At 42.1% G+C, this 124,167-nt stretch overlaps 16 protein-coding genes across 18 annotated transcripts; 7 read left to right on the top strand and 9 right to left on the bottom strand.

Moving 5' to 3' along the window:
- The first annotated feature begins 13,638 nt into the window (after positions 1-13,638).
- On the top strand, positions 13,639-19,857 carry LOC127776432 (serine carboxypeptidase II-2). The gene is made up of 10 exons (XM_052302791.1): positions 13,639-14,012; positions 15,772-15,879; positions 16,167-16,262; positions 16,362-16,454; positions 16,553-16,638; positions 16,958-17,224; positions 17,879-18,012; positions 18,504-18,599; positions 18,892-19,000; positions 19,393-19,857. Exons 1-10 carry the CDS (start codon positions 13,712-13,714, stop codon positions 19,555-19,557), a joined length of 1,455 nt encoding a protein of 484 aa, XP_052158751.1. The 5' UTR covers positions 13,639-13,711; the 3' UTR covers positions 19,558-19,857.
- A 115-nt stretch (positions 19,858-19,972) lies between these two features.
- Positions 19,973-27,932, top strand: LOC127776431 (putative leucine-rich repeat receptor-like serine/threonine-protein kinase At2g24130). The gene is made up of 3 exons (XM_052302790.1): positions 19,973-20,196; positions 23,522-26,821; positions 27,212-27,932. Exons 2-3 carry the CDS (start codon positions 24,220-24,222, stop codon positions 27,679-27,681), a joined length of 3,072 nt encoding a protein of 1,023 aa, XP_052158750.1. The 5' UTR covers positions 19,973-20,196; positions 23,522-24,219; the 3' UTR covers positions 27,682-27,932.
- Positions 27,933-32,098: 4,166 nt separating this feature from the next.
- Positions 32,099-35,784, top strand: LOC127777520 (putative leucine-rich repeat receptor-like serine/threonine-protein kinase At2g24130). The gene is made up of 2 exons (XM_052304128.1): positions 32,099-34,904; positions 35,011-35,784. The coding sequence occupies exons 1-2, from the start codon at positions 32,183-32,185 to the stop codon at positions 35,502-35,504; spliced, it is 3,216 nt and encodes a 1,071-aa protein (XP_052160088.1). The 5' UTR covers positions 32,099-32,182; the 3' UTR covers positions 35,505-35,784.
- Positions 35,785-36,822: 1,038 nt separating this feature from the next.
- LOC127775362 (putative leucine-rich repeat receptor-like serine/threonine-protein kinase At2g24130) lies at positions 36,823-37,728 on the bottom strand. Its single transcript, XM_052301588.1, has 2 exons — positions 37,655-37,728; positions 36,823-37,287 (listed from the first exon to the last, which is right to left on the bottom strand). The coding sequence occupies exon 2, from the start codon at positions 37,223-37,225 to the stop codon at positions 36,860-36,862; it is 366 nt and encodes a 121-aa protein (XP_052157548.1). The 5' UTR covers positions 37,226-37,287; positions 37,655-37,728; the 3' UTR covers positions 36,823-36,859.
- LOC127776300 (putative leucine-rich repeat receptor-like serine/threonine-protein kinase At2g24130) lies at positions 37,605-40,241 on the bottom strand. The gene has a single exon (XM_052302658.1). The coding sequence runs from the start codon at positions 40,239-40,241 to the stop codon at positions 37,605-37,607; it is 2,637 nt and encodes an 878-aa protein (XP_052158618.1).
- A 1,642-nt stretch (positions 40,242-41,883) lies between these two features.
- Positions 41,884-45,226, bottom strand: LOC127778111 (phospholipid hydroperoxide glutathione peroxidase 1, chloroplastic-like). Its single transcript, XM_052304768.1, has 6 exons — positions 44,881-45,226; positions 44,126-44,202; positions 43,960-44,021; positions 43,660-43,778; positions 43,390-43,557; positions 41,884-42,147 (listed from the first exon to the last, which is right to left on the bottom strand). The coding sequence occupies exons 1-6, from the start codon at positions 45,121-45,123 to the stop codon at positions 42,118-42,120; spliced, it is 699 nt and encodes a 232-aa protein (XP_052160728.1). The 5' UTR covers positions 45,124-45,226; the 3' UTR covers positions 41,884-42,117.
- Positions 45,227-47,300: 2,074 nt separating this feature from the next.
- LOC127777702 (pentatricopeptide repeat-containing protein At4g30700) lies at positions 47,301-49,807 on the top strand. The gene has a single exon (XM_052304313.1). The coding sequence runs from the start codon at positions 47,303-47,305 to the stop codon at positions 49,664-49,666; it is 2,364 nt and encodes a 787-aa protein (XP_052160273.1). The 5' UTR covers positions 47,301-47,302; the 3' UTR covers positions 49,667-49,807.
- Positions 49,808-49,910: 103 nt separating this feature from the next.
- LOC127777703 (pentatricopeptide repeat-containing protein At2g03380, mitochondrial-like) lies at positions 49,911-53,300 on the bottom strand. The gene is made up of 2 exons (XM_052304314.1): positions 50,837-53,300; positions 49,911-50,570 (listed from the first exon to the last, which is right to left on the bottom strand). The coding sequence occupies exon 1, from the start codon at positions 53,226-53,228 to the stop codon at positions 51,198-51,200; it is 2,031 nt and encodes a 676-aa protein (XP_052160274.1). The 5' UTR covers positions 53,229-53,300; the 3' UTR covers positions 49,911-50,570; positions 50,837-51,197.
- An 8,768-nt stretch (positions 53,301-62,068) lies between these two features.
- On the top strand, positions 62,069-66,251 carry LOC127776299 (hydroxycinnamoyltransferase 4). The gene is made up of 2 exons (XM_052302657.1): positions 62,069-62,107; positions 64,549-66,251. Exons 1-2 carry the CDS (start codon positions 62,069-62,071, stop codon positions 65,860-65,862), a joined length of 1,353 nt encoding a protein of 450 aa, XP_052158617.1. The 3' UTR covers positions 65,863-66,251.
- A 9,421-nt stretch (positions 66,252-75,672) lies between these two features.
- Positions 75,673-77,200, bottom strand: LOC127777641 (hydroxycinnamoyltransferase 4-like). Its single transcript, XM_052304242.1, has one exon. The coding sequence runs from the start codon at positions 77,128-77,130 to the stop codon at positions 75,814-75,816; it is 1,317 nt and encodes a 438-aa protein (XP_052160202.1). The 5' UTR covers positions 77,131-77,200; the 3' UTR covers positions 75,673-75,813.
- Positions 77,201-85,553: 8,353 nt separating this feature from the next.
- Positions 85,554-86,904, bottom strand: LOC127777469 (NADPH-dependent aldehyde reductase-like protein, chloroplastic). The gene has a single exon (XM_052304067.1). It carries the CDS (start codon positions 86,743-86,745, stop codon positions 85,894-85,896), a length of 852 nt encoding a protein of 283 aa, XP_052160027.1. The 5' UTR covers positions 86,746-86,904; the 3' UTR covers positions 85,554-85,893.
- Positions 86,905-93,073: 6,169 nt separating this feature from the next.
- On the bottom strand, positions 93,074-94,938 carry LOC127777467 (putrescine hydroxycinnamoyltransferase 1). The gene has a single exon (XM_052304065.1). It carries the CDS (start codon positions 94,799-94,801, stop codon positions 93,467-93,469), a length of 1,335 nt encoding a protein of 444 aa, XP_052160025.1. The 5' UTR covers positions 94,802-94,938; the 3' UTR covers positions 93,074-93,466.
- On the top strand, positions 94,804-98,032 carry LOC127777468 (pentatricopeptide repeat-containing protein At3g25210, mitochondrial). 2 transcript variants are annotated; one of them, XM_052304066.1, is made up of 2 exons: positions 94,804-94,878; positions 95,841-97,634. In XM_052304066.1, the coding sequence occupies exons 1-2, from the start codon at positions 94,804-94,806 to the stop codon at positions 97,104-97,106; spliced, it is 1,341 nt and encodes a 446-aa protein (XP_052160026.1). In that variant the 3' UTR covers positions 97,107-97,634. The 2 variants fall into 2 exon arrangements, 1 of the variants encoding a protein (XP_052160026.1); XR_008018334.1 differs by lacking the exon at positions 94,804-94,878 and adding an exon at positions 97,659-98,032 and having other exon boundaries at positions 95,830-97,467.
- A 727-nt stretch (positions 98,033-98,759) lies between these two features.
- On the top strand, positions 98,760-99,647 carry LOC127777356 (hydrophobic protein OSR8-like). The gene is made up of 2 exons (XM_052303932.1): positions 98,760-99,102; positions 99,218-99,647. The coding sequence occupies exons 1-2, from the start codon at positions 99,016-99,018 to the stop codon at positions 99,359-99,361; spliced, it is 231 nt and encodes a 76-aa protein (XP_052159892.1). The 5' UTR covers positions 98,760-99,015; the 3' UTR covers positions 99,362-99,647.
- A 73-nt stretch (positions 99,648-99,720) lies between these two features.
- On the bottom strand, positions 99,721-112,856 carry LOC127777354 (ABC transporter C family member 13). 2 transcript variants are annotated; one of them, XM_052303929.1, is made up of 36 exons: positions 112,709-112,856; positions 112,531-112,571; positions 112,321-112,405; positions 111,231-111,395; positions 110,995-111,123; positions 110,681-110,781; positions 109,938-110,007; positions 109,209-109,460; positions 108,643-108,712; positions 108,199-108,259; positions 107,532-107,619; positions 106,893-107,011; positions 106,705-106,802; positions 106,301-106,367; positions 105,985-106,102; positions 105,784-105,900; positions 105,621-105,701; positions 105,277-105,522; positions 104,774-104,875; positions 104,631-104,698; positions 104,374-104,505; positions 104,113-104,260; positions 103,756-104,039; positions 103,479-103,626; positions 103,215-103,390; positions 103,028-103,139; positions 102,879-102,932; positions 102,268-102,390; positions 102,017-102,115; positions 101,812-101,904; positions 101,615-101,725; positions 101,378-101,542; positions 101,055-101,242; positions 100,731-100,920; positions 100,418-100,585; positions 99,722-100,056 (listed from the first exon to the last, which is right to left on the bottom strand). In XM_052303929.1, the coding sequence occupies exons 1-36, from the start codon at positions 112,736-112,738 to the stop codon at positions 99,976-99,978; spliced, it is 4,380 nt and encodes a 1,459-aa protein (XP_052159889.1). In that variant the 5' UTR covers positions 112,739-112,856; the 3' UTR covers positions 99,722-99,975. The 2 variants fall into 2 exon arrangements, with proteins under 2 accessions (XP_052159888.1, XP_052159889.1); XM_052303928.1 differs by lacking the exon at positions 112,709-112,856 and having other exon boundaries at positions 99,721-100,056; positions 112,531-112,674.
- A 1,785-nt stretch (positions 112,857-114,641) lies between these two features.
- On the bottom strand, positions 114,642-122,640 carry LOC127777355 (uncharacterized). The gene is made up of 5 exons (XM_052303931.1): positions 122,611-122,640; positions 115,932-116,171; positions 115,751-115,840; positions 115,531-115,632; positions 114,642-114,863 (listed from the first exon to the last, which is right to left on the bottom strand). The coding sequence occupies exons 1-5, from the start codon at positions 122,638-122,640 to the stop codon at positions 114,642-114,644; spliced, it is 684 nt and encodes a 227-aa protein (XP_052159891.1).
- Between the last annotated feature and the right edge of the window lie 1,527 nt (positions 122,641-124,167).

Raw genomic sequence — 124,167 nt, 5'->3', positions numbered from 1 at the left:
GATGCGAGTAGATCACTCGTTTGGCCCTATGCTCCGTTTTTTTTTTACTAGTTTACATGTCCGTCAGGTTAATATAAATTGATGAATTCCCCGCCACGTTGCTGCGGAAAATTAAGTTATATTATTATATGTACAAATAAGATGTGATATGATTATCAAAACTAAAACAAATTGATAGTACAATTTTGAGACTAAAAATAATTGAGATTGCATGGTTTTATGAGAGAATAAAGAAGAGACAATTTGAATCATATATCTATCATCCAAAGGCTAAAAATAATTAGGGTGATGTGGATTAATGAGAGAAGAGAGAAATTTCATTAACTACATTTAGTGGGAATGAACTATATAAGTATATAGGATTAGTGATAGACAGGAAATCCGTATATTGATGGGAGAAGTCCATATGATAAGGATGGACAGTGATTACTTTTAAGTATACGGACGTGCTGCGCACGTTGAGACTTGAGAGGAGGGGATAAAAAGAGGACGAATTTTTAAGATAGTAGAGATACCATGACATTGTATAGCAATGGAATTATAATTGGTTCAGTTTTTTAATATATATTTTTTATTTTTGCATGAAAATAATATTTCCTTTGGTTTAGTATTTTTAGGGAGTTGTTTTCTTACATGAGGAAACTACGATGGTGGGGGGGAGGACTACTCCAATATAAAATAGCAGAAAAAAATATTTTTGAGTTGTTATTTACTTTTTTTTTCAAGTAGTACTACTTGCATATTCATCCGCCTTCCTCTCCTCCCACCACCCAGAAATCGGTCGCATATCAATCCTCCTCCTATCCGCGAGGAGCTGAATTTCAATTCATACTCTTGATATTGCCGGGCCGGTCAAGATAGGCCAACCTAATTTACTTAAGACTGAAGAATATATACAAATATATAAAGTTTTGACTTCAACAATAAATTATCGAAGTAAATAGAAGTTGTCACAAGAGCAACCTCCCAAAAGAAAACAGATTACACTAAGGGATTGCTCTCCTATATTTCTAAAAACCACAACTTCCTTCCAAATCGCCACTTCCTCTTTAATTGAACCAAACAGGAAACCTGCCGAGCGCCGCTGATTCTAAAATACGCACGCGCATTTCTTTCCTTCCAAACCATCCAACAAACAAGCAGTATAAGGCTGTCAATGGCGTCCTTGTAGCTGTTCTGAAAATTTTGACACATTGCTAACCACCATTCTCCTAGGTCTAAGCATGACTCAAATGGCAGTAGGAAGCTAACCCCAATCTAGCTCTTGATCATTCTCCACATCCTGGTCATGTAGATGCAAGACACAAATAGGTGCTCACAATCTTCATCACCCACCAAGCAAAGTTGGCAAACATGTTAGTGCGACTAACCACGCTTACTTAGATTATCCGCCGTGAGGCAGCGTCCTTTTTCGGCCAACCACATAAATAATTTCACCTTTGATGGCGCTTTTGTTTGCCAAATCAGAGTACCACATCGTGCCACCATGTATTCATACTCTTAATATATCCTCATTCCTAAGTCATAGAACGCGTTTAGATACAATCCATTCTAATTATATATATGGATCTATTGTATTGTATTGTAATGCGTATGAGTATGTTACTAATTTTAAAACTAATTAACTCGTGCATCCTCTTCTCACAATAGAGATTTTTGAACGCCAAACTGCAGCAATATGGAGTTGCCAAAGTTCAAATATTACAGGCTCAAATGTGGAAATATGTCCTTGCTCTATCAATACAAAAAAAGACAAAGCTTTTGCCTTTGCTAGTTTGTTTTTTAAAAAAAACATTGTGGAAAACATGCAAAACGAATGTGATCTCAGCTACAACCCAGCGTCCATGCTGTTTTTTTTTTTTTTTTTTTTTTTTTTTTTTTTTTTTTTTTTTTTTTTGCGGGGAGCGTCCATGCTGTTGATTGGATTGAATTTCAGCAACATACTGTTAGAAGCTGGAATTTCGTGAGAGAGCCGTGTACTCCTACGCTTGCTATAATCTGTTTTTTCTTCTATACGAAACAGCACTACGATGCAGAGAGCTTACCAGATCGAATCCCTTGTTAACACAGATACAGGTTGCTTCCAAGTCTACTGTACCGATAAAACCTAACTTAATCTTTAAGAACGAATTACCAGTCCGGACTACGGACAGATAATCAGGGCACCAAAGAAAGTCGCATTCTCTTGGAAACTAATTATAAATATTAAACATGAAGTATTAATAAAACCCATTTATAGTCTTAGACTAATTCTCGAGACGAATCTATTGAGCCTAGTTAATCCATGATTAGCCTACGTGATGCTACAGTAAACATTCTCTAATTATGGATTAATTAGGCTTAAAAAATTTGTCTCACAAATTAGCTTTCATTTATATAATTAGTTTTGTAAGTAGTCAATATTTAATACTTTAAATTAGTGTCTAAATACATGGTCTAAAGTTAAGTTCCTGGATCCAAACACCACCTTCTGATTAGCTCAGTACGGTCACTCTCTGTTGCAGCTTTGCTTCGAGGGTGGACCTGAAGGAATACCGCTAAAAAAAAAAGCTACTCCCTCCCTTATAAAATACAACAATTTTTAGTCCTCAGTATTTATCCCAAAATATAACAAATTTTTCACCAACATTCTCTTCCCAACCAATCACAATCCTCCACCATTCACTTTTCCCACCTACCTCCATTGCTCATCAAATCGCAAACCTTCACCACTCATTTCTATCTACTTTCTTAATAACCGTGTTTAACTCTAAAACTGTTTATATTCTGGGACAGAGGGAGTAATACTTAATTAATCACGTGTTAATAGATTGCTCCGTTCTCCGTGCGCAGGAGAATTGTTCCCATCTCCTCGTAACAAACTCAACCAAAGTAGAGTATCGAATATAAACGTTTTGAGTAAGTGGGAACCCACTTAGTATTTGTAACGTTGCTCATGCATCAGGGTCGATTTGTGGGAGGGAAGACACATTAAGAGTCAGTTTTGTTCGATACTTAGGCGTGTTACGATGAAGATTGTTGTATGTTGCTGCGGCTATATTGATGTAGCTGCCATCAGGGGTGGATTAGAACAAGATTTAAGGGGGACTCATCTCATTCTTCCTTCTTCAGTTCTCTCTACTCTTCATTTTCTCCTTATTCTTTTTCTTTTATCTCCCCTTCTATCGATGGTGATCCAGCGGGGTAGGAGGGACTCGGTAGGGGGGACTCGAGTCCCCCACAGCACCCACGCTGGATCCACCCCTGGCTGCCATCATAATAACTAGTAAGAGTAGCAAAACTATGCTATGCGGTTGCAGCTCTGTGGCTGCGTTCGGCAGAAAAAAGAGATAGAGTAACTATTGTCGACGTTTGATGGCGCGATTCCGGTATTTGCATAGTATGGGGATCGTTGGTACTAGGGTATATGCGAGACTGAGGTAAAAGAGATAGAGACGAGGATTTTTATACAGGTTCGGGCCCCTGAATTATCAGGTAATAACCCTACATTCTGTTGGCCAAAACCGGTATTGCTCTTATTCACCATAATTACACCAGTACAATATTTGGGGTAGCCTATCTAACTGTTGTCGACATGATGGTATGAAGGTTTGACTCGTAGTCGACAACAGGGCAGTCTTCCTCCTCGAGTTCGTGTCCGGCGAGATCAGAGACAACGCTAGATCCTACGGCCAACCTCTGTAGGTACAGGATAGGGTCGATCCAGGCGTATCTCTGATGTCGATATCCGGCGGCTTGTCTTGGCGTTTGTTGGCTTGTATTGGCTTGTGGCTTTGTAGCGTCTATGTTGTCCGTGTCCCCTCTCCTCCTAGGGGGCCTTGTATTTATACCCATAGGTGTCCTCTTGTCCAAGTAGAACTAGGGAAACTAATATGAATACATTACGAGTAGTCCTTGTCGTTTCCATGTAGAACTCTAGTCATCCTTCCTTATGCGAAACTTCTCCTATATCCGAAGGTTGTATCCGTATAAGACATGATATGTGGTGGGTCCTGCCGAGATTTAGTCAACTACTATTAGGTATGTGGTATCCATAACCCTGACAGTAGCCCCCGACTTCGATGCAAATGAACGAATTCATATTCTCAACCGCGCGCAGACCTTGGAGTAACTGTTATCGTGCTCACGTGACCGTTCTCGGTGAGTTCAGAGATAACGTTAGAATTCCTTTATCAGCCTCGTGCGGGCACCTAAAGGGTTTGTCTGAGTTAATCTCCGACGTTAATCAAGAAAGTACAGAGCATACGACTAAGTCTCCCGTCTTGCTGTAATCGAGAATTTGGATTGAAGTCAAGAAATTTTATCTCGACGGGTACACCATTTCTTCATTTTGTATTCCTTGTCGAGATCCACCAACCGTTCTTGAGCGATCGAGAAGGTGTAGAATGTAACGTCCCGCCTTCCCCCAGGCCGGGCCCACTTACATCTGATAGCTTTCATAGGTCATAGACTGCCCTCACACACCAACACATGTCTTTTCTGCACACTTTGTCCTCACTCGTGTGCACCCGGGAAGAACTTCCCGGTCGGTCACCCATCCCAAATTGCTCCAGGCCAAGCACGCTTAACCCTGGAGTTCTTTGGAGATTGGCTCCCGGAAAAGAAGTTGCAACTTGTTTATATGAGTATTCTATTAATCCTATTAAGCCCTAGGCCAGGATGTTACACCCTCACCCCCTTAAGAGAGATCGACGCCCCCGTCGATCAACCCCAGGCCATGCCTGCGCAACTGCGACACACGCGCCCGTGAAACCGCGAGAGTCGGCTCTGATACCATTTTGTAACGTCCCGCCTTCCCCCAGGCCGGGCCCACTTACATCTGATAGCTTTCATAGGTCATAGACTGCCCTCACACACCAACACATGTCTTTTCTGCACACTTTGTCCTCACTCGTGTGCACCCGGGAAGAACTTCCCGGTCGGTCACCCATCCCAAATTGCTCCAGGCCAAGCACGCTTAACCCTGGAGTTCTTTGGAGATTGGCTCCCGGAAAAGAAGTTGCAACTTGTTTATATGAGTATTCTATTAATCCTATTAAGCCCTAGGCCAGGATGTTACACCATAGCACTAAGCATGTGCACCGCATGCATCAGAGTGGCACTCTCTTCACCATCAGGACTGGTATAGGTTCCATAGTCTTGACCATGAGGCTTGTGAGGATGATACTGGAAAGCTGATGAATCCAACTCTTCTTCAAAGCGTTGACGCAACTCTCCAATGGCCACCAAAGCTGCTTCTTGACAAGCATGGTTGTACGATCTTCCTCCAGCTTCGAACTTAATGGACGGAAGGTCTTCACGATCACTAGCCAACGTCACACGAACACGACACTTCTCCTCGTTGGGGTCATGGGAAATCCGGCGATACTCAGGAGCAACTTCATAGCCTACCTCAAAAGCCATCAACCTCAGCTCCCTGACGAATCCTAACACCTTGATCAAATTTCTCGGTGAATGGGGCGGCATCTAAAGAAACATAGAAGGGAGGAATTAATGCATATTTTTAAGTTAGCTGCACCATCTAGACTTAACTGATTTGACCAAAGAGGAAGAAAAATAAAAGAAAAGACACATACTAAGCTATTATATATATATATTTTTAACTTTTTGGACAGAGACAAATAATTTTTTTGACAAACAACTAAAATAAAACTAAAATACTTATGATCTATTATAAGCACGGTACAGCGTCACCATAAGAAGGATGAGTAGTACTAGTGCTATCATGATTGTATCGATACCATAATAGATGTACAGTGCCGACTAATCAATGAAGTTTACTAAGGTGGAATAAGAAACATTTTGAGAAGAACAATTTTTTTTTCTTTTAAAAGAAAAGAAAATGAATTAAATTAATTTTGTGCATAACCTTGCATGTGCTGCCAACTTAATTAATTTATAAGAGAATAGAGAAGAGCAGTTCTATTTTTTTCAAAATATTTTGAAGGCTACTTAAGGTTTACCATTTGGCTCATCCTAAGGTCAAGGTGGCTCTGATACCAACTTGTCACGCCCGGAATTTCTATCCAAAATTCCAAACGCTTACATGTGTGTTAAACCCTCGTCCAGGAATCAACCGAGGCACACAATAACAAATTGATAATAGAGTACAAATAAATAACTATTTAATATTCGCAAATAATAAATTATTACAGAGGTAGATAGTTCCTCTCAAAGAATAACCTTCTACGCAGCGGAAAAATAAAACTATAACAAACTACGGGACAGCTATGGCGACTCCACTCCACAGGCATCTTAACCAGAACAAGCTCAATCCTTCGGATCATCACCTTCGCTGAAATACTCCTCTTCTGATGATTTAATATTGCAAGAATGAGCATATGACATACTCAACAAGCCACACAGCAAATATGCAAGTGCACAGGATAACAAAGGATGGCATAATATAGCTCATTTGCATAACAGCATTTAACAAATATTTAAGAGAATAGTAAAACAGTTGTATAATTAATCAATATTAAATAAACACCATACAACACACCCGTGTTGCATAGGCCCAACCTCATTTGAACAACCAACCCCAGTTGAACAAATTAAACCTCCAAACTAGGAATATACCATTCCAAACCAGGAGTTACATTAACTAACACCGTTACCATTTAATGTGTAATATGAGACTAATCACGAAAAACATTGCTCAACTCACCCATAACCGCGGGTACGGCTATTCGAATAGATTAAACTCTGATCAGAGGTGTACCACTGTACCCACAAGACACAATCCCACAACATGTTACCATGCGCCTTAGTACCACCACGGTACCTCGGAAAAGAACTGTGACAATACCCCTCGCACAACACAACTCACCACAGTGCACCGTTCCTGGATCATAATCTCCCCCTCAAAACCAGAGGCAATGGACTCCCCAGCGACCCCCACGGACTTCTCGCCGCTTCACAGTCTGGCACACTATAATGAATCATGCTACACAAAAGATAAAGCCGTTGCCCACGCTGGCTTGTGGTTGGCACGATAAATGTTTCACAACAGTAGCTCGTGAACCGGTCCTTAATTGTCATGAGCACAACCATCAAAACCATATGCTCACAACCCACCTTAACCAGGTTTTAATTATCAATTAATTAACATCACACGATTAACCATCGTGAGCTACCATTTATTATAACCATCATTAATAATCACAGTATAGTATAATTTATATTTAACCCCTTTAGTTAGCTAATGTTTCTAGGCATGGCTAAGCAAACATACGTATAGCATTTAGCTGAACCAATCCAATATATAAGGTTCACGCTAATCAAATTATAACCCATAGGAAAATAAAGTCATCTTCGGCCAATAACTAACTGGGAAAGGTTCACCACCCGATGACATTCGAAAATAATGCATAGTTGAAATAAAATAATAGCTTTAAACGGGTTCAACATGCTCAAAGGGTTGTTTGGGATCTGTGTGACTTGCCTTGGGCTTCCGCAAACGCTTCGGAACCTTCCTCAACAGAAACGCTCTCCTCCGGAACGTCGGAAACTAAAGCAATTAAACAAAAATCAACAAAACAGTACAAAAACAAGCATTAACAGTACATGTGGATATTTTTAGCATGTGGATCTCAATTTTAGAAAAATTTAGCAACTTGAACCACCTGAAACGGATCTACGATTATTTAGTTATGATTTTCCGAAGATTTAATCTATTAGAAAAAACGGGAAAAAGAAAAAGATGATGATGTCATGATGACATCATCAATGGTGGCCGGCTCGGTTTGCACCCTCGCCGGAGCTAGGGTGGTCGGCTGCGAATTTGGAGGACACCTATACATAGAGAACGACGAGACGAACCCGTTGGTACTCACCAACGTGCCAAACGACGACCGACGGTGGCCGGCGACGAACGGGCGGCGGCGGTGGTTCGGTTGACCGGCGGCGACGGGGCTCCGACGGCCGGCGGCGAAGGCGGAGGTGCGGCCGGGCTTCTCGTCGCTCCCACGCACCTAATGGCGGTGGCGGCAAGCGGCGGCGACAGCGGAGACGGCTGCGCGGCGGCGCCGGAGATGGCCGGCGGCGGCGGCGAGGCTAAGCAGCGGCGGCGCGGCGGCTAGGAGGCACGGGAGAGGACGGGAGTTGGGGCAAACGAAAGAGGAGGACTAGGGGGTCCTATTTATAGCCTTGGATTGAAGAGATCGGACTCCTCCCGCAAGAAATCGATCCGGGAAATCAAAAACTCGGTTTTGGAGATAAACTCAAAAACGAGTTCGATTCGGGCAATATACTCAACCATTTGCTCCGATTCTTGAGGGGAAAGACAGAGGAGGATGTGGGGATAAAAACCCCCCTAACAATCGGACTCGGGATGGCCGGATTAGACGCGGATTTGAGGGAGAAAAGGGGCGGCTCGGGCGACTTGCTTGGCTCGGCCGGCCGGCTGCTAGAGGAGGAAGAAGGGCCTGACATGTGGGCCCCACATGTCAGTGCCTAGAGAGGAGGGGGCGGCGGCGACGGGCTGGGCCGGCTTTGCCGCGCGGGAGAGAGGGAGTGTTGGGCCAAAAACGGCCCAACAACTTAAGGAAGGGTTTTTTGAACTTTTTAATTAAAATATTTTGTGAAATATTGTTCCAATTATTAAAAATACTTCCCTTGCTCAAATAATTCCCAGAAAATTCTAGAAAATAGAGGAACAAGCAAAGTATTTAATAAAATTTCATCTAGCTCCTTTTTATGTTGAAAATTTTCCTAGATTATTAGAGTTTAGCTTGTAGGCTTTTAATTTAATTTCTAAAAATGATTTAAACAATGCATTTTTAATTTAGGTGATTTTTAGGGCGTGACATAGAATCTGCGACGAAGCCTTGTCAACATTTGTCGTACTCGTCTTAGTCGATCTTGGTGTAGAACCATAGAGACATGGAGCCTTCGTCAATGTCGAATAGAATTTTCCTGAAATCAATACTCAGGAAAGAATATTAGATAGAAATAGTCCCTGAGCGAATGCTCAAATGGTGACCAATGTTATAATATGTATGGAAAACTAGAAATGAGTTAAATTTACAGACCAATATTTTATATATGAGCTTCTTCTCTCTTACCAACTTCGATCAGTCAGTTTGTTGAGTCATACACTCTCCCTAACCCCCAGCCTTGTCTTTTTTATACACGTGTTACCCAAAAATTTATAGAAAAGCTACTCGAAAAATCATCTTCATCATTTTTAAAGTTTGAAATAGTTAATACTCAATTAATCGTGCGCTAATGAGTAATGACTCATCTAGTTTTGCGTATCTTGTTATTTTTCGTCATCTCAAACACGCCTAGGGGCTTATTCGGTTCATAAGATTTTCAAATTATAGGAATAGAAAAAAAACAGAATGACACTACTCTAATCCATATGAATTTTTCTAAGAGATCTCACTTCATGCTAAGAATCCTACCATTATTCTTGTGAATTTGGAAGGATCTATGAATGATGCATATAGAAAAAATTGTAAGGTTTCAATTCATACAATAATGATTATTTGGATATTATTTAAATCGAATGAGCCTCCAAGGGAGTAAATTGGAATTGACGTATTTGGTTCGATGCTAGCGTGGTGCACGTGAGATGAATAGGTAGATATTATCAATTTTTTTTTGTTTTGGTGGTATCGAGTAAAGTTGAATTGATGTACTTGGTTCGATGCTAACGTGGTGAATGTGAAATGGATAGGTAAATATCATCCAAAAAAAAAAATCTTGGAGGGTAGAGTTTCTAAAGGGGTGCTCTAAAGTAATTTTTCTGGTTAGGTAGAAATTCAATTGGCACGGATTTTTTTCCTTAAAGAAATGTCCTTTTCAATTCTTCCACCACTAAATCTATGGGTACACTCTCAACAAAATTTAGTGATATTAGTGATTTAAATCCTATCTGAGAAATTTCTTAGTAATTGCAAATCTATACTAATACAGAAAAAAATCTTAGTAATTACAAATCTATACTAATACAGAAGATAGCATAGTATCACCACCACTACTCATGTACCTAGCGGTAACCCCAATTACCTACCGGGACAAATACTCAATCCATCCCAAAATATATATTGCCTATAATACAAACTTATAGCTAGTAATACAAACTTAAAAATATATATTGCCTATAATACAAACTTATAGCTAGTAATTACTCTAGTACTCCCTCCATCCCATAATATAAGAGATTTTAAGTTTTTGCTTATAGTGTTTGACTACTCGTCTTGTTCAAAAAAATTTATGCAAATATAAAAACGAAAAGTTATGCTTAAAGTACTTTGGATAATAAAGTAAGTAAAAAAATAAATAATAATTCTAAAATTTTTTGAATAAGACGAGTGGTTAAACAGTGTAAGAAAAACTCAAAATCCCTTATATTATGAGACGGAGGGAGTATTAAACTGCTTCAATAAATTAAAAAATGAAGTAGAGTTTAGAATATGATAAACTTTTTTATATATTTTTATCATCCTCTTCTTAGAATCTTTAGTTCTCGACGTAGTATTAATTTCGTCCATTTAAACATGTGTTGAGCGTTTGTGTATTTAGTGGTCTGTGTGAGTATTTTCTATGAAAGAAAAAGATCCATAAAGATATGAATTCACATAATATCCCTGTTGTCTTCGCTTTTCTTTTTCTAGATTTTTGCGACGGATATTTGTGTCACGTTCGTGAAAATACGATTCTCAAGAACATTTCTTCCAGTGGTTTGTTTAGACCACTTGATATTACGTTAAATCAAGTAAACAATCTGTCGTGTAAAAAAAATAATAAAAAACTGTTTCAAGCCGGGCCAATATCTGCTCAAACCTGAATTCACATTATATCTGAATATCTGCTAAAATCTGAATTCATTTTATCTATGGCTGTCAGTTTGTTTGACGTGTCCCACCTTCGATCGTACTCACTCAGTCCTTAAAAAAATAAATCCATTCCTAGCATCCCAAGGTAAAATTAGTGAAAAGTGAGAATGATAAAAATATCCTCAATCATTAAAAAAATAGTAAGAGTGATAGATAGGTACTCCCTCCATTTCAGGTTGTAAGACTATCTAGCTTTGCCCATATTCATATAGATGTTAATAAATTTATGTACACATATATGGCTAGATTCATTACTATATATATGAATGTGGATAATGTTATAAAATCTTATAATATGAAACGGAGGAAGTAAAATGTATCGAAGTGATAAAACATCTTAGGGTGTGTTTGGTTCACGGACATGCATGGATGGGATATGGCCATCCATATTTTGTTGGATATGACGATCCAATTTTTTGTTTGGTTTGTATGGATATGACAATCCAATTTCTTGTTTGGTTGGAGGGATATAGCATGGATGGGAAAAGCCATAAGTTAGTGGGACCCATTTGTCATATATATATATATATTTATCAAAATATAATCATCCAAGATCTTGTTTTTAATATTTAATTGTAACAAATATAATGGTGTAATCAAATCATAAATTAGATAAACAGTTTAGGAGAAAAAATTATTTGGAGCTTGCTTAACAGAAAATCAAACCAACCACACCCAATCAGAATAGGACACATCACCCAGACCAAAACTGGATGGCTTCATCCAGCCAAATCGGTCGGATGCACTTATCCAGCATATCGAGTGAATATTCCCTATTCCGGGGCCCCATCCACCTTGCCCTCCAACCAAACATCACAGAAAATCGGGCGGCCATCTCGCATCCAAGCTCATCCACCCAACCAAACACACCCTTATTTTATATTCTAAGGGTAGATAGGATGATAGAGGTTGTATTTTTTAGATAAAATTTAAATTTTAGAAGTTAAGTTTTTTTTTTTTTACAAAGCGAGTAGAATTGAAAAATGAAAAAAAGAATTGCCAAGTCGCACGTCCCCATCGCCGATGATGCCCCAAGATTCCTCCTTTTCTTCCCGCGAAAAAAAAAAATCCTCTTTTGCTTCCGCCGGCGAGCGACCAAAATGCTGAGGCGCACGCAACCCCCCAAAAACACACACACACACACAGCCGTACCACCCACCCACCAATCATTTCGCCATCGCAGGTGAGGTGAGCCCACCACTCCAGTACTCCACGAGAGACCACGAGGGGAATAACTTATTAAGCAGGCAAAATTTGCTATAAGACACCTGAAAATCGTGTAATTGGCTGTGATACATCGTAAAATTTTGGTTTTGCCAACGGACACTACGAAATTTGTGAAATTGGTTGTGAAACACCGGAGACAATATTTTATAGTTTCCAAGACAAAAGAGGTCAAATAATTTTTTAAAAGACCAATCTACCCCTGCGCCCAGCTGTCCATCTCCCTCCCCAACCCGATTTCCCAGTCTCGAACCCTAACCCTAGGCGACGGTGGGGCCGACGGTGGTGGCGGCGCCAGCGACGATGTTGAGGACGGCGACGACGGCGGCCACTGGAGCTGTGATGATGACGCAGTAAATCGATCCTTGTGGCAAACCCGACGAGTCCTGGCGGCAAGTGCGTGGCGTGGCGGTTTCAAGCCGATAGCGGTGGACGGCGGAGCTCAGTTTCCAAATGGAGGACACGTTCTCTGCACAGCTGTCAGTTAATTAACTAATTAAGTTGTCCTTTGGTGACAAATATTTTCTGGTGCCATAGACCAATTAGCATCTGAGTGGATTATAATAGGAGTTGCATCGTTGCCGTGCAGGATTGAGGAGGAAGAAGCAGCCAAAAGTAGTAATGGCGCAGGCAGAGAAGACGAGCGAGAGATTTTATCTGTATGCGAAATCTCCTGCTCGCTTGATGTCAGGAACGCGCCAGGCACGGGCCTATTCGCGTCTGTGCGCGGCGCGACGCGGCACGCACACGCCATGCCCGCATGCCGTGGCATGCCAATTGCGCAGGGGTGGATTGGTCTTTTAGAAAATTATCTGACCTCTTTTATCTCGGAAATTATAAAATATTGCCTCCGGTGTCTCACAGCCAATTTCACAACATTCATAGTGTCCGTGGGCAAAGCCAATATTTTGCAGTGTCTCACAGCCAATTACACGATTTTCGGGTGTCCTGTAGTAAATTTTGCCTATTAAGTCCTGTATTAATTTTTAAAAATATGCTACTTAAAAATTTATTTTTAAAATCTAGATTCGTAGTTAGGATTGTATTTTTTTATAGAATGAAAGAGACACTTTCTTTGATCAAGAAAATTCATAGTATTAGAATATATCTCATAAAACCAAACTCTATTATATTGTCTCTGTCATAAAATAAGTTTATTTTTCACTCATCCTACTCATCCATACTTGATCAAATTCCGATACAATTATTTCCAACTTTCACAGACTTTGATATAATATAACTTTAAAAGCAAACTTATTTTGGGACGAACTAAAAATGAGCTTATCATGGGATGGAGCGAGTAGTTTACAAATAAGTTTTCAAAATATTTATTTTTAAAATTAAAAATTAAAAAAATACTACATCCATTTAATATTATAAAACTTTCTAGCATTGCCCACATTCATATATATATATATATATATATATATATATATATATATATATATAGACATATATCTACTTAGATTTATTGATATCTATATGAATGTGTACATTGATAAAAACTCTTATAACCTGAAACGGTGTAAGTAGTAATCAAATAAAATTTCGAGGGGAATAGTAGCTCATTATAACAAGCTGCTACTACTACTACTGGTACCCCCATTGGTAGCACGCAAGCCATTCTCTCCGAGATCGCCGCGATGACGACGACGACGACGACGAGCGCCATCGGCTCCCTCCTCGTGCTCCTGCTTGTGGTGGTGGTGGGAGGGGTGTGCTCCGCCTCCGTGGGCGGCGGCGGCGGCGGAGGGGAGGCGTGGCGGGCGGAGCAGGAGCGGGACCGGGTGGCGCGGGTGCCCGGGCAGGACTTCGACGTCGGGTTCGCGCAGTACGCCGGGTACGTCGCCGTCAGCGAGGAGCGCGGCGCCTCGCTCTTCTACTGGTTCTTCGAGGCCGCCGACGACCCGGCGTCCAAGCCCCTCGTGCTCTGGCTCAACGGAGGTGAGCGCCCGCCGCCGCCACCGCCCCGCCTCTCCGATTTGGTCTCTTGTTGACTTGTACTGCTTCTGCTGCTGCTGCTGTTTTCTCATCCGAGTCCGAGACGCACGACGAATAGCTGTTGCGTTCGTGGTTGGGGGAAAGTCGCTACCTTCCGTTGATTCCTTATCTGATGAGCAGCTTTCTTCTGCAGGATTCGGATGCACAATTTGGGATTTTGGGGGGTGGGGATTATGCTAAGACTAGTACATGGAGATTAGTCGATTTGATATCTCGAGGGTTTTAGTTATTACTGATGTGGTAGAAATGCACAAGTAACTGTAATTCGTTCGAAGGGGGAAGTATCCGCAGACGGAGGAGGATTGAGATCCTCCGACATAGTGGCTGACATGTGGGCCCGAGAGTGATGGGTCCACATGTCAGTCACGGTGAACAGTAACGTCAGTGGATCTTCTTCCGATGAGGAGGGGCTGTTGTCTCTACACAATTTCCGGATCAAACTCATTTTCATTTCTTACTAAAAAAACTTATTTTTAGTTTGGAGATACGAAAGGGCAAATATTTTTAGTATGGTACTCGGGTTCTTAAAATTGGTATAGTTTTTCTTATTATTGATTCATATCATATTTCACATTTGGGCACCACAATTAGCACTTATTTAGAACTCTTATAGTTTAATTTTGTGATTTTTCCCTTTTGTTTTCACATGTACTAGGCTTTACTGAACTAACCTCCAAGCTTCCAGCAATACCTATCAAAATTTTCCACTACACAGCATTCATATACATCCTCTAAAGCCAGCATATTATAATTTTTTATAGTTAAAATATGAGAGAATTTATTCTATGCCACTGAGTTTACCTTAATTTCAACGATTTGCCATTGACTTTGTCTCCCTCTATAATATGCCACTGACTTTATCATTTTTTTCCTACAACATGCCATTGGGGTGGATACTTTTCAATAAATGCCTAAAATACCCTTCAGGTCATACAAGAGAAGACAATTATTTGACCCACTAGAAGTTCTAAAAACATGAAAGTTTTTGTGTACTTAGCCTTCTTACAAAATATTAAAGTTTGTGTGTATATTTTAAGATTTTCTTTCATGTTTTTTTTTAAAAACTATTTTATATAGCATATGAAAGAGGAATCACATACACGAAAGATAGTTGCATAAAAAAATTATATAACATGTGAATGATGATGTACAAAAAGAACATTAACACAAAGTATTCTATTAGCATATAAAACATAAATTATATATTTTTAAAGATAATACATGCAAAATGAAAATCTTGATATATACACACAGTTCTATATTATGCAAGGAGTTTACGCAAATTTTTTTATATTTTTGTAGGTCAATCAATTGTAACCTCTTGTAAGTCTTGAAAGGCATTTTAGGCAGTTTTTGAAAAATATACACTCCAATGGTGTATTGTATAAAAAATTGAAAAAGTCAGTGGCATATTGTAGATGGAGTCGATGGCAAATCGTTGAACTAGAGTAAACTCAGTGGCATAAAATGGTTTCTCTCTTGAAATATTTCAAGATGACCAGGACAACTTTTCTATTCTTACATGAGGCAAGTTGTTGTCGGTGAATCTGATTTTTTTTTCTTGTGATATTGATAAATGATAATTAAGAACCTTAACTGAAATATTATGCATTAGTTTCTCCATGAAATTCATTTGGTTGCAGTGCTACGATCCTTGAGTTCTGAGAGCACACTACTGATTTTACTGCATTTAATCTTCCAGGGCCAGGTTGCTCATCAATTGCATATGGCGTTGCGGAAGAAGTGGGACCTTTTCATGTTAATGCAGATGGACAGGGTGTACATCTGAATCCTTATTCGTGGAACCAAGGTAATATTCAACAGAAGCAAAATTGCCTTTACTAACTTAAATCCTTTATATGGTATCGTCTTCTCTTATTTTTATCATTTTGATACACCCTACTACTAGTTGTCAGGATGAACTTGGATACTTTTCTTCATAAAAAGGAAGAAGCTTGACCCTCCTTCGCATTCTCTCTCTCTCTCTTAATTCTAGTCACCCTGGAGTGCATATGTTATATCAGTCTTATAACTTATTGGACTACTAGATTGGTTGTTGGTATGATATACTTGTTAACAATTCCTGAAATTTTGCAGTGGCAAATATCTTGTTCCTTGATTCACCAGTTGGTGTTGGTTATTCGTACTCAAATGCCTCTGATGATATATTAAATAATGGGGATGCCAGGACTGGTACTTTCACTTTGCTTTTCATGTGGTTGAAATGAAATTTATGTCCCCCAGATGCAACAATATTATAGTTTGCTCACTGATATTCTTCTTGTTTCACAGCCAATGATTCTTTGACGTTCTTAACAAAGTGGATTGAACGATTTCCTCAGTATAAGGGGCGTGAGTTCTACGTGACAGGAGAGAGTTATGCTGGTCAGCGACTATTTTATGAGCTTCTATTTCTATATCATCCATTATTTCTTGTATTTACTATTAAAAAAATTAAGCCCAACTAAATCTTAATTGGTTAGGCCACTATGTTCCTCAATTAGCACAAGCTATAAAGAGGCACCATGAAGCCACTGGAGACAAATCGATCAATCTAAAGGGCTATATGGTATGGCTTTGGTGCTTTTGCTTCTAGTTCTCTAATTTTGTTATGCAATTTGATTGCTTAGTTCAAAAGTAGCAAATCATATGTTTTGATTAAGGCACCAATTACATAGCTACCATCATTTTGAAATTATGATGGAAGTTATTTCCTTTGTGTTTGTCTTCCCTTAAGATGTGTCTCTTTTTACAATAATTTTGAACATATTAGCTGATAAAATGCAATGCACCTCGTAATACATATATTCTCATTTCGAACATGCCATTTTCCCAGGAACTGTATTATTTAATTTATTTTCTTTGTATGTAATGACATGTTTTTGCAGGTAGGAAATGCTCTGTTCGATGATTTCCACGATCACCTTGGCATATTTCAATTCATGTGGACCAATGGCTTGATTTCTGATCAAACATACAGGCTACTGAATGTTTTCTGTGACTACGAGTCCTTTGTGCATACATCTTCACAGTGTAATAAGATTCTTGACATTGCTAGTGACGAAGCTGGGAATATCGATTCGTATAGCATCTTCACACCTACTTGCCATGCATCTTTTGCCTCCTCAAGGAACAAAGTCATGAAAAGGTTACATGTAAGTATTGAAGCTCCTGCAACTCAAGTTGAGTTTTAATATTTTACATTTACATGATACTCCCTCCGTTTCAGGTTATAAGACGTTTTGACTTTAGTTAAAGTCGAACTGCTTTAAATTTGATCAAGTTTGTAGAAAAAAATAGTAACATTTTTAACCCAATACAAATTTATTTTGAAAATATATTCAATTATTGATTTGATGAAACTAATCTAGTATTATAAATATTACTATATTTGTCTATAAACTTAGTCAAACTTGAAACAGTTTGACTTTGATTAAAGTCAAAACGTCTTGTAACCTGAAACGGAGGGAGTATTATTAAAATAAATTTAATGGTCTTCATACTTAGCCATGCATGCATTGAGTTGGTTGCTAAGTAACTCTAGTGGAATCAAGAAAATCGTAATGCTTTTCTCCAGAAAAAAAAAGAAAAACAGTATAGTGAAAAGCACCATATTTTATCTACTTAAAAAAGACGTCCAAAAGAGTTCTGGGCTTGGGCACAAAAACTGATTGTATACAAGCAGGTGAAACTTTCTTGATCTGACCATATGCATTTGTATTGCGTGCAATTGGTCGCAGACTGCTCATAAACTCCTCTATGTATATGTTTGTATTTATCTGATTCACAGTGATGGTTTCTTTTTATAGTCTGTTCGGAAAATGGGAGAGCGGTATGATCCATGCACTGAAAAGCATTCAACTGTATACTTCAATCTGGCTGAGGTGCAAAAGGCACTTCATGTTAGTCCGATCATCAACAAATCTAAATGGGAAACCTGCAGGTAAATCTTATGTTTTTTGGAAACTCGGTTGATATTACTGTTGCTGTGGCACGCTTGAGTACTAATGATGATTCATTTCTTCATGCTTTTGAAGAGGATTATTTATCACATCTCTACAATTAACCTCGTGGAAGGCTCTTGCCTTTTCATAGCTGCAATTATTTCCATATATTATCAGGATTAAAATTTGAGCCCGCCTCCACAGCTCCACCCACTCCCTCGATGTAGGACTTTCCAGTGGTGTAAAACATGTGGCATTGGGAGAATTCTATTTGAATTTGAGTCTGAGTATTTTTAGGCATCCTAGATTAAGTTAATTATTTTTCAGACCAATAAGGCACAATTTAATATATTATTGTGATCCAGTGTTTCCAAGTAACTGAAATTGGAAAACATGAATTTCGAACTCTCTTCTTGTTGATAAGAAGGTCAGGAAACTAGTTTTTTTCTTGTCTAATCTATTAACTTGTTGACACTTACATTCTTTGCAGTGATGTTGTTAACACTAACTGGAAGGACTGCGAAAGATCTGTGCTGCATATCTATCATGAACTTATACAGTATGGTCTTCGTATATGGGTGTTCAGGTGATTCCTGGCTTTGTATTATTGTGTACTTAATAGGTCTTTGTCCACTCAGGCACCCAAAGTTAGATCCATTTCATTTGCTACCATAGCTTCCTGCTTCAATTGGTTCTATGTTCAAAAAAATAGTTAGGATATAAAAAGGTGGGTATAAATTTGTCATGGCAAGTACAACTGATATCCTGCATCCATTATTTTCCCCAGAATTCGCTGTCATTCTGCAAGTTTTTTCCCTTTTTGTTATGCATGATAAACACCTTTTTATTTGCTTCGATCTTCCTTTTACTTTGACCAGTGGAGATACAGATGCAGTGCTTCCAGTAACATCAACTAGATACAGCATCAATGCCCTCAAACTTCCAACGGTAACCCCTTGGAATGCTTGGTATGACGATGATGGTGAGGTAGGGTCTCTTCTTTGACTAAAAAACACCATGAATGTTCAAAAGCTTGATAGTTTCTGGTTTGTTTTGTGCACAATACGTCTGGTCCTAGACAACTCATAGTTTTATTGTGGGTATATGGTTTAGTGGCACATATGTCCTAAACTCCTAATGGTCTAGTCACCTAACTTTAAGTTGAAATTATCTGGCATTAGAGTTGCAGGGAGCCAGGAAATCACTGGCAGAGCCCTTGCTCCCAGGAGAAAAATCTCACAAGTCATATGGCTCATTAGCTGTTTCAGGCTACACCATTCTTTGTGTTTATCATTTGTTTGTTACTAGATCAATTATTTATGTTGTTTGGGGAATCTATCCTCCAGTTGTAGCTTCTGAATCTGTTTGTGTTCAATCAGGTTGGTGGCTGGACTCAAGGGTACAAGGGACTCAACTTCGTGACTGTGAGGGGCGCAGGTCATGAGGTTCCTCTGCATAGGCCCAAACAGGCTCTAATTCTCATCAAATCATTCTTGGCTGGGAGCCCAATGCCCAGTGTTCAAGATTTTTACAGTGATGTGTAACATATTTTGGCTACAATTATATATTACCAAGATCACAAAAGGTAACTCAGACGGGGTTGCTAGTATCACATGGAACTCGTACCATATATTGGTAACAATTCTTCCCTAAATAAAATAGGGAACAAAATCATGAAATAGTTTTCGTGCCACGAATCGACACTGTCTGTTGATATTGATATGAACCTAAGACAAAAGTATTAATCAAGGGTGAACGTTCACATTGTTGTCGTACAGGATGTGTATAACATTGTTGTGTATAACAAAACTATTAATCAAGGGTGAATGTTCAATTGTTGTCGACAGGATGTGTGTACAGCATACATTTTTATTTCCTTTTCCGTAAGATGTGGCTGAATGCTAATGTTATGTCCAGTTTTATTTTTCATCTTCCTTTAATCCGTATGAACAAATCTTTATGCTCCTGCTACCTGTCTATACTTGTTCAATATAGTTCTCTATGAGTACAAATGATTGCTATAGTGTTATTCTGTCATGTGTCATCTGTATTCATAGTTACAAATCATACTAGTTATTGCCATCTTTAAAATCTGTGTCCTTACTAATACTTTTGCAGATGAACACCTCTATATTTTTGCAGCCATTTCCAGAAAACCTGTAGGAGATAGTCCATCACACAAGGTTTGCATACCTTATCCTTCTATATGTGCTTGTTCATGTCATTTTTTTTTCAGGTTTTAGTGTTACCACTTAATGAAACATGCATCATCCTCCACTAAAAAAGAAAGCCAAGCCACATTCTTGCCCTTTTATCTTTCAGGAAGCCTCCTTTTTTGTTCTTTTACTTGTCGTCTGCTATTAGTTGCGCCTTTTGGAAAGGCTTTTTCGATTGGTGATGTCTTTCCAACCAAGATTTTCACTTTGAAGGATGGAGTTATTGTAGCACGAAGCATTAGTTTTGTGCACTATGTTTGATATCCACCCTGATGAACCTATGTTAAGCCATGAAATTTTATTTTAGCTTGATCAGCAGTATACTTTAGAATGGCTAGGTTGTACATTTGATACTTTTCCCTTTTCATGTCTGATAGTGTTATGACAATATGAATATGTGCAAGCTGAAATGTACTGTCAATAACATGACCGAAGCATGCAACCAGCAACCTAAGTAATTTTGTTTTCTATAGAAGTTTTATAATTAAACTTTGATAGGATCATAGGACACATGCTTGAACCACATTTAGCTATGTCGATTGTCCATTAAGGCCATAATCACTATGCCGTAATTAACTTATGCTTGCCTTTTTCTGCTGTCTTAGATATTTCCAATGCCTGTTGCTATCAAGTATTTGGCATGCATGTTTGACCTTTAGATCTCCATGACCAATTCACCTTCCACTCAAATAACCTTTTTACTTCTGGCTTATGTAAAAATGTAAATAACATTTCAAGTTGTCCAGTCAATGCCCAATCCTTAACTTTCATCAAGTGTGGGTGCGTGGGCACACCTATGTTGTTTAGTACTACTCGATCTGTTTTGACATCCTTTAAAACTTTAGGCTTTGAAAAATTCAGTGTGGACACACAACACATCGCCTAGTCAATGCCCTCGCATGAACTTTCATCGGTGTGGATGTGGGGCACACCTACAGTACATACTACCTCTGTTTTTAATACACACTCCGTTAGCTTTCTGACAAACGTTTGACCATTCGTCTTATTCAAAACTTTTATGCAAATATATATAAAAAATTATGCTTAAAGAACATTTAATGATAAATCAAGTCACAATAAAATAATAAACGATAAATGATAATTGCATAATTTTTTTTGAATATGATGAATAATCAAACGTATCTTAAAAAACCAACAACGTCATACATTAAAAACAGAGAATGTCATAAAATACTCTTACATGTTTTGACATTCCAAAAAAACTTAACCTTGGGTGTGTTTAGTTCCTTAAAAAAGTTAGAAGTTTGAAAAAAGTTGGAAGTTTGAAAAAAAAGTTGTGTATAGGAAAGTTTTTTTTTTTGATGTGATGGAAAGTTAGGAATAAGGGGAAAACTAAACACGGCCTTTGTGCCGATTTTATTTAATATAGACACAACTATATTACACAAGGGTGTTAGTTGGGCAAGTAGAGTTCTGTTTGGCATAACTCCAACATTAACTCCAACATTGAACAACTACTCGATTGGCGAGACGGTTGACACGTGTGCCGAAACCTCTTCTCACACGTGACGTGACACAGCTAGCTTTGTCACCCTTTGCCGATTTGTCGCAAGTAGCCTTTCTTTGGAGAGATCACGTCGCACCACTTACTACCATCACAGCTGCTGCTTCTCCCACTGTATGTGACCTGTAACTCTTTCGGCTTCTATGATATGATATTGTTAAGTAATCAATCAAGCAATCAAGCACCTTCTCCGCTTGTCCCTCTCATTACTCGCATGTCACTATCACCGAGCACAAGAACATCAATCGACAAGCCTCCCCAACCCCACCATCACACCCGTTGCAATCCTTTGCAACGGGTCGCCACATCACACCGCACACGCGCACACACGCAGCAATACAGTAGGAGAGAGGTGGGGATTCTCCGTGTACGAACAGAGTACGACTTGGGTAGCGTTTAGGAATTGTTGTTTTATAATTGTTGGGTCACTAATTAAACGCATGCGTGTTATATAGGGGCTTAAATCTCCCTGGCCTGCTGCCTAAACGATGTGATCACGAGGACTCCACTGGTCAATGATCACGCGTGCGTGCAGAGTTTTACTTAGTAGAACAGCGTGTGCCTTTGGTGATATATATATCCTTAGGTGGACGTCTGGTTTGCGAAATACTGTATGATGTTTCCGATTGCAAAAGTAGAAATGATATCTCACTAATTAGAGAGAGATCAGGACACTGTCCTTATCTCTCGAGATGCTCCTTTTTCTTACATGCCAAAAAAAGATAGATTAATATGTACTGTATCATTTCACCAATGTAAATTCAAATTTAATTTCTATAAGTTTAAAAAACAAATATGACCACCACTATAGTTTAATTTGTTAAGTCGTTCTTTTTTTTGCAACTCGAAGAGAAGTCAAGTAGTGATGTTTGAATGTTAGATGACGCTAGAGATGCTAGAAAATGGGGGCGATGTGTGGTGTCTCATTTGAGAAGATGCTTTTACTTTGTTGAATAGTGTGTGCTTACTGTTAGGTCGATTGCTGGTTTGTGAAACTACTGTACGATGTTTCACATTGCAAAGGTAAAAATAAATATATCTAGGGGGATTGACCATTGGTCTCGAAGTTAGATAGTGTCAGAGAATAAGGGTGACGGTGGTGGTGGCTGATTTCATACAAGGTGCTGTTGAAGTGAGATGGCATAGAGGTTGTGCATTGGTGGTGGTGGTTGTTTTTTTTTTTTGGGCGGGGGAGGGGGGATATAAGGCCCGTTTAGTTGGCAAAAAAAATTGTTTTAGGGTGTCATAGCAAATATACGGACACACATTTAAATTATTAAACGTTGTCTAATAACAAAATAAATTATAGATTCTGTCTGGAAACTACGAGATGAATTTATTAAGCCTAATTAATCTGTCATTAGCAAATGTTTACTGTAGCACCACATTGTCAAATCATGACGCAATTAGACTTGAAATATTCGTCTCGCAATTTACATGCAATCTGTGTAATTGGTTTTTTTTTGTCTACATTTAATACTCCATGTATGTGTCCAAACATTCGATGTGATAGGGTGGAAATTTTTGTTTTGAGAACTACACAGAGCCTGAATAGGAGAATGTAATCCGACAACTACATGGATCTCAAAATAATTACAATCATCTCAAGATAACTAAGAGTTAACCCAAAAAAGAATAATTAGCACATAAAAAATCTTTTATTTGAGAAATCATGTCAGTCAAAGGTAGGAACACATGTACCATAGAAATTAACAATAACAGTTTGATATAAATAAGTTCACGGAATTCCTATATTTCTTTTAACAGATTGTCTTAAGAAAATCTGTCAGATTTTGGATCCTGATTGGATCTAAGATTTGTGCATGAGGTGGAAAAAAAAAAGCACACATGACTACGGGAGTCAAATCCTATTCCCTAGACCGAGGTCCCGTCACGCTACCACCGTAAGGCATATTTTTTATTAGTTACACACCATTTATATACAAGTAATATTGTAACTTACAATACATTACACAATAATTATACATTTGCTGTATTTGACATATTTTAAGGGGATTTTCTGTCAAATGTTATATAGACAGTTCCGTACGTTTACATGTTTTTCATTTCCCTCAAACAAGCAACATAAAAAAAAAAAAACTCCAGCGAAGTAAGCTCAATACAATTTGGACCATAATTCCATGATAAACAAAACTAGCCCAGGTTTGACACCTAAATGGCAGCTGCATATGAGATCAATCACCAACCCATATACATGTACACATGTCCAACACTACAACCCCTTATCCAGATTGCAAAGTCAAACATTTGGCGCCAAATTGAAAATCCCTTTCTACAGCAGTTAGGCAGCCACCTCCTCTCCCGCCTTTTTTTCTTGCTTCCTCCTCTCCAGCTTCTACCTCCCCTCTCCTTCTTCTTCCTCCATAAAAACCATGGCATTGTAGCACACGTTGCTATCAAATGATCACCTCACCCACCTCCACGCCACCGCCCTTTCGGCCTCAATGGCCAACTTGCTCCTCATCCCAATCATCATCTGCTACCTCGTGCCGATCGCTGTCGCCGTCGACGCACCACCACCAGTAATGGCGGCCGCCGCTGTCGCCGACGACCGGTCTGCGCTGCTCGCTTTCTTGTCCAATGTGTCGGCCGATTCCGGTGGTGTCGCTCTCGCCGACTGGGGACGCTCGCCGGAGTTCTGCAACTGGACGGGCGTGGTGTGCGGCGGCGGCGAGCGGCGGCGGGTCACGCAGCTGGTGCTCGCCGGGCGTGGGCTCCGCGGCGTGGTGTCGCCGGCGCTGGGGCGGCTGGAGTTCGTCACGGTTCTTGATCTCTCGAACAATGGTTTCTCCGGCGAGATACCGGCGGAGCTCGCGTCGCTGTCGAGGCTGACGCAGCTGAGCCTGACGGCCAACCGCCTCGAGGGCGCCATCCCCGCCGGCATCGGGCTGCTCCGGCGGCTCTACTTCCTCGACCTCAGCGGCAACCGCCTCTCCGGCGGCATCCCGGCGACGCTGTTCTGCAACTGCACCGCGCTGCAGTACGTCGACCTCGCCAACAACTCCCTCGCCGGCGACATCCCGTACTCCGGCGAGTGCCGCCTCCCCAGCCTCCGCTACCTCCTCCTCTGGTCGAACGACCTCTCCGGCCCGATCCCGCCGGCGCTGTCGAACTCCTCCTTGCTCGAGTGGGTCGACTTCGAGTCGAACTACCTCGCCGGCGAGCTGCCGCCGCAGGTGTTCGACAGGTTGCCGCGGCTCCAGTATCTCTACCTCTCGTACAACAACCTGTCCAGCCATGGCGGCAACACCGACCTCGCCCCCTTCTTCCGCTCCTTGACGAATTGCACGCGCTTGCAGGAGCTCGAGCTCGCCGGCAACGACCTCGGCGGCGAGCTCCCGGCGTTCGTCGGCGAGCTCTCGCGCGAGTTCCGGCAAATCCACCTCGAGGACAACGCCATCACGGGCGCGATCCCGCCCAGCATCGCCGGCCTCGTCAACCTCACCTACCTCAACCTCTCCAATAACATGCTCAATGGCTCGATCCCGCCGGAGATGTCGCGGATGCGGCGGCTCGAGCGGCTTTACCTCTCCAACAACCTCCTCGCCAGCGAGATCCCGCGATCCATCGGCGAGATGCCGCACCTCGGCCTCGTCGACCTCTCCGGCAACCGGCTCGCCGGCACCATCCCGGACACGTTCTCCAACCTGACGCAGCTGAGGCGGCTAATGCTGCACCACAACCACCTCTCCGGCGATGTTCCGGCGAGCCTCGGCGACTGCCTGAACCTTGAGATCTTGGACCTCTCCTACAATGGCTTGCAGGGGCGGATCCCTCCGCGCGTCGCCGCCATGAGCGGCCTCAAGCTGTACCTGAACCTGTCGAACAACCACCTCGAGGGGCCTCTCCCCCTCGAGCTCGGCAAGATGGACATGGTCCTGGCGCTCGACCTGTCGGAGAACGCGCTCGCCGGCGCGGTCCCGGCGCAGCTCGGCGGTTGCGTCGCGCTCGAGTACCTCAACCTGTCGGGCAACGCGCTGCGCGGCGCGCTCCCGGCGCCCGTCGCGGCGCTCCCGTTCCTGCAGGTGCTCGACGTGTCGCGCAACCGGCTCTCCGGCGAGCTGCCTGTGTCCTCCCTGCAGGCGTCGACGTCGCTACGGGACGCGAACTTCTCCTGCAACAACTTCTCCGGCGCGGTGCCGCGCGGCGCCGGCGTGCTCGCGAACCTCTCGGCGGCGGCGTTCCGAGGCAACCCCGGCCTATGCGGGTACGTCCCCGGCATTGCCGCGTGCGGGGCGGCGACGGCGAGACGCGCGCGCCACCGCCGCGCGGTGCTCCCCGCCGTCGTCGGCATCGTCGCCGCCGTGTGCGCCATGCTGTGCGCGGTGGTGTGCCGGTCGATGGCGGCGGCGAGAGCGAAGCGGCAGTCGGTCCGGCTCGTCGACGTCGAGGACTACCAGGCGGCGGCGGAGAGGGAGCACCCGAGGATATCGTACCGGGAGCTCGCCGAGGCCACCGGCGGCTTCGTCCAGTCGAGCCTGATCGGCGCCGGGCGGTTCGGGCGCGTCTACGAGGGGACGCTCCGCGGCGGCGCGCGCGTCGCCGTGAAGGTGCTCGACCCGAAGGGCGGCGGCGAGGTCTCCGGCAGCTTCAAGCGGGAGTGCGAGGTGCTCCGGCGAACCCGGCACAAGAACCTCGTCAGGGTGATCACCACCTGCAGCACGGCCACCTTCCACGCGCTCGTCCTCCCGCTCATGCCGCACGGCAGCCTCGAGGGCCACCTCTACCCGCCGGAGCGCGGCGCCGGCGGCGGCGACGGGCTGGACTTCGGGCGGCTGATGAGCGTCGTGAGCGACGTCGCGGAGGGGCTCGCGTACCTGCACCACTACGCGCCGGTGAGGGTGGTGCACTGCGACCTCAAGCCCAGCAACGTCCTCCTCGACGACGACATGCGCGCCGTGATCTCCGACTTCGGCATCGCCAAGCTCATCTCCGGCGCTGCCGCCGCCGACGGAGACGGCGGCGCCAGCAGCACGAGCGACGAGTCCGCACCGTGCAACTCCATCACCGGACTCTTGCAAGGCTCGGTCGGATACATCGCGCCTGGTACGTACACGTCGCATGCATCCATGCATCCATTCACACAACTTTTTTGCAATTAACTTGCACTTATCTCACCATCTTATTACTAATCGGAATTGTGCATGTATTTTGAGAAAAAAAAAACTTTCGAACGTTACTATAGTGTATACTGTATCTGTAGTGTAATTATAATATGATTATACTATAGTTATATTATAACTATATTATAACTATAATATAGTTATATTATAGTGTAATTGTACTATCTATATAAGTTACATATAAAATTATATATACAAATTATATTATAGTTGTAGTGAAATTATATCACAGATACATATATAGTTAGATTTGAAAGTTTTTCAGTTTTTTAAGATAGTCCCTTACTAATTACGTGTTTGATTTTGTGATTAGAATATGGATTAGGAGGGCATCCATCTCGACAGGGTGACGTGTACAGCTTCGGCGTGATGATACTCGAGCTGATCACCGGGAAGAGGCCGACCGACGTCATCTTCCACGAGGGCCTCACGCTGCACGACTGGGTCAGGCGACACTACCCGCACGACGTCGCCGCCGTCGTCGCGCACGCGCCGTGGCGCCGGGAGGCGCCGTCGCCGATGTCGACGGCGGCGTCGCCGGCGGCGGCCGACGTGGCCGCCGTCGAGCTCATCGAGCTCGGGCTCGTGTGCACGCAGCACTCGCCGGCGCTGCGGCCGAGCATGGTGGACGTCTGCCACGAGATCACGTTGCTCAACGAGGCTATCAGGAGGCACGCCGCCGCCGCCGCCGCCGCCATCGCCGCCGCCACCGACGAGGACGACGACGACGACGACGGCAGGTCGTTGTCGACGACCAAGGACGACTCGCTGTTCTCCAATTAATTAACACCTAATTAGCCACGAGAAACTTCTCGTCACAATCCTCATTTCGCCATTGTTAATATTATTGAGACCTTTGAGAAGGATCGGAGAAATCACTAGTGCTTCCTTCTCGTAGCGCATTTGAGTTAGCTCTCATGATCTCTAATCATCTCTGCCTTGGTAGTGAATGTGATTAGTATATTGGTTTATTGGATGGTTAGGGGATCGCCTACTAACTAGTGCTAAATTCTTTCTGTTATTAATTCATCAATGGAAGCTGCACTCGATTAATCTGTTCATGTTGCAAACATGTCGGACTCCATTAGCAACCGGCCATGCATATACTTGAATAAGAACAACGTACAGCTGAAGGAGGAAGAGAAATGGATCTTGATCAGTTAGGTCATTATTCAGGTGCTAATGATCAAACATAAACAAATCCAAATGCTGCAAAAGTCGTCACTGTTCGATGCATCTGATGATATCATGCTGTCTTCCAATTCACCACCCAGCAATGTAGTTTAATTTTGTTCTTGATTTGACAAGAACTTCCATGCTACTGCCAGATTTTTTTAGGCTTTTCAATTAGCACGCTTGCTGGCTTTTAGTCAGGTTCAGGATTAGCAGAAAGCGACTGACACACAATATACTGGTTTTACTCATGAATTAAAGATTGTTTTTGAGAGATATGAATTGAAGATTGTTACCTGAAGCATTTTAGGTTTTAAATTGCTAGTGTTTGTGGGGTTTTGACCTGAATATATAAAACCTAGTGGCGACTTTGCAAAGTGTTCTGCATCCATGAGCTTTTGGACTTTTATGTTCTAGTAGTCAGACTTTTATATCAGGATATTGTAAGATGTGTAAGAAAGGGTAAGGCAATGTAGTTCAAAGTGTGATCTTGTGTTTATATGTTCATACTTACTCTGACTAGTGACCTTACATCATTTCATTAACTTAAACTGAAAGAACAAAGTACTGAAGATATGTAGTCAATGGCAGGAAATACAAGATGATCTCTGCAAGGTAAAGAGCCTTAAAGAACTGAACAATATTGTGGGCATGCACACATGACAGATCATGCATAATAATAAGATAGTATAAATTAGAATTGTTGTTGCAGTCTTGCAGGCAGATCAGCAATAAGCAAAGATTGATGTGATGGTAACTAAGATCTAGCTAGATAAAGGTGTGAGTGACTTCTCATTCATGTTGCAATTGCGTACCAAACTGGCAGTATGACGCATTTTGGTTGATTTGTTTGCTCCTCTTTATCATACAAAAGATGCTGTTCCACTGGCTTTTCTTTGCAAAAGAGAACTGCAGACAAAAACAAAACAAAAGAAAAGGTTACAGGTCTTCCATTTCAGAGTGTGATCCATCTAATGATCTGAATCAGATGATGGTAGCTTTAGTGCTTTCCTTGCATGTCTTATCATGTTACCTTCCAATTTGGAATTACCTATATATAGTTCTTCAAGGTTTAATCCTTACTCTTAATTATTCACAACAACAAAACCTTCCTAGAAGTACCAAATATTATCACTAAAGTAGTACTAGCTAGGACACATGCACTCGATGTCGGGTGTGTTCGGAACACCTGGTTTCCAACACGAAGTACCCACACAGAAAACGGAGCGGTCCATTAGCGCGTGATTAATTAAGTATTAGCTATTTTTTTTAAAATGGATTAATTTGATTTTTTTAAGAAACTTTCGTATAAAAACTTTTTTTAAAAAAATACACCGTTTAGCAGTTTAAAAAGTGTTCACGCGGAAAACGAGAGAAATAGGTTGGTAAGAAGGGGCGCCAAACACATAAACTAGTTTTCTACAAGAGATGTTTTATAATGGTCTTTGCTGGTAGTATAATTAATCTAAATTATTTATGCTTTCTAATCCAATGATCATATTTTTATACTATTATCTTAACTACTAATAGTAGAATAATTTTTGAACTGGTAGTAAAGCTCATACATAAATAGTTGAGTTCACTTCTACTAGTGATAATTTTGACATTAGAATATTATTAGTTCTTTAAGATTTAATGTCTACTCTTAATTATTCACAACAACAAAAGCTTTAGAACCACCAAATTTATCACTAAAGAAGCGAATACATAGGATACATCACTCAAGAGCTTAAACTAGTTTCCCATGAATACTACCCAATAATTAGCTTTCCTGTTCAGTTTAAGATCGACAAACTGGTCCGAAGAATATTGACGAAGATAATCCACTAAATTAAAACTAATATCCTAAATCGAAATGCTAATTTAATCATATACTAACTACGTTAAAATAATCAACTATGTTTATGTTTCGTACCAGTTATATTAGCTTTGTCTATGAGAAGCATTAATGGACTGTGATTTATTACTATAACTTCTTAAAACGATAGTAATCAGTTTTTTTTAACGAATCGACGAGCGCCAATTTCATTGAATAGAGAAGGAGAACTTTACAAAGCGAAAGGAAAAAAGAAATGAGCTAGGACCTTTGGTCCGAGCTAACTAAAAGAAAGCTAGCTATTAAGACTTATCGCTCCTGCTAAGGCCCAAGTTTTGGCCTCTTCCTTAATCTTGGCTAAAAGGGAGGTAGCTGAAAGCTCCTTCTGTTGGAAGGTTCTGCGATTCCTTTCGTTCCATATCTCCCAGGCGACCAATAACATCAAAGTGCGGAGTGTCTTCTTAGGTGTCTCTTGTATGTTTGCGGTAGCCTCCCACCAATCTAGCACCGTTGAAGTTTGCCTCCATTGGCTAGGATTTAGTTGCTCGCACGTTACCCACTCCGCTAGCGCCGCCCAGACTCTCCTTGTGTATCTACATGCTGCGAGGAGGTGCAGGGCTGTTTCCTGGGTCCGACGACATAAGGGGCAAATGGAACCGTTTGGCCAACCTCTTGTCGCCAGCCTGTCAGAGGTCCAGACTCTATTTTGGATGATTAGCCAGGCGAAGGTCTTGCACTTACGCGGCGCCCAGGCTTTCCAGATTAGCCTGTTGAAGTTGGTAGCGGTGGTTCCAAGAAGTTGTGCGTTATATGCCGATGCTGTCGTGTACTCGCCATGGTTAGTAAGCTTCCATGTTATATTGTCCTCCTCGTGCTCTACCAGGTGTATAGCCTGAACGGCGCTCCAAACCCCGACAAGTTGATCAATCAGGTATGTCGTTCAGCCCGCAGTCCCTGGCAGGTCCAAGTCAAGAAGCCATTGGTTCGCTTGCGAAGCCTGTTGAAGCGTTCTGTTCTTTTTTTTGGAGGCTACGTATACAAGTGGCGCAACATCCTTCAATCTCCTCCCCTGCATCCAGGCCAATTCTCAGAAGCTTATTTTGGCACCAATAGTAATCAGTTAGGCAGGAGTATCAACTAAACTTAAAATTCAGTTGTTTTGTTGACATTACCAAGCATCTACACAATGTAGGCTACACAAGCATATTCAGAGAGCAGGTTTGACCTACCTCTGTAAAATGTGTATTTCTTGATTGCAACAACCTGTAATCCTAACTAAAATTGCTGCCTTTGTGGAGGTAGAATCTGTGCCACTTCACTAGAAAAATGTGCCACTTTGAACTCTGTTTCTTAATTGGAAAAACAATGTTAAAGTAAAAATAAGAATTTCTTTTACCAACAAAGTAAAATTAAGATTTAACCCTAGATCCCCAAAGACCTATAGTTAATTAATTAATAGACCTATTGCTTTGTGAGTAATGCCGGCCGGTCCACACCATAAACACGAACACGCATCTCAGCCGAAAGCCAGTTAATTAATCAACATATAGCGGCATACAGCTAAGTACTAGTAATTAGTCTGGCCTCAGTTTTGGGGATTTAGCAACTGCAGAGCTATTCAAAGAATCTCTAACTCGCTAAACACTTCAAACTCATTATTATTTTTTTGAAAGTTAATAGTATATAAAATATAGAAATTAGTAGACAATAAAAAAAAACCCTGGGTTTTTCATATTCTCATCCGCTGCTTCTAATAATCTCTTGCTTTAAAACATTACTCTACCTTAGATTTTACTACTAGATAACTAAGTAGTACTAATATATTTCGATCAAATCGCGATTAACATAGGACTGTTTCGCTGTGTACGCGTGCACCGTACCTTTTTGTACGCACGCATACATGATCACACGCAGCTAGCACTTTAATCACCCTGTCTAACCCACTGTCAATTATTTATTTAACCATTTCCATCCCTAATCCATTCCGACGGTCAAACCAAACATGTATATCCACACCAATGGGCCCCAACTTTCAGTGAGACACCGGAGACGCTGAGCCCATTCACGTTGCGCCACGTGTCCTATTCGCACGATGTCAAATACTTGGCGCCAAGGTGTAACGGCTGCGGCTAGAGCTTATAGCCTAAACGGTAGTTAGGCAGCCATGTCTCCCCCCCTTCCTTTCCCTCCTTTAAAATCCCCAGCGGTGTAGCAAACGTAGCTATCAAGAGCATTTGCATTTTGCACCCATGTCTTAAGAGGTTAGAACCACATGCTCTCTTCCTCCTCCCTCCCATGGCGCCCGTGCCCATCTCCGTCTTCGTCTTCGTCTTCGTCTTCATCTTCTTCCTCCTCGACGGCACGATACCGACTCTCGGGTCAAATGACCATTCCGCGCTTATGTCATTCAAGTCTGGTGTGTCTAATGATCCCAATGGAGCGCTCGCCAACTGGGGATCCCCCAATGTGTGCAATTGGACCGGTGTCTCTTGCGACGCATCGAGACGGCGTGTCGTGAAGCTGATGCTACGAGACCAGAAGCTCTCCGGTGAGGTCTCTCCCGCGCTCGGCAATCTATCCCACCTTAATATACTCAATCTCTCGGGGAACCTCTTCGCCGGGAGAGTTCCGCTGGAGCTTGGGAATCTCTTCCGACTCACCTTGCTTGACATTTCGTCGAACACCTTTGTCGGGAGAGTCCCGGCTGAGCTTGGGAACCTCTCTAGCCTAAATACACTTGATCTCTCTCGAAACCTCTTCACCGGCGAAGTGCCGCCGGAGCTCGGCGACCTCTCCAAGCTTCAGCAGCTCAGCCTAGGTAACAATCTCCTGGAGGGTAAAATTCCGGTGGAGCTCACGCGCATGTCGAACCTGAGCTACCTCAACCTCGGCGAGAACAACCTCTCCGGCCGCATCCCGCCGGCCATCTTCTGCAACTTCTCCTCCTTGCAGTACATTGATCTCTCCTCCAACTCGCTCGACGGCGAGATCCCCACAGATTGCCCGCTCCCCAACCTGATGTTCCTCGTCTTGTGGGCGAACAACCTCGTCGGTGAGATCCCTCGCTCGCTGTCGAACTCGACGAAGCTCAAATGGCTTCTGCTGGAGTCGAATTACCTCTCCGGCGAGCTCCCCGCCGACATGTTCGGCGGCATGAGGAACTTGGAGCTCTTGTACCTATCGTTCAACTACCTCAAGAGTCCAGAGAACAACACCAACCTTGAACCTTTCTTTGCCTCGCTGACCAACTGCACCAGCCTCAAGGAGCTCGGCGTCGCCGGCAACGAGCTCGCCGGCGTGATCCCGCCGATCGCCGGCCGCCTCGGCCCGGGCCTCACGCAGCTCCACCTCGAGTACAACAGCATCTTCGGCGCGATCCCTGCGAACCTCTCCAACCTCACCAACCTCACGGCGCTCAACCTGTCGCACAACCTCATCAATGGCTCCATCCCGCCGGCGGCCATCGCCGGCATGCGGCGGCTCGAGCGGCTGTACCTCTCCGACAACATGCTCTCCGGCGAGATCCCGCCGTCGCTCGGGGAGGTCCCGCGGCTCGGGCTCGTCGACCTCTCGCGCAACCGGCTCGCCGGCGGCATCCCGGCCGCCGCGCTCTCCAACCTCACCCAGCTCCGGTGGCTCGTCCTGCACCACAACCACCTCGCCGGAGTGATCCCTCCCGGCATCGCGCAATGCGTGAACCTCCAGAATCTTGATCTCTCTCACAACATGTTGAGAGGCAAGATCCCTGATGATTTGTCGGAGCTGAGTGGGCTGCTTTATTTGAATCTTTCGAGCAATTTGTTGGAAGGGATGATCCCGGCGACCATCGGCAGGATGGCGATGCTGCAGGTGCTCAACCTGTCGTCGAACAGGCTCTCCGGCGACATCCCGCCGCAGATCGGCGGCTGTGTCGCCCTCGAGTACGTCAACGTCTCCGGCAACGCGCTGGAGGGCGGCCTCCCCGACGCCGTCGCCGCGCTGCCGTTCTTGCAGGTTCTTGACGTGTCCTACAATGGCCTCTCGGGCGCTCTGCCTCCGTCGTTGGGGGCGGCGGCGTCGCTGCGGCGGGTGAATTTCTCCTACAATGGGTTCTCCGGCGAGGTGCCGGGTGATGGCGCCTTCGCGAGCTTCCCCGCCGACGCGTTCCTCGGCGACGATGGGCTGTGCGGGGTGAGGCCTGGCATGGCTCGGTGCGGCGGCGACGGCGGCGAGAAGCGCCGCGTGCTCCATGACCGCCGCGTGCTGCTGCCGATTGTTATCACGGTGGTTGGCTTTACGCTGGCGATTCTCGGCGTCGTGGCGTGCCGTGCGGCGGCGAGGGCGGAGGTGGTGAGGCGAGACGCGCGCCGGTCGATGCTGCTCGCCGGCGGCGTCGGCGACGAGCCGGGCGAGAGGGACCACCCGAGGATCTCGCACCGGGAGCTCGCCGAGGCGACGGGCGGCTTCGAGCAGGCGAGCCTGATCGGCGCCGGGCGGTTCGGGCGCGTCTACGAGGGGACGCTCCGCGACGGCACGCGCGTCGCCGTGAAGGTGCTCGACCCGAAGAGCGGCGGCGAGGTCTCCCGGAGCTTCAAGCGGGAGTGCGAGGTGCTCCGGCGGACGCGCCACCGGAACCTGGTGCGCGTGGTCACCACCTGCAGCCAGCCGGACTTCCACGCGCTCGTGCTCCCGCTGATGCGCAACGGCAGCCTCGAGGGCCGCCTCTACCCGCGCGACGGCCGCCCCGGGCGCGGCCTCGGCCTCGCCCAGCTCGTCGCCGTCGCCGCCGACGTCGCCGAGGGGCTCGCCTACCTGCACCACTACGCGCCCGTCCGCGTCGTGCACTGCGACCTCAAGCCCAGCAACGTCCTCCTCGACGACGACATGACCGCCGTCGTCGCCGACTTCGGCATCGCCAAGCTAGTCAAGAACGCCGACGACACCACCACCAACTCCGGCAGCATCGCCGCCGCCTCATCTGATCCTTGCAACTCCATCACCGGATTGTTACAAGGCTCAGTCGGCTACATTGCACCAGGTACACTTAACTAATCAACTTAGCTATTAATCATCACAAAATTTGTAGTAATCTTAATTATCATCTTCTAATCTTCAACTAATTACGTGTTTGATTTTGTGATTAGAATATGGATTAGGAGGGCATCCATCTACACAGGGTGACGTGTACAGCTTCGGAGTGATGATACTCGAGCTGATCACCGGGAAGAGGCCAACTGACGTCATCTTCCACGAGGGCCTCACGCTGCACGACTGGGTCAGGCGACACTACCCGCACGACGTCGCCGCCGTGGTGGCGCGGTCGTGGCTGACAGACGCCGCCGCGGCGGCGGCGGCGGCGGCGGCGGACGGCGCCGCCGTGGGCTACGACGTCGTGGCGGAGCTGATCGACGTCGGGCTCGCGTGCACGCAGCACTCGCCGCCGGCGCGGCCGACCATGGTGGAGGTGTGCCACGAGATCGCGCTCCTCAAGGAGGACCTCGCCAAGCACGGGCACGGCGGCAGCGGCGGCGACGTGGTCGCCGCCGCGACGGTGATGGCCGCGGCGGCGCCGCCGTCGGTGGCGATGACGGCGAGCGAGCGGTCGTGCTCCACCTCGGACTCGTCTTTTAGTTACTAGCGTTATTATGGCCGAAAAAGATTAATTCGTGGTGGTGTAGTGTAGTATTATGCAAACTTCATGCACTGCACATTTTGATACTTAAATTTAACTCGTATTTTAGGACATTTTGATGTGCCATTTAGTGTTAGCACGATGTTTTTTTTTTTTGAAATTTCTCTCTTGATTAATCGAGTGGAAGAAGATGCAACGAAGTATCAATAATGCATACATATATATGTTTTTTTTTTGAAAAGCCATGTATAGTTAAAGAGAATGTCTGTAAAAAGAAGTATGAACTACTGGGTTGGTGAAAGTCAGTGCTAATTTAGATTGTTTAAATTATTTTTGAGTTCTTTGGCCTCTAATGGGGATTTCACTTTTCGATTAAAACTATAGATGTCTAAAGAACAAATCAACACTGACCGTTGACCAAAGGGCTGCAAGATCTGAAGTTCAGACAATTACTCGTGACATGTTTTACTATATAGTATTTCACTTGACAATAACATGTCTTACAATCGTGCTGAAACACTAACATTTCAACGCGATACGTCACCCCATATTGTGGAGTGTTTCACCCTGAGAATTTAGGATAGTCAACTAATATCCACTAGAACAATGTTTATTTTACACATAGATACAATCTCACTCTCACCCGTTATTTACACAAGACTCAAATAATTATAAAAGAAATAAAAAAAATGACAACGTCAATGATATAAATCTATAGATAAACATGCAAGGTAAGTTCAATTTACAATTAGAGAAAATAAACAAAAATAATAAAATCAGACAACAAATAGTTCGTATAGCGCAAATATTTTTTTTTCTTCATGTGTAGAGCGAATAGTACCTGTATTTTTGTAAGTCGGACATGACATTACCAATAAGAGTTTTTTTTTTGAAAGAGAAACTGTGTGCAAGTACAATATCATAAGCACCTCAACCTTGAATTAAAAAAAGAGAAGAAACTACATGATATCACCAATATCTACGTGGAAATTAGGCATTTCCTTTTGACAAACCTAGAATCACACTGAAGCAATGGTGCAGAAGCACACTAGCTAGGCAAACTTTTTTTATTTCCTGGTAGGCGTCCACTCGTTTATTACATGTCACTTAAATAATTATAGTTTTTTTTAAAAAATAACAAAATAGATTAATATGTAATATATCAACTCATAAAACAAGCAAGTTAAAATTTAACTTCTTCCAGATATAACGAAAGTAATAATTTTGACTATGAATACGATTTACGGTAGCTGTATGTTTATAAAGTGATATATTACATATTAATCTATATTATTAGTTATTTTAAATTATTTTAACCGTTTAGTTGATATGTAATATACGAGTGGACGCCCATGGAATAATTAGAATCCCTCTCCAAGCACACTATTGTCTCTTGGATCCGAGCATATACTGTGGTCGTTGTCATCCTCGCAGCAGCACTTCCTCCAAGCGCCGTCCTTGAGGCGAGCGATCTCCTGCGCCACGTCATCCATGGTGGGCCTCATCGCCGGCACGATCCGGGAGCACGCGACGCCGAGCTCAAGCAGCTCCACCACGACATGCGTCTCATGTCGCGGCGTCATCACCGATGTCGCCGTCGAGCTCGAGAGATCGACGGCGGCGACCACATCGTCGTCCGACGACAAGCGCCTCTTGACCCACTCGTGCAGGCTGTGCCCTTCCTCGGCGATCACCTCCGTCGGCCGCTTCCCGGTGATCATCTCCATTAGCAACACCCCGAAGTTGTACACGTCGCCTTGCGTCGACGGGTTGCGCCCCAATCCGTACTCTGCACCAATGGATCAAAAAAAAAAATCATTCCTTACTCTCCCCGTCCTAAAATAAACCAATTTTAGTATGATGTGACAACTAACCAATCTCATACCGGATGTGATATATTTTAGTACGATGAATCTGAACACTAGTATAAGGTTGGTTTATTTTATGATGGATGGAGTACATGAATTGGGCTGTTTCATATGAAATGATACGACACATCTTAGTATAATGAATCTGGACAGCAGTACGAGGTTGGTTAATTTTAGAACGGATGAAGTACAAGTACAAGAATTGTACTGTTTCATATGAAACTATGCATAGAAATTTTTAATATGAATTGGACTGTTTCTTGTGAAGATACGGGATTGATCGATTACCTGGAGCGATGTAGCCAACGGAGCCTTGAAGCAATCGAGTGATGGAGCTGCGTGGATGAGGAGTGGGTGATGCGTCGTCGTCGTCGTCGTCGTCAATGGCGTCTGGATCTTTGGCATCCTCCTGCTGCGCCACCAGCTTCGAAATGCCGAAGTCGGAGACGATGGCCGTCATGTCGTCGTCGAGGAGGACGTTGCTCGGCTTGAGGTCGCAATGGACGACCCTGAACGGGGCGTGGTTGTGCAGGTACGCCATCCCGTCGGCGACGTTGCCGGCGATGCTCAGAAGCAGCTCCAGGTCCAGCCGCCGGTCGGCATTGGCCGCCGGCTTGCCGCCGGGAGGCGGCGGCGGCGGGTGGATGAGGCCGTCGAGGCTGCCGTTCGCCATGAACGGGAGTACGACCGCCTTGAACTCCGGCGTGCTGCACGCCGTGATCACGCGGATGAGGTTCCGGTGCCGGATGCTCCTCAGCACCCGGCACTCCCTCTCGAAGCTGCCGCCGGCGACGACGACATCATCGCCCGCGCCCTCCATGTGAAGCACCTTCACGGCGACCACCGTGCCGTCGTGGAGAACGCCCCTGTAGACATGGCCGTACCCTCCTTCCCCGATCAGGTTCGCCTCCGAGAAGCCGCCGGTCGCGTCGACGAGCTCGCGGTGTGAGATCCGCGGATGCTCGCTGTTCCTCTCGTCCATGGCGCCGCCGCTGCTTAGATGTGGACTGACTGAGGTTGTCGTCATCTTCTTCAACCATGTCAACGCCATGGCAGAAACACCGGCAACGACAGCGACAGCGACGACGACGATGAGGAGGACGCGCCGGTGGACATGCCTCCTCCGGTCGCATCGAGCCATTCCGGCGATAGGCCCGCATAGGCCGGGGTTACCGACGAACGAGTCGTTGGTGAGGTTCGCGAAGGCGCCTTCACCGGAAACCTCACCGGAGAACTTGTTGTAGGAGAAGTTGGCGTACCGGAGCGCCGGCGACGCTTGCAGAGACGGAGGAAGAACGCCGGTGAGGCCATTGGAGGAGACATCAAGGACATGGAGGTTTGGTAGCTTGCCAATGGAGGTTGGCAAGCTACCCTGAAGCGAATTTCCCGACAGATTGATGTACTCCAGCGCGACGCAGCCGGCGATCGTCGCCGGGATCGCGCCGGAGAGGTTGTTCATGGAGAGATCAAGGGCTTGGGTCATTTCCATGTTGCCAATTTGCAATGGCACATGGCCATCCAAGAGATTGCTAGAGAGGTTTAGATACACATGGAAGTTTCCTAGCACTGCAATCTCTGAAGGAATCTGGCCTGTCAGCTTATTGTAAGAAAGATCCAGTATCAGGCTGCAATTGAGGCCAGGTGGTATGGTCCCTGACAGCATGTTGTGGTGAAGAACAAGGTGATCCAATTGAGTTAGGTTGGATAATGACTCTGGTAGTGTGCCTTTGAGCTTATTCTGAGATAGGTTAATGGTCTCTAAACGCCGGCTTTCGCCGACGGATCTCGGTATTTCGCCGACGATCCGATTGTTTGACAGGTCTAGTAGCGCGAGCCGTGGCGGCCGGAGTATCTCCGGCGGGATCGGCCCTTCCAGAATGTTGCCGAACAAGCACAATTCTGTCAGGTTGAGAAGGTTTCCGATGGCCGGAGGGATTTTACCGGCGATCTCGTTGCCACTCAGGAAAAGCGAGGAGAGGTTGGCCGACGACACGTTGCCGATGATCGCCGGGATCTCTCCGCCGACGCCGGCCGACGCGACGCCGAGCTCCAGCAAGCCGGTGCAGTTCACCAGGGAGGAGAAGAACGGCTCGAGGTTGGTGTTGCCATCGCCGCTGGAGAAATGGTTGTGCGAGAGGTAGAGGAAGACGAGGCTCGGCATGTTGCCGAACGTCTCCGGCGGAAGCTCGCCGGAGAGGGAGTTGTCCTGGAGGAGCAGCCACCGGAGAGCCGTGCAGTTGGAGAGCGCCGGCGGGATCACGCCGGACAGCGCGTTGCCGAAGAGGCTGAGCTGCCTCAGCGCCGGGAGGCCGCGGCACCGCGGCCGGAGAGGGATGCCGCCGGTGAGGGAGTTGCCGCTCATGCCGATGAAGGTCAGGCCGGAGCAGTTGCAGAAGACGGCCTCCGGGATGTCGCCGGCGAGGCCGTTGCCGTCGAGGGTGAGGTAGGTGACGCTCGTCAGGCGGCCGAGCGCCTCCGGGATCTGCCCGCCGAGGAGGTTGTAGTGGAGGCTCAGTTCCCTCAGCCGCGACATCCCGCCGAGCTCCGGCGGGACGCCGCCGGCGAGGTGGTTCCCGTCGAGATACAGCTTCTCGAGCATGGAGAGGTTGGCGATCGCCGGAGAGATGACGCCGGCGAGGTTGGAGTTCGACAGGAGCAGCCCGGTCACGCGCCCGGAGCGATTGTCACATCTGACGCCCGTCCAGTTGCACATGGCAGCAGCCGGGGAGCCCCAGTCGGAGAGGTTGCCATGGACGCCGGAGCTGAAGGAGAGGAGCGCCACGCGGTCGGCGGCGGCGGTGGAAGCAGCGGGTGGAGCATGGCCGGAGATAGCAACCACGGCGATGGCGGTGAGGATGGCGAGGAACCTAGGCATTGTCAACGGGGTTACGAGGATGTGCATGCATGCATGGATCAAATCAAGATAGTAGGTTATATTAGTGCCTAATTAACCTGTGCTACTAATTGCTTTGGAGTGTCGAACGATAGCTCTAGCTTAGATATGGGGGCCAGTTAAGCTTCCAGTTCTGAAGAGAGGCTATGGCTAATGACAGATATTTATAGATGGTTTATGAGCAGCGTTTGCAATTTCGAAACGAAATTTTGGAATTTTCAAAATTTCGGTAATTTCACTCCCCATCGGCAAGCACATATCTCGTCCGAAATTTTCAGTTTTTTTCTAAAGTTTTGTTAATTTGTTTAAAGTTTATTTAAATACATTCAAAATTCGTCAAATTTTCAAAAAAAATGCCAAAAAAATACCAAAATTTATGAAATTTCGGTTCTTCCAGCCCCCACCAGTAAAAACCCCTGTTTCGAAATTGTCAAATTGCAAATCCTGTATAGGAGAAATTTCACTCCGGCTTCGGTTAGCCCAGAGCTAATTATAAGATCTAATAGTTTATTAGCTATCAAAATAATTTGTGGATAGAATTTTATGTATGTATGCTTAACAACTTAATAGTCAATGTTGAAAAAAGAAGTATGTTAAAATACCCTAAAATCAACTCCAAATCAAGTTTTAAAATTTCAATTTTGATAGCGTTTTATTTTCAAATGATGGGGCCCCTAGGTACATTAAGCGCAAGCTGAAGAGCAATGTTGGATGAATGGTGAGATGGAGGGAAAGCTTTATTGGGTCGGTCAACTGGGTCCTACCAGCCGTTGAATTGAAGGGTCAATGCTTTCTTGCCATCAAATTTTCACTCAACGATTAGGCTGGATAATGGCAAATCTGTGATTGATTAATTAATGGGATGATCATGTCAGGTGATTGGACAAAATTGAACCGCATGCGAATGGCGATGCTTTTTTCTTTTTTTGTCTTTGAGCAAGAAAAGCATCGTCCAACGCATTACACATTTTTGTTGGTGTACTTTACTCCCTTACCAAGTTAGTACCATTTAAATTTTTAACACCATCCCATGGTACACACCAGAAAGAACAAGTGTGGGAACAATTCAATTTTCTATGAATTTGGAAATGTTCCCATATTCCAAACAACCATATAAATAAATAAACCTATATAAAGAATCAAAAGTGCCAAATATAACGGATTCAATGTCCAATGCTGTGGTGCTGCCAGAGAGTTGTATGTAGGACAGTACGAGTATCAATGATTCCATGTACAGCCCAAAACCTGAGTACCAATGTACCCCTTTCATCTCAAAATAAACCAACCTCAAAGCAGAATCTAGATGGAGTATAAAGTATGTCCAGATTCGTTATCACATCCTAATACGAGGTTGGTTTATTTTAGGACAGAGGGAGTATGATTGAGCAGAAATGATGATATAGTGATGATATATGGGGTTGAATGTAGAGGCCGGATAAAAAATACTCTTCTCTGAAAAAAAAAAGTGATGACGCCTCAAAGCAGATTTTGACGACACCCACAACAACGGATATTTCCTCCATACCTCCGTACTAGAAAAAAAACTAACTTCTAATGCTGCAACAGAAGTTAGCTTTTTTAAGCATGGAGGGAGTATTAAGGAACAAATGCATTGGAATGCAACTTCACGAAAATATATGGAACAAAAAGGATGCTGCAACAGAGACAGTTACAGGGGCCAGATAAGCCTACAGATTTGATATCCTATAAGTCTCATGTTACAACTATACACGTGCACATATATATAACCGATGAGTTATTTTACACAAGAAAAAAATGATATATAATCAAGTAAAACACTAGTTATGAGGCAAGGCATATGTACAGAAGAGCTTAGCTGAAGTGTGACCTCTAGTACTTATGCCGCAAGGAGTTTCTGGATGTCCTTCTGCAAGAGATGTATATAAAGAAGACTGTGAGCAACGGGGAATGGCACAATGTATTAAACAGAATAATGCGGCACAAGTGATTTGGAATATTATAACCAAAAAAGGGTTCAGGGATGTGCATCTCAACCAAATGCATAAACTTTTATATGGAAAGCACTTGAAATAACTCAAAGGTAATTAGTACATTTAGCAAAGCTATCTTCATGACACTAAAATATAGCATGAAAATTGGCCGAAAGTAAAATAGTGAATCGATTCAATAATAAGAAAAATTGACTTGTGACTGATGGACTCTGGCTTTCCACTCTGTGATGATAACACAACGCAATTACATGTGACAATGCACCTAGTACTGCAAATTGGTATATTTTTATACCAAAGCAAGCACCATGAGTCTAAAGCTCCATATTTGATGAAATGGCTACAGTTTAGGGATATATCCTTTAATGGTTAGTACCATCTGAAGTTCTGAACCACATTATCTATTTGCAGCTTGCGTTCCATCAACCACCATGAGCAACTCCCAACTGAGTTCTGGGACTATATTAAAGCAAATAGCCAATAGAGCCCATGCAAACTCCATAGGCAGCCTCAGGCCATCTGGGCTCTGGTGCAAAAAGGTATATCTAAGGGCTCCCCAACATTATTGTAAGACCGTCAGGTCAGTGCTCTAATGTTCATTTTTGTTAGACCTGGAAAAGGTCAATAATTAGGTGGACGCCAACACACCAAGGGACTGTATCCATTAGTTCTTAATATAATAATGAGGTAATGACTTTTTAGTAATGTCAACTCTTACTAAAGAGGAAAAAATTTCTAGATTGAATCTTTACAGCCTGGGGAAAATTGGCATAGAAATACATATTACGACAATGGCATGGTTCAAAGAGATTTGCATAATATCTTGCAACCACTATTAGGGCTGCTTCACCATCAGTACCTAGGTACACAAAAAAAAATGCAAAACATGCTTTACTTATTTCCAAAAGTATGCATACATGGTAGGCTCACAAAGGCTAGTTCATTAACCTTCTTACAAATGCAGTGTAACATATGTTGGGAATCTTAGTAGAGACAGATAACTGAAGTTAGTAAGGTTACAATACATATTGATAGATATGAATTATTTCATTGATCTTCAAAGTTGTACAGAAAAAAATATATTTTGAGAACTCAATCTGGCAAACCAAGTGAATACAATAAAGCAAGGGTGTTATGATAAAGGCAGAAACAAAATTCACCTCAATCTGGAATGGTGAAGTTGTAGGTGGGTATCTTTCAACAACTTTTCCAGTTTTGTCCACCAAGAACTTCTCAAAATTCCATTTCACAAGATCACCCAAAAATCCTCCAGCACTCGACTTAAGAAACTTATAAATAGGGGCTGTGTTAGGCCCGTTGACATCAACCTGCCATTGCACGTACAAGCACAGAAATGCATCATGCATTCATATACTATTAATTGGCAGGAAATATTGAGCCAATCGCTTCTTACAATGGAGTTAACATACCTTGTCAAAAATAGGAAATTCAGCTTTAAACCTTGTACAAGCAAACTGCTTAATCTGCGGGTTTGACCCAGGTTCTTGTGCACCAAACTGATTGCAAGGAAATGCAAGAATCTCAAATCCTGCAAAATCAGATGAAGTATTGGACTAAGGTGATATCACATACAGTATATGAATCCATGTTCATTCCATGCCTACAGAAGCTTTGAGAAAAAGAAAATAAGAGCGCCAAGTGTTGTCCAGTTTCTTATGCAATAGCTGAGCAATTCAATGCACCAAAACCTAAACCAGTGATTATATTACCTTGAGTCTTGTACTTCTCATAAAGATGAGATAGTTCCGTGTAATTTGCTGTTGTCAGCCCACTGGAATTGAAAGAACAGCGTGAAGTTTAATGCCAGGTAACACTGTATAACTTACTATATTAGTATACAGTATATCAGAGGAGCAATGTATTAAGAAAAAATACCACTGAGATGCAACATTAACAATTAGCAGCGCCCTTCCCTTGAACTTGCTAAGCGCAACATCTTTTCCATCAATGTCCTGCACAAAACAGAGCAATTTTGTTCAGGCATGCATCTCAACATATAATTCTGGCACAATGCCCCCTTGATAGCTGGAGCTGTGACATGTCAATTTGCAGTACAAACTAACAAAGCTTCTGACTGAATTAATCTGATTTGGCTAAATTTCAATCAGGTTCAACAACACATCTTTCGGTGATCAATCTATGGTTACAGTTATGTGCACTTATAAGCCTATGACTCAGACAAACCTCAAAAAAAACCTAGTTACTGAAATTCAGCACATCATTTCTACCTAATAGGCGATAGCTGATTTGCTAATGTTATAATGTCATAACAGGAGATTTTGTAAATACAACAGCATTCACCTTAATCCGTTTCCATTATCTAAAAAAAAACAGCATTCACCTGACCCAGCCAATTTCAAACACGTTCAACGACATAACAAAATTTAAACGATAATCTATCGATATATATGTGCTTCCAAGGTGTACCTACCTCAACAACAACAACACTACCCGCCACATCAACCACACACACCGCAACATCCAAATTCTCAAAACCTAACGCGGCTCATGCCCTCACCCATATCCCATCGTCACATCACACGCAACGAATCCAAACTAAAGCGCGGGGGCGGACCGGTACCACGAGGGGCAAAAGGGATCGAAATCACGAGGGCTCGAAATGCCACAACCTTAACGGTGAAGTCGTGGACGCTCTTCCCGGTGGCGGCGGTGGCGTAGGCGACCCCTGGCGCCCACCTCCGCGACGGCGCCGCGGCGACGACGGGGACAGGCAACGCCGCGCTGCTCCCGTGCGCCGTCGCCGCCCCCCAGTGCTGCGCCGGGAGGAGGAAGCGGCCCGCGGAGGCGGAGGCGGGGCGCGTGGCCGGCGCGAGGCAGGTGAAGCGGGCTGCGGCCGCCGTGGTGGACGCCATGTGGCTCGCGCTGCCGTGCGCCGCGTGTGGCTGTGTCGAGGGGAGAGGAGAGGAGAGGAGAGGAGAAGTGGAAGCCTGGAAGGGAGTAAAGGCTGCAGGGGTGGTTAGCGTTGCTGTAGCGGCGCCGGATTGGCTCGCGGCGATTCTGGTTAAGGAGCGGGTGAAATTTTGTGGATACGCCCCTGAGGAAGAATAGATTTCTCAAAAGGTATTTGTGCTGCATTAGATTTTCGGCCACCAAGAAACGACAGTTTTCTCGTTTTCCGTTTTCCGTTAACACGTTTTTTAAACTAATAAATTGTTACGTTTTATATGTAAAAGAAATTTAAAAAAAATAAACCAAAAAATATATATTTTAAAATTTGTAATATTTAATACATAATTAATTGTTAGCTAATTATAGTTTCGTTTTGTGCCACGCCTGTTTAACTGAGATGAACTACCCCCTAATATCATAATGTTTATAACAAGATGTAGTTCTTTTTTCTTAAAAAAAAACTTTAACCATTGCTAACTTCTCAAGCGTTGAGTTTATAAAAGAAAAACAGTAAATTTGCCTTAAAAAGTACTATCGACCTATTTATAAATACCCTAAAAAATTATTTTTAATATAAATTGTTGATAAAGTATAAAAGGTTTGATCACCTTTTTCTATAGGTTAAATATTTATGATAAAAAGACAGAACTGTAGTTTTGCTCCTAGGTTTAGTGCCGACATGATGGTGGTATGGAGCTGTAGACCAAAGACTATCTATGTACTCTCTTCATCACATAAAAAACGATTCCAATATCGGATGTTACGTATTTTAGTATTACGAATCTGGACATATGAACATACATATGTCAGACTCGTATTATTATGATGTGTCATATTTAGTAGTAGGTTAGTTTTTATAGGACGAATGGAGTAACTATGTTCAAGAGGTTAACCTTGTGAGCTCCATACCATTATTTGACAAGTTTAACATAGCTATCATCATTTTATTTACCTTCCATATTCGAAAATGTTTGCATGGTCTTTCACTCTTTCCTTCCAAAAATTTGGACCATATCCAAATTGTAGGAACCCCAAGGGTGTTACATAGAAAAAGAGGCGGTGTTGTTTAGCTGGTGCGGTGGCCCTGGTGGGGAAGCGGACACGTGAAATGCTGCCGCACCTTGCGCGCGTTGCAGCGTTGGGCGGGTGTTGGTCATTTTCAGTGGGAACGCGCCGCGCATCGCATGGGTAGAACGTAGAAGTAGAACAAAGATGGACCAGGCAATTGTCACAGTCCTTTATCCGCTTCGTTGCAACGCTCGGAGTCTTGCATTTATTAAGGCCCCTGGAGCTGGTAGTACTACTGTTTTCTTTTTCCCTTTTATTTTTGCCCATTTTTTTGTGGTGGCACATGGTTCGTTTGCCGTCGCTCTTGACTGCTTAATCCTTTGGAACGTGATAGTTTGGCGGGTACCCCATAAACCATTTTGTAGGAGGTTTATAAGAAGGTCAACATCTTTTTTTTCTTAAGACGCATGCGAACTCTCACTCAACGTGTGCTTGTTGGTTTATCAGCTAGAGAGACTAATAATATTTTGAAACTTACTCATAATCTATTTTTCAGCATTAGTTTTTTAAAAGTAAATTATTTTTTTAGTGGCTTTGTTCATACTTATCCAAATGGTATCCATCCTACTAGGGTCCAAATAACAGTACGCGCTACTTTCTTATTTTTCGTTGTCAAACTGTTTAAGAGTGTATTTTTTTAAAAAAACAAATCTATTTTTTAATTTTTTTATATCTAATACTCCTCTTTCCACTTCATATTATAAGTCGTTTGACTTTTTTATTGATCAAATTTATAAAAAAAAATATAGTACTCTATACGATCAAAACAAACATATTTCATTGTTAGATTTGATAAAACTAATTTAATATTTTAGAAGTTACTATTTTTTTTAAAAAATATTAAAACCTAACAAAATTTAACTAGAAAAAAATAAAAACACTCTACTTGATTAATCCGTACGTCTATCAATTCAGCCCGAAACGCTGGATCGAACCCCTCGACAAGTCCACATTCATCTTGACCATCCATCTCCGATCGGACGGTCGATCAGCCATGCTACACTGTAAAGTTTGAACCCGACGAGACCACCCATCGGGAGCGTCTCCCTCCCTCCCTCACCGCCGCGCGGGTCGATGCCGCCTCCGCGCCGCCGCCCGCCCTCCGCCGCCGACGCCGCGGCCATCCGCCGCCCCTACCTCCGCCTCGTCGCGCTCTCCTGCACGCTCCGCCACCTCGACCAGATCCTCGCCGTCTCCCTCGCCTCCGGCCACTACCCGCTCGACCCGGCCCCGGCCACCTCCCTCCTCCTCCGCTACGCCTCGCTCCGCGCCCCCCACGGCCACCTCCTCCGCCTCTTCCGCGGCTTCCCGCGCCCCGACCGGTTCCTCCGCAACGCGCTCCTCCGCTCCCTCCCGTCGCTCCGCCCCCGCCTCCTCTTCCCCTGCCCCGACTCCTTCTCCTTCGCGTTCGCCGCCACCTCGCTCGCCGCCTCGTGCTCCCGTGGAGGCGGCGCCGCGTCGTCTTCCGCGGCGCGCGCGCTGCACGCGCTCGCTGTGGCTGCGGGCTACGCGGCGGACACGTTCGTGGCGTCCGCATTGGCCAAGCTGTACTTCGTGCTGTCCAGGGTCGACCATGCACGCAAGGTGTTCGACATGGTGCCTTCGCCGGATACCGTCTTGTGGAACACGCTGCTGGCTGGGCTTTCCGGTTCGGAGGCCGTGGAGTCATTCGCGCGGATGGTGGGTGATGGGTCGGTGCGGCCTGACGCGACCACGCTGGCTTCCGTCCTGCCAGCCGTGGCGGAGGTGGCAGATGTAACAATGGGAAGGTGCGTGCATTCGTTTGCAGAGAAATGCGGGTTGGCAGACCATGAGCATGTTCTTACCGGGCTCATCTCGCTGTACTCCAAGTGCGGGGATGTGGAATCTGCACGGTGTCTCTTTGACATGATGGAGAAGCCAGATTTGGTTGCCTACAATGCTTTAATATCTGGTTACTCAGTGAATGGCATGGTTGGTTCATCAGTTGATCTGTTTACTGAGTTGATGACCCTGGGGTTGTGGCCAAACTCGAGCACACTGGTGGCACTGATTCCAGTGCACAGTCCATTTGGGCATGATCTGCTTGCTCAATGTTTACATGGATTTGTCCTCAAGTCTGGGTTTACTGCCAATTCTCCAGTGTCAACAGCAATTACAACTTTGCACTGTAGGTTAAATGATATGGAGTCTGCAAGAAAGGCCTTTGATGCGATGCCAGAGAAGACCATGGAATCTTGGAATGCAATGATATCGGGGTATGCTCAGAATGGCTTGACAGAGATGGCAGTGGCACTCTTTGAGCAAATGCTGAAGCTTAATGTGCGACCGAATCCAATCACAATCTCAAGCACTCTTTCCGCATGTGCACAGCTTGGAGCTTTGTCCCTGGGAAAGTGGCTGCACAGGATTATCGCTGAGGAGGACTTGGAGCCCAATGTCTATGTCATGACAGCGCTCATTGACATGTATGCAAAATGTGGAAGCATTTCTGAAGCTCGGAGCATCTTCAACACTATGGATAACAAGAATGTGGTCTCGTGGAATGCGATGATAGCTGGATATGGCCTTCATGGCCAAGGTGCTGAAGCTTTGAAGCTCTACAAGGACATGCTGGATGCACATCTTCTTCCAACAAGTGCTACCTTTCTGTCAGTACTCTATGCATGCAGCCATGGAGGGTTGGTTGAGGAAGGGCGGAAAGTTTTCCAGTCAATGACCGATGATTATGCGATCATTCCAGGTATTGAGCACTATACATGCATGGTGGACCTCCTTGGCAGAGCTGGCCAGCTCAAGGAGGCTTTTGAGCTCATCTCTGAATTCCCCAAGAGTGCTGTTGGACCTGGCGTATGGGGGGCATTGCTTGGCGCTTGCATGGTTCACAAGGATGGTGATCTTGCAAAATTGGCCTCCCAGAAGTTATTTGAACTTGATCCAGAAAACAGCGGCTACTATGTTCTGCTCTCTAATCTGCACACATCCAAGAAGCAATACTCTGAAGCAGCTGTGGTAAGGCAGGAGGCAAAGAGCAGGAAGCTGGTAAAAACACCAGGGTATACTCTAATCGAGATAAGCAATAAGCCACATGTCTTCATGGCCGGTGACCGTGCCCACCCACAGTCTGAGGCCATCTATTCGTATTTGGAGAAGCTAACTGCAAAGATGATTGAGGCTGGATACCGACCAGAGACAGAGGCAGCATTGTATGATGTCGAGGAGGAAGAGAAGGAGCACATGGTGAAAGTGCATAGCGAAAAGTTGGCAATTGCCTTTGGATTACTCAGTACTGAACCGGGGACGGAAATCAGGATCATAAAGAATCTTAGGGTGTGCCTAGACTGCCACAATGCCACCAAGTTCATATCCAAGGTGACACAGAGGCTGATTGTGGTTAGGGATGCTTCACGATTTCATCATTTCAGAGATGGGGTTTGCTCCTGTGGAGATTACTGGTGATTCAATTCAGCTGAATGAAGTGCCTCTGGTCCCGAGCATATGATTGACTTATTCTGGTGATGAAAGAAACGATCGTCTCTTACTCTTTGAAAGAGTATCTGAGTCACTGGGATCAAGAATTGCAACCATAGAAAGCCAATTTTCATTGGACCAGGAGAATTTCAGAACTGACCGATACACTAACATAGCAGGTTACAGATTCAATTTCGTAGTGTTGGAACAAGCACATTTGTAATGCATCACAAAGTGAATCTTTTGCCCATTGGCGTTGGATTTGAATGGCATAACTATACACAACTTTTGACTTAGGAAGAGGAAAACAGTATGTCAGTCTATGCCTCTATAAGTGTTTCTCTCGCCAGTAGAATGATGAGAGAAGTCATCTCACGAACTACGAGGGAAACACAAGCTCTATAACAGTCTGCAAGTGCCCAATAGGATGGTGAAAGAAGTCACAAAAAAATTACTCCAGGTCAAATGCGATCTATATCAGTTGCTTGCTTTTCCTTTAACAAATCTACACCTATACATTTTATGCCTAACATGCTGAAAGGACTGCAGTATCTCAGCATCGATTGTGCTCCGTTTGCTTTTGGGGTTTCTTTGTCTTGATCATTTGAAAATTCTTCAGCAGATATGGGCGATAAATGCATCTCCAGTTCTCTATATGCATGTTCACTTGTGTCAACTATCGGCTTCTATGCCCATTCCAACTGCTTCAAGGTTCACATGCATCCTGATGAATAGAAGGTGGGCGGGTTGCTTCAATACTTTGAACTTTGAAGCTTTGTATCAATCTTGAGACAAATTTGATGGTTGTGATAGTGCATGTACATAATCAAACTTGTACATGTGGGAAAACAGTTCTTGCAGATGGGTGTCATCTTTCCAACTAGAAGCCTTCCTGTTGCAATTGGACACAGTTATATTAGCGTCTTTCAAGCAATATTACTATATTTGTCAAATATAGTCAATTTATATTATTGTGAAGTAGTAGCAGGAGCCAAATATTTATCTTTGAACTGTAAGTACGAAGAAATGATTGTTTAAGTAGCTTAGTTGATCAAAAGATTAAGAGTAATGTATGAGAAATGTCGATATCTGTTACGCTTCCTGAGAGACAGGAGATAACTTCCAAACTGAATGAAAAGTAAGACTACTTGTTCCTACCTAGTCCATCGGTGCTTGGCTACTTGTAGTTAGAGTCTCTGTAGACCATTCAATTTGTGAAAGTGACATTTTTGGTGCTCAATGGGGATAATAAAGGATCTTCAATTCTTCATGAGCTGGTACACATAACTTCCATGCATTCACAAGGAATTCTGCACTCCATACAAAGGGTATTACTGCCTTATTCTCGTTCTGCTTCTTTGGTAATCCTTCACCAGTATAATATTTTTGCACATCTAAAATCTTTTTGCTTTTATGTTACCACTACCATATGTCTTCAACAGTGCATATAGATGTTACCAAACACCAAATGATACAGCTCCATGGACTTTTTTATTTTGCAAGCATCTGTGTGTCGTCATCATCCATTTTCATGCCCCACGGAGCTGCATCCAGGCAGTTTCACGAGTCCCTGTTCCTGCATCCATCTCCTGATGGTTTGAGATTTATCCCACCTTCCATATGAGGTGTACAAGTTGGACATCAGCACATAAAAGTCTGGTGTTTCAGGATGAAGTGCCGCCATCTTCTTGATGGCTTCTTCTCCAAACTCTAACCTGGAATGTAGCTTGCACCCATGGAGAAAGGATCCCCAGACACTAATGCCTGCTTTGATTGGCATATTCTGTATGAACTCCAATGCTTCCTCCAGATTTCCGGCACGGGCCATCACATCAACCATACATGCATAGTGCTTCATGGAAGGGGTGATGTTAAAATGTCGTGCCATGCTATCAAAATACTCCTTTCCGGCAGTAACCATTCCAGTATGGCTGCAAGCGGAAAGTATGCTTGTGAACACTACTTCAGTTGGGTGGATATTGTCTTTCAGCATTTCATTGAAAAGATCGATAGAACCAGCTGAATCACCCTGCATGCCATAACCGCCAATCATTGCAGACCAAGTGACAGAATTACGGTCAGTCATATCATTGAAAACCCTCTGAGCAGATGGGAGATCAGCACACTTGCTGTACAGGTTCAGCAGAGCAGTATTGACATAGATATTGGACATAAATGCATATTTTATCGCATAATTATGAAAACCTTTACCAATATGCAGATCTGCCAAGCATACGCAAGCTGACAAGGCATTCACCACAGAGATGGCATCAGGTGATATACCCTGCATCCTCATCCGGTTGAATAGTACCAGTGATTCATTGGCCATCCCATTCTCAGAGTAGCCTGCCATCATTGAATTCCATGCAACAACATCCTTGATCAAAATCCTTCCAAATATGCTGTTAGCTTCTGGCAAAGCTTGACATTTTGCATACATATCGACAAGTGCATTCCTGACCACATCAGATTCCATCGTTCCCAACTTAACCCCTATAGCATGAATAGATCTTCCCAGGGGTAAGTGGCGTAACTGAGCAGAAGCGGAAATAACAGTGGCTATGGTAACTGAATTGGGAACAATGCTCACGAATTTCTTGTGAAGAAAAAGCTGTAGTGCATCAAGAGGGCTCTTATTCTGTGTGTATCCAACAATCATTGCCGTCCACAAAACAATGTCAACAAACTCGAGCTCATCAAACACACGTCGAGCATCCTCTAATTTCTCGCACTTGGCATACATATCTAGCAGAGAGGCACTGATGAAAGAATTAGTTGATAACCCATCTTTGATCACAGATCCATGGATCCATCTCCCTTGGTGCAAACAACCAAGCATGGCGCAAGCCGCAAGAATACTCACCATCGTGTACTCACTCGGATGCACATTGTCTTTCCTCATTTCGTTGAACAGCACCAATCCTTCTTCAGCGAAGCCATTCTGGATGGACCCGCTCAGCATCGACGTCCACGACACCACATTCCGTTCAGGAACTCTGTCGAACACCTTACGGGCGTTCTCCAGGTCCCCAGATTTGGCATACATGTCGACCAAGCTGTTCATCACGAATCCATCCGCGCCGCCGGCCTTGACGACGTCGCAGTGCAGCCTCCTCCCGTACCGGAAGTCCGCCGACCTGACGCAGGCCTTGAGCGCGAGGGAGAGCACGACGTCGGCCCGCGCCGCCGCGGGGCACCGCCGCCGCATGTCCCGGTGGAGCGCGACGGCGTCGGCGTGGCTCCCCGCGCCGACGAGCCACCCGAGCATGACCCTGTAGGCGTACGCGTCCGGGCGGGGCGTCCCGTCGAGCACCCCGCGCGCGGAGGCGAGGTCGCCGAGCGCCGCGTAGCAGCTGAGCAGCTTGGTGCGGGCGCGGATGCCGCGGAGGAGGCCGCTCGTGAGGAGGAGGAGGCGCCCGTGGAGCGCGCGAAGGGAGCGGAGGGTTCCGCATGCCGGGACGAGGCGGAGGAGGAGGAGGAGGGCGGAGGCGTCGCGGGGAGCAGAGGCGCGCGCCAGGTGCTCGACGGAATGCGCGGCCGGCGGGTGCATTGGAGTCTCGGACTCTGGGTTTCCGCAGGGTCGTTGCGCGAGCGCATCCAATTTGGGACTTAGAAATTTAGAATGTGGAATCCAATGGATTAGCCGTGCGACGGGATAGGCCCAATGGTGATCTAAGGCCCATTAGTCATTGATCAGTGGTTGGGAATTTCATTATGGAAAAAAAACATTCTTCTGCTTTACTAGTTACATCAGAGAGCAAGTATAATAGTGAGCTATAAGCCTACTATAAACTTAGGTGGAGAAGAGAAGTAGTGAAAAATTAAGTATGTTGACTCTCATGTAAGAGCTAGTTTATCACAAGTTCCAAGACAAATGCATTAAATGTATAAGTGAGAGATAGAGAGAGGAGAAGAAAATTGTAGCCAACATTATAGCTAATCTATTATATATGTTGGCTTTAAGATGAGCTAACAGTAGGAAGTGGGCTCTATTATTATCCTTGCTCTCATGTACTCGTACTCTCTCCGTCCCAAAAAAAAGACAAACCCTGATTTTTGTGTCCAACGTTTGACCGTCCGTCTTATTTGAAAAAATTATGAAAAAAATTAAAAAGATAAGTCACGCATAAAATATTAATCATGTTTTATCATCTAACAACAATGAAAATACAAATTATAAAAAAATTTCATATAAGACGGACAGTCAAAGTTGAACACGGAAACCTAGAGTTTGCCTTTTTTTAGGACGGAGGGAGTATGTTGTAATGGACCAAGCCTATATAATTAGGAAAAATAAATAAGAGCCCATATATTTTTACGGATTAGACCCATATAATTAAAGAGGGGTTGGGAGCGTGACTAAGAATATAATATTAGGTCTGGTGGTTACTTTTCGCGTAGAACGTGCTGCGCGAGTTGGGAGGGGATGGAAGGAGGACGACTCCGCTTATAATTTAATTTTCATATCACCCAGAAAATATCATTTATATATATATTTCTCAAATGCCAAAACTGTGCAACTTAAATCTCTTACTATCATCTATTGCTTGAGCTACGGCTTATTATTACCTAAGAATAATATACGGAGCAACCAACAAATGATTTTGGAGTAAGATTTTATACATCTACTTTAGCAACCCAAAGATTAAGGCTGAAAAACAGACAATAAAAAACTATCTAAAATAATTTTAAAATTCATGGCTCTATCTTAAGTTTAGAAGGGAAATTTAACTAAGCTAAAAGTTGAGAAGTTTAAACCAGCACTTTTTTAATTTATTTATGCGCTGGTAAAAGTTTACCTCATCCGTTCTTGTCCACCTCAATTGCGTGGGGAAATAGAGTAATCAATTATTGCAACAAACAATTAGTTTTTAATAATGAAAAGATGATGTGAGGCCATGACTTTGTAGGTTGATATGACTATTAATATTGAGGGTGCAATTAGCACGATTTTTGTCCCTGTGCTGGTTTTAAGATCATGTAAAGATGATGACACAAGCTTTATGGCTTCAACGTTACAAATGTACTGTATTACTGTGTTGTTGTGATGTGAGGATGATTTAAGATGATGTCAAAAACTTTAGGGGTTAAGTGGACTATCTAAATAGCTTGGGTAGTAAAATGAAGTATTGTCCTTCTGTTGATTTATATGATGTGAAAAAAAAATCATATAAACCACAATACGGTTCATGCCTTAAGCTGAAATGAGTTGATGAATAAAGCCAACAATACAGTTGTAATTCAATAGTAGATGGACAATGTGCATATATACAAGACAACAAGCAGGTATATATATAAAGATCTTTTATATTGATGGTGCATGTACCTATCTCATGGACTTCTTTGATGAGTCATGATTTGGTGGAAGATGTTGCAGCATCGATCACTGTTTTTTTCTAGACGACATGGTAAATTAATGCCACAGTTTCATGATGCATGTCCTATAGCTAATTCTGCATTTTGTTAGCAGTATTTGCCTCCGTGGCTCCATGCATGTCTCCGTGTACAGCACTAACAAACAGAAGAGGACAAATCAAGGGTATTTTTATATGTATTTGTACAGATCATCCGTCATGTTCACTCACATGCAAAAAAACGACTAATTGTGTCTTAAGTCTTCATTTATACGCATTACTACCATATATAATCATAAATGGAACCATCATGTGCATGCTCTTAATTAATCCCTATTACCTTTCTCCCCGCAAAAAAAAAAAATCCATATTACCTTTCAAGCAATATATATATCTAGCAATATAAAAACACATTAGTTTCTTGGATTGATCATGGAGCGCATGAATATCGATAGAGCAAGATTGCTCCTGTATAGGACGAAGGGTTAGATGCATGAGAAAATGGACAACGTAACCATTGAAATTTGTAGCATGCATATATAAATGAGTTATATACTTTTATATGTATTGTCCTTGTGTTGATTTAAGATTTTTTTAAAGAAACATAGTACAACCATTGAAATTGTAGCATGCATATGAATTAGTATATACGTTTGTATGTATTGTCCTTGTGTTGATTTAAGATTGTTTTTTTCAAGAAACATAGTACAAACACTGAAATAAGTACAATCACCTTGAAACACATCCAATCACCTTAAAACATCTACAAAAACTGAAGGAGACAGATAAGTCCACTTGATCAAATGACTGCTCTATTTGTAGAATTTATGGTAGTAATATTAGTAGATGTCTTGAGCCGTGGTCCTTTATAGTCAAAGTTATTTGCTTCATTAGTTGGGTTTCCAACTTTCCATCAACTGCTGGCTCTGTGGAATTTACTCTTTAAAACATGCCTTTCCTCCCTTGCTGCACAAGAATATCTTTTATTTTGGTGGCAAATCATTCAATCAATCTACACATTTTTTACTGCATAGGAAAGGTATGTGAACAGATGGGACATAAATAATCAAGGTTGTTTAGAAAAGCAAGAAAATTGTGCTTACACTTTGACTCCAAAATCCAGCATACCCTATCATTAGATCGACATACATAGAAGTACATATGAGAAAGCATCTTCAGTCTAATGGTAGCTAGAGTAATCCGCGAGTGACTCTTACCTACTATTGTTCAAAACATAGTAGTCACATTTACATGCAGATGTGTAAGTTTTTGGTAGAAGTTCGTAGGTGTTGAGTGTGTCCTCGTGTGGGTTCTCCATATAATACAGAAATATAAATAATGTCTCCTTTTTTTTAAGTGTATGTTATTCTTAACTTTTGGATATAACGTTTAACTATTTATATTACTAAAAACACGTGTGCATCATTTAACTATGTAAAGTAGTAGGTAATTATTTTATCATCAAAAGTAGTTAATTTAAGCATGGCTTACATATTTAATTTGTACTAAATTTTTTAGGAATATAGTTAAACTCATTTTTTATATAAAAAACAAATAACATCACATTTAAAAACGGTGAGAGTATTTGCCTATAGCGAACACATATGTGATTGAAATGGAGCAATATTAGTCAACAAAAGTCACTGGCGTTGGTGGCGCCACTCCACCGGACGCCCAACTTTGCTGCACGGATTCAGGTAGGTACGAGAAAACTACTGACAGAAACAAGCACTGCCCCATTTTATTTTATTATTATTGAGAGGACCAAGCGTCAACTTAGTTTGACGTGATGCCACAATATTGATCAAGCTGGACACTGTGACATACGATGGCTGGCCAATGCAGTTAAGCAAAATAATTATTTTGCCATCTAGCTTGAAGTGGCAGAATTGCTAATTAATTTGATTTATAATCTCCCTATTGTTCAGGCCGCCTGTCACCAACCCCTTGTGTCCAATTAATTTTTAGTTTCTCCAAAAGGTTATGCAATGTTGTCGTGATCATGACCGCGCCATGATTGGGTTAAAATAAGACAACAAGCTAGTTGCTGTAATGATTCAATGTTTCCTTCCACGCTTTTCTATACTGCTAGCTGAATATGACCATGCTTTACTATAAATAAAACAAAATACTGTTGAAAATGTGAGCTAAAATTCATATAAATTAAAACTAATTTCTACTACCTCCGTCCCAAAATAAGTGCAGCCGTGAATATCCGTGTCCAACGTTTGACCGTTCGTCTTATTTAAAAAAATTATAAAAAAAATTTAAAAAATAGTCATACATAAAGTACTATTAATGTTTTATCATCTAATAGTAATAAAAATATTAATCATAAAAAATTTTCAAATAAGACAAACGGTCAAATGTTGAATGTGAATAGTGCAAAACTACATTTATTTTAAGACGGAGGGAGTATAAAAATCGCATAGCCCTACCTTATAAAAAAGAAGCCCTACCTTATAAAAAAGATGCATGTGAACTTTTAAAACTGTCTTATTAGTTCTAAGAGAGAAGACCTTGTTATAAAGAATGAGTATTATACTAGCCACCTGAGCAATATAATGTGCGGTGAAAAGAACTAGAGGAGCACACACTCATTGATCCACCAAATAACCACCCATATATATATATATATATATATATATATATATATATATATATATGTATATATATATATATATATATATATACATATATATGTACATATATAGTAAATTTGTTTGGTGCTCTATGGTGCCCGGGCACCATTGTTGAAATTGAGTATATACCCAATTCAAATGAGTATGAAACTTTTTTAATTACTTAGGTATTAACATTAACTACTTTACTAACTAGTTTAAAGCAAGTTTGAACTGAATTTGAACTTGTTTTTGTTAGATCTTGATTCTAGGTATATAGCATCCATACATATAATTAGTTAGGTATGTAATCATGGATTGTGAAATAAAGTTAAATTTGAGTTGTTTTGTTGATAGGTATAGGTATGAATCAAATTATTATAACTAGGTATATACTCACAATTTGAAAATTTTGAAAAATTTGAGTAATTTTGTGCATTTGATACCATAGTGCCCGGGCACCATGGTGCCCCATATGAGTGTCCCATATATATATATATATACATATATACATATATACATATATATATATATATACATATATACATATATATATACATATATATATAATATACTTGTTGTGAATATACGGTTTTCTTTTGCAGTTTTTTTTATGTGGTGCGTCATGCTGCTTCACATCCCCTACCGAGCCAAAACCGTCAGTACATCTCATTTATGTTTCATCTATTCATGTGCAGCTTTCTTGTATGCATATCTAAGATCAAATACGATAGTTCTATTAATTTATATGGCTAATGTTATGATTTAAGTATGGAATAAATTAAATATAAATATGCTTATCTTTTCAACAAATACATTATAATTTGTCATTAGAAACACATATTTTTATAACACTTGTTCGCTTATTCAAATATATGATATTCATGACTAAACCAAGCATTGGAATATTATGTAATATCAAAAAATATTATGGTCAATCTTTAAAAACTATAAAGAGTAAACTATAAAGAGTAGTGTTACTACATCATTTTGAAGGAGTATAGAAAATTGTACATTTACTTAGTGCTATATAGTTTCCTTCGAAATAAAGGGTTTTTGAAGGATCAACTGTATGAAAAATTTTCCTATCAAAGCTGTGTATCAACTTAACGTACAGTTTGAAAAAGAAAACACCGGTGATGTGGTGTGTGGTACAGTGGCAGACACAGGTTTAAAATACAGATGGAGCGGCAGAGCTAGCCCTAATTAGGTGATGACACAACACACACAAACTATAGTCGCTGGTTCACGGCATTGGCGCAATAGCATACGGCACGAACATCGAGAAAGTTAACAACGAAGATTGGTAGTCGAACAAACGTATATGGCTTATATGTAGAGAGCTTAAAAAAAAGAGAAATGTTAGACAATAAGGAGAACCACTTTCAATAGTTTAGGGGTATAAAATGATATGAAAAATTAATTAGGGGTTTAAGTGCTTCGCTAAAATAGTTTAAGTGAGTAAAATAGATTTTTTTTATATATTTACTAATTTAACTATTTACTATAGACTGTATTATGTGCTAAAGAAACAGAAAGAAAATCGAAATTTATATATGGCCAAAATCAAAAACGGCCAAAATGGTACTACTTATACACGAATTTTCATAAATGTTTTTGTTCCTACTTAAAATACTTGATTTATCTGATTATTCAATAGTAGACTAATGACTAATATGGTAGAAATAGGACTAAATATGGGTGGAGAAGTGCTTTTTAGTCCCGGTTCACAACCTCCCTATAGTCCCGGTTTTCAAACCGGGACTACCAATCCGAGACTAAAGATCGCTATCTTTAGTCCCGGTTCAAATACCCGGGACTAAAAATCGATCTTTAGTCCCGGTTAGTAACACCAACCGGGACTAAAGAGAGGGGATCTGTAGTCCCGGTTGGTGTTACCAACCGGGACTAAAGAGAGGGTTGCGGTAGTGAGATGTATCCTTTTTCTTTTTTATTTTCTCCCAAATCAAATGGGATACATATCCCAAATCAAACCCCCAATCCACAAATCAAAGTAACATCTCAAATATACATCACAAATCAAAGTTACTTATACACACAAATCAAATACATCACAAATCCTATAAAAATTACAAACAAATCAAATACATCACAGATCCATACAAATGTGTAATGAATCATAAAATTATCCATCCAAAAGTACATCAGTGAAACCAAAAATAATTAAAAAAAAACAATACGGGCTACTGCTGCCGCCGGCCGCCGCACGGCCGTCGCCGCCCGACCGGCTCCCGGACGGCCGTCGCCACCTGTCCGCCGCACGGCCGCCTGTCGCGCGGCCAGCTCGCTCCGCCGCCCGACCAGCCGCCGCACGGCCGCCGCCATCCGTTCGCCGCACGGCCGCCTGCTGTGCGGCCGGCTACCTCCGTCCCTGCCGCCCGGCCCGCAGCAGAGAGGGGAAGAATCGGAGGAGGCGGGGAGGGGAATCGGAGGAGAGGGGAAGGGGGAGGAAGGGGAGATGAAGGAGAGGAGGCTGGGATACCGAGGAAACAATGGAAGAGGAGAGGGAGTCTTAATGAAGGAGAGAAAAAAGGGAAGGGGTACCGGGTACCGAGGAGAGGGTAGCGGCATGCGCGCGGCTCGGCAGTTCATTTTTATCCCGGTTTGTATAAACAACCAGGACTAAAAATAGATCTTTAGTCCTGGTTGTTTATCCAACCGTGACTAAAGATAATTGGAGCCTGACTCGACCCACCAACTTCTTTGAACCGGGACTAAAAATGATCTTTAGTCCCGGTTTCTCCACCAGTGAAAATAAGGTTTGAGGGTGTGGGGCGACACGGACCGTAGCTGGGCCGGCCGACCCACAATGCCTAATGGGTGTGTCCGCCACTGGTGTGGTGCATGCATGACTCCACCTACAGAATTCAAATCCTGATGTCTGGATATTACGTACACACGAGGTGGCATTTCAATAGGAATTCAACGAGGCCGGATATATATGTCGCTGGTATTTGTTTCTTATTTGAGCATGTTCCAAGGATAGTGCTCGCTGACACATGAGATGTGTGTGTTGGTAGTGGTATGTGTGTTTTAATTAAAAAATGGTAGAATGAAGAAAAAATACAGGGAAATCTGATAAGAAAGAGCTAGATCGTAACAATAATGCATTACAGGTGTTGCTAAAATAAGGTCTAACCAATCAAGGGAACAACTAGTAGCGATAGCACATAACGTTCGGTGATGTAGCTGGTGGTAGTCGGCTTCTAAGAATATGGGTTTCCCAGCTTCCGGTTTTTAAGTATATTTTTTAAAATTTTATAACTACAAATTATAAGGATCTAGGTGAGAATTTGAACTTGTTTTGGGGAGCAGGAATTTCTGGAAGAAACTGCAATAGCAAGAAACTCTCTCAAACATGACCTTCGATGGTATGTCATTTCCATAATCAAAGTAGGCAGATAAGGTATATAACTAATTAACTATATATGTATATACTTGCACTGGAAATATATATGTCTCAGGAAGAACGATCGACCTTCTACTGTTCGATATCCTATACGTTGGTAAGCTTAATTTGTCATTCATATGGCTACGGTGCAACTAAAGAGATCTGCAGACAGAGCCCTATATATTTCCATACCAGGATTTATAGAACTTTTCATTCTTTCATGGAAGGTAATGCTGCTAGCTAACTACATACTTAATTATCTCTACTTTTAAGTTGGTATTTCCTGAAAAGAAATATACTCCCTACCCTCGTCCACATATATAATGGATATATAGAATCCTTTATATTTGTATACGATGATTATATATATATATATATATTCTATAAAAGTTGGGTCGAATAGTCAATCTCGGTCTAAAACATAGAAGTATCTTGTAAAACTGCACCGTAACTATATTGTAACTATAATATAAACTTGTATAAAATTTGCATTCAACTATAGTTTGGTTAGCTAACACTGGGATCTTACGCGTGACATGTTTGAAATTTTTTTACTAACAATTTTTTAATGCACAAATCTTGAGGTGATCCGATAATCACAAATCTGAAAGTTTTAAGAGAAAAAAACTTCGGTAAGTTTTCTTACAAATCCACTAAAACATACCCCCTCCGTATTTTAATATATGACGTCGCTGACTTTTTAATAAACGTTTGATATTTCGTCTTATTCAAAAAATTTATGTAATTATTATTTATTTTATTATGACTTGATTGATCATCAAATGTTTTTTAAACATGACATAAATAATTTTATATTTACACAAAAAAATTAAATAAGACGAATGATTAAACGTTGGTAAAAAAGTTAACGGTTTCAAACGTTAAAATACGGAGGGAGTATCAAGTCTTTGTTCAAGATGGAGGCCGAGATCTGTGATGCGAAAATACCGGGACGGCGGACAGAAATCTAATTAAATCGGATCGCGTGGATGACAGATGATGCATGGCGGGCGTCGGGCGATATGAGAGGGATGAAAATCAGGTGTGTGATGAAAATCAAATTACCTATTTATTAAATAGGTTAGATTAGATTTCTGGACTTGTATAGACCTGTATTTCTCTTGGGGTAACTCGTATTAAGGACACCCATACACGGAGTACATGTTAACATGTATGCTGTTGATTTAGGAATTGGCTGCATCTCTTAGCAGAGATTCCTCCAATGGGACAGAAAAAAAAACAGTTGCTTTACTCCTATAAAGCACGTATGGCCTGATGTTAAAACCTGCACCACGCATGAATAGATTGTCCACACGAGACTTGTACTGGCTTGATGGGTTAGAAGGCAAAGTTGACCATAGCTTGATAGGTCCCTAGCAAGATTATTTATTTGTGGCTTCCAGACAATTCGGTAAACCAAACTTTAATTACTATCCATAAAAATATTAAATACATAGGCCCACATTAGTTTGGCAAGATTAGCAAGATTGGCTTTGTAGTAATGTTGTGGCTCAATTTTCTCTAATCATGCATGACTTTACTGACTAAGAATCTCTTTTGTAATAGAGAGAACACTTGAATAGTTGGATGCTTTGCATACACGCGCATCACACTTTACTAGAAACCAAGGGAAATGAACGCAGCCTAAGACCATTGCTTCTTAAATCTTAAGCAGCTGCAATATTGTTGGATATTTCAAATATTTCATAAAGGAAAAAGTCCCAAAGTCTTACCAGCTAGCATTATAAGTGGTGGGCTAGCCGGTTTAAGTTAAAGCCTCCACAACCTCTTAGGCTGAGTTCAGATGTTTTGTTCACTTTCTCAACCCACCTCTCTTATTTTACACTCGTACGTTTTTCAAACAATTAAACGATATGTATTTCGTAAAAATTTTCTAAACAAAAGTTGTTTTAAAAAATCATATTAATACATTTCTCAAAAAAATTAACTATTACTTAATCATACAATAATGAGTTACTCTGTTTTGCGTGTGTGGAGGTGTTAGTTCCAACCCACGGAACCGAGCACAACCTTAGTAAAGATCAACATGGGAGCTCCTCCTCTCATATCGAGCTTTTTGAAAAAGACTCGAGGTATTACCAGCTAGCACCATAAGAGATAATATGGGAATTAATTTGTTAAGGCAATAATTTGCTAAGATCCTCTCATTCAAATTAGTTAAGAGGTCTTAGTGTCTCAACTATATTAAGATAATAGTCTCTAAGTGATGTGTAACTAAGAGCTCATCTCTAGCTTTGTACATACCCTAATGAACTCATTTTCAGTATCTATACTTCTTTCAAAATAACGCTGTGATTATGACAGTGAAGTTGCCACCTCCACCAACTATAATATTACTGATGGGCTATACCCGTCTACAGTATTTGTATAGTATGAGAATCGTTGGTACTAGGGTATACATGAGATTGAGATAAAAGAGACAGGAGACAGAGATTTTATATAGATTCGTTTGAACCCCCTAACTAACGGGTAATAGTCATACTCCTATTTATCGAAGCCGGTATTGCCTTTATATATCAATCACTCAAGTACAATATATGGTATGAGCTAATCTAGTTTCTGTCAGCCTAACGGCATAGAGTACTCACATGTGGTCAACGGCTAGCGTAGTCAGCTTTCTTGAATATATTGGGTAGCTCTAGATCCGTCATATCGGTCTCTATGGCATCATATTGGGTTTATCTAGATATATATTGGCTTGTTTTCCATGTCAGTCTCTCTCTTATCCTCCTATGGGCGTTTTATACCCTCAAGTGTCCTTTTGTTCAAGTAAAACTAGGAAAACAAGTATGTAAAAACTATCCAAGTAGTCCTAGGACTATGATTCTCCTTACTTATCCGGAACACCTTCAATATAAAATATAAGTTTATTATGCAAAGGCATATACATGCAAATGGACAAAATTATCAAAAAGAACTTTAAATTAATTTGTTCCAAGCAATATTAGCATACATTCAATTTAATCAGGGGAAACTATTTTGAACTCTTAAGGTGATGTCACATCGTTATTTGCATGTCACTTAAATAGTTATGAAAAAAATACGAGATCAAATTTAACTTTTACATTTTGCAACGAAAAAATTGACTTTAAATACACGTAAACTAGTTGTACTTTAATTTGTTTTTTCGTTGTGACATGTAGAAGTTGAATTTTAATTTGCATGTTTGTGAAGTGATATATCACATGTTAATAAATCTTTTCAAAAAAATTTAATTTATTTTATGACGTACGAATAACAGGGGACGTCCCCTCCATAGTTTAAATTAAATTCACTCTCTTTAATCATTAGCGGGTACTTAATTAGTTAGTCGATCGAAAAAATAGAACTCATCAATTCTTCAGTGCCAAAAAATCATTTGGAATTGGAAACTGCAGCTCCACCAACCACTAACTTCGCCTCTATTTAAGCGAACGAAACACACGCAGAAACCTGCACTACCATCTCACCACTGATCAGTAGCTAGCTCGTGAAGAAGCCATTGCGACGGTGGACGTGTTGACGTCGGAGGTTGTCGTCCCCGCCGGCGAGACGCCGGCGGGCGCCGTCTGGCTGTCCAACCTCGACCTCGCCGCGCGCCGCGGCTACACGCCGACGGTGTTCTTCTACCGGCACAACGGCGAGCCGGGGTTCTTCGCGGCCGACGCCATGAGGGACAGCCTCGCCAGGGCGCTCGTGGCGTTCTACCCGGTCGCCGGCCGCCTCGGGCTCGACGGCGACAGCCGCGTCCAGGTCGACTGCACCGGCGAGGGCGCGGTGTTCGCCACGGCGAGGTCCGGGCACTACGCGCTCGACGACCTGATGGGCGAGTTCGTGCCGTGCGACGAGATGCGCGACCTGTTCGTGCCCCCGGCGCCGGCGGCGGCGAGCTGCCCGCGCGGCGGCGCGCTGCTGCTGGTGCAGGTCACGTACCTGCGGTGCGGCGGCGTCGTGCTCGGCATGGCGCTGCACCACTCCATCGCCGACGGGCGGAGCGCGGCGCACTTCGTGGAGACGTGGGCGAGCATCGCGCGCGGCGCGCCCGCCGCGGACGCGCCCGTGCCGCCATGCTTCGACCACAGGCTGCTCGCCGCGCGGGCGCCGGCGCGCACGGTGCTGTACGACCACCCGGAGTACAAGCCCGAGCCAGCGGCGCGCGCCGCCACGGCGTCCACGTACGCGAGCGCCATCATCACGCTGACGAAGCAGCAGGTGGGCGCGCTGAGGGCGGCGTGCGCGGGGGCGTCGACGTTCCGCGCGGTGGTGGCGCTCGTGTGGCAGTGCGCGTGCCGCGCGCGGGCGCTGCCGCCGGAGGCGGAGACGAGGCTCCACTCCATGATCGACACGCGGCAGCGCCTGTCGCCGCCGCTGCCGCCGGGGTACTTCGGCAACGCGGTGATCCGCACGTCGACGGCGGCGACGGCCGGGGAGGTGGTGTCGAGCCCCGTGGGGCACGCGGCGCGGCGGGCGCGCGCGGCGACGAGCCAGGGCGAGGACTACGCGCGGTCGGTGGTGGACTACCTGGAGGGCGTGGACGCCATGAACCTGCCGAGGAGCGGCGTCTCGCGGGCGGACCTCCGCGCCATCAGCTGGCTGGGCATGTCGCTCGCCGACGCCGACTTCGGGTGGGGCTCGCCGGCGTTCATGGGGCCGGCGATCATGTACTACAGCGGGTTCGTGTACGTGATGAACGCGCCGGGGAAGGACGGCGCCGTCGCGCTGGCGCTGTCGCTGGAGCCGGAGAGCATGCCGGAGTTCAGGAAGGTGTTCGCCGACGAGGTGGCGCGCTTGGCATGACACGAGTACACGACGCTCCCTGCGGTTGCATGCAATGCATGGTGTCCCCGTAAACGTTACGTACGTTGGCATTTCGTATACGTATACGATCGAGCTTGATGTAAGTCTGTAATGTGTATGTGTATGCATGTACGTACTGTACGTATGTATGTACGTACATGTCAATGTTACCGTGCGTACATATAAGATATACATAAATCTGGACTTTTTTAGATTCATGTATACAAGTGAAGGGTGTAGTGTATATTCAAGCAGGCATGGCATAAGTGATCACAATATTGAATTGAACTTGCTAAGCTAGTTGGTGATGCGATCTTCACGTGCTTATTTTGTAGTGGTGTTTTTTTTCTCTAATAATGTTTAGTATTAGTGGAGCCAGGATAAAATTATAGTAGGGTTCCTCAGCCTTTTGGGTCTTCTAACAATCTCAAATAAAGTCTATTTTAGCCCCCTTCAATATATATATGGATTTAAATTTTAGGGGGTCTTAATGGGGGCTCTAATTTAACCCCCACGCTGCCTGCGCCACTGTTTAGTATGAGTGCTAGCCATACCAAAGTCTTGTGATAGTGACTCATCTTCCTAGTATGTTGCAATATATATGGACCTTACAATCTCCCTTTTACTTTTACCCTTTTTAATAAGAGGTTAAGGTTAAGAAAAAAGACTAAAATACCCTTATCAAATGAGGTATGATTATGGATAGAAAGGTAGTCGGGGGTTTAATGGGAAGAAATTTGAATTCGAGTTAATTAATGAGACAAGTACTGCACCAAAAACCCTTAAACTAGAATGGATAAATTCCTTACATTATGAGATAGAGGTAGTATTTTACCATGAGTACTTCAATTCTCTCTCCCACAAACTCTCTTTGCACTATTTTGTTGAGATGGTCCTTCCTCTCTGATCTCGCTGCCACTGTCACTGTTCCTATGGTTTTACCCATTCCCCCTACCCTGCACCTTCCTCTCCTCCTCTACCAATGTGCCTCCCTCCTTGTCCGTCTTATCATGTCTCACCACCACCGCCCTCCCTTCCTCCTTCCTCTCCATCTATTGGTTACCCCTCGCTATCGTTTTTTATAGGCTTCATGATATGTGGCCTCCTAGAGCTCGAGCTTAAGTGGCGGTGGCAACGGGTGCAGAGCTCAAGCTCGAGTGGCGGTGTAGAGCCTCCCAATATGCTTCAAGGAGGACCAGCGTGAGGTGCAACCCCCATATCCATCATACACTAGAATGGATACCCTCATCTCAATCGGGCGGTAAGCCCCATCTCAATCGGGCATGGCGTCCGTCACAGGCTAGAAGTCACTGATGTGAAGAGCTATCTTAATCGGGCAAACGGCCGTCAAGGATGATTCTATCTCAATCGGGCCCTAAGTAAAGCCCGTCACCGATAGCTTTGACCCAAACGACCAGTCAAACTATAGCCCATCACAGATGACCTATCTCAATCGAGCCACAACTAGCGCCCGTCACAGATGACCCTTATCTGTGACAAGCATTAACTATAGCCCGTCACAAATGAGTCATCTGTGACGGGCATTAACTTATGCATAAGATAAGTTAATGCCCGTCACGGATGAGTATAATCCAAAAATAAATAAATTTTATTTTTTGGCTAGCCCTCACTCGTGTGCACCCACGCGGGAAGTTCAAACTTCTCGGTCGGTCACCCATCCCGAAATTGTTTTAGACCAAGCACACTTAACGTCAACATTCTTTAGAGATTGGCTTCCGAAAAAGTAGTTGTAACATGTTGGTATGAGTATTCTATTAATCCTATATCATGCCCTAGGCCAGGATGTCAAATTAGGGTTATTAAATGATTTTAAATGGAAAAGTCACCAAAACCAAAGTTGTAGAACTCATCGAGGTGCAAAATTTTTATTTTGGTCATTTCTCCATTTGACTCTATTTAAACAATTCGAAATTTGAAATTCAAAGTTTGAAAAGTTCAAATAGAATTTTAGATCAGTGTAACGACTTCAACTGAAAAAGTCATCAACAACAAAGTTGTATAACTCATCGAAATCTATAACTTTTATTTTGGTCATTTTTCTATATAACATTTTTTGAACCGTTTGAATTTGAATTTGAAAATATGACAACTTCAAACAACATTTTCAAATACTAAATGATATCAACTAAAAAAGTCATCAACAACAAAGTTGAATAACTCATCAAGATCTAAAACTTTTATTTTGGTTATTTCTTCATACGACAAAGTGATAGTAACATTGTTTACAAAATTGACATATATCTTATCTGGTTTTATAAACTATAACACATATATGTAAAATTTGTGAATTATATTACTAACATTTCGTCAGATGAAGAAATAACAAAAATAAAAGTTTTAAATCTTGATGAGTTATTCAACTTTGTTGTTGATGACTTTTTCAATTGAAATCATTTAGTATTTGAAAATGTTATTTGAAGTTGTCATATTTTTAAATTCAAATTCAAACTGTTCAAAAAAATGTTATATTGAAAAAATGACCAAACTAAAAGTTGTAAATATTGATAAGTTATACAACTTTGTTGTTGACATTTTTTCTATTTGAAATCATTTACTACCCGTAAAATTATTTTGACTCATAAAATGAATTATTATACTGCACTAAATTATTTTGCTATAGTCAACTTACAAATATAAACATTTCATATGAAAAATGGAAAAATAGTCATCGGTGACGGGTTTTAGTTAATGCCCGATAGAGATTAAGTATATAGCCCGTCACTGATGAGTCATCTGTGACGGGCCTAGTTGTTATCTCAAACGGGACTCAAGTTGGTGCACGTCACATATGATGGTCATTTGTGACGGGCCACAACTTGAGGCCCGTTTGAGATATGGAATGTTATCTCAAACGGGCCTAAAGTTGTGGGGCCACAACATTAGGCCCGTTTTAGATATGGAATGTTATCTCAATCGGGCCTAAAACTGTGGCCCGTCACTGATAGGGATCATCCGTGACGGGCTTAAGTTTTATGCCCATCTAACATGTCTGTGCGACTATATCTCAATCGGACACTTTTCGGCCCGATTGAGATGACTTCCTTGTGACGGTCCGCTATTTCTAAACATATTAGAGCCCGTCACAGATAGAAGAATCTGTACTAGTGATAGAAACTACCTGTTTCATGATAGTTCAACCGTGGGGAGGACAAGAACAGAGGGAGTTCAATAGCAATGGTAGGGGAGCTAGGCGGTGCGATCTGTCTTCACCATCACCTCCAGGTCCTTCCCGCTTTCACATCCACCTTCTCCTCCTCGATCTATCCCCCTTCGCATTATCATGCAGTTGGCCACGCCATCTACTTGAAGCCATGCTGTTGGTGCAGTCCACGGGAATGAGGGGGAAAAGAGGAGCAAGGAGAAAGGTGGAGGAAGAAGACCCGCTGCCGTGCATCTTAAATCCATTGCACTTTTATTGAATGTAATGCTGCATAGACACCACATCGGATGAAAATATCGTCAAAACCATCAAGAGAGGTAAAATAAAACCGTATTAATAATAATTAAGAGAGGCCATATACTTGGTTTATTGCTTAAGGAGGAAATTCACGGACTGACCCATAGTTAAGAGACGTAATGTGGATACTTTTTCTATGTCTTGCATACTCCTAGAAATGGACCAAATACTCGGCCAGTCCATGGTCAGGAGCCTAGGAACTTAGGAAGCCTCGTTGAAGTGGACAAAATGTCACCAGACCATGGACTAAGGTAATCTGATATTCACCAGACCGAATATTTTGCTAGGAACTAAGGTGGTCTTGGTGTTGACCCATTTCTTGCTTTGTCCCTAAATAATTCCTCTGTCAGGTTTAAATTTGAATGCTTGCTAATTTGAATAAAAAAATATTAGGATAGAATACGCACGTGTTTAATATGCACTTGCAGTTGCAGATATGTATGCAGGTCTATGGCACATTGGCACTCCTAGTAGGCTTTTTTTTTCAAAAAAAAAAACAATCCGGTGATTGACCACTCAGTGAATACAGTCAACCTTACAAGTCTCAAGTCACCCGAATTTTTTAGATGTAAGCACATGCAATCCAGTAATTACAAAAATAAGCACGCAACAACCATATTTAGATGTATAGGCAAGATGCTCACATGAAGCACGGTGCTTCCATTGAACCACTTGACCAACAGACTAATGGGCCGCTGAATTAAGAAAGTTAGCGCAAGAACCCACATCACCAATTGGTTAAATGCATTATTACGGGAGCATGCATGCTTTAATTGTGTTGTTCTCATTTTATAACTCATTGTAGCATATGTATTTCTTATATTATATTAAAAAAATATAATGTAAGAAATACAATGTGAGCTATGAGACCAAAACTATTGCTATTAGCTGAAGAAAAAGAAGAGGATTAATACTATTGGGCTGCTCGCACGTTAGTGCTAGAAACAAGACCGCAAAACCCCCATATACTTCGTTAGGTCCTCTTGGTCAACCCGATATTAACAGTGGTCAAGTACTTGTGCGAAGGTTGGTTAGAATTAGAATTCCAAACAATGCGTACTCTACTCACATATGTAATTATTGGGCTGCATGTGTTTAGATATAAAAAAATCGGGTCACCGGGTTTGAGGCCGGGTTATACACTTTCTTTCTCAACTTCTATTTATTCAATTTTTTGTGTCCACGCTTTCTTAAAAAATAATTCTAAAGAAAATTGTTCTAAAAAATAAAAATCATAATAATTTATTTATTTTTAAAGTTTTTAGCTAATACCCTACTGTATTTTAATGTATAACGCCGTTAGTTTTTTGAGATACTTTTGATTATTCGTCTTATTTAAAAATTTATGTAATTGTCATTTATTTTATTATGACTTGATTTAATTATCATCAAACGTATTTTAAGCATGACATAAATATTTTTATATTTGTACATAAATTTTAAATAAAACGAATGGTCAAACGTTGATAAAAAAATCAACAGTGTTATACATTAAAATACAGAAGGAGTAATTAATTAATCATACGCTGATGAGCTATATCGTTTTTTCTACCGAACGAATTAGTTACGAACTCAGGGGTTCCAACACATCCTTACAGATTGCTTTTCCGGTGGAAAAAGCATACCCATGATTCCTTGACGGGTGGAAATTGGACAGAGATTTTGCGTCGTGCAACTTTTGACTGAAGTACACACTTAGCAACTAGCATGCATGACGGATGGTGATGCGCAGACGTATAGTCGTTGGAAAATATTGTTAGCTTTGTGCTTACGAACTAACCTCTGAACTATCGGAAAGTATGAATTACTTCTCTGAAGCATAAAATCAGATATTTTTCACCGTCAACTATTCAAACCGAACAAATAACCTCTCTACCTCAGCTCATTAATTCACAGTGATTTTGGTCCTATGTAGCTGTCCAGTCAGCAAACATTTTTTTTAAAAAAAATCAGAAGACCCAACCAGTCAGTTCTCACCCTCTCTATCTCTCTCTATTCTATCTCTTTCCCCCATCCCCTTCGCCATCTCTCTCTCTTCTCCCTCCCCTCATCTCCATCACTCATCGGCAACAACGAGCCAAGGACGGTGGAGGTGGGGGCGAAGCCAGCTGGGGGCGGCAGAGGGAGGCCGAGGACGGCGATGGGCTGGAGTAGAGATAGCGCGGATCTAGAAGGACGATGCGGGCGGTTGGCGCGGACGATGTGCTTTACCAACTCGATCCACTTCCGATCGCCCGAGCTCACCGCCTCCACCATCGGCCACCCGAGATTGCTCTACCTCTGCTGCCGGCCACCCGAGCTCGCTCTGCGTCTGCCTCCGACGCCGACTGCCCAAGCTTGCTCCACCTCCGCCTCCACCATCAGCACCAGAGGTCGCTCCACCTCCGCCGCTAGGTAAATTGTACTTTTTGCATAATATATTTTAAAATTTAGAGTAAATTCTAGCTTGGGTTAGTTTTTTTTTACCAAACTTACCCCTCCTCTTCTCCCACACCAGTGAGCTCCTTCCCTGTCTCGTTTCTCCCCCGCATACCCTAGTGTCTCAGCCACCAATGCCGCGGAATCAAAATGAAGTAGGGGCAACAAGGTGGCAACAAGCTTCGCCGCCAGGTTAGAATGACACAAGGGCTGTCCATCGGTTTCAGACGACAACCAGAGCTGGAGGTGGTGGTGGGAGCTAGAGGTGGAGAAGAGAGAGAGATGTGAAGAAAGAGTGGCCCATAGTGAAAAAGAGGTTAATATACCTAGCTTTATGTGAAAACTTTTGATTGGGGGTAGTCCAAAAGTTAAACTTTGGTAAAAAGAACCTACTCCAAACTACAATTTACTCTAAAAATTAACAGTTTCTAAAATTAAATTGAAGCTATGATACTCTCATTGGTCATAAATACAATATTTGACAGTTAAGACTACATCTAATAAAAAAAAGTTGAATTTTGACCATCAATAAAACTTCTCAAATGCTTAGTATTTTATAAAAGAAAAGTTATGTGCATAGATTAGCCTTGAAAGTTATCATGATCTTATTACTTATTAGAGTTTATTAACTTGTCCTGATACCTAAAAATAATGGCTAAAGTTTCATAACTTTGATCGACTACCAAATATTGTGACTGTAAAGACAGATGCAATAGAGACATTTGAAGAGTGGCATTTGGTAAGGGAGGCAAATAGTTAGATTCAGAGTATGATTCAAGTTTTATGTATAGATTTTTAATAATTACATGATTTTATTATTTGTTTAAACACGTGAGTGTTAAGGCCCTTTGATTTGAAGTAAAAGTATACGGATTTTGTAGGATTCTAATCCTATAGGATTTTTTTTCCTAAATGACGCTTTGAAACGAAGGATTGAAAACTATTGAATCCTGTAAAATTCTAAGGAAAGTCTCAATCCATAAAGTTTTGGATGATTTTTAACATGAGGTCCAACCTCATGAGTTTCTATTGAGTCTATCTTTTTCATCTCGTTCCTATATTTTTCTTGTGGTTTAATAAAACGATTATTCATGTATTTTTCCTACGTTTTACAGTGCTCTGTTTGTAATAGAATTTCTATCATAATCTATGTTTTTCTTTTATTCAGAGGGGCCCTTGTGTGCACTGCAGGTCAGTGCTCGTGTGTTGTGGTGGCCACAATAAGTCAGGAAGAAAAAGCCAGTTTGACCATGAACGAATACGATCAACCGTGGAAGTCTAAATTGTGGGGGTTTGTCGAGTACTTTAGCCAATGCTGCTAGATTGCCTATGTAGTAGAACCCACTTTAAATTCACTACTAGTAAAATAAATTGGACAGAGATTTGCATCGTGCAAACTTTTGACTGAAGTAAATTAAACACGTATACCTTATAAGTTATTTTAACTTTTTCACAAATTATACTTCTTTAGCTTTGTCCAAATATATAAAAAAAATAGTCATACTTCAACATAAAAACTATTAAAATATATTTAATATTAGATTTTATAAAATTAATTTAGTGCTATAAATATTACTATATTTTTCTATATACTTATTAAATTTTTAAGAAGTTATCTTAAAAAAGTCAAAGTAAATTATAATATGAAACGAAGGGAGGACGTAGCACCCCCGACGGTGATGTACAGCAGTACATTCCTAGAAAAATATTCTTACCTCCTTGTTTTGGTCACAGTTTACATCTTTTTAGTCGTAAAAATAAAATTTGTAGTTATAGTGAAACTACAGTTACAGCGAGACTCCTATCAAAAATGAGATACATGTGAACTATGGTAATTTGTTCAAGGGGCAATTGCATCCATGCTCCCACTTTGAAAGCCAATTGCTGTTTTACCTCCACTTTTTAGGGTTTTGCAGTTTTACCCTCATTTTTTGAATTTGAATCAGCCGTGTACCCTCACTTCTACCAGTTGGTTCTAACCGTGTTAGTTGTAGAAAAAAGGACATTTATACCCTTGGTGGTTATTGTATTTTGGCCTCTATTTTTTTCAGCTCTGTGTGATTTTTGCCCCTATTTTGTGATTTAGCTTGTGTGATTGTTATAAATAATTCAAATATGAGCATTTCTTGTGATGTTTTTGTACTTAAAAAAATCACAAATACTAGGCAATTATAAAATTTGACCAAAATTTGAATAAAATTTCGACAACATTTCGATAGAATTTTGATACAACTAGCACAAGTCACATATATAGCAAGCATTACAAAAGTGTCATATGCAAATAAGTCACGATACATATAAGTTATCGACCACAAATATTACTTTGTGTCCACAGATCAAACCTTAACAGAGACAGATCTCACTGAGGTGAAGTTAATCGAGGGTGGAAGGGGAAGAACTCACGAAGCAGTCGTCGTCGATGGTGTAGATGTACTTCTTCATGGAAGCAGTCACCCGGATCGTTTTCTTGGGGTCGCCGTCCTGGACGATGATGAGGTGGTACGGCTGGAAGAAGGGCCTTGCACAACCACAAAGAGCCACAGAAAAGACTTCTTCTTTTGAATCACAATGCCACCTTGCACTTTGAACGATAAGCCCAAGTGCAAACCTACCACCTTGCTCGTGCTTCCTCCCAAATCCTCTTCCCAAATGAAGCCACACACGCTTAACTTTGACCAGGACGAACCCATGATAGATACCAATTCAAAAAAGAAAAAGAAAAAGAGGCAAATTCAAAATCTTCACACACGACGCACCTCGATGCTCTTCACCGCCGGCTTGTTGAGCCCCTTCAGGTGCCGGTGCGTACGCCCGCGGCCGCCGCCTCCGCGCGCTCCCTCGCCGCAGCCTCCGCGCCGCGGGCACGCCGACGGGAACGAGATTCTCTGACTTAGCTCGTTCTAAGCTAGAGGCACACGGTACTCTGACGTGGAGATTTTCAGCCGTCCGATCCACAGCGAACGACACAGATCGATCGCTACAGTAAGCTACAGTACCATGAACAATATTTTTCAAACAGCAACTCTAAACAGTATTTTTTACTGTTTCGCGCTGTTGCTATAGTGTTACATTAGAGGCACCGCAGCATGTGACACGGATTACTGTGCGCCTCTGACTTAGATCGTTCTAAGTCAGAGGAGCCAATTCCACGCCGTCAGCCCTAGTGTTTCGCCCGCACGAAACCGACGCACAAGGTGGGAGGAGAGACTCAGTCAGGCCCTATCCATTCCCTAGGGGTACAAAGGTAATTGCATATTTCCTAAAACCTTTTCTTTATTTCCTTTTGTATTTCTTTAACACAAAACGTGGGACCCACCAAACGGCTGTCACAAGTGAGGGTAGAAGGCTGGTTCAGATTCAAAAAATAGGGGTAAAACTGCAAACCCTAAAAGTGGGGTAAAACAGCAATTGGCTTTCAAAGTAGGGGCATGGATGTAATTATCCCTTTGTTCAATATTAACTTGTACGTTGACCCAATCTTCAGAGATGTACTTATAGAGAAGGAATAGGTTTGCCTTGTGTGTTCATGTAAAATAATAAGCGTGTATGTGTATATGAGTTGTTATATTTGTATTGTGTTAAAAGTAGGAGTAATTAGGATATCCCTTTGTTATTTGAGAATTTTGAGATATATATATGACGTACATACCTCTTTCTAAACGGGGACTTAGTAATTTACAGTAATATAAATGTTTCCTCCTATTTGTATTGTACGATATTGTCTACTGTGTTATATGTGTATGATCATTTGTTTTATTTTAAAATATATAAATCATCATATTTTTATTTATTTTATTACTAAATGTATTCTAGGCCTGACTTATATTTTTACATGCTGACCAAATCTTTTGAATAACATAATGATCAAACATAAATATATATATGTCGAAAAGTAAACGACGTCATCCATAAAATAGAGTTACTGTATTATACTCGCTTGGAAAACAGCCATCGATCGAGCACCTATTTTGTTTTCTACAAAGTTTAAAAAACACACAGCCACACAGGACAGCGTGCAGTAGTATCAACTTTGGGCATATGCATGCATGTACAAACTATAGACCGAGACGCGCCACCTCGTCGGCGAACACCTTCCTAAACTCCGGCATGCTCTCCGGCTCCAGCGACAGCGCCAGCGCGACGGCGCCGTCCTTCCCCGGCGCGTTCATCACGTACACGAACCCGCTGTAGTACATGATCGCCGGACCCATGAACGCCGGCGAGCCCCACCCGAAGTCGGCGTCGGCGAGCGACATGCCCAGCCAGCTGATGGCGCGGAGGTGCGCCCGCGAGATGCCGCTGCGCGGCAGGTTCATGGCGTCCACGCCCTCCAGGTAGTCCACCAGCGACCGCGCGTAGTCGTCGCCCTGGCTCGTCACCGCGCGCGCCCGCCGCGCCGCGTGCCCCACGGGGTTGGACACCACCTCCCCGACCGTCGCCGACGTCGACGTGCGGATCACCGCGTTGCCGAAGTACCCCGGCGGCAGCGGCGGCGACAGGCGCTGCCGCATGTCGATCATGGAGTAGAGCCTCGTCTCCGCCTCCGGCGGCAGCGCCCGCGCGCGGCACGCGCACTGCCACACCAGCGCCACCACCGCGCGGAACGTGGACGCCCCCGCGCACGCCGCCTTCAGCGCGCCCACCTGCTGCTTCGTCAGCGTGATGATGGCGCTCGCGTACGTGGACGCCGTGGCGGCGTGCGCCGGCGGCGCCGCCGGCGCCGGCTCGGGCTTGTACTCCGGGTGGTCGTACAGCACCGCGCGCGCCGGCCGCGCGGCGAGCAGCTTGTGGTCGAAGCACGGCGGCACGGGCGCGTCCCCGGCGGGCGCGCCGCGCACGATGCTCGCCCACGTCTCCGCGAAGTGCGCCGCGCTCCTTGCGTCCACCACCGAGTGGTGCAGCGCCATGCCGAGCACGACGCCGCCGCACCGCAGGTGCGTGACCTGCACCAGCAGCAGCGCGCACGGCGGGTTCGGCGCCGGCGTCTGGGGCACGAACAGGTCGCGCATCTCGTCGCACGGCACGAACTCGTTCATCAGGTCGTCCAGCGCGTAGTGCCCGGACCTCGCCGTGACGAACACCGCGCCCTCGCCGGTGCAGTCGATCTGGACGCGCCCGTCTTCGCCGCCGCCGGCGAGCCCGAGCCGGCCGGCGAGCGGGTAGAACGGCACCAGCGCCCTGGCGAGGCCGTCCCTCACGGCGTCCGCCGCGAAGAACGCCGCCTCATCGTCGCCGCTCCGCCGGTAGAAGTACACCGTCGGCGTGTACCCGCGCCGCGCGGCGAGGTCGAGGTTGGACAGCCACACGGCACCCGCCGGCGTCTCCTCCGCCGGGGCGACCACCTCCGACGTCAACACCTCCACCGTGGCCATCACAGTTAGTACAAATTTTTGGTCGCCGGCGGCGAGGTCTCGTTCACGTTGACGTTCACGTTGATCCGTGTGCCGCGCGCTACGTTTTTTCGGTGGTTTTTCGTGGCCATTTTGGGTTGGTTTATATAGAGAGAGCGAGGCATGTGTGCATGCAGTGGTGTGGGTTGGTGAGTTGGGTTGGGTGTATGAAATGGTTGGCACGGTGGGTGTGCAGCAAAGGCAGTGAAGTCTCTGCAGTCAAATTGCAGAAAAAAGATCAATAAGACTACTGTCACGTAGCACGAGTCCATTTGTTTTTGACCGGAGATGACACCAAGTCACACTAGGCCAGCCATACTTAATAGTGGTACTAGTAGATGCGTAGTAGGGGTATCAGGGGTTTAAGAATTAACGAGGTATCTCTTCTATCAGTGTCACTTTGATGCTTAGGATCAGAATTATTAATTAAGTATTAATTATTTTAAATTTAAATATTGATTAATATAAATTATAGAACAACTTTGCTGTAGAATTTTTTTAAAAATATACGCAGATTAACGGATCAGAAACATGCGCGCAGAGAACGAAAGAAATCTCCTTTGTTTTTGTCCATGGCTCAAAAGTACTATAATTTGTAAGAAGAAACAACAAATTGTAGGGGTTACAAACTATTTTTTTTTCTGTATATATGTACTTGTATGTATGTTGAATATGTACTTAACATCATGTGGTAATGGATAATATATGAGAAGAGACAACAAATTGTAGGGGTTACAAACTGATATTTTTTTTCTGTATATATGTACCTGTATGTTGAATATGTACTTAACATCATGTGAAAATGGATAATATATAAGAAGAAACAACAAATTGTAGGGGTTACAAACTGATAATTTTTTCTGTATATATGTACTTCTTGTATGTTGAATCTGTACTAAACATCATGTGAAAATGGGCAAATGGTTCGTCCTTAAATTACTGTATTGAGTTGAGACTGTCGAGGTTTTCCCATTGAGATTCGAGAGAAAACGTGCGAATCTCGCATCATATGATTAATCTCGTAGAAGTTTCACTGCAGTTAATCATACGTACAGTAGAGTAACTGTTTGTGTTATGCTCATTGCTCCCCTTTGCGTGTTTCTGTTCTGCATGTTAATTCTACTTTTTCATGGCATCTATAGTTTTGTAGCTAGGTTTGAATCAAGTAAAGATTAGTGCTGAGAAAAACTAAGTTGTTTTCATTCGGTTTTGGACGTTTGGTGGACTAGCTAATATAAGCAGGTTGAACTGAGCGCACACGTTTTCTTTAGAATCTCCACAAACTTCGTCACCACGTAGCTAATGGTGAGCTAAGAGCAAAAATTACCAACATTGTGTCTAACGTTCAAGCTGAATGTATTCAATAAAGTGGATGTGAAAACTAGTAAAGAGTCGCTAGTGGGACCTGAAAAGGAAAATAAAGTAGTTTTGTTAGTTATCCTTGTTAAGTAACTTACTAATTAATGTTAGCTCTTTACTAACTGAAGTGTAGATGCATTTCCAATGCAGAAATTACCCAGGCCCTGTTTGAACTTTGAAGAGCTTTTGGTGACATTAATTTTTCTCTAGAATCTTCACGTTTCTAAACAGTCCATATACTTATCTATTCAGATTACGATAATATGTAGTTATAAAATTTAGAAAATAAATTAAAAGCCAAAAATTTAAAAACCCTTTTTTCTATATATATTCTCACCGGCGCTATCTACGAATCATACTACTACTTTGCAGGCGGCTGAAATTGCTTTATGCAAGCAGCCACGCACGCCGCATCTAAGCAAGTGCCTGCGAAAATGCTATACCTTCGCAGGCGGGTGGTCTACCTGTCTAGGAAAAACTTTTTTTTAAAATAGGAAAAACTTTTTATATGAAAGGCTTACCTCATTCTTGTAAGTAGAAGTGAAAACCTAACAACTACGGCCGCTCGATAGAATAGAGCCACTGGTGCTTTCTTTTTATGTGGAATCATATGAAGTCGAGATGCTGATTGTAATTAACTAGTTAGTGTGTGTTTGCCGCTTGGACGTTTGGTGGAATAGCTAGCTAAGCAGTTTGAACTGATCGTGCACGTTTTTAGAATCTCCATAACCTCGTCATCATCTAGCTAATGATGAGCTAAGAGCGCAAAACAGTGTCGTCAAGCTGCATAAACCTCTTCAACATCAATATACCGTGGTATTTGAAAAGTGGTAAATAATATAATTGCAGGCGGAACCTGAAAAAGGAAAATGAATGGTTTTATAGAGTATTAATCATCCTTGTTATTATTAGCACTAGTATTTTCATATAGTATCAGAGTATTAATCATCCTTGTTATTGGCAGTAGTATTTTCATAGTATTATCTCCGTCTACATATACAAGGATTTCTGACTATATATGCGTACATGTGGACGGAGGCGGAAATATATATGTATTATTCTCCGTAAATAATTATTTTGTCAGTTGTACATATATGATCTCAAATCGATTTTCATGGTTTTTTTTCTTTGTTTGTGTGGAAACATAGTAAACCAAATACTGACGATAACTAACCAAGTGTGTGCTTGGAATGGTATTTTTCTGGCTGGGTTAGTTCCACGCTAAAATTGAAAGTTTAAAGAAATTGGAACGATGTGACAGAGAAGTTGAAAGTTTATGTGTGTAGAAAAGTTCGATGTGACGAAAAAGTTGGAAGTTTAAAAAAAAAGGTTGAAATCTAAATAGGGCCTAAGACTCGTGACTGATCTTAGACCAGACAGGTGGAAGAGATGACAGATTTGGGAGAGAGATAAGGAAGAATGGGATGAAAGGAGGAGGAGGGTTAATTTAGTAAGAAAAAACTATATAGATGCATTGAAGTGGTAAGTTGTAGTATATATTTGATTTCTGTCAAACTATAAAACCATGTATCCAAATATATGAATAATATGATATTTATAAGGTAGTGTTTAGATTTAGGAACTAAACTTTAGTCCATGTCACATCAGATATTTTGACACTAATTAGAAGTATTAAATGTAAACTAATAATAAAACTAATTGCATAAACGAGAGCTAATTCGCAAGATAATTTTTTTAAGCCTAATTAATCCATAATTAGCATATGTTTACTGTAGCATCACATACGCTAAACATGAATTAATTAGGCTCAAATAGATTCTCTCACTTATTAGTCCAGGATTATGAAATGGTTTTTATCATTAGACTATATTTAATACTTTTAATTAGTGTCAAACATCCAATATGACCGGAACTAAAAATTTTTTTTCCCGTGATCCAAACAGCCCCTATCAAAGAAAAGTCGTAATGGTACGAATTTAATTGAGCCACTAATTTAGCTATGGTCGCACACCAAAAAAATGCACTAATTACCGTCGGCATCTGGTCTGGTCCGGTCTGGTCCCATATTAAACATCACGCGCATTAACGTCTACTGTGCATTTGTACGATTGTACTCGAGCTGTGGAAAAAAAAAAGTTCACATCAAAATTAAAAGTTTAGTTAAAATTAAAACGATGTGATAGAAAAGTTAAAAGTTTGTGTGTAGAAAAATTTTGATGTGATAAAAATGTTAGAAGTTTGAATAAAAATTTTAGATCTAAACACGGCCTAATGCAGCTACAGTAGAGAACTGAAGAATCAGTGGAGATGATGCACATGGCAATTAATGAGCCGAGACGACGTTGACTATGAACGACAAGAGGTTCAGTGTCCGGTGGCCAACGAGGCATGGAGCTGCGCCGCCTGAAGTCGATGGAATCGGATGGACGTGGTGTAGCCTACACCGTGTACTCTAGGTCGCATCGCTCGCAGGGGTTGGTGGCCCGGACCCGTGTACAGATGACTACGGAGGCAATTTAGGCATGGGTTGGTCGCTTCCTCCGCTGAAACCAAGCAAAATTTTCAGCTCCCTGTCGCTGGTCCTGTCATTTCAGTACTGTTGTGATGCGTCTCGCGTTACTTAACAAGGTGGCAGCACCAACCCCCAAAGATGGTAGACTTTGTTGTACATGTTCTTTCTAATTGATTCAGATTACTTAAAAAAACATCATGTCCCATATTAGATTAACATATTTTAGAACATAGGTACTTTAAATCACATTCGACATAATTTTAGAAGAATTTGCGCATATTTTTGTGCTTAGAATTTATATCACGATTGATGCTCCGACTCCGATGATCTAGCTCTAGTGACTCCCTTCTCCTCTAACTCCAAACATCCCAGCGAATAGAAGTGGAGTTTGGGTTTAGGGCCTTGGATTGGGAGGGCTGAGGGAAAGCGGAAGAAGAGAGAGATCGCTTGGTTTAAAGTGATGGCTATGGAAGGTGACGGCTAGGGGTGGACATGGGCGGGTGGCGAGGTGCCGGCACTAGCGCCGAAGCCACGGTAATAAAGGAGGGAGGTGGGTTGGCGTTGAAGGTGAGAACAAAGCGAGCTTGTGATTAGAAGGCGACGGCCGATGATAGTGGATCCGACGGCAGAGAGTCGCTGGAGATGGAAAAGACGGCAAGACAAGAGGGAACCTCTCCGTCACCGGCTTAGAGAAAGAGGAGAGGAGGAGGAGGAGGTCAGAAAGGGCCTTGCCGATGCCATCAACACCTTTCGAATTTCTAACCAGCCGACGAGGCCAACTGGTGGCAAAGGGCGTCGGGTCAATGAGATAGGGGGCCTAGTTCACGTCCTGTGGCAGCCAGGAGGAAAGACACAAAATAAGGAGGGGGTTAGGGTTTGGGGAATTCACACAAAATTTAGAGCAACATGATTGAATGGGAGTTTTGAATCAAATAGATCTTTTTTTTTCAGTAGGAGGGTTACAATTCATAGAGTCATCGATAGAAAGATATTAAAACTAAGATGTGGCTAGTTACTAGACCAACCTCAAATACACACAGGAAACTATTTTTGAGGACTACCCATTAGAGGATTCAAGCAATACCCTTTTTAATATGCGAAACTTATCTTTAATATTACCGAACAACTGCACCATTACCTGGGACCGCTGATTAAACACTCCTGCGTTCCTTTCTTTCCAAATCCACCGCCACATCGATAGTACACTCCTGCTGTTCCGAAAAAGAAACCGGGGCTTTCAGCCACCAATCTCCTAGCTCCATGTGGACCATGTCCATCTTGCTCAGCCCATGGACAACTGTTAGGCCAGTTTGGCCGGCATAGCTAAAAGGTGTGTGGTTGTGATCGTTTAGTTTAGTTTAATCGATGGACAAATCCAATTACGTAATTAATTAATCGGTTAATCGAAGAGACAAGGTTAATAAAATAATAATAATTAGTTGTGCTGTCATAAAGTGTTAGTTTGTTAAATACTCCTCTGATTAAGGGCTAAATCAAGGAGGGATCTACCGTGTAACACTGGTGTCAGGTGACAACGACGATTTTCAGCAAAAACTTATTATTAAACTGTTTGTCTATATATATTATAATACTATAATCAAAATATAATTAGCATACTATGACAAATAAATTAATTTTCTGGATCCATCACTAGCTAAATGAAAACTCAATTCATGTTTTGTGCTAACAAATTAACACGTCTCACTGCCGTTAACAGTTTCTCACATCTCGGTAATAAGCAACTGCTTTCTAACGACGCATTTTCAAACCGATGACGAATTGTAATTTAGCTGGATCGAAGACGAAGACACCGTGATATATATACTTTCAAGAAGATTCTCCAAGATGAGCACCATAAGGAATCTCCTTAACTAATCACAGGACTTGCGTCTTCATCACGCCAGTATTGCCATCGTCACGCTAGCATCACCATTCATCAGCAACTGGAGATAATGGTTTTGCTAAACCTGTGGCAACATATTTTAGGGTTGATTAAGCGCAATTAAGCGGGGCACCTGACCTGATCAAGCTCCAACGCCTCCACTTATTAGCACTTTGCAGGCTAGAGAAATTAATAATAAATTTATTTTTCTTCGTACACTTTTTTAGAAAACAGAGCATTGTAATTCCAGTGTAAGTTTTAAATGTACAGTGTAATTACTTTGAAAGTTTATGGTGTAATTATAATGTATGAGTGTAGGTAATTTGCAGTGTAAAAACGATGGATACTTTTTGATGAAAAAAAGTTATGCTATAAATATATCTACTTCCATATGAGATATACTCCCTCCGTATCAAAAAAAAAGACAAACCATGTGTTTTCGTGTCCAACGTTTGACCGTCCGTCTTATTTAAAAAAATTATAAAAAAAATTAAAAAGACAAGTCATGCATAAAGTGTTAATCATGTTTTATCATCTAACAACAATGAAAATACTAATTTAAAAAAAATCATATAAGACGGACAATCAAACATTGGATATGAAAACCCAGGGTTTGTCTTTTTTTTAGGACGGAGGGAGTATAACTCAACAAACATGTAAGGCCAAATTTAACTTTACAAGTTATAGAAAAAGAAAAAAATAAAATGAAACTACTTAACATACATTCAAAGTATATTTGTTATTTTTCTTACAACTTATATATAAAAATTAAATTTAAACTTACATGTGAGTAATATATCTCGTGATGTTAATCTATCTTTTTTTAATTATTGAGATGATATATAAGAAGCGAGAGGATATCAATGTAATCTCAAGTGATGAAAACACTTTCCAAAAAAATTGAATGTTTTTTTCTTTTTCAAAAGTTGCTAGCAAGAAGGCAAACCAATCTTCTTCTTCTTTTTTAATTGCAAGCGCTAGACCATGGCTTGAAAACTCCAAGCCCCTAAACCGAATTTCATAGGCCCAGTTGAAGCCCGAAGACATGATTAGGTAGGAATGATGAACTTATTCCATCCAACTATCCAAGCAAATGATGGCCGACGGCTCGACAACAAACTGCTCTTCAACAACCGGGCTGAAATCAGTTCTATTGAAGTGGACTTCTGTTTCGTGGTAGAAAGAATTGAACACAAACTACTTAAAATCAGAGTTATATGTATACCCCAAGATCACATTGCAGTCTTGCAGATACATTTACAAATTGCCACTCATGATTCGGCAATTTGCGTTACTGAAGAACAATCTTAAACTGTCGATTCTAGGACAAGATTGAGAGAGTTTGTTGTGACACCCAGAATACCAATAAGCGAAGCGGCATATTTGCAAACTAAAAATAATTTATGAATAAAACTTTTAAATACGTGTTCTTAGCGATCTGAAAGCAAAGACGGAAAAATAAACTTCGATGAAAAAACCCTAAAATCAACTCCAAATTTAAAATTGAAAATTCAAATTTTGACTAATAAGTATAAGTATAAGCGAAAAGATGAGGCTCATAATCTCGTACTGTTTTGATGTACTTTAGCTGAGAGAATTATTAATTGATGTACATACAGAGTGATTTTATCCCTTAAGAATTATTACTACTTGTTGTACCAGATTTTGTAGTATAGAATTTAATAACTCTAATTTCAAAATAAAAAAAGGAATCATATATCTTCAAAGACAATAAAATTCCTCAAGCATATAATACTCCCTCTGTATTTTAATGTATGACGCCGTTGACTTTTTAACCAATGTTTGACCATTCATTTTATTCAATTTTTTTATGCAAATATGAAAATATTTAAGTTATGATTAAAGAACATTTGATGATAAATCAAGTCACAATAAAATAAATGATAATTACATAATTTTTTTTAAATAAGACGAATGGTCAAATGTTAGATAAAAAGTCAATGGCGTCATATATTAAAATATAGAGGTAGTACGTGACACCAAGTAACTGAGGATGTTGCAACACCGTAGCATATCCTGCACGGGTGCATCCTCTTTATATGCTAAAACACTGTATGCATAATGCATGTGACAACATGTCTTATTTTTTCTTCGGGCAAGGCGAAGAGACGCCAGCCAAATTTATTAGTATTTTTTAAAAATTTCATAAAGCTACATATATTCTAGCCAAATTATCACAAAACTACATATTTAAGGTGTAGTATTGTAAAACTATAGATTTTTTTAACGAAGTTATCATGAAACTATATATTTTGGAGTTTAAATCCTTAGCACTAGCGTTATATTTGAGTTATAAACGTTTAAGTTTTGTGATTGGAGACTGCACGCTATCATCGGCAAAAATGCCTGCCTCTAGCCAAACTTTTCATTCTGCGGCAATGACCCGTATCACTTTGTGCGACGGTTGCCATACTGCCTTGGAAGATTCCGTCGTTCCTCTCCTTCCACAGCATCCAAACCACTACATATCGTCATCGAAAGAACGGCGGTCAGCTTTGCACATCATTTTACAGAACGTACGAGCTCCACCAAATCTAAAAGTCCAAGGCACCGGTCAGAATGATACTTCCTCCGTTTTACGATATAAGTCATTCTAGCATTTCTCATATTTATATTGATGTTAATAAATCTAGATAGATAACATTAATATAAATGTGGAAAATGCTAGAATAACATCAATATGAATGTGGATAATGATAAAATGACTTACATTGTGAAACGAAGGTAGTACTAAATATCCTTCCCTTTTTATATGAAGTTGGCTAGATTAAAATTGAACTAACCAACGTCATATTGGGATAGGAGATTAGGAGGAGTAGATCTCCGGTAATGACATAATAACAACATATATATATCATCGTCATCGTTATTATGGGCATCATACCATCATCATTATTATCCTCATCATCTTATTATGCAATCTTGCTATACTGTTTCAGCAGTTAATTTCATAATTTGCTGTGCTGCTGAAACAGTTATTTTAATTTGTGGTGATTAAACAAATTAGGTTTTAGATGTAGCCGCCATTGACACGAATGACTCGGCCGTTGATCCACCCGGCGGCGTCGGTGCAGAGGAAGCCCACCACCGGCGCCACGTCCATCGGCTCGCCGATCCGCCCCATCGGGCACTCGCCGGCGACGGCAGCGACGCGCTCCTCGCTCTTGCCGGCGTAGAACATCGGCGTCGCGACCGGCCCCGGCGCCACGCTGTTCGCCGTGATCCCCGTCCCGGCGAGCTCCTTGGCCAGCACCTTCGTCATCGCCTCCACTGCCGCCTTCGTCGCCACGTACGCGCCGTACCCGGGGCGGAGGGACCCCACGTTGGACGACGAGAAGGTGACGACGCGCCCGCCGCCGCCGCGCGCCAGCCGCCGCGCAGCCTCGCGGCAGCACAGGAACGTGCCGCGCGCGTTCACGGCGAACGCGCGGTCCCACTGCTCCGGCGACGTGTCCGCGATGCGCGGGTACGCGCCGTCCTGCACGCCGGCGGCGGCCACCAGGACGTGCAGGTCCGGGCCGAACGCCTCCCGCGCCGCGTCGAACAGGCGCGACACCTGCGCGTGGTCCGACACGTCCGCGGCCACCGCGACGGCGCGCGGCGCCGGCGCGGAGTCGTTGAGCGACGCGACGAGCTTCTCCGCTGGGGCTGGGTCGCCGACGTAGCCGACCACGACGCGGGCCCCGAGGGACACGAGGTGCGCGGTGACCGCGGCGCCGATGCCGCCGGCGCCGCCCGTGACGATAGCTACCCGGCGGTGAAGCGGCCGGTGGCCGGGAGCAGCCGGCGATGAGCCGTTAATGCCAATGGACGGTGGTGGCACCTGTGGGTTTCTCACCAGAGAGTTCCAATCACTTCCCATGGCTTTCACATGCACTAATAATCACTACAAACATGATCGATTAGCCTCTGTCACTTGTTATATATATCTAAGAACAAAAACTACTGTCGATAGAAAATAGGGAGAAAATTTCCGATTTTTCAGTCATCGGATGCCCTTTGCGAGATTCATGCTCGTGCAGATTTTTTTTTTCAAGTTGTTGAATGTACTTTGAGATTCATGCTAGCACAAAGAGAGAAAAGGAGCATTAAACTCGTGACGAGTTTTTTCTTTTAAAAAAAATACAGTACATGCTCATGCAGATTTTTTTTTTCAAGTTGTTGAATGTACTTTGAGATTCATTCTAGCATGAAGACAGGAGATAGGCATCAAACTCATGACGAGTTTTTTTTTTAAAAAAAATACAGTACATGCTCGTGCAGATTTTATTCAGTTGTTGAATGCACTTTAAGATTCATGCTAGCACGAAGAGTGAGATTCATTATGCGAGGAACGAGCAACAAACAAATACTGCAAAGGTCGGATCAATTCACCCAGGAAATAGAGCAGCTCAGCTTGCGTTTAGGTCGCAGGAGGAAATCAATAATCCAATCGGCCAGTCCAAATGTCCAATCTAGGCGGCTAATTCACTCAATCATCGATGGTTGGAGTAAATGGTTTGTTCTCACAGGAACAAGAAGGAAGAGCAGACAAAGGTCGTGGGGCCATGGCGAGGACGCACCGACGGAACAAGATTCTCTAACGTGCATCACCTGATTTTGTGACACAAAGTCATCTGACATTACGTCAGAGGATCCACATCCCACATTGACATGGGACGCATGAGCTACAGTGAAGCCACGCACTTGTTCGATGGCTGTTGTCTTCTGGTGAGCTGGGTTTGGTTGGGGGGATGGGGAGGAATGCTTGGCAGAAATCCAAGGGGTCTAGGGACCACCCGGAGCACATCATTTTTCATATTCTTTAAAAAGTCACTAAAAATTTTAAAAATATATCTGTATAGGATATGTTACTGTACAAACATATAAGTTAAAATTCAACTTATATAAGTATAAAAAAAACATTAAATTTAACTCTGAATAGAACGTGTAATTCGCAGTCAAAATTATTGTTTTTGTTCTTAATTGTACAGGTCGAATGCAAACTTGCCTATTTAGAGAATAACATATCACATATTAATTTATCTTACTAAATATTTTTAAATGTTTTAATGAATTTTTAGATAATATGGACAAAAGGAGAGGGGACATCCTCTGGAAGGGGGAAAGAAATAAAATCCATCTCACTCTTCTTCCTCGAACGTGCTGTCCGACACGGCGCCACGTTACCACTCATCAGAGCATGCATGCGAAAGGACGACCCTCAACTTGGGCTGTGATGACTGATGTAATAGCAGTCATTGATTGGAAAGATCCAAACAAGCACTAGGCCAGAGCTTGATATTCAAAGAAGCAATCCAAGAGATGAGGTAGTGGTACTGTAGTACTCCCTCCGTCCAAAAAAAAAAACCTATTCTGTGTCCAACATTTGACCGTCTGTCTTATTTAAGAAAATTATAAAAAAAATTAAAAAGATAAGTCACGCATAAAGTATTAATTAAATGAAAATACTAATTATAAAAAAGACGGACAGTCAAACGTTGGCATGAAAACCCAAGGTTTGTGTTTTTTTTGGACGGAGGGAGTATGCATCAAACAGCCAAGTGACACCGCAACAAGAAGATACCTTATCCATTATCTTATCTAAAAAAACTCTCCCTTCGTTTAAAAGTGTTGGGCATATTTCATGTTTGGGTTTTCCAAAAAACACAATTATATACGTGTAGTCTTTTTTGCTGCTTAGGGCCGTATAGTGAACAGTCGTTGTTAGCCTTATCAACGTGAATCGAACTACTGCTAGATCCAGCAAATTTGATGAGGAGGCACGCAAGTGATAAAGTCTCCTACTACTTGAAGAGAAGTAGGGGAGGTCGGCGAATTTTTTTCTAGAAATATTACCATTTTAATGGAAAATTACAAAAATATAGGTCGGTTAGGTGAAATCGTAAGTTTAGCACCCTGTCGAACATTCAACAGGGTAGTTGGTCCACTAAAAAAATAAAAAAGTACATGAACAGTGTTGCGCTGTGGTAATGTTGAATATGTCCGCATGAGCAGTGCACTACAGTGATTATTCTCTTTTTTAAAGAATTTTTTATCACCCTGTCGAACTGCGACTTTGCCTAACCGGCCTATGTTTTTGCGATTTTCTATTAAAATTGTATTATTTCTTAAAAAAAATTCGGAGGTCGGCGAGGGAATAAGGGGGCGGAATTAGGGAGAGAGAGAGAGGCGGGGGGAGTAAAAAAGAAAGATGGAATAGCCGACGGGTGGGTCTATAGGAGGTTAGGTCTATATATGTATGTTACCATGATGTCTAAAATATAAAAGTTTCTATTGTTTTCATAATAAGAAATATTGTAAGTGCTAACACGAATATAACTAGGCATCGAAACACAAAATATATTTAAGAGTGGCATCCATTGTGGCGCTCTCTCTCCTTGATCGAGACTACTTTTAAAGATGTTTTGCATTCTTCATTCCCATAAACCTTGTTGAGGGGGATGTTAGTATGGGCGTGTTGATCTGAAAAATCGATACGCAGCAGCCTGGGAAATCTGCTTAACTCTAGTGCAGGTCCGGGAAATTTGCCTTCGGGTTCTGAGCGTGCCATATGGTTTGATCCTGCAACCAACAAGACAGAAAAAGCAAAAGAGTTAAATCCATCAACGATAGCCGATCGGCAGGAATGCCGATGACATATCGTTGGGGGCCACGCTGATGCAACTCAAGTCGGATCGGCGTAGGCAAGTAAAAACTTGGAGATTGTTCAGTGTACTATCGGCTGTAGATATCAGCGACACGTAATCTGTTAGATGGGGCACGCTTAGATCGAGTGACTGGGATAGATCGGTGGTGGCACTGAGACAGTATAAATCACTACATATCTAAACATACTCCAAAAAAGAGATTATGCGCGCTCATAGCATAGCCGATGGAGTGAACCCGACCTATATCGGCTAATACTCCGATACCGCCTTATACCAAGATACCAACACAAGTGAAATATAGGAAGCTTGACACAATCTGGAGACTAGGGAGCTTGATCTACTTCAAGAGGATGGGATCTTGATATAAGGGGCAGATCTAGACGATTTAGAACCAAAAAGGAAGATAAAACGACTAAATCAGGCAAGATCGGCTGAAACCCCGATACTATCTCTATTAGCAGTCAAAGAATAGATTAGATAGAGAGCCTTAGGACAGTACTTAATAGGTCGAACCTAACCGATGTAGCATTAAGCGCAAAGAGAGGCAAAAGATCTAATCAAACCGATGAGAGCTCATTCAAGATGGTGGATGTACCGCATAATCTAGCTCAAAAACGAAACCTAAGCCTTCTAGTTGTTTTCGATGATAGAGGCTAGCTGGAAAGGCCTAGATGACGAGATAAATCTAAGATTATGCGACACATATGATAACTCGGCGGCTTGTGAAGATAGGATTAGAGTGTCATAAAGATGTAAGCACTAATCCCGAGAGCGCAAGCCGCCATGACAAGATTTACCTTTTCGTCGGAGATCGAACCTGATGTAGCCCAACTCGAAAGCAAAAAAACTCGTCGAAAACAATGAAAAGTAAAAAGGGTGGTGATGCGCCGAAGTGTATTGAACTGACGTTGTTTGATTACAAGGGGTCAGGCTATATTTATACCCAAAGTACATGGTAGGTCCTTGCTAGACACGACTCTTATCTCTAACACACAAATGACCCTTTCAGGTGGGCCCTTACCAAAATATCTCTAAGGAAACTAGAAAAATGTCCTAATTAATAGATACAATTGCCTCTCTTAAGACTCCTTCCCTTGCGTGGCAATAGCTATGAAGATCTTTAGTCCAGCCCAATCACGATTGCGTGGCCACTTTCCTGAGATCGGCGGTATCGGCTTGACTACGTCATGCCCAGTACTCAGCCGATATGTTTTAGCCGATATCAACGTAGCCGATTTGGACGGCAGCCGATGCCGTTTGTAGCTAGCTTTTATTCTTCTTTCCTGAATAGTCCTTTCTTCTCAAAATCGGCTTCTTTTCCTACTTCGAATCCAACTCATGGAGCTACCAAATTTGGTCATCAACAGGGCCTCATATGGGAGGTACCTTTTCAATATGTAGACATGGTACCTAATTGAGACATATCAGGTGGAAAAGATTCTTTTTTAGTCACTTCAGTGGTTAATTTTTGAATTGCTAAGATTCCATTCCTAAGCATGTCATTAGCTGAATATATATATGGCATGTTTGGTAGAGCTCCAACTCCTAAATTTAGCTCCAGGAGTTGAGTTTGGAGTGGAGTTTCGGAGCAGCATAAACCTAGCTCCACCTCTCTAGTTCATTTTGTCACAGTTCTCACTCAACTTCGCTCCCATTTTAGATGGAGCTAAAATTGTTTGGCTAAACTCTAGCTCTAGGAGAGGTGGAGCTGGAGCTGTGCCAAACATGCCCATATATATATTACTCAAAATCTGTACCCACGATATAAACAATTTATATAGAAATTTTTTTATATCGTGGTACATATTTTGAGTCCTATAAATACTTATATTTTCAAATGAAGAGAGTAAATACATGATTTGTGTTGCAAACCAGCTAGGTATATAGCACAAGTCTTTGAGGGAAGATCCCTCGGCTAACTAGGTGCATATGGAGGTGCCTAAAAAAGACTAGCACCACATTTTAAAAAAGAAGTTATTATTTTGCTACGCTATAAATTACATATATTTACATTGTAATTACACTCTAAATTTCAAAACATACTCTCTAATTTTTTTAATGTATCTTTAAAAAAGACTAGCACCACATTTCTAAAAAAGAAGTTATTATTTTGCTATGCTATAAAAATTACATATATTTACATTGTAATTACACGCTAAATTTACGCTCTAATTTTTTAATGTATCTTGTACAATCAAGCTTCTGGTGCACACACCAGTAAACTCCGAAAATTCTTTAAAAAGCGTATGTTTATTTTCAACAGTAATATACACATATGCAAAGTCTTAACTACATATTCATTATATTTTAGTTGAAATAAAAAATATGTTTGTTTTAAAAGTAAAAGTCTATCAAAAATGATATTTTACACATAAGTGTAATACTTTTGTATGTATGTACACATTTTTCAAGAATTTTTGTTAAATTTATTAGTTTCCAAGCACAACATGCATTGGAAAATTGTATGCATAGGAGACAGTCTCATAAATTTCAAGTACACACTATATATACATGAAAATTATGAAAAAAATTAATTACAAGAAGGCTAGCCAACGGGATCCTGTCCAGACGGGATATAAGTGGATAATCTTATCCGTTCCCCCCTTGCTTCCATCTATCTCTCCCCGTCCATCTTTTCATCCCCCTGCCGCTCCTCTCTTCTCGCCCTCCGCCTCCACTCTTCTCTCCCTCTCTAACGCATTGCTTCATTCCTAGCAAGGTTGGAGTGAGCGCATGCCCCATGGCGAGGTGGCTCTGAAGGCTCGAGTCATTCCTCTCTATGGTAGAGTTGTCCGCAAGAACCCTCACGGTAAGGCCGGGTGGTGTCCGCGCCCGTTCACGCTGTCGGCGGTGACCATGGGGCTCTCACGTGCTAGAGGCTTGGGAAGAGCTGCGAAGAGTTCAAACTGGGAGGTGAGTTGAGCCGTTGAGGTGTCCGTCTTGCCGCCGCACACGATGTCCCCAACCATCATGCTCGCATGTGTGTCGAGGATGACATCAAGGAGGAATGGCGTCCCTCCATCTCCCATGAAGAGGTAGCCATCTTATCTCCATTCTTACTTTGCCTCCTTTCCCTTCTCATAGTGCTAGTCGTCGTGAAGGTCTGGCACCCAAGAATCATGTCTGATACCCACATATACCTGATGTCTAAATATCAAGTCTCTAATACTTGGGTATCAAGTAATTGATACCTCGATTGTTCAGACCGATACCCACAAGTACCACACATGATACTTCGGTATCGGGTATGCAAATACCTAGGTATTAGGTGAAGTGGGTGTGTTGTGTCTCTCACGAGGTATGTCTCTTACGAGGAGACGTGCACTGGCGCGTGGACTAAATGGAGCTAAGTGATCAGAATGAGTGGTTCTCTTGTCCAAAGGACAGGAGCATGTGCGGTAGTCGTCATCAAACAATTCTCTACTATTATAAAAATTAAAGATGTTTTTGCCGGTATTTTGATATGTCATCCGCATTTGAGTCGGGTTTTAAGTTCGTTCGTTTTTGAAAATACAGACCCGTGTTTGAGTTAGATTTTAAGCTTGTTTTGTTCTGAAAGTATAGAAGGAGTCGTATAAGAAATCTTTGAAAAAAACTCGCATGTTAACTTGAGATGAAATAAAGACTCCTAATTACAGCTCATGATTTTCTAAAAAGAATATCAAAGCGAATTCCCACAGTGACCGTATACTTAATAATAAAATTGAAATAGCATTTATCCGTCGCAATGTGCGGATATTTTTTCCAGTAATTACCTATGTGAAAGAGGAGATAGGAGAGAAACATACTTACGTACGTTTACAATAAACAATAAAGATTAACAATCTCACCAGAAAAAGAAAATCAAAAGAGTGACAGAAATCAATATATTTTAACAAAATCGTTATAAATTCGGCTTAATTAAAAAAAAGTTGGTGTTGAGCTCGAATGGAGCTAACACTTGAGCCCCTCATAGAACACATCCTTGAACTTGACAAGGCTCTCGGGCTCCATGGACACGACGACGTCGAGCCGGCCATCGCCGTCGTCGCGGCCTGGCACGAGGTAGACGAGGCCGCTGAACTGGAGGCACGCACGCCCCATGAACGCCGGCCGCCCCCAGCCGAAGTCGGCGTCGTAGAGCGGCAGCCCCTGCCAGCTGATCACCCACAGGTCACTCTCCGGCATCACCCACTCCCCCTTGCGGAGCCCCGCCGCGCCGCCGCTCGCCGCCGCCGTCTGCTCCAGGTGGTCCACCAGCGACCGGACGTAGCCGTCGTCGAGCCGCGCGGTGGCGGCGGACACCTTCTCCGCGACGGCGCCGAGCGGCCCGGCGGCGACGATATCGCTCACCTTGGCCACCACCGACGCGCGGAAGATGGCGTTGCCGAGGTAGCCGCGCGGGAGCGGCGGGTGCAGGCGGGTGCGCGCGTCGGCGGTCATGTACAGCCGCGTCGCCGCCTCCGTTCCGGCGACGGCGAGCCCGCGCGCCTTGCACGCGCACCGCCATACGTGCGCGACCACCGCCGTAAAAGTGGACAGCCTCTTGCCGGCGCCGGCGCCGGCGCCCCTGAGCGCGTTGAGCTGGTTCTTGGACATGGGGAGGATGGCCGAGTCGAACGGCAGCTTTGAACCGCCGCCGCGGCGACGGGAGTACTCGGCGTGGTCGAAGCGCACTGCGGGAGGGGAGCGCGCGCGGAGGAGCGTGCGGTCGAGCCACGGCCGCTGCACCGCCGCCGCCGCCGCCTCGCCGTCGCCGGCGACGTCCCTCGCAATGGCGGCCCACGTGTTGACGAAGTCCAGCGCCGCGAGGCCGTCCGCCGCCGTGTGATGGATAGCCGCGCCCAGGCACACCCCACCGCACCTAAAGAACGTCACCTGGAACATGGCCAAGATGCCGGCGGCGGCGACATCGGCCGCCGGGACAAGCATCCGCCGGAGCTCGTCCGACGGGGCGAGGTCGCCGAGGTCGTCGACGGTGGCGTCACTCCGCGCCGTGACAAAGAGCACTCCCTCGCCGGTGCAGCTGATCTCCGGCCTGCCGGCGCTGTCCTGAGCGAGGCGGCCGGCGAGGGGGTAGAAGGGGACGAGCACCTTGGACAGGGCGGCCTTGAGGACGTCCGGCGAGAAAAACGCCGGGTCGGAGTCGGGGCCAGTTCGCCGGTAGACGTAGACGGTGGGGGTGTGGCTCCTGGCCACCAGCAGATCGAGGTTGGAGAGCCATATCCTGTGCTCCGGCGTCGCCTCGCCGGCCGTCACCATGGAGGACTCGACGATCTCCACTGCCATGGATGCGAGAAGATGCTTTTCTCTACTACTCCACTCTACTTGTCACGTGTTTTGCAAAATGCAAAATGCGAGAAGATGCAGAATTATACTCCCTCGGTCTCAAAATGTACTCCTTCCTTTTCATATTACATAAGTGGTTCGATTTATTTTTCTAATCATACTTTGTTAAATTTGATTAAATTTATAAAAAAAGTTAACAATATCTAAAATATCAAATCAATTACATTAAATCTAACATTAAATATATTTCGATAATATGCTTGTTTTGTGTCGATGATACTGCTATATCTTTTTATAAATTTGTTCAAACGACTTATAATATGATAAATCGGAGGAAGTAAGAGAATTTGATGGATCGTATACATCATACACAAGTACACATCCAATTAAAATCGAAAGTCCTAACGGGCGATCGATCGCTGGGCACGATCGGTCCCTCTCCCCACATCGATCATCCCCTTCTTCACGTGGTTTTCTTTTTTGGCACCGCATTACTTTTCTATTTTAGTAAATTTATACACCTAAAGTTTGTGCACCTCAAGTTTACACATCTCAGTTTAGAGACCCAAAATTTATAAGTCAAAAGTTTATATATCCGATTCAAAATTGAATCTGAATTCAAATATTCTTTTATATATATAGTATTTCTATACATCTAAAGATTATACAAACCCAAAGTTTATATATCCGATTTAAATTTGAATTTGAATTTGAATTCAAATATTTTTTTAATGTATAAAATTTTCTAACGTTTGTTTTTTTATTTTTTAAAAAATTTATGGTGTAGTAGGAAGAGAAGAAGGAGAGGAGGAAGGGGTTGGGGAGGGATCCAGGTCATCTACAGTACAGCAGAGAAGAACTGTAGCTACAGTATTCTAATGCATAGGAGGAAGGGGTTGGGGATGTGGATCCAACAGCAAACAACACACCCTAATGCTCCAAATTGGGGAGAGGAGTGTCTTATGGCGGATGTGGGGTGATCACCCGCGCATTAGCACCACCCAATTAAAATCCCTTTATGTTATGAATCCAATTAAAGGAGGCTGCAGGTTACGTAGAGTGGGCCAGCAACAAATATTGGGCCTGGCCCAGTGGCAGCTCAGCTCCAAATCCACAAGCGCCTAGCCGGAGCAGCCCGACCGCCATGGCACTCCTCGCCGCCGCCGCCCGCCGCTTCTCTCGCAGCCTCCGCCGCTTCAGCTCCTATGCCGCTTCTGGAGGAGAAGAAGCAGGAGGAGTGCCCGCGGGCGTGGTGGAGCCCGAGTCCCCCGTCCGCGCGCCGCCGGACGAGCAGTTCGCGGCGTGGGTCGCGCGGCTCCGGCCGGGCTTCACGGCGGGGGACCTGGCCGAGGCGATCTCCTCCGAGCGCGACCCGGACCTCGCGCTCGCGCTCTTCCGGTGGGCGGCGCTCCGCCCGGGGTTCCGCCACGCGCCCGCGTCCTACCTCGCGGCGCTGACCGCGGCCTCCTCCGGCCGCCGCCCCGCCGCCGCGGAGAACCTCGTCTACGACGTCCTCGCCGGGGCGTGCGGCCCCGACCTCCACCTCTTCAACGCCTGCCTCCGCTTCTGCTGCGCCCGCCGCCGCCTCTTCCCGCTCGCCTTCGACATGTTCAACAAGATGCGGTCGCTCCCGGCATCCGCCGCCTGCCGCCCTGACGTCGAGACCTACACGCTCCTCCTCACCGCCGTCGTGCGCCGCGTCCGCCGCCCGCCGGCGTCCATGGTCTACCTCCACGCCGTCCGGTCCCTCTCCCGCCAGATGAAGGCCTCCGGCGTGGTCCCGGACACCTTCCTCCTCAACCTAATCATCAAGGCCTATGCCCGGTGCCTTGAGGTAGACGATGCACTCAAGGTGTTCCGTGAAATGCCGCTATACGGCTGCGAGGCCAACGAGTTCACCTATGGCTACATTGTCAAGGCCATGTTCCAGAAGGGCAGGACTGACAAAGGAATGGTGTACTTTCGGGAGGCGAGGGAGAAGGGATTTGTGCCGACTGGTGGCGTGTACATGACGGCCGTGTCAGCGCTAGCGATGGAGTGGAGATTTGAGGAATCAAGAAATGTTCTTATTGATATGCTGGATTGCAAGAGGAAGCCAGATATGATCACCTACAGGACACTGATGGAGGAGATGTGCAGGGCTGGGCGCGCAGAGGATGCGTTCGAGCTGCTGGAGGAGCTGAAGGAGAGGAAGCGAGGGCCGTTAGACCAGAGGATGTACTCAGAATTGCTTGATGGGTTGCACTGGATTTCTCAACCACATCAGGATAGGGTTTCTCCCTGTGACAAGCGTTCTGATGACTGAAATGCTTTGATCAATGGATTGTCTTGCATTGTATGATGGTGATCATAGGCATAAAAAATTGAATGGATGGCTGCTTCAGAAGACTGCATACCTCTGCTTGAAGATTCAATATGAATTGATGCAGAGGAGCTATCTGCTTCTCTGGGATTAACTGATTGACTCCAATTTGCACGAGCACATGCGGGCATGGCTGAATCAAAGCCAAGGGGTTGGAGAAATCTGCAAATGTCTTTCTTGCAGGTGGGATCAAAATTCTGTGCGAGCGTATGGCAACTATTGTTGATTGGTGTCTAGTGATAGCTGATAAACACGGCTACAAGGGCAATTTCTAGAGTAAATCATGCAGGGAAAGTTGTTTCAGGTATCATATATGACATTAGCAGCTACGCAACAAATTTTTAGCAAGTCAGTACATTTTTAGTTGTTTTTTCTCACAATGTTCAATACCAAAGTGATGAATATTTTATGCCAAAGAGCAATTGTTCTTTATACAGATATAAATTGATATTACATATATATCTACAACAATCATGTGCCCTTTTCATGTTTCAGAATGCTCCCGTGTATAGTACAACTCTTATGTGAGGATACAACTAAAAGTTCAGTTTCTCCTTCATATCAGGATTTTGAGTGTCCAAACCCTAACATTGACTCTGCAACTGCAAGTAGGAAACTACCCCCTGGACAAGCAAATGTGGGGTGGATATATACTAAGGATCATTCATGCTAAACTGTACTTACAGATAGACTATGTGATGGAAGCAACTTCACAGTCCGACATTAGCAAAACGACTTTTTTTTAAAAACTGTATCAAGATTAATGATTTTGTATTTAAACAGCAATAGAAGCAGCAAACTGATCAGTGAGTGAAGCCAGGTTATATCCTCTCTTATCTATGGATTAATACATACAACATATTTGTTCAGAGATAGTACCAGTTGTGACAGAGGTGCCAGTTGCAGTACCAACCTAACTTTTGTCTGAAAACAATTGTTGCCCTTGGTCTACGATACTTGAGGCGCCAGTCTGTTGTTAATCAGCTGTGTCAGTATGTTATCATCCTAATCGAAGTGAATCAGCATAAAATCCAATATATTGCTGAGCATGTGCCATCACAGTATCCCACCGAGTTTTTACGTATGCCCGTTGTTTGTAAATTTGTATGGCAAAATCTAACCTGCGTTACATGGACACAATGGATCATGTGTGCATCTGAAAGAAAGAAAATTAAACCTCCATTTCTCCCACATGCCAATCGGCAGAGCCTGCAATGAAGCTGCAATTTCTATTTTACAATCCATTAACTCGAATGGTTCACATTCGATTGAAAAAAAAAAATTGTAACTTCCAGTTGCTTGTGCCCAGTGTACACCATTTTGATTGAACGCTAGATCCTGACCCCTAGTGGTAAGATGGTTTTCGCTAATTTTTGGTCAAACCTACTGTTTCAAATTTGAATATCTGAAAATATATGAAATTTCACTTGAAATTTGCTTAATTTCCGTGTCGAAACCTCAAAATTTTACAGTTTTCGATCGGCTCTCGTCGTTCCTGTCGCACGTTGTTCCGCTCTCTCTCTCTCTCTCCCCAATTTTGCAGCTTTCTTTGAAGCTGGCAAACCAAGAAACCTTCGACGCTAAGCAGACGTCGTGGCAAGCTGCGTCCCGTCGATCCGTCAACGGCCAATCTAATATTTTTATTTCCGCGTGGTGTGATCAAAACTAGTACCCACCCTCAAAGGAAGATAGCGGTAGGATTAATTTTTCGTTTATTTGTTTTCCGCGAAACGCACGGCATCACGAGTCCAGCAACAGAAGAGAAGAGAAGAGAACGCGTCCCGCTTCCGACTCCGGCGAGAGCGAGACCGAGAGCGCGCGGCGGCGGCGGCGGCCGGAGGAGGAGAAGACGATGGGTTGCTGCTGCAGGTGCCTGGAGATCCTCTGCGCCATCCTCCTCCCACCGCTCGGCGTCTGCCTCCGCCATGGCTGCTGCACCGTCCGTACCCTAATCCGATCCCCTCCTCTCCTCTCCTCTGCCCAAGCTGATTAATTATTGATTAATTCCTCTTATGATTTCTTTCTTTTCTCTTGGCGTTGTTGGGAGGGAGCAGATGGAGTTCTGGATTAGTGTGCTGCTCACCATCCTCGGGTACCTCCCCGGCGTCCTCTACGCCGTCTACGTCATCGTCTCCGTCGACCCCGACCGCGAACGCCGCCGCCGCGTCGACCCCGACGAATACATCTACGTCGCCTGACCATCTGTGGAGTACTTAGTAGGTGATTAATTAGCTCCTGGAAAGCATATCCTTGTTCCTAGTCCTATTACCTATATCTGCTCCTGTTCCACCCTTCAATTTGTAAACTGGTACTAGTACATCTGCAGCCTTTGGACAAGTCGAATCGGGTCGGAATTTGTTACCGTAGTTCAACTGTGTTACTGTGACCGTTTGATTGCTGGATCAATTGCTCTCAAGTCTCAACTTGTGTTGTTCTTCAGTTGCTGAATTTATTGACAGTCTGAAATGAGGATTTGGCATGCTATCTAAGAGAATTGAGTGTAACTAGTATATCTGATAACCTGTCCTTTTTTAGCCCTAGAGTTCTTCGACAAAGATAAGATTCTTCCCTTTCAGTGATCAATCAATTTTGCTATCATTCGGATCGAACATTAGCCCAAATTCAATTTTTCAGGGGAAAGAAACATTTTTTTTCAATCTCTTTTTCAGTGACTAATGATAAGCTAGATGATCAGAGTTTATGTTCCCTACCAGCTATCGATGTAAAATTGCAGCTGATCTAACGTGTGTAGTACATCTGCTCAAGGTGAGTTAGCAGAAAAACTAGACTATCAGAGTGTGTTAACCTAGAATCACATGTTAGATGCCTTGGCAAATCGTGAGAATATTGAGAATTTGTCATCCAGAAGAACCTCTGGGTTTCCCTCTTCAACCTAAATTTGGGAGAACAAATGAGTTAGATAATGTCATGTTGAGGAGCATTTCAAGAAAGCACAATCATGCTGCAGAGGAATGACATTTGCCGTGATGCTAACTACTCCATCCGGTCAATATTTGAGGATGATGGATGATGCCGCTAATCGCAGCAGTGCCGGGCGTCAAATATTTCCGATTGGAGGTAGTTGAAATACATATTTTTTGAACCTACCTTCTCATTTGAATTATCGTTTGGTTCTTGTAGTGAAGAGTTATTATGACATCTATGTTAATATAATGTTATGAACTTATGGCTCCTGTGTTAACCCCATCCCTAATAAATTAAAATTTCATTTCTCATTTAATGGTGACACATACCAGTTTGCCTTGATCGAGAACTAGAATATTGTCCATCTTCATCACTGTTGAAATTCGATGTGCTATCGTCAGAACTGTCATGCCTTTGCATTCAGCAGAAATAGTATTTTGCAACAAGGAGGCTGTCTGATTGTCAACATTGGCTGTGCATTCATCAAGGCAGAGTATCTGTAAAACAGTGACAACTTTAACTTCATTGAGAAAATGTGACACATTCATCAACACGAAACTTAAAATCTGATACATAAAAACTGATAAGACATCCAAAATAACATGGTAATACAAGCAATGTTCAAATTGTAAAGTAGTATACCTTGGATGATTTAAGGATAGCACGGGCAAGACACAGGAGTTGTCTCTGACCTACTGAAAAAGACGCACCACTTTCTTTCACATGGATGTCAAGTCCACCTATAGATTCAATCTCTGTCTTCATATGACACTTATCAAGAGCTTCCCATATCCTGAGATCTGTTGTTCTATTAAAAGGGTCTAGATTTTCCCTATCATGAACATTTGTCATTAGAAAAGTTAAAAGAGTTTTGAGTATAGGTGTGTCTATGTTTCGATCAGTCTTTCCAGGCATGAAAATTGACTGAGGCATGAGATGCTGGTAATAAGGGAGACTAGTAGTTACCTCAAAGACCCATCGAACAAAAACGGGCTCTGTGGGACTACTGCAAAATGTCCACGAAGATCTCGGACAGCAAGTTTGGCCACATCAAAGTCATCTACTAAGATGCGGCCATTACAGATTGGAGCTAAACGGAGAAGTGCATTCAGTATACTGGATTTGCCTGCTCCAGTCCTCCCTATTATTCCAACCTAATTCATAAACCAGGGAGTAAATATATTCAGTATAGTGGATCTGCCTGCGCGATTGCCCAGTTAGTCCAAACTATCAGTTTATTGATGACTAAATAAAAAAGATTCAACAAGAATGCATTGGTACCATCATACCTGCATGCCTGATGAAATAAAGAACGAAACATCATTCAAAGCCGGGGGTAAATCCTCCTTGTACCTTAGAGTAACATGCTCAAACTCAATGTTCCCCTCTGTTGGCCAGCAGCCACTGTGAGGGGATTCCGATCCATGAAGTTCTTCTTGAGGTATGCCAACATACTGCTAACAACACTGAATTATTAGAGCAAAAGATGATAACACACTGGAATTAAGTTCAGGTTCTACTTTTACCTCAACAACTCTCTCAACAGAAATCATTTCCTTTTCTGTCTCTGTAAAGGTGGTTAAGAAGCCATTCAACAATGATACAACGGGTGCGGCATATGACAGCGCCAGGCCGACCTGCAGTATATATTTATACTTATTCTCTAGATACTTGGAACATATCTAGATAACGATAATCATGAAATCAGTGTGTGTAAACCTACCAGTCCAGGTGTACCAAAATTAATAACAGAATTACTATTGAAGCCAACAATGGCCATAATGGCGATGAACAGAATTATAAAACCTGCCAACAACTGAAGTAGTTTGCTGATCAGTGCAGTGTTTGTGATATATGCTTAACTGATGTAGAAAAATTCTTGATTCCATGGTAGACGATGGATGATAGTCATCTGACAAGAGTGATACCTGGAGTCTCAATGAGAGCCACAGACCAGCAACCAGTTCACAATAGGATGTTTTCTGGTATAGTGTCACATGTTGGATGAATCTTTCTAAGAAGAATCCCTACATGTTATACTACCATGGTCAGTATCCCAAACAAACAATGCCAGTGATTGCCACTAGTGAATAATGTTCTAACAGTCAATTTTGTATGTAAATGTTCTGGTAAATTTAGTATCATTTCAAAAAAAAAAGTCTAGATGCAGTTGACATACTTCTTTTTGAAATGCTCTTATTGTTGATGAACCATCAAGTGTCTCTGTAAAAGATGAATATATTGGTGAACGAGCAACACTGTCAAGTCGTCGTACTTCACGTGATGTAGACCTATAATAGAACTGCACTGATCATTAGTTTGGTACTGCAAAAGTAGAACGAAAAACGTATATAGTGTGATAAATCATTATCAACTATAGTCAAAATAAGAATCAGACACTGCACTGTAAATGAATTCTGGTTCAGAAGATCAAGATGCAATACTCGTGCAGCACTGCACATTAGCTTCCTGCAATATCTTATTAGTTAATGTTATGCAACAGAACTTGTTATCGTCAGAGCTGAGTCAATTATCACCAGATGAAACGCATCTAGAATATTGGAAGAATGCGCATCGTGCAATTAGCAGAAAAAGAAAGGATAAAACTTTTTGGTCAAAAAAAAAAGAAAGGACAAAACTGATAAAGCCGAGTACTAAAAAAATCTGTTATTGGGGCGAAGGTATATGCTACAGTACAGTACCATGGATATTAGTACTCTACAGACAAAGGCTCAACACAAAATTATGCAAGTGGCATTATCACAGAACAAAAAAGAGGATAACATGTACCTGTACATTTCTGTAGATAAGCCAGAGAGGAACTAAGATCAGCAAGAATGAAACCTGTGTAGGAACGTTACATGGATGAAATGTTAAGTGAATTAGTTTCTTCGAATACATGATTGGCCCATATACAGCAAATATGTTTCCATATTTACCTGTGAATAAGATATTACAACCAGAGTACCAAGCAAGCTGAAGAAGTTTGCCCCGAATATGTTGAGGATAAACGGAAGAGAATCATCAATGGCATATAGGTCTGAGGATAATCTGTAATTTGGTAAAGTCTCATTAAGGGTCAATTTCTAAACCTTTGGAGCTTACTAACGATAACAGAATACCAACCTGTTCAGTATCCGGCCACTAGGATTTTGGTCAAAAAATGAAACTGGTGCACCGATTAGATTATTAAGAAGATCAGCATGTATTTGAATTGCTGCACAGAGACCACCATACGCAAAAGAGAACGCCCTTCCCAATGTAAAAAAAGAGTTCAATGCACCAAACGCAGCAAGGATAGTCTGCATAGATCAAAACCTGAATCAGCGTAAATGCACAATGATGATTGTGGTATCAATTGTTCTGTACTTAAATGGAGATCAAGCTTACCAGATAAAATATTGTGCGTGAGGAACCTGTGCTGGTATCGACCCAGTAAGTTAACCAAAGATCATTGCCATTACGAGATGCTTGCATTAAGAACGCACTTAGACATATCAGGAAAGCAACTGACCATCCCGCGAATGCTGCATACTTTCTGCAAAGCATAAACATCATTTTGGATTGCATGTAGTACTAAGACTATGTAACTTCTATTATTCAACCTCAGTTAAAATAACTTCTATTATTCAATGCAATAAATAACCAGTTACACAAAATCACTCACTTGTACACACTAAGCTCTACCATGCCTTCTTTCCTGGCCTCTACAGAATTCTGCTCTCTTTGTTCCTCGTGATCAACTACTGAGTCATTGTCAATCAGGCCATTAGTCTCGGATTCATGGGCGACGCTCACTCCTTTGTTTTTCTCAGAAAATGATGAGATAACCCTTGAACTCTCTGGCTTAGACAGTGTCGAGTATGGAGTTGCTAAGAAAGAGTCCAACGTCCCAAACCACTTAACAAGCCCGTTAGCCATGACCACTATCATATCTGCTGCGGAAATTGCCTGAAGAACAAGGGAATGGTGTTGTTCTTTCAATGGACCTAACTTTGTTTGGGCGTGATTAAATAAATATTACCTGAAGATTGTGGGTGCTTAATATTCGTGTTTTTCTCTTCATTTGGGGCCCCATAATGGCTTTTTCCAAGATATACGAAGCAACTTGTGAGTCAACTGAACTAAGTACATCATCAAACAAGTAAACATCAGAGTCATGATACAAAGCCCTGCAAGGGTAAGATCATAGTGTTAGAACATACTTTTGGGCTTTCCCATGTCAATTGCACAGCATTGTTAACATATGACTTTGCTAATTCCTTTCAAAAAAGAAAAATCTGACCTTGCTAAGGCTAAACGGGCTCTTTGTCCGCCAGATAAGTTAAGACCTTTCTCTCCAATATGTGACATATCTCCCCCAACCATTGCTGAGATATCAACATCAAGGGTACAAGCATGTATCACTTCTTCGTACCTGTATGAACATTGACACGCAATACTGATTAAAAATGCAAAACAATAAACACCGGTCGATGGTCATTTCAGGTTTTGGAAAACATAACCTTAACAAAACAAAGTGATCAAAACAAGTAAAGGTACCTCCTTGGATCAAATTCTTCTCCAAGCAAAATATTATCTCGCAATGAACCAGACAGTATCCAAGGCACCTGCACAACATCCATGACATGCTTTACCAAGTTGAACTACAAAACTGAAGAAATTTCTAAATCATGAAGTACAACCTGTGGTACATATGCAATTGAACCATAGGAGGTAATGGAACCACTGGTAACATGAATTTCTCCAATGATAGAGTTCAGCAAAGATGATTTGCCACAACCAACCTGCAAGTAGGCATAATGTAATTCCTCAATTAACTGAGAACTGCAGTGGCCACTGACAAATATTTACAAAAGAGAATTTATTTCTATCCCTCATGCGAAACTAAGGTGCCTAAAACTCAGGTCGTAAATGTTTTGCGACATTGATGAAGTTAGGCCCATGGAATGGTATTAGAAGAATAGTAAAGAGGCAGCAAAAGTGGAGAGAAGAACATGGGCCTTGGACACTTAAGAAAGTTTACTGGTGCTATAGCAGCAAATTCAAATATAATTTTCTGCCAGTGATGTGTTATCCAAGAGATATTCAGTTTCACCAACTGAAAGAAAAACTCTATTTATGTCCATAAAAAATGCACTCTAGCAGGAAAAATAAAATATTATCTACATCAGTTAAAAGAATATACCTCTCCTATGATTGCAACAAAAATTCCTTTCTGTAGCTCCAGAGATACGTCTCTCAAAATCATGCTCGACTCAACAATAGAACTGCTAGACCAAGAGCAACAAACATTACGAAGGATGACAGCCATGGCATTGACATTTGTTTCAGTATTGCAATGCTTTAAAAGATCAGCTGAGGCAGGTATTGCAGAAGAACGCTTCTCTGGACTGGATAAGTACTTGCTCAACCTTCTGCTAGAGATAACAGCCTACAATAACATCAAAGGATACAGGTATGGTTAGCAGTGTTACCAGTGTTACAGTTACCACTAGCATAGTAATAACAGAAATTGGCTGTCCGACTTACATCAATCATTCCATTAATAACCCATGGGAATGAGTTTAATGGTGATATCAATGTGTTGAACAGTGCAACACAAGTAAAGACCTGTAAGAAGGAATACATGTATCAGAAGGATTTGTTACCCTGATTGCATGTGTCCAAACATATCATTAAGATATTGTTTTACCGTGGCAGCATCCAGCGAGTGGCCCATTATAGCAAATATGGAAAAGGTGCAAAGAGAAAACAATGTTGGTGTGGTTGCCCAGAAATAGACACACCAAGCGTCCAGATATTTGCGAGTCTTATCAGGAAAGAGGAGACACTTGTGAGTTTCACATATAAATGTAACTAATTAAAGGAAAATTGATAATGAGAAGTTGCACACCGCAAGATGCTTCACTTCTAATTCTCTTCTTTCCACCAAACGTTGAGTGAATAATCTCTCCCAGCTGTACATCTTCACTGTTCTAATATGTGCTAACAGTTCTCCTGCACAACTTATCCTGTTCATGGAAAAATATCGATTGTGCCTAATTAGTCAGTATTGCATAAATCCATCAAATTTCGTGATTCTATTCCTATTTTTCATTTTCTTACAATAATTTGTGAGTATATATATGATATGCCAATAGAAAGAAGAGAACACTGCAACATAACAGATAAGCTCCCCAAAACAAACTTAGACGGATTTTTGGTCTCACCTCTCATCTTTATGTTTCATCATCTTTTCTGTCGCGTGAGCTATTCTTGTAGAGATCCATTTGTTCACTGTGCATGTACAGCATTAGTTACAAGAAAAGGAGAAGAAAATATGGATATGTTAGGAACTTAGAATAATATTCTGAATAAAAAATGAGCATAATCTTGAACTATTGATTATATCAAGGAGTACCATAATTCGTGTACTAAAAAGTAATCAGAGTAGCTTTAATATTCATACATACATGTATTTCATTTAGCGTAGGATCATGTACCCCTAATATATTGCAAACAAAAGAGATGAATGAAGCAAGGGACCAAAGAATGATATGTGCATAAAGTTGCAATGCATGACCTGGCAAACCTCTTGAAATATTCAGAAGAACCATGGAAAATCAAGCAGTACCTGGTATTAGTATGACTGTTATTGCCAATCCAGATAAAAATGCATAGTTCACTTGAGTATACAATAGATAGAGAGCAACTCCTATCTGCAATGGCAAGCTAAGCAGATGCCAAACCACGCAACTCATCAAATAATGTGGCACGAGTCAATTCCTTAATAGGCAAACATTAGATAAAGAAAAAGAATACCTCCAAGCATCGTGAAGGCTGTTACATAAGTTTATTGTGCGGTCAGAATCAACAGACATGAAGGTCTGAATCTCTCCTTCAGAAAACCTAGAACGCTCAGATAGACTGAGACATAGGCACTGTTTTTTAAGGTCCATACATAATAAGTAACGCAGAAATTATGCTTGAAGTTTAGTATGGAAGGTGTTAAAAAATTCGAGCCTCCAGCGTTGAACTGGCAGAACAAGAGGACATATACAGGAATCATAAAAGATATGCTACCGCAGTTATACACTATAAAATAACGATGCATAACTGCATATGCATTATTTTTAGGAGTGCAATTAGATACTACATTGTGGTATTATCAAAGAACAAGATCAGCCATGCTTAAGAAAGTCCAACAAGTTTGTACTCATGACCATTATAGATTCTTAGTGTTGCTAGAGCACCCTTCAGACTTTTTCTCCTCTCCCTATAATTTCAGTGTTTGTACCAGATGTTGCCTGTTTGATACCTCTTCTTAATGCAAAAATATGCGTAAAATTTTTGCACATTGACAAAAGGGGTAATTATTGTACAACGCAAATAGACAGGATATGTTTGAATTGCTTGACTTTTTCTTTCAAAAAAAAATTTATTGGATAGGAATGGTCATACCTTCCGATAAATTATTCCCATGATGCTTGATCGTAACATCAACTTTAGCTTAGCTAGACGAAAGGAGTACTGACTATCTAAAAACGACCTAGTGAATGTGAACAAGAATGTCAAAAAACAGATGATTATTAATGAGGTGATACATAACTGAGTGACAGAGCTTTTCATTAAAAAAAGAACTGTTCATTGAAAAGGTAAAAACAATTCATTTGTGTCAACATTTGGCATGCCCAACTCAACGAGGATTCGAACATACCTTGTAAAAGTGGAATTCGCAGAAAAATTTAGAAGTGGAATTTGCAGAAAAATTAAAGTGGAATTTGCAAAAAAAAATTAATTGAAGATTATTTTTTCCAAAAAAATATATTAAAGTTCAGATTTACCCGAGACAAAATTTCAATACCTAAAACTGATCAGAACTAGAGTTGAAGCATCAACATGAACACTCTTAATGTAATAATATTGTTGAAGTTTCAGTTAAACCTCATAAGTTACCAGTGTATATTATATCTAATAAGTTCAGATACTATCTCTATACATTCAAAACTAAAGGAGTTAAAACGATATGTTTAGAAGTATCTAAGTTTTAGGGTGCACAAAAATCATGCACAAATTCACAATACATGGATATGTGGAAGCCAAACTTATTTCTGGTAACAAGACATACTTGATAATGGAAGTTAATCCTAGGGAAATGGCAAGAATATATCCATCAGCACCACCAGAACCTGAAAAATGTAGAAAAACAGATGCAGATTGGTTTATTAACGTTGCTAAAAATTAAATAGCAAAAATAAACCAGCAAAGTAGATGCTAATTAGATAAGAAGCTTTAAACAACTATAGTGTTTCTTTACAAGAAGACCCGTATATACATATTTTATGGATTTGAAAGACCAAATATACAATCTGCTTCTACGAGAACTACCAGCAGAGTCCTAAAGCTTGAAAATGATGTTTGGTTTGCCTGACACAGACCATATGAAGTGAACTAAAGGAAAACTTCAACTAACCATACATACTGCCAATTTTTAGTGCCAAAATTGAATATAGCAGTTATTGCCTCCAAAAACATTAATAATCAGCCCTGTAGCCTTCTAAAAGGATGATACCTTGTTGAAGAAATTTTATAAACTTGTTGAGTAAAAGTGGGCTAACAAAACCAATGCTGTCATTTATCACCTGCATGCAAAGAAAAAAATATATACTGTATCAGAGAATAAACACATTCTGCACCCGTTCAGACTTGCTGTATGAATGTATGATCATATGTTTGCAAATAAGGGTTCGTGTCGATTTTCCAAAAAAAAAAAAAAAACTTTGTTAGCACTCATTACGCAAAATGGAATGTCTTGTCTAAACAGAGTTCACTAACCCCCTTTTCCTGACCTTCTAGCAACATATTATGTCTGTTCTAAAGCATGTAGAAGAAGTCCATCCCAGCAAGTAATGCATGAATTTTTCTACTTTAGTTAATCAAGTCAGATAGGCAACATTGTTATAACAAGGGTGATATAAAAGAGATCATCAACTATTTTATCGTAAACTCCTAACGCAATTTCAGAAAGTAGAATCCCACACCTTTAGTTCATTTTTATATAAAGGCACCTTTTCAGTGCATATCTAGCAGCATGCATTTACTATGCCAACCTGCTCGATAGTAAGGAAAAAGAAGTACCTTTAACAGTCCCAAACGCAAGTAAGTCCATCCATAAGCATTAGACATGGCTCTAAGTAGAGATGAATCAGCATGGTGATGTTGATGTTCAACAGTCCATGAAGACAGAAGTTTCTCATAACTGGAAGCAGCTCTAAGATCAACTGGTAATTGAAGTAGATCAGTGAAATCGAGTTGTCTTGTGATCCCAATATCCATCATTGGATTAACGAACTTGAAGGTCAACAACTCCCAGATACTTTGGTTATTTTCCTGAGAGGATAAAGCATATGAAACACTCAAAATTTGGACAGTTTAATTTTCTCAATAGAAAGAAATGAATATAACTGAAGAGCGTGCAAATGTTCAAATTCAAAATAATTAAATTATAACATGTTTGCAAGTTTGAATTACAAGTCAGCAGGACCATTACATTTGATTCCACTATTACCACCATGCCGTCACAAATGTGCATTCTACGCAAAAATTTGTAACCTGTCAGCATTACGATTGTAATTTCCAGAAATTGGTGCTCTAGCATTTGCACTTAAACATGGCTGCCGTGCAACACACAAATAACATTCTACAGACGTATTAAAAATAATGTATTTCCTATGGCTCTGGCTCACACTTACTTCAGACAGATAAGATTAATGCAGGACCAACGCTAACCGACATAAACATATGATGTGGGTAGAATGGTTCGATTGCACACAGAAACCCAAATAGCTCATGACAAAAATAACATACCAAGTTGGTCACTTCAGCCTCAGCTTTTTCATCATCTGGAACAAGGGGATCTTCAATAGAGTTCATTTCTCTAAAATAGCATGGATTTAAAAGCAGCTTTAGAGAAATTGTGAGGAACAGGATCATTAACCATTAGATATGTAACGAAGAAAACAAAAGAGTAGCTAGGTTGTTGGTCCTGTAATAACTAAGTCTGATATGCCTAGGTTTAAAGGGAAGGACATGAACAAATGCATCAGGATTCATGGCTCCAAAAGAAATAATTTCGTCTATAGTTAACTTTGCCTCATTGCAGTAACTTCACATGCACGATACAACATGGCACATGAGCTTACTAATAATACCTACTAATCAAAAGTTGCATACCCTACATATTCATGACTTAGCTAGAGTTGACAAACAATATGTATAACTCCCAAGTATAACTTAAAACCCAGGATATGTTCGGTTAACGTTTAACCGGCTACCTCTGCATAAACAGCAGAATTTACACTTCGAGTTACATATGATTGACCAAAGCATTGACAGTTGGCAATTGACATCTGACAATTGGGAGTATTACTTTTGCAGTTGCTAAAGATAACAGAATCGTGCAGAAGAATAATTTAAAAGGATTACTTATTTGCTGATGAACTTTTGAGAAATCTACTATTGACTCAGTACCATGGCGGGCCGTGACCCCACAGCCCGCATGTCATTGGGAAAATGAGTGGCATATTAGGATCAAACCAAATACGGAGTACCTTTTATTGCGTGGTTGGTCCACTACAGTAGACACAACTACAAAGAGGCCAAATACAATTGCCATAGAGAATGAGATGATCTCCTTAAAATATAACACTACCTGTAAAGAGTTCCAAATAAAACAATAGATTAGATGTCTATTTTGAACACCTGTTCCTTGCCAATTTGCATGCAACAGTTGTCAAGTTAAACACTACAATGAACACAAAGAATATCATAAAACAGAAGAAATTGTATAAATATGTCATAATTCATATCAAAACGGAACAATAGGTAAAGAGAAAGGAAGAAATATTGTAAAATAACAAAATACCTTTAATACTGTGAGCTTGTACTGCAAATGAGGCATCTCAAGAAGAATCTTCAAAATCCAGCAGAAACACATGATTGGGTTGTAGAATACAAACCAAGGTCCATGGACTGAGACAAGACCTACAACCATCTATTCAATGGAACCAACTATAACAGGTTGTTTTCAATAATTTGTACTACATATGACTGGAAAGGTAGAGCACAATCTTCACAGACTCACAGTAATGAAGCTCTTACCCACACAAGAAACTGGGAGGACCTGAAGAACGACTCGTAGTTCGCAACATCTTTCCCCTCAATTTTGTTCTTTATAAGCATAACTATTTCAAGAAAAGAAAGGCAGGCTGCAAAACCAGGCACACCGAAAACAAACAACTTCTCCAGAAAACCCATCCTGACATTCTAAAGCAATAGGCAAAGCTATTATATTAGAATATTTCAGTAAAAGATAATAAACAACATAAAGTAAAAATTGATGCTAATTATCAAGCTTAAGTAACATGGTTTGAGTGCTTCACTTTATCTTTCATTTATAATAAATTAATAGTTGGACCTTCTTGGTCCCACTGTTCTTTTCAAGAAAAGGAATATTCAAGTATTGTTTCTACATAAACATAGAATATGAACTAGATTGCTGAAACTAATTATGATAAGATTTTCTTGAGTCAAAGCAAACCCAATGGTTTCAAAGTCCAAATAAGTTATTCAATAAAAGGATCTCGGCCTCTATTTAATTTAGTAGAAGTATAGTGAATGACCCCTGTTTTTGCCACTTCTATGTGCACAAAAACATCATTATGCTTGAAGTTCACGCTATCCTAAGTCCCTAACAACTCATACCATCAGTTGTGAATATAAATAGCTTTAGCTTCCACTATCCCGTTTATAATCTCAACCGTATCTGTTACTGAACACCGTCATTCCAAAAACAGAAACAATCAGCAATGCAACCATAAAAGCTTACTCTATATGAAATGCCAATTCGCATCCAACATGCGAGATATACTGATACAATGTTTTTTTTTTTACTCTGGATACGATGTTATCTTAGCTATGAAACAAACATTTGTATGACTAGTTCACACTTCAGATACCTAACAAAAGAAATTGCAGCAAACATGTGAACAATTTGTTGGAAAGCCAATACCCCGCTAACGCTAGCGATCACTTATATTATCCAACCTTCCTACACCTTTGTACTCCTGAAGTTTGCTTTCCATAGACGTTGTGAATTCAAAAACCGATTATCCATTTCCTTCCTACGACTATGTAGTTTGTACTCGTGAACTATGCTGACAAAGGGCAATAAACAGAGCAGAGCTACTACCTCAGTTCTCCGCGCGTTCCTCCTGGAGATGAAGAGCACAACGGCAGCACCAGCCGCAACCACATTTCCGCCCAATCCCAACACCGTAGAATGTTAAGGCCTAAACAACACAATAAACCACACAAACACAAACGCGACCAAGCGCGCGATCAACCGCCACCGCAGAGACCACGAACTCCACCAAATTTCTCGAACGAAACAAAAGGATATAAATCGGAGAAACACGGGGTGAATCGCCTCCCGTCCCACGCCTGCACCCAAAAAAAAATATTCGCTCCAAATGAAAACAAAACAAACAAAAAAAAAACTCTCATGATCGCTGCTCCAGCATTCGACGCCGACGACGACGAGGAGGGAGGGGATTGGGAGGGTTTTAGGAGAAGCTCACCGTGGGATCGCCGGGGCAGACGAAATCCATCTCCCCGCCGCTGCCTCCGCCTCCGCCGCCGCCGCGACTCCTCGCTCACTCACTCTCTCGCACGAGCGCGTCGCGTCGTCGCCCTCGTCTCGTCGTCGTCGTCTCCGCTCCTCTGAGTTCTGACACCCTCGACTCGCTCAACGCGCCGTTGCATTGCAACTCCTCGCATATGAGCCACTGATCCGTGGGACCCGTGATACATGGGCCCCACGTACCAACGTCCACGTGTGCAGCGGGGTGGGGTTCAACCGAGGTGAGAAAAGTATCGGAGGCGAAAAGGTGCTTTTCGGCCTTGGGCAAAAAGCCGCGCAACCTCGCGGGCCGTACGCGAAGGATTGGCCAATGACAAGGTGGGCCCCGCGGACGTCGGGCCCACAGGTCAGTGTCTCAGGACGGAATCCTCCGAGCTCGGATCGCACCGGGAAGTGGAGTTGCTTTTTGGCGCTAGCTTTTTTGGGCTTTTGGACTGTTCACTAACGTGACACGCACGTAGGGGAGGAAAGAAACGAAGCGCCATGTGGCCCAGATGCACTGACTGAGATGGGCCGGATTGATGCTAGGTTTGGGCCGAGAGATTTACTGGCTTACGGGGGCCCATCAAAGGCGGTTTCTGAGATGTAGTTCTTTGCTGGGCCTGGTCCACGGGTTGGCAGTGGGAGGTTGGGCTAGGCGAGGACTTTGCTGTGGTGGCATTGTGTCATTGTGGGTTATGTTCACTTTGGGAAAAAAATTAGATAATAGAAACAATTTTGCTATATATTTGTCGATAAATTTTCTTCTAAATTTTGACAGATATAATTACAGTACAATCATTTAATTATACTTTAACTTGGATGTAATTACACTGTAACTTGTATGTAACTATAATATAATTTGCATGTAACTTTTACATAATTTTGAATAGTTAGTTTTGTTTCAAAATTTGTACAAGCGAAGAAAGAAAAAAAATGTTTCAAAATTTATACAAGTAAAGAAAGAAAAAAGTCATTGTGCGCATATATGTGAGAGGATTCGTTCTCATCACCTCCGTTTTCATCGAAATAGTGTGTTACAAAGAGAATTTTGAAAGTTACATATAAGTTACAGTGTAATTAAATCACGATTATACTATAATTACATCTGTCAAATTTTTAGGATAAAATTTGTGGACAAATGTATAGGTGATCCGTGGGACTATGTAAAACTAATATTAGAAAAAATCTCGGTTCAATGAAAACACCACACCATACTATAGCAACCGCAACAGCCTAGAACTGTTGGTGAAAGGTACGAAACTGTCGCGGATGCCATTTGTCAACAGCCAGCTCTTGGATATTTCCTGTTGGGGTTGCTATGTCGGGGATGTGGTCTCATCGTTGACAGCCATGTTGTGGTTCTTGTTTAGTGACTGCCCACATTGTTGGGGTAACTTGGTGTCAAGCTGTCTCAACATGGTGTCCAGCTAGCCCCCTTCTATGACTGCAATGTCAGAAAATTCAACATACATAGTGACAACACAGTCACAAGTAGCAAAATAAAACAAGGGTATTATAGCAGTAACCACAATAGGCATGTCATGGATACAGATGCTTCCACGATAGCACTGTCAAAAATCAGTGGATATACTTTAGAATTATGTTTATTATAAATGAATCACTACCATTTCCAACCATTTTCATAGCACTACACTTTTCAATGTAAAGGTAACTTGAACTAGTGATCTCATGACTTAATTAATTATATCACATATAATCAGAAATTGTACTGACATTAGGTTTCACAATAAAAACATAAATCATCGTTCCTAAATAAAAGTAATTGTCTTGCACTAAGGATAAGTAAATTGAAGTTCCTAACCAACATAAAACAGTGAGTACTACTTTGTACAAGGATAATCAACTATAACTGCAGCAACGAACGGTTCTTATATTCCAAATAAACTAAAGAATGGATCAGGAGTTTCATCAGCATCATCATAGTTTCCATCATCAGCATAATCATCTTCACTATCAACATAGTCTCCATCTCTCCCTCGCTTACTGTTGCCTTGATTAGTAGCAGGAGCAGTTTGTTGGCTAGAATAACGAAATGTGCTTCCATCCATGCGTTGTAACACCACATTTTCAGAGTTGTTTCCCATGTCACCCTAAAAGGAAAAAGGATCAGGTGACAATGTATCCCTCCAATCTCCAATTTAGCTAACAGTACAAAAATGTCTTCTAAAGATGTTTGAAACAGATATACTCTACTTGGAAAGTGTTCTATGGATAGGTTAATGTCTATATGGTTCAGCATATGAAACAATGGTTTAGTTGTACAAGCTAGTTTATACTCTCATGTGGTGATCATCAATGACTACGCAAGATTATGATCAAACTAGTTTTTGACAAAACATAGTAAAACTGCTTGGCAAAATTTCCTTCTAGCTAGTAAGAAAATTGTAAATTTTGCTAGAGATTGATGACTTCAGTTTTTTAGGATACATTACATCAAGCAATTCCAGCCCTCAATAAAAGCTCCAAGTGAAAAAGCTAGAATAATGTTAAATATGTGGAATGATATGTCATACTATATCTAATCAACACATTATCTTTAATTATGTATGTAACGTATATGCATAATCTGGTATAGTGTGGGTACAAAAAAATAGCTAGGCTAATATAATGTTCCATGGTCATATTGATCTACACTTGAGAAGACAGAGAAATTGCTATTGACTAAGTTCCACAATTTAATTGACAAATGATTATTAGTTTTTTACTTTATCAATCATTCCGAAAAAGGAACTACCAACAGAGTAGATTTGTTAATACCTGTTCATTGTTGCTCAAACCAGCATCTTGTTGGCTGCAGTTTCCACTATTATTTCCATCTATTTGGTTGAACACATTTCTGGAGCTATTATCTGTAGTATTCTACAATAAAAGAAAATATGATACCATTAGTCAAACATATATATTTTAAACAGAGATGGATGAATGCTCCAAAGTAGTACAGATCTGCAGTAGAAAACATTTTTCAGAATATTCTTACCTGCTGAGTAGTTGGAGATGAATGGCTAGGAAATAATGCAGCTAAATTGATCTGAGGTGGAGGTGTACTTGCAGATCCATTCATCATATACTAATAAGAATTCATTAGGCAATAGTTAGACACGTTCACATTGCAGTAAAAACGAAGAACAGTAATATAGCATCATGAAAAGAGGAATAACCTCCTTTATCTGATTATTGAACTCAGATAGAGCATTTTGTATTGATTGACAATCCTCTTGCCGCTGACGCTTGAAATTAGCAAGCTCTTGACGTAGTTCAACCTCTATTTGGCTAGGTCTAACTGTGTAAGTGTGAGAAGGATGAGCATTTGTGGATAATTGCACTTCTGAGCTATCAATTGCACCATCCGCCATTGCAAACTTCCCATGTGCCTTGCGTCCAGTGCATTCATACATAACCTGTGCATCCAAAGGGGCCCTTACCCATATAACATTTGGTCCATGTGCTGCTTGCATCCCATCACGGTACTTGTCCAACACCAAGAAATGTTACACACAAATCACTCACATTAATCATAAGGTAATGGTTGGGTATAATACCAGATTTTCCTGAGCACGCTCATCAGGAATAGGAGGCAAATCATTGCCTTGACCTTCAGCCACTGCTTGTTTAGATGCCCCCATGTGCACAGCATATGCCTCAATTATGCTAAAGGACCTGCCATAAGTTCTCTCCTACAAATTGAATAATATAATAAGTTTGTTTAATGGTTTTTTATAAGTAAACAACAAGGTAGCTAACATAAGCTATGTGGTTACCAGAATTTGTTGAGTGCGTGCAACAGAGCTTGAGCCCCCACGATTGGTAGATTCAGGTCTACTTAGGCGTGCATTCCTCTTCAAAGTACTCAGTCGCTTGAAAGAATCTGAAGCCCACCAATTGCTTAGTGCTTCCCAAGCATCAGTATTTATCCACATGAAAGGAACTCGTCGGTACTGATTTGCTTCCAAGTGGACTATTTTTGCTTCATCAAAACTGATAATTTCCTTCAAGATCTCTATGTGATATGCCATTACTGCATAAATTCTCACTTGGTATATCTCTTGTGTTGCCAACTTTTCACAACATTTTTCAAGAGTTTTAATCCATTTCTCCTTAAGGTCAGGCTGATCATCAGGCCATTTGTATCTTGCCTAATGGACACACATATATATGACATACAGTAAAATTAAACCAGGTAACTCTATCAGGTACATGTTAGCAAAAAAAAAAGATGTAAATGGTTCCACATACTTACCATAAAGTCACTCCTTACTTTGTGAGCACAAGTGTCATCTTGTGGTCCTTTCATGCACCAGTGACGCCATTTTTTAGCAGGAACATCACATGGTTGCTTCAATGATCTATCACGCACAATCTGAGGGTAGTGATGCTTTAACAGAGCCCCAAGAATGGTATTGGGGACACGACCTTTTGGGTTAAATGGCAGCTCTTTCCAATTTCTGCATGCAGAGAGCTCAATTTCACATTATATGATTTTAATACATGTATAGAAAATATAATGAAAGTGTATCATGAACAAATAAGCTTAAACCATTTTCTTTGGTACACTCATTTACATTGTCTTGTAAAATTTTGCAGGAATATATTAAACCTACATTTTTAATATCCAATATTTGTCAGTAATTTCATAATAGTATATGGCTTGAGTTATTTTCATAAGAGTAAACATCATTTTTTCACTTTGATACACCAAGCATCTATTTGAAGCAATGTACAGCCTAAAAGATTACCTGTCACCACTAGGTATGATAACAGTCTTGGCAGCATGTGTTGTTGGTGCTGGCGGGATTGTGTTTGCTCCTCGTGGTGTCCGAGTTTGGGTAGACATTTGTGGTGTGACACCAGCACTCCCATTGTCTTGCTGTTCCTCACCCTCATTTGGTGGCTGCTCTGGAACACCACGCCTCCTGCGAGAAGCGCGTATTTCCTCTCCAATATCCCTAGCTCGTGGCCTGCAAATATAATATTAGAACAAAGAGCATATCTCTATAAATACAAGGTACATTATATATAAACGCAGACATAAAACTTATGACATGTCAGATGGGAAATGAATTCATTAACATATAAATATTCTGTTTTCTACTAAAAATAAGATTAAGAATTTCCTTGACTAAAATAAGACTACAAGTTCTATTAAAACATGATTAAAAGTCATCTGGATCATCATAGAAATCCTCTTCTTCTGAATCATCTGTCACATAGGCTATCTCATCACCAACATCACTAGCAGGATGCTCATTTGGCTGTTCAGAAGTGTCATCAATGCTTAGTTTGTTCAGAAGGTCAATATCAGATTTATCATGTACTATATCAGCCTCTCCAACTGCAGCCTCAAGGTTAACATCAATTGTATGATCAATGACAAGATGCCCTGTTCTGTTCTCATCTTGATAGAACATAGAACTTGGTGCTTCATCATCATTTCCATATTCACCAGCCGCTGGTGCTTCTAAATCACCACGCTTTGGAACTTGGTTAACAACCCACCAATTTCGCAAATCACCGGCTTGGCATGGATATGGAGTGTAGTATACTTGTTTGCACTGGTGAGGAAGTACAAAGGGTTCATAGCCAGGAAGCCTAGTGTTTGGATTGATCTCAACTAAACCAATGTTTGGAGACCTTCTAATCCCATTTATTGGGTGAAACCAGCGGCACTGAAATAAAACTAGCTTAAACTGTTGTGATCCATCAAAATTAATCTCAATAATTTCCTCAATAACCCCATAGTAGTCTGTGGTGGCACCGTCTTCGCTGGAGCATGAGAGGAATACACCACTATTTGTTGTAGCTAAATTAGGCCTCGAATTTTCATATTTTTCAGAACGGAACCTAAAGTTATCAACATCATATCCAGTTAAGCATGACACACGAGTTCGGCAACCATGAGATAACTGGACCAGATCCTTGTTGATGCCTCCTTGTTTTATGCACTACAATGATCAAGTACAAATTATTAAATTGGCATTTAAATAATGGAAAACATATTTAGAAAGATTTGACACATACCAGTTCTCTAAACCATTCAAATAAGTTAAGGTGCCCTCTGCCAGCTCCTTTTTTTCTAATTCTATCAATTTGCTGCTGCGTTGCACGGTTAAAACCCCTACATTCTACTTGATCAAATTGCCTATAATGCATACTTGTAATTTAAAATGTGAGGAAAAATAACTAACATTAAAAAAATATGATTCTACTATCACTTACTTTATGTATTCATCCATTTCTAGAGTGTTGGTGTAAATGTACAGCATGATTGCGTGATACTCATCTCTTGTTAGTACTTTCGTCCCTCGTCTCCCATGAGCACGACCTGGTACTTGGAATGTACTGATACTACAATTGTAATTCATAGTTTCATATCCATCATCATATCTTCTCCTTTTACTTCGACTTGAAGGTACATCACTTTTGAAGTATAGGCTCACAAAATTTGAGATCTCCTCTACTATGTAAGCCTCTGTTATGCATCCCTCAACACGAGCTTTGTTCTTTACCATCTTTTTGAGATATTTCATTAACCTGTCAATTTGGAAATGTCATATAATTATATAATATATGAATTATGTAAAACTGAATTGAAGATATTATTTCATTTTTTTTTGACTAGGAAGATATTATTTCATTACCTTTCAAATGGATACATCCATCTATATTGCACCGGCCCCCCAACTCGTGCCTCATATGGTAAATGGATCATCAAGTGCTGCATAACATTGAAAAATCCTGGCGGGAAGATCTTCTCTAGCTTGCACAGTAGGATTGGAATGCCTTCTTCTAATTTTTTCAAGTTTTCTAAATCTAGTTCCTTAGAGCAAAGTTCTCTATAAAAAAAACTTAACTCTGCTAGTGCAAGCCATATGCTATTATCAATAAAACCACGAAAAGCTATAGGTAGCAAGCGCTCCATGAAGATGTGGTAGTCATGGCTTTTAAGCCCTGTGATCTGTAGGTCAGTCAATTTTACTCCCCTCCTGATGTTTGCAGTGTACATATCTGGAAATTTCAAACCTTTGAGCCACTCTAGCACTGCCACTTTTTGGGGTCGAGTAAGGCAGAACAATGCCCTTGGTTTTTCCCAACCACCATTTGACTTCTCACGGAGATGATATTGTGGCCTATCACAGATTGAAGCTAAATCTAACCTTGCCTTGACATTGTCCTTTGTCTTTTCACTTATGTCTAGGCATGTGGCCAATAAAGCTTCAGCCATATTCTTCTCATTATGCATGACATCAATGTTATGACGAATAAGAAGTTTTTCAAAATATGGCAATTGCCATAATCCACACATGTGTGTCCAATTGTGTGTCTTTCCAAACCCTTCAAAAAAATCTTTTCCATTACCGTCATTAGGAACTAGAGACTTTAACTGTGAGTGAATTTGTTCCCCAGTCAAACGTTGCGGCGCAAGGTTAAGTACTTTAGTTTTCTTTCGAAAAGCTTTTGTACTTTTTCTAAAGGAGTGTTCCATGGGTAGAAATTGCCTATGACAATCAAACCAACAATACTTTCTACCATTGACTAGCCAAAAAGCACTAATAGTACCTAAGCACACTGGGCATGCAAACTTTCCATGAGTACTATGTCCAGAGACCATTCCTAGTGCAGGCAAGTCATTTATAGAGTAGAAATAACAAGCTCTTAGTCTAAAAGATTGCCGAACAGATCTATCATAAACCATAACACCTTCCCTCCACAATAACTTCAAATCATCATATAGTGGCTCCATGTAGACATCTAGATTCTTACCAGGATGTTGTGGACCAGGTATCACAAGTGTTAAAAATATATTTTCCTTTTTCATGCACATAGAAGGTGGAAGGTTGTAAGGGACAAGGAACACTGGCCAACAAGAGTATGATGCTGCAGAAAAACTAAAAGGAGTAAACCCATCTGTGCACAAACCTAAACGAACATTCCTAGGTTCATTTGCAAAATTAGGAAACTCCTTGTCAAAATGTTTCCAAGCCTCACCATCTGATGGATGTACCATAACTCCTACCTTCTCCTTATGAGACTCCTTGTGCGAACCCATGTGTTTTGCAATTTCTTCAGACATGAATAATCTTTTCAACCTTGGAATGATTGGCAAGTATCTTAGCACCTTTCGAGCAATTGGTTTCAAATGCTTCTTTAGACCACTAGAATCTCTTTGATGGTATCGAGGTTCATTGCATTTGTCACAAGTTATTTTATCCTTGTGTTCCTTACGAAAAAGCATGCAGCCATTGTAGCAAGCATCTATCTTTTCATATGGCATCCCCAAACTACTCAACATCTTCTTTGATTCATTAAAGTTCTTGGGGATTTTAGAATTTTCAGGAAGAAGATCACCTATCAGTCTCATTAAAGTGTCATAACCAGCAGCAGAAATATTAAATTGAGACTTCAGATTCATTAAACGAGTTACTGCAGAGAGGGTAGTTTCCTTAGTATCCTTATGGACTGGTTGTTCAGAGGCTTCCAATAACTCAAAAAACTGTTCAGCTTCAATGGTTGCACTATCAGTTTGATCGGCATCTGCTAAATCATGTACCATATCATTTAAGTGATCTGTGTCATCAAACACTTCATTTGAGGGGGCATGAGCAGTCTCCCCATGGTATGTCCAGACAAAATAATTAGGCACAAAACCATTCTTAACAATATGGTGTGAGATGGTGTTTTGATCTTGCTTCTTAAAGTTACCACACTTGCTACATGGACAGTGCACGCCTTGACTATGAGCATTTGTATGAGAAAATGCATGATTGACAAATTCCTATGCTTTCTTGCACCAGTTTGCATCAGGACCTTTTATATTCCAATCATCATACATCCATCTACGGTCACTTTCCATTGCTTGTTTTTCTGTAGTGATTTGCAAAACTTATTTATGTATCTCTGTTGAAATGTCAAAAAATATATGACCAAGTTAAATTTAAGAACAATTGTTGCATAACAAAAAAAAACTCATTTGAACACAACATGCAGAGCAAACATGCTAATAGTTTGATAGAACACAATATATCTTATCATATATGTAATATTATGAAGGCACGAATAGCTCTGAATTACTTACATGGTATGCAGTGATCTTCCAGTCACAAGCTGCAGAGATGAAGCCAACCATGTAAAGTACAGGTTAACTGCATTGATAGAGAAACAATATTAATATTTTTACCATCCAGGAAACATCATGACACAATAAAATTCAATTAGCTGTTAGATATAATCTGATAATACAATTTAGTGATCCTGAATCTAGACTGATGTAAAAGAGCAATGTATCTACTGAGTTCCAATTACAGAATGTAAAGCTGCAGATCCATGTGAAGCAATCCATAGCAGGTGCATTGCCACAACATCCAACAAGATTCCAGATAAACAAAGATATCTATCCAGTGCCTCCCTACTACAAAAGTAGAGAATAGAACTAGTACAGAGAAACATGCACCTGTCGGTTGTAGAACTCCAATGCTTTTCTCCTCCTATATCTATCCATTTTCAGTAATCAAGAAACACTAACCACAACCTTAGCTCTAGGACTCTAGTCTCTAGCTTTCTAGATGCAGGCACCAGCTTCCTGTCCGTTTGGCCATCTCCACCCCGTGCAATCACGCCTTGGCCCGGCGCCTTTCTACCGGCCACCGGTCACCCCTACGACAACCACGCGCCCAGCCGATCGCAGCCTCCATTCACCACACCTCACTGCCACCGGCGGCAGCATCAGTGCAGCACTGCTCTTCAATCCCCGCCCCGTTGCCCACACCAACTCACAGATGCGTGTACGCTCAAGTTACGGAAGGGGAAATAGATCGAACAGCTTCTAGTCAAAAGAAAATGCACCTGTGATTGTGGTCTACTAGATGCTTGCATCAGGCAATATGACACCAGCTCTCCCTTGAATCATCGTTGTTGAAGATGAACATGATTCAACACATGGATGTCGTCGCCAAGTAGAATCGAAAGAACTGCGTGGTGATTTTTTTTCGGAGATGGCTGTTTGGAAAGTCCGACGAAATAGGTAGCTCAAGTAAACTAATTTGGAAATGACAGTTAGGATCCTAAAATCTTGGGAGCGAGCACTTCTTTGGAGAGAGAAGCAAGATCTAGTTCGCGGGGTTATAGGAGAATCGCCATCGTGTAGTGGGATTTGGGGGAAATGAAAATTTCCTGCGGAAAAACCGAGGGAAGTGAATTATTTTCGCGCGCACTTAGAATAAAATTACATATATATTAGGTTCTGACTCATTTGCCATCACTATCCTGTAACTAGCCTATTGGTATGCATGCCCTGTGAGAAACACAAGGTCCCTTGTTCGATTCCTGCCACAATTTTTTTTGAAGTATTTTTTGAAGGCATTATTTCCTTTAGACCAAAGTTGGTTCAAATTTTCTAGAAAATATTCAAAAAAAAATTGTAATAAGTGGATGGAAATACTAGATTTTTAGAGATTTAGATAATACTAGTTTTTTGGCTGACTAAAATTTTACATATATATTTATATATGTATATCAATTCGAAATTTTAATTCTTTATCACGAAAACTGATATTTAGACTACAAGAAAAATACAACGTTGTATATAACATTTTTTTAATAGGATTGTATATATTATTTTCGAAATTTGAAGAATAAAATCAAAATAGTTATCACTCCACAACAAATACAACATTATATTTATAAATTTGTTCCCATATAGGACTTACTCATTATTAGTTTTGATGAAAAGGATGGAACTTATTAATTTTGAAAAGGAGTAAAACTTTGTTTTTATGAATTTCAAAACTAAGAACTATTAAGCTAATAACATAAAAGGTAACGGTACGAATACACAGTTGCTTCTATATATAACTTTGTAACTACTAAATTCAGATTTTGAAATTATTGCAAAAATTAATTATTTCTTCTTGTATATTTACAAGCAAAAAAGTTCACACATACACAAAGTATCTTATATAAATCCTTGGCACACCACGACATGGTTGCCGATATTCCGACAAGGTACGACACAAGTATGAGCTTTGTCCAACCGATCCATCTGTTTTCCTATTTCCCCCTATATTTTTTTTCTTAAATTTCACATATTTTTTTCCTATTTTCTTCTATTTTTTTCCATTTTCTCATGTATTTCCTATTCTTCCTAATTATGCCTATTTTTCTCTCTTTTTTCCTCCCCCTCACATTTCTTCTTTTTTTTTCTCACCTCACATTTCAATATTTTGATCATGATATCTTTTTGAGTACATGTTTTAAGAAAATAAAAGCCTTTTATCGTAACAAAATGTATTATGAGGAATATAATAAATACTCTAATTAAGTTTTGTGTATCTTTTTCAAAAGTTTTAAAGCGACATCGTGAATGGTGAGTGTCAAATTCACATAAGTAATATGTTAGAGGAG

The sequence above is a fragment of the Oryza glaberrima genome, chromosome 6 (genome assembly GCF_000147395.1).
Source record: "Oryza glaberrima chromosome 6, OglaRS2, whole genome shotgun sequence".
Lineage (NCBI taxonomy): Eukaryota > Viridiplantae > Streptophyta > Magnoliopsida > Poales > Poaceae > Oryza > Oryza glaberrima.
The sequence above is the reverse complement of the archived record's forward strand: the minus strand, read 5'-3'. Positions and strand labels throughout refer to the sequence as shown.

What these genes read in the sequence shown, in the direction of transcription:
- LOC127776432 (XM_052302791.1), top strand. Translation starts at nt 13,712, where the DNA reads ATGACGACGACGACGACGACGAGCGCCATCGGCTCCCTCCTCGTGCTC. An exon ending in GACAGGAGAGAGTTATGCTG is followed by an intron (nt 16,455 to 16,552) that starts GTCAGCGACTAT and finishes TTAATTGGTTAG; the next exon opens with GCCACTATGTTCCTCAATTA. An exon ending in AAGTCATGAAAAGGTTACAT is followed by an intron (nt 17,225 to 17,878) that starts GTAAGTATTGAA and finishes TTCTTTTTATAG; the next exon opens with TCTGTTCGGAAAATGGGAGA.
- LOC127776431 (XM_052302790.1), top strand. Translation starts at nt 24,220, where the DNA reads ATGGCCAACTTGCTCCTCATCCCAATCATCATCTGCTACCTCGTGCCG. An exon ending in GGTCGGATACATCGCGCCTG is followed by an intron (nt 26,822 to 27,211) that starts GTACGTACACGT and finishes TTTTGTGATTAG; the next exon opens with AATATGGATTAGGAGGGCAT.
- LOC127777520 (XM_052304128.1), top strand. Translation starts at nt 32,183, where the DNA reads ATGGCGCCCGTGCCCATCTCCGTCTTCGTCTTCGTCTTCGTCTTCATC. An exon ending in AGTCGGCTACATTGCACCAG is followed by an intron (nt 34,905 to 35,010) that starts GTACACTTAACT and finishes TTTTGTGATTAG; the next exon opens with AATATGGATTAGGAGGGCAT.
- LOC127775362 (XM_052301588.1), bottom strand. Translation starts at nt 37,225, where the DNA reads ATGGAGATGATCACCGGGAAGCGGCCGACGGAGGTGATCGCCGAGGAA.
- LOC127776300 (XM_052302658.1), bottom strand. Translation starts at nt 40,241, where the DNA reads ATGCCTAGGTTCCTCGCCATCCTCACCGCCATCGCCGTGGTTGCTATC.
- LOC127778111 (XM_052304768.1), bottom strand. Translation starts at nt 45,123, where the DNA reads ATGGCGTCCACCACGGCGGCCGCAGCCCGCTTCACCTGCCTCGCGCCG. An exon ending in TGAGAAGTACAAGACTCAAG is followed by an intron (nt 43,779 to 43,959) that starts GTAATATAATCA and finishes CTGATTTTGCAG; the next exon opens with GATTTGAGATTCTTGCATTT. An exon ending in CTTCACCATTCCAGATTGAG is followed by an intron (nt 42,148 to 43,389) that starts GTGAATTTTGTT and finishes CATCTCTTGCAG; the next exon opens with AAGGACATCCAGAAACTCCT.
- LOC127777702 (XM_052304313.1), top strand. Translation starts at nt 47,303, where the DNA reads ATGCCGCCTCCGCGCCGCCGCCCGCCCTCCGCCGCCGACGCCGCGGCC.
- LOC127777703 (XM_052304314.1), bottom strand. Translation starts at nt 53,228, where the DNA reads ATGCACCCGCCGGCCGCGCATTCCGTCGAGCACCTGGCGCGCGCCTCT.
- LOC127776299 (XM_052302657.1), top strand. Translation starts at nt 62,069, where the DNA reads ATGGCGGGCGTCGGGCGATATGAGAGGGATGAAAATCAG. An exon ending in ATGAGAGGGATGAAAATCAG is followed by an intron (nt 62,108 to 64,548) that starts GTGTGTGATGAA and finishes ACTGATCAGTAG; the next exon opens with CTAGCTCGTGAAGAAGCCAT.
- LOC127777641 (XM_052304242.1), bottom strand. Translation starts at nt 77,130, where the DNA reads ATGGCCACGGTGGAGGTGTTGACGTCGGAGGTGGTCGCCCCGGCGGAG.
- LOC127777469 (XM_052304067.1), bottom strand. Translation starts at nt 86,745, where the DNA reads ATGGGAAGTGATTGGAACTCTCTGGTGAGAAACCCACAGGTGCCACCA.
- LOC127777467 (XM_052304065.1), bottom strand. Translation starts at nt 94,801, where the DNA reads ATGGCAGTGGAGATCGTCGAGTCCTCCATGGTGACGGCCGGCGAGGCG.
- LOC127777468 (XM_052304066.1), top strand. Translation starts at nt 94,804, where the DNA reads ATGCGAGAAGATGCTTTTCTCTACTACTCCACTCTACTTGTCACGTGT. An exon ending in AATGCAAAATGCGAGAAGAT is followed by an intron (nt 94,879 to 95,840) that starts GCAGAATTATAC and finishes ATCCAATTAAAG; the next exon opens with GAGGCTGCAGGTTACGTAGA.
- LOC127777356 (XM_052303932.1), top strand. Translation starts at nt 99,016, where the DNA reads ATGGGTTGCTGCTGCAGGTGCCTGGAGATCCTCTGCGCCATCCTCCTC. An exon ending in TCCGCCATGGCTGCTGCACC is followed by an intron (nt 99,103 to 99,217) that starts GTCCGTACCCTA and finishes GGGAGGGAGCAG; the next exon opens with ATGGAGTTCTGGATTAGTGT.
- LOC127777354 (XM_052303928.1), bottom strand. Translation starts at nt 112,634, where the DNA reads ATGAGAGTTTTTTTTTTGTTTGTTTTGTTTTCATTTGGAGCGAATATT. An exon ending in TAAGCACCCACAATCTTCAG is followed by an intron (nt 104,040 to 104,112) that starts GTAATATTTATT and finishes CTTGTTCTTCAG; the next exon opens with GCAATTTCCGCAGCAGATAT. An exon ending in GTAGAGCTTAGTGTGTACAA is followed by an intron (nt 103,627 to 103,755) that starts GTGAGTGATTTT and finishes TATGCTTTGCAG; the next exon opens with AAAGTATGCAGCATTCGCGG.
- LOC127777355 (XM_052303931.1), bottom strand. Translation starts at nt 122,640, where the DNA reads ATGCAAGCATCTAGTAGACCACAATCACAG. An exon ending in CTAGTAGACCACAATCACAG is followed by an intron (nt 116,172 to 122,610) that starts GTGCATTTTCTT and finishes TTGGATGCACAG; the next exon opens with GTTATGTATGAATGCACTGG. An exon ending in TCAATAATCAGATAAAGGAG is followed by an intron (nt 115,841 to 115,931) that starts GTTATTCCTCTT and finishes AATTCTTATTAG; the next exon opens with TATATGATGAATGGATCTGC.